Source organism: Triticum urartu, chromosome 6A (assembly GCF_056163025.1).
Source record: "Triticum urartu cultivar PI428250 chromosome 6A, HENAU_Tu73, whole genome shotgun sequence".
Lineage (NCBI taxonomy): Eukaryota > Viridiplantae > Streptophyta > Magnoliopsida > Poales > Poaceae > Triticum > Triticum urartu.
The window spans coordinates 23806824-23951002 of record NC_141878.1 but is presented as its reverse complement, the minus strand read 5'-3'; the positions used below and the strand labels follow the sequence as shown (position 1 = coordinate 23951002).

Below are 144179 nucleotides of genomic sequence, written 5' to 3'. Positions count from 1 at the left end.
CGGCAGAAGATATAGAAGAGATGAGTGTCATCCCCTATGCCTCAGCCATAGGTTCTATTATGTATGCCATGCTGTGTACCAGACCTGATGTAAACCTTGCCGTAAGTTTGGTAGGAAGGTACCAAAGTAATCCCGGCAAGGAACACTGGACAGCGGTCAAGAATATCCTGAAGTACCTGAAAAGGACTAAGGAAATGTTTCTCGTTTATGGAGGTGACGAAGAGCTCATCGTAAAGGGTTACGTCGATGCTAGCTTCGACACAGATCTGGATGACTCTAAGTCACAAACCGGATACGTGTATATTTTGAATGGTGGGGCAGTAAGCTGGTGCAGTTGCAAGCAGAGCGTCGTGGCGGGATCTACATGTGAAGCGGAGTACATGGCAGCCTTGGAGGCAGCGCATGAAGCAATTTGGGTGAAGGAGTTCATCACCGACCTAGGAGTCATACCCAATGCGTCGGGGCCAATCAAACTCTTCTGTGACAACACTGGAGCTATTGCACTTGCCAAGGAGCCCAGGTTTCACAAGAAGACCAGGCACATCAAGCATCGCTTCAACTCCATTTGTGAAAATGTTCAAGATGGAGACATTGATATTTGTAAAGTACATACGGACCTGAATGTAGCAGATCCGTTGACTAAACCTCTCCCTAGAGCAAAACATGATCAACACCAGAATTCCATGGGTGTTCGATTCATCACAATGTAACTAGATTATTGACTCTAGTGCAAGTGGGAGACTGTTGGAAATATGCCCTAGAGGCAATAATAAAAGCATTATTATTATATTTCCTTGTTCATGATAATTGTCTTTATTCATGCTATAATTGTGTTATCCGGAAATCGTAATACATGTGTGAATAATAGACACCAACATGTCCCTAGTAAGCCTCTAGTTGACTAGCTCGTTGATCAACAGGTAATCGTGGTTTCCTGACTATGGGCATTGGATGTCATTGATAATGAGATCACATCATTAGGAGAATGATGTGATGGACAAGACCCAATCCTAAGCATAGCATAAGATCGTATAGTTCGTTTGCTAGAGTTTTTCCAATGTCAAGTATCCTTTCCTTAGACCATGAGATCGTGTAACTCCCGGATACCGTAGGAGTGCTTTGGGTGTACCAAACGTCACAACGTAACTGGGTGACTATAAAGGTATGCTACGGGTATCTCCGAAAGTGTCTTTTGGGTTGACACGGATCAAGACTGGGATTTGTCACTCCATATGACGGAGAGGTATCACTGGGCCCACTCGGTAATGCATCATCATTATGAACTCAAAGTGACCAAGTGTCTGGTCACGGGATCATGCATTACGGTACGAGTAAAGTGACTTACCGGTAACGAGATTGAACAAGGTATTGGGATACCGATGATCGAATCTCAGGCAAGTAACATACCGATTGACAAAGGGAATTGAATACGGGGTTGCTTGAATCCTCGACATCATGGTTCATCCGATGAGATCATCGAGGAGCATGTGGGAGCCAACATGGGTATCCAGATCCCGCTGTTGGTTATTGACCGGAGAGTCGTCTCGGTCATGTCTACATGTCTCCCGGACCCGTAGGGTCTACACACTTAAGGTTCGGTGACGCTAGGGTTGTAAAGATATGTATATGCAGTAACCCGAATGTTGTTCGGAGTCCCGGATGAGATCCCGGACGTCACGAGGAGTTTCGGAATGGTCCGGAGGTAAAGAATTATATATAGGAAGTGTTGTTTCGGCCATCGGGACAAGTTTCGGGGTCAACGATATTGTACCGGGACCACCGGAAGGGTCCCGGGGGTCCACCGGGTGGGACCACCCATCCCGGAGGGCCCCATGGGCCAAAGTGGGGAGGGGAACCAGCCCATAGTGGGCTGGTGTGCCCCCTAGGCCCACCCCATGCGCCTAGGGTTGGAACCCTAGGGGTGGGGGGGCGCCCCACCTTGCCTTGGGGGCTACTCCAGCCCTGGCCGCCGCCCCCCCTAGGAGATCCCATCTCCTAGGGCCACCGCCCCCCCTAGGGGAGCCTATATAAAGGGGGGAGGGAGGGGGCAGCCACACCTTGAGTCTTGGCGCCTCCCTGTCCCCTGCTACACCTCTCTCTCTCTCGCAGTATACGGCGAAGCCCTGCTGCTGTGACGCCCTGCATCCACCACCACGCCGTCGTGCTGCAGGATCTTCATCAACCTCTCCTTCCCCCTTGCTGGATCAAGAAGGAGGAGACGTTATGCTAACCGCACGTGTGTTGAACGCGGAGGTGTCGTCCGTTCGGTGCTAGGATCTCCGGTGATTTGGATCACGTCGAGTACGACTCCCTCATCCCCGTTCTTTGAACGCTTCCGCTCGCGATCTACAAAGGTATGTAGATGCATCCAATCACTCATTGCTAGATGAACTCATAGATGGATCTTGGTGAAACCGTAGGAAATTTTTTTGTTTTCTGCAACGTTCCCCAACACGAAGATGGCACATCATCACACTCGCCTCCTAAGATGGAAGCATCATCCTTGCTCGCCACCGTGTCGCTCGCCTCCAAAGCTTGGTCCTTGAGGGTCTCCGTAGTCGTACTTGTCGCTGTACCGTCTTGAAAAAGAGTCATGGAGGACTCGGCATCGTCAATGCCACAAAGAGGGATGGCGTCGGACTTGGGAGTATCGTCTTGGAGATCGTCGGGCTTGGACATCGTGGTGGTACTATCCTCGTGCTCGTTCTCATGGAGCTTGGTCATCGCAAAGTGAGCTTGGGGTAGAGAAACTTTGGCCTTCTTGAGTTCTTGGTCCGCCTTGAGAGCACCAATGTAGTTGTCGTCGAGGGACTTGTAGTTCTCGAGGAAGATCGTCTTGGAGATGTCGTTGTGCAATCCCATCATGAAGTGGAACTTCATCGAAATGGGGTCGTCCACGCCGGCTCGTCGCAAGGCAATCTTCATCTCCTTGAAGTACTCGTCGATGGACTTGGATCCTTGGATGGTGTTCTCCAATTGGCGTTGAAGTTGTTCCGTGTAGGTTGGAGGCACAAACTCTCGCCGCAAAGCTCTCTTCGTCTTGGGCCAACTCATGTCGTAGCTCTCCGAAGGTGTGTGAAGCCACCATGTGGACGCGTAGTCGTGGAAGTTCCTTGTGGTGCACTTCACTTGATCTTCGGGAGGAACTTGATGTAGCTTGAGGTAGTCGTCCATCAAACGCTCCCACTCGAGATACTCCTCGGGTTCTTGAGTCCCATAGAAAGGAATCGTGTGGTCAATGTCGAGGTCGTAGTAGCTCGTGGAAGTCGCGGACTTGAGCTTGGGGAGCTTCTCTTGAGCGTAGTCTTGAGGTGCTTGTTGGCGAAGATGCCATATATCTGAAGGCGAAGATACCTTGAAGTCGCTTGGCGAAGATGCCAAAGTGGTTGGTGTAGCAGTAGCTCCGTCTTGGTGGTGCTTGTCTCGCGGTCTTCTCTTGTGGTCATGAAGTTTGGACTTGGCGTGAAGTAGGGCTTGTTGCAACTTGTAGGTAGGCTCATCTCGAGCATCTTCATGTTGATGGTGGCGTTGTCGCACTTGAGCTCGTAGTAGATGTCGTTCGTCGTCGTCGTGCACATGTTGCTTGGAGGTGACTTGCCCTTCATGACGAGGTGGATCACGAACGTGATGGTGGTCACCATGGAGATGTAGACGTGGACGACTTACTCTTGCATCATTTTTGCGCTCCGAAGACTTGTGACTTGAACGTCGCCACCTTGAGGATGATGAAGGGGAAGAACGGTTGATCAACAATGTCCGAATCTCCTCCATCCTTGCATCTTGCTCCTCCTTGTGTGCGGAAAGCTTGTTGTTGATGTAGTTGTACATGCCGTCGTTGTTGTGGAAGACCGGAGATGAAATGCCTTGTCTATCCATCACAAGATTCGAGCCAATATGAGTGGAGAAAGAGAAGAACGAATACCAAATGTACCTTGGCCGAAGTTGAAAGTGGATCAATGATCACTCCAATGTGGACAAGGAAATAGCACAATTGGTACCAATTCTTGTCGGTTTCTCGCACCTACACAAGTAAGGCTTATGGTGGAGCTCGGTGAGGATAGTGGCATAAAAATTTGATGTAAAATGTTAGCAAGAGTCAGTAATGTTGAAAGAGATTCACAAATTCGCAAGTGAAACAAGTAGACCAATAGCAATATGTGGCACACGGAAACACACACACGGATAGATAAATGGGGTCGTGCAACCAAGGATGAGCACAAAATGTGGAATCCACGGAAAACGCTCGTGTTGCACAACTCAAGAGAGACGCTAGCACGATTGCTCAATAGGCGGATACGACACTTGTGCACAATCTATAAGATGCAAAATGGATAACTTTCTATCCCAAGTATGCTATGTATGTATGGTTCCCGGTGTTTCTCACAAGGTGATCCAAGATGATCTGATATGCAATGTGGTATGATGCTATGGCACTTGCTTACAAGCTTTTTGTTCACTCTTTTTCTTTGCTTAAAAGCTTATTCTCTTTTTTTTGTATATGGCCACTTTGCGAAATGCACAAACCAAGATAGTGATTGTGTATATGCGGGAACAAACTTGAGGCACACGAGATGGTATGATACCAATATGATATGGTATGTATGCAATGTATGGTGTAGATCACTAATGTGCACAAGTAACGTTGCCGGCAATACTCAAATGGCTAGTCTCGATAGGCAAGTAACGCAAAAATGGGCTAGGGGTTATCAATGCAATGGCAAGGGAATATACAATGGAGGGATACCACGATACCAGATGATATGGAGGTTACCGTTCGCGGTGATGATGAGTGGCAGTGATCTTGATGGAGATACCAAGATGATGGAGACTCGTCCCTAAGTAGCCGAAACACCTTAGGAAACGGAAAAACCGCGAACTCAAAATCTCAAATGTCAAATGGTGGTAGCGGAATGCGGTGGTGTTGCACTAGGCAATGCGGAAGTGGAGGTTATGGTGGTGGACTATACACGGTGTCGGATTTGAAAGCACGGTCCCTAAGTAGCCGAAACACCTTAGGAGACACAACTCACAACACAAACAAAATTGGGTTAAGTTGGGGTGGCGGAAGTGTATAGTGGTCAAGCCTATCCCGAAGTGGTGGTGGTGGTGGTGGTGGTTGATGAAGAAGCAACCGTCCCTAAGTAGCCTAGACACCTTAGGAGACTCAAATCACTCCTCGAGCAACCACTAATGCGATGGGGAATAAAATTGGTTAGGTTGTGGAAGGCTATGGTGGTGTAGCGGATGATATAGTGGAGGGCCTAGGCAAACTTGCCAAATTTCAGAATATTTGATGGAGTCAAAAGATGTTGGTGGTATTTTTGTCGGAAGGAGGATGTCAAGAGCTTCAAAACGAGCTAAAGAACGTCAAAATCGGAGTTCGGATGAATTAGTTATGGCCGAAACAAAAATCAGCCGAAGTCAGTTTTTACAGGTAGCGGACGTCCGCTAATGGACGGATGTCCGGTGGCCGGACGTCCGGTGAGCTCGGAAATCCACTAATTTCCATCCGGGTTAGGGGTTCCGGTCGTCCGGTGGATGACGGACGTCCGGTCGTTCCAGGGGCTCCGGACGTCCGGTAAAGTGACGGTCGTCCGGTGGTCGGGGTCAACGCGAGATTTCAGATCCGGGACGCGATTTTGGGCGGAATTTGGGGATTTTGGGGTCAAAATTGATGAGATTTCGTGGATGGAAAGTGGTGAAAATTGGGGAAATGCTAGATCCACTCGAAACCAAGCAAATCCATGGATCAAAATCAACAAAACTTCATCAAACCAACAAATCACAAAAAAAATTGGGGCTATTTTTGGTGGGGATTTTCGAATTTAGGACGAAATCAAGCAAAAGAAGGCTAGAAAACGGTGGGGGAGGCTCCGAAATCGTGATCAACGTGGCTCATGATACCAAGATGATGTAGGGTGGAAACCCTATAGGCCGATCTTTCACGAAAGGAGCGGATCCCAAGGATGAACACGAAGAACACGAGGGGAAAACGGGGAAAACACGAGAGAAATCACTCAACCAACAAGAAATAGATCACACATGCGCTAGATCGATGAACACAAAGGAAGATACATTGATCCCAAGTCAACAACGGACGATACACGATAACCGGTTCTTCTCCGTGAGGAGGTCTTGATGGGGCCACCCAAGAGGGGGTCTTGAATCCAAGGGGATCTTCTCCGTAGAGGGGCCGCGGTCTCTCTCGTGGAGTAGATCCGTAATGGATGAGCGTAGCTCTATCTCTCAAATGAGCTATCACAACGCTAACCCTAACTAGGAGGAGGTGGAGGAGTATATATAGTCTAGGTCCACGAAGGGGTAAGTGGGAGAGGGATACATGGGCCTCGGGCCCGATCTCTGTACGCAGACAGGTACCGGACGTCCGCTGGGGACCAGTCGTCCGGTGGCTCGTGGGCTTCCGGACGCCCGGTAGTCGCCGGACTTCCACTCACTTTGGCTCGGTTGAGGTGGCACCGGACGTCCGGTAGCTGGCGGTCGTCCGGTCACCGGTCGTCCGGTGTCGTCGGTCTTCCGCTGAATGGGCTCGGATGTAGACGTGTCGGTCGTCCGGTGGGGGCCGGACGTCCGCTCGCTGGGAGGGGCCAGTCGTCCGGTGTCGTCCGGACGTCCGCTCGCTGGAGCTTCTTCGACAGCTCTTCTTCTTGCGTCTTCGTTTCCACGCTTCCCTCGCGGATGGTGTAGTTGTACACTTGCACTCGCACTCCTCCTCGCCATCCGTAGTGTTCCGACAATACCTATGCATGTACGCGAGTGGAGTGTCAAGTAGTATACCATCCTCAAAGGGGTCAAGTGAACATGCGTAAAGGAGATGATTCACCTTTGTGTATGTGAAGTGGAAGTTGAACGTGTCACTTGCCAAACGGACTCTTGACATGGTGATGTCTGTAGGATGCTCCGCACATCACTTCACATAACAAAACGTGCGGCGCCCTTAAAGGTATGCACCACACGGCCCATCCCCAAAGGGTCCTGCCACTGATTGTCAAAACCGATCATCTTCGATCAGCTAGATTACTCTAGAAATATCAAGAATGTAGGCTGGACTGCCTTGATACTTGATCCAATAATTGGCGGACTCCAGTTTTCAAATGTCCTTATGGACGGCGACAGTGGACTAAACCTGATATATCAGGATACAATCCAGCACATGGGGATAAACCCAGCAAGAATCTGCCGCAGCAAAACCTCCTTTCAAGGGGTAATACCTGGTCCGGACACCCATAGTATGGGTTTCCTCCGGCTCGAAGTGATATTCGGCTCTGCCGATAACTTCCGCCGCGAAAAGCTGACCTTCCATACCGTCCCGTTCTCAAGTCGCTATCAAGCACTACTGGGACGTGAAGCTTTCGCTCGCTTTAACGCAATACCGCATTATGCATCTCTTACGCTTAAGATGCCCGGTCCACGAGGCATCATCTCTTTGAAGGGGAAGCACTAAAGTGCGCCTCCCCAAGCGGAGGACTGTGCGGCCGCCTTGACAGCCCCACAGCAAAATGGCCTCACCGGCCAAAAAACTTCGAAATAGGTCATTCAAGATCACGAACGCGGATAGACGAGTTCGGTGCAAAATCATCATTGATGCAGGCCTAGTGGCCATATAATCCCGCACTAGGGGCTCCACGCATATACAATAAGAGACAATAAAGCTCAATTTTATATATTTTACTTTATACTTTGTTTATTTTAAACTTTTTTTTGGCACGACCCGTTTTTAACTCAGTTCCTCTCTTTTACAGATGAACGTCGTGCGGCGCCCGTCCAGGATACGGCACAACGGAGACACATGCGCAGACGTACAGTAGGGACCCGTCCTAAAGGATTCTTTTTAGATTAAGACCCTGTGTAAACCTTTTTTACTGTCTCTTGTTGCTACACATCCCCTGGTTCTTTCTGACATAACCAAGGAGGAGGCTGGCGTCTTGGCATGTGGCCACGTCAGAATTTTTGCACGTACCTGGACACTAGGGGCTTTTTTAATAAATAGTGTTGTTTCGCCCGCACTCATAAAGACCAAACACCTTAGGGAGTGTTCGGCGTCGCGAGTTTTGGCATTATATGCATCAGCTCCGAATCATGTCTTTGGTCAAATGTTGGGTTTCCCGGCTCCTGAGTTCGGCTACCTTACGTTCCGCTCTATCGGCTAAGGTAGCACCAGGAGAACTACTGCGATTGTGCCCCGGTTCGGCCGGGCGAGCACCTCAGTAGAGAAAGCCGAAAACTGACTGTCATGATGTAGCGTGAGACTGGTCAGCCACTCGATGACCTATCGGAATCTATCGGATTCCTCCGCTTTAACGAAGGGCCGCTTCCCGGTCAGGCACATACGCGCCCCGAACTCGGGCGAGCGTAGTCGCCACCAAGGGGCTACCTAAATAGTCCCACTGTCAAGCTCCTATGGCTAAGTGAAAGTGTTAAAGCATTATAGTCCGGTTGCCTGGCCCGCTGCGCTATCACCTCCTTTGTAGGACCAAGACGTTGGGTTAAGTGTGAAAATGCGTCTTCTGCGAGCACCCCCGCACTATGTGCGGGGGGGCTGAAGCCAACGACTGCCATCTTTCAGATTTTGTATATATATATCTTAAAACGGCCGCACAGGAGGTGTTCCCAATACTTGAAGGCACAAGTATAAAAAGGCCACTACTGTTTATCAAAATATTACTTTATAATTACATATGCTATCATAACATAGCATCTTTCGAGCACTGCGTCTCTATTACACGGGCGCCTTCAAGGACTTCCTGAAAATAGTGCTCGGAGGATACTCGGCTTTTGTCCGAATCTCGGGACGCAACAACGGTGGTATCCATCTCTGCCCAGTATGTCTTGACACGGGAAAGAGCCATCCTTGCACCCTCTATGCATGCTGACCTCTTCATTGCATTAATATGCGGCACCGCGTCAAGGAATTGCTGCACCAAGCTGAAATAACTCTTCGGCTCCGATCTCCCCGGCCACAGATGACCCATGACGTACTTCATGGCGAGTCCGGATAACCTATTCAGTTCGGCCCATTGATCCAAACGATCGTCCACTGCCAGTGGACGCTCTGGATTGTGAAACTGCAACCAGAAAAGCTTTTCCACTTCGCGATTTTTCTGATCCCGAAAGTGTTCGGTCGCATCAGCAGCACTCGCTGCCAAATCCAGATAGGTATCCTCCACACTCCACATCCGGTCCAACGGAGCAAACTTCGGATCGCAAAATTTCCTTTGCAGCATAAAGGGCTTTCCAGCCGCAATCTGTTCGGCCTGACGCAGCTCCTCCTTCGCAGCTCTCATCGCAGAGTGCGCGTCCTTGGCATTGGCAACGGCCTTCTCTAAGTCCGTCTGTTTAGCCTGGTCTTCTTTCTCAAGAAGTCTGCAACGGTCTGCAGCACTCTTTAACTTTTCGGCCATCTCGGCCATCTCTTTCTTGCTTCGGCAATGAGCAGCCTGTTCGGCTCTCAGCTCTTCAAGGGCTTTCTTGGCAGCCGCATCACTTTCTCTGGCTTGATCTTTAGCTCGGGCAAGTTCTGCCCTAAGACTCTCCACGGCAGTCGCACCATCTGCGTCAAGCATACACATCGTAAGACACTGGCATAAAACTCTTCTTACCTGATGCCACCCAAGGAATTACATACCTTGAGCCTCATCAAGCCGCTTATTGACAAGCGCGACGTCAGCATCTACCACGTCCGGTTGCCGCTTTAGTTCGGCAAAATCATCAGTTCGGCTCGATTCCGGACACCCTGCCGCCTACATTCAAAGGCGACATCTTAGACCTGGGATTATGATCCTCCGCGTGCCGTCATTTCTTGATGACGCATAGAGTCTCAGGGGCTATGATCTACACAGGGTGCATCTTATTCATGCGCAACTAACAAAAGTATACATTATCTAATGTACCTCGAAACCCGTCAGTAAACTTTTGACGGCCTCATACAATCCGCTCTCTGTGGATGAAATCCCTTCAATCACCGTGCCCATCAATGCGCGGTGCTCCTCTGAGATAGAAGCTCGCCCCAGCAGAATCTTTAGCTCCTCCGACCGAGCACCAGACGGTGCCGGGCTCGTCCCATGACCTCTTTCGAAGGTCGGACGCGGAGAACCTCGGGGGGCCGCATAGCTACCTTCCGCCCCTGCCGGATTCGGAGAAACCCTCCGCGACGACACCTCAGGGTCGCCCGCCTCGCTAGGCGGCACGGCAGGGGGGGCGTCCCGCTCTCCATCATCTCCGGAAGGAGATCCCCCGAAGACGAGCTCTGCTGAGAAGGGCTGAGATCCGAGCTACAAGGTAAAGGTTTGGTTAATCTTCTCAGATATAAATCAAGGATTTCCTTCATCCCTCAAAAGGAAAATCTTTTCTCCACTTACGGCTCGCTGGAGGGCTGATCCCCTTGAGGGCGTAGTCCGGCCGAGGGACTCCCCGGCATCAGACCCTTTGACGAGGATTTTCTCCCCCGCTTCGAGGCCATGGTTTCCGGGTCGTCAGAGGCGGCTCTCTTCTTCCCCTTAGGAGAGGAATTGTCGGTTCCTCCCTTCGGAACAGCCTCCTTCGAGGAGGCCATAGCTTCCTTGTCCTCCCCCTCCAAAGGCATTATCTCCAGCATCCTGACCAGCACGGGATCCGGCCTGGTTTCAGGAAGGGGAGCCGGACACCTGATCAGCTTTGCCTTCGCTATCCACTCCTGTTTAAAAGGACGACTCTTTTAGGGGCAAGTTTATGACAATTATACGGATAGAAGGTCCGGGCACAAGGTTGCTTACTTGAGTATCCGGGCGATTGCAGCTTAGGCCTGCATCCTCGGTTAAATCCGGACACATCTCTTGTGATCCGAAGAACAGTTTATACATCTCCGCGGGCGTGGCGCCCATGAAATTCTGGAGAGCTCGCGGTCCCTCTGGATTAAACTCCCACAGGCGAAGGGAGCGATGTTTGCCGGGTAATATTCGGCGAATCAGCATGACCTGCGTCACCTTGACCAGGCTGAGGTCTCCTTCCAAGAGATCCTTAATGCGGCCCTGTAACAAGGGCACGTCTTTGGGCAAACCCCAATCTAACCCTCTATTAACCCATGACGCTAGCCGTGGTGGGGGGCCCGAGCGAAAGGCAGGAAGCGCCACCCACTTGGTGCTCCGGGGAATGGTGATATAAAACCACTCTCGTTGCCACAAGCCTAGCTCCTCTTGAAAAGAGCCCTCGGGCCATGTAGCATCAACATTTTTGCTTATAACAGCGCCTCCGCACTCTGTGTGCCGTCCCTTGATCATCTTCGGCTCCACTTTGAAAGTCTTGAGCCATAATCCGAAGTGAGGGGTAACACGGAGGAACGCTTCGCATACAACGATAAACGAGGAGATATGGAGGATGGACTCCGGAGCTAAGTCGTGGAATTCCAGCCCATAATAAAACAGCAGTCCCCTCACAAAGGGGTCCATCGGGAAGCCTAACCCCCGAAGGAAGTGAGACACGAACACTACGCTCTCACCGGGCTGGGGACTGGGGATAGCCTGCCTTTGAGCAGGCAACCTGTGCGAAATTTCGGCGGTCAAGAACTTAGCCTCTCTCAACTTTAGCACGTCCTCCTCCGTGACGGAGGAGGGCATCCATCGGCCTTGAAGGTCGGAACCGGACATTGTCGAAGGTCTGAGGCGCCCGGAATCTGGAGCCTAGGGTGTTGGAACTCGAGGCGACGGGCGAACTTGTTTTGGGATTGGAGAAAAGGAGTAAGGCCCTGGTCTCTTTATAAGAGGTTGAATACCAGGAGCCCTCCCCGTAACTGTTTGGGACTCGCCTTTAATCGAGAGAACATGCTAACGGGCACGATGGGGTTACCCACGTCCGTATTGATGAGAATCCCATAAAAGGGGGGCACACGATCTCTGCTTTGACAAGACGTGCCAAGGAAACTGCCTCGCAAAACACGCTGAGGTGGAAAAGTGAAATCGATTCGAGTAAAGGACTTGGCTGTAGTGTGATGACGCACTGCGGAATACGTCAGCAGATTTGATTTGTGTTAATATTATTCTCTCTATGGCAATATGTGGAAAACTTATTTTGCAGAGCCGGACACTACTCTTGGTGTTTACGATCTTCTATGAAGGACTTGGAGGAGGAACCCGCCTTGCAATGTTGAAGACAATTTGCGCGCCGGACTCGTCGTCATTGAAGCCTGGTTCAGGGGCTACTGGGGGAGTCCTGGATTAGGAGGTGTTCGGGTAGCCGGACTATACCTTCAGCCGGACTCCTGGACTATGAAGATACAAGATTGAAGACTTCGTCCCGTGTCCAGATGGGACTTTCCTTGGCGTGGAAGGCAAGCTTGGCGATGCGGATATTCAAGATCTCCTACCATTGTAACCAACTCTATGTAACCCTAACCCTATCCGTTGTCTATATAAACCGGAGGGTTGTAGTCCGTAGGCAATCAACTCCATATACAACAATCATACCATAGGCTAGCTTTTAGGGTTTAGCCTCCTTGATCTCGTGGTAGATCTACTCTTGTACTATCCATATCATCAATAATAATCAAGCAGGACGTAGGGTTTTACCTCCATCAAAAGGGCCCGAACCTGGATAAAACATCGTGTTCCCTGCCTCCTGTTACCATCCGGCCTAAACGCACAGTTCAGGACCCCCTACCCGAGATCTGCCGGTTTTAACACCGACACTCATCCATCCTCTCTAGTCATAGGGTTGACACCGCCACCGCTCAGCTTGACCATGGTCGCCGCCCTTGCGTCTTGTTTTGTTTCCTGCAATGATGTGCTGGTGGCGGTGAGCGGCTGGGTTGCGTGACTGCTATGCATCTTGCCGCTTTGTGCTAGCTTCCTCTGGCTTCCACACCACCTTTCCTTTCACCTCGTCCCTTAAACGTGCTCCGGCCTTGAATTGAGCCACTCCTCTGATCACACCCCTTGGCATACTGATCCATTTTTTGCTTTCCGTTGTTGAATTTTTTGGCTGCTAGTACACAGATAGAATAGCGATTCTACCCCTTACGACTATATCGACAGATAACCATATGTGAGTTTAGAGGTCAAGTGGGTTATTTGCCGGATGGTGATATAATCTAAATAAAAATATGTATTTGTGAATTTAGCTTTAAATTTATCTAAATATCACATGTTTATTTAGTCTTTCCTAATATCTGAACAAACACTACATCATCTTGTTATATTTTTTATAATAATATTTTGATACATGAAATTCATGTTATAGGTGCCACAAAATGATTTGCCATTTACTTGTTCATATAAATGTTATATGTTCAATTTAGTTTTGGCTAACATATGAACAAACAACATATATTCTCCATCGTCTTAGTCTATCGTTTATTCAAACATGCAATAATTAACTTGATATACAGAATTGATGAAATAAAAAAGAGACCATCGGTTCAAAAACCCATGAGATTTCAGTTAAGCAAGTTGGAACAAAAAAAATGTATCTTTACAATTGGATGTAATTTCATCTCAAACTAGTGTTATTTTCCTGATTTTTGTGGGAACATTTTGTTGACCTATAAACTGTAAGAGAGGCTCCTACGGTTCTATATTAGTAGATAATATTTATAGTTTACATAAGATTGGAACCTCCAGATAGCAAACCAACATAGGAAAGAAAAATCAAACCAGTCTTAGTTCTTTCCTTTCGAGCACATAGAGAGTGTGAAATCCCTTTGAAAATTTGGTTATTGCGATCCTTCTTGATATTCCAAGCAATGATTAGTAAATAGTTCAAAGAGGAGACATCTAGGATAATTTGTTCCAACCTACTGAATATTACCAATCCGTGTGTTATTTTGAGGCCATGTGATGTTGAACCTTGTCTGTCATGCCACAATAAAACTACAACGGAAATTAATTAAATGCACAATTTTTCATCAGGCGCAAAGCACAAAACAAATGTTGTTACCAATGTTCATTTGTCTCCTAAGCACATTTCTTGTATTCAGTCGGCGGGAGATAATTAGCCATGCAAACACTTTAAGTTCTATTTGAAGCTTAGATTTTTGTATCCACTTATATGGTGTTGGAGGAGGGATAATTTCTGAAGCTGAACACGTAATACTTTTTGAAACATATTTTTTTACCACTCATAACAACCTGGGTGCTATGTCGATTGGATGACAATGAATATAGCGAGAGATACATACAACTTGAATTTTTTTATGGTTGGTGGTTGTTGATTTTCTTAGTTGTATTTATTTAGTGATATTGTTCTGCAAGAGAAAGCAATGTACTCAAGATTGTTATGGCTAAAAATATATAAATTTAAGTAAGGTTGAGTAATACATTTGAACTATTTTGGAAAATTAAAATGCAATCTATTTGATATAACTAAAAAAATATGTATGTCTCTTTAAAATATATAATGAACGTTAAACTGTAAATTTACAAATCGATCCCACGTAAGTGAAATGCTAGATCCACCACGTTTAGAGATTATCAAATACCAAATGGGGAAAATGAGCTAAGGACTCCAGGAGCCTAATGAGCCGAGGAACTTAAATAACAATATTAATGGAGGGTGTGATCAAGCTGTATAAGAAACTCCAAGATTCTCCGACAGGTAATCACCAATATTACTTATGAATGTGTCCACTATACCGTGTCTGCGCAGTGGTTTGCTTTTTTGCTTAGTTTGCTATGACATCTCAGTTAGTGTAGTAATGAAAAGCTTCTGAGAATATGTCGACTATGAAGCATAGTCAAACAAGACATAAGCATCCTTGTTGACAAGGTATAAACAAGTTAATGCATGATATTTGCATCACATGTCCGGTTTTACTTGCATTACGCTATTATGTTCAACCATTCTCGGAGATAAGAAATCATTGTCGGTGGAACAATAGTAAATAAAAATAGAGCGTGGAAATTCACTTTTTTGGGTTTGAGACCAACGTTTTCCAAAATCTAGTTGCTTCGCTACTCATCTCTCTTTCTCCTTAATCCACTCCCACATCTGCAGACGTCTCCACTTCCACCCTACCACCCCTCAACCACCTCGATCTCCCCAGTCTACCATCGTCCACTGCGTCCCAACTTCTTGCCCATCTAGCTCTGCCCCCTTGGCTCACTCATATCGCTGGCCCTGAAAGCCTCTTCCTCTGAGCAGACACCGGCCTAAAACCCTCATGTCGCCACAGAAGTTGTATCCTCCGAGTGCGCAATGACATGAACCCTTGCACGCCACCATAGAGTCCGATCACGTGCCGACACCAACCTGTTGGGCTCGTGCAAAAGAATTATAGGATTCGCTCTGCCTTTTGGTGTTGCATTAAGAAAATGAGGAGGTTGGGAAAATGTGTCATGGTGACTTGTAATAACATGGTTCATCTTAGTTTCAAATGTATGTTTGTGAAATGGTTATTCTTCTCATAATCTCAACTTCTGCTTTGATCTCAGATTGCATGAATTGACTTCATTGATGCTTCGGTGATCTACGAACACTGTCGTTGCCCAATCATTGCACGACAAAATATATGGTGATTTTCTTTGAACATGGTACACCAACATTTGGAAGTCATATCATGTTTGTTCAGACAATTTGACCCAAGACTGAAGTTGTGTACCAAAAGAATCCCGAGAAATTTAAAGGCGAGTTCTATCAAAAGTACCTTGAGCCTTACTATTTTGTTCTCATCTTTAGAGTGATGCGATACAAATATGCTTGCATTACTACAAAATCTGTTTACAGTAACACCACAAAGTTCCTTTGTAGGTCAAGCTACATGGAACCTCTTATCTTGAGCCCTCCAACATTGCTTGGAGATCCGTACTCTTCAACCAACTTACAACAAGAAGATTTTTCTTTTTTTTTCTCTCAACACACAGTAATTAAGTTACGCAAAGATGATTTCTTCTTCTAAAAATACAATACCTGTCATAGCTCTTTGAGCCGTCAAATACCAAATGCACAATAATTCGAAAGAAGAAGAAGTAAAATCAGCCTTTACAATAGACATATAAGCCGGTCCATTCTTTGTTTGATCTGCAGGATCACTATTATATATTAGTCCAGAAACTTGTGTAATCATGCCAGGACGATTTTGCAAGACTTGGGCCGGGCCTACAACGAATCCACGCCACTCGGTACGCTAATTTGCTCGTCGGAGAGATCACCGCGTCCTCGTCGTCGTCTCCGCCGTCTAGAGCTCCAGCACGACGACTGCAAATTCATCAAAAAGTAGGAAAAAAAAATCAACACCGCTCGCACAGTACAAGGCTGCTCCAACTCACACACAGGTTAGAGTTTTGAAGATGAAACGAGCAATGCAGCTGAGCTGAGCGAGCTTACAGTCGGAATCCGTGGTGATCCAGTGAGCCTCATGCTCCATCGCCATGATTTCTTCGAAGCATATCTTGTTGGCGGCGGCGAACGGCGGCGGAGGGGAGCGCGGGAATGTGGCGTCCCGGCTGCTCAGGCTGTTCCTGCTGGCGCTGGACACCGACGACGCGGAGCTCATGCCGTCGAGGCCGCCGCCGTGGACGACCGAACGCCGGCGATCTCTACTCTTGAAGGTCACCACCCTCTGGAAACCGATCAAGAAAGCACGGACATAAGTATAACAATGGTCAACGAGGAAGATTCATTTCAGGCCGCTCCTTCCCGATTAATTACGTACCTTCCATTTCTTGGCGGTGGCCACGGTGGAGGAGCGCAGCTTGGACTGAGTCGCTGCCGCCGACGACGACTGCACGACGGCGCGCCGGAGCAGCTCCCTCATCCTGGCCACGATCGCCTTCCTGCGCTCGGCTATGGCCCTCGCCGCCGCGGCCTTCCTCGTCGTCGTCTCCGGCGCCACACCCTCCGTTGACGACCCCGTCTCCGACTCCGACTCCGACCCCTCGTCGATGATCGGCAGCACCCTGGACGCACACTGATCCATGTCGGCCGAGGCCGGCCGGATCGGTCGAAGCTAAGCAAGCAGACAGGCAGCGAGACACAAGTCGCCGGACCGATCGATGGACCGACCGACCACGAGGATCTAGGCTCTAATCAAGCAGCAGAGGGGATGAAACAAAACAGTCGGCCGCCGGCCGGGAATAGTTTACACCTGCTCGCCAGTCGCCACATGCATCGGTCGATGCATGCATATATAAGCCGGCCTGGAGAATCGCCAGATGCATGTTCTGGCTGGCCTAGCTAGTGATCAGTAGGAATCTAAAGTGGGTGCACGTATCTAGTATACTTAATCTTCACTTGCATACATTTACTGACATGAAGCGCTAGAGAGCCGGATCGACTGGTCAGCAAACGAACACGTCAGTTCAGTACGGCGAGCTGTCTAATACGTCTACCCTTTTGTAGATCTGCACTTGTCTGCTTGCTCTGGTGTCTGGTGAATGGAAACAATCAATTGCCACGCGTGGATTCGGTCGACCGGTTCATTGGAGTTTATTGATGGTCACGTCATTGGATGAGAAGGTTAAGAGCTACCTAGCTTCTCATTGGTGTGCAAGTTAGAATCTATGCTATGCTAGCTAGGCAGCTAGCCAGCTTCGTTGGCCATGTGATGCATGGATGGATGCTGACTGGTGCCAATGTTTGCAAGCAAGGTGTCTTATTTAGGCTTCAAGCCCATAGTTTGTTGGGAGAATCTAGAGGATAACTTTGCTGGGATATAGCATCTATTTTTATTTTCTTTGGAATGCACTCGCCGATGACCGTGCCTCCGGTAGACTTAGGAGGCGACCACATTGTCCTTGTGTACGCATGAGCATACATGAGTAAATATTTACAAGAAAAAGGAAAGAACCCCAGCGCCCTCATATGAGAAGTGCGCCGTAAATGGCACCTACCTCGCGGAGCCAAATTGACTAATGTGCACCCGTTTTTGACAAGTTTCGTGACCAGCAGATCATATTTCTGAAGTTCTGTGACTTCCAGTGACATTTGATGTGCTCTACATGATTCTCTCGACCAATCGTGGGTCCTCCTTTCCCGTTCCCATTCTTCTCATCCCGCCGTTCGCCCCGCCCCACAGGTGCAGCTCCTTTCACCACTAGTGTCGACGATTAATTCATCACCGATATCATGATCTGGATGTAGTCAAGGAAAATTGTAGAGGGGGGGTGGTGCCCGAAGGCATCTCGTCAGCAATAAAAGTAACACGATGCTTTTATATATCAAGGTTCAGGGTCCTCGGATAGATAATAGTCCTACTCCCTACCTGTCTATCTATTACATGCTACTCCCTTCATTTCAAAATAGATGATCCAACTTTATACTAACTTTGTACACGGAGGGAGTAGATTACTGGTGTTGTTGGGGTTCACCCACGATCGATTACATCAAAACAACGAACACACATATACAATAAAAAACTTTTCCCAAAGGCTCGTCTCGCGCCTTTGTTTTCTTTATTTTCTTCGTCTCATGGTATTACTAAACACACGCCCAAGGCTGTGCTTACATACACATTCTAGCACACACATAGACATACTCGGATTGGACATCTCAACATATTTTTACCCAAACTCTAAACAACACGTATAAATGGCCAAGTGTACTAATCCTAGCCGGACTACTATAACTCATGCCATGCAAACCACACTACCTAATTAGCTTAACACAAATCAAATCTAACTCAATTAGACTCAACCACTTACTCGAGATTATTCATAACAATCTCTCCCTAAGCTTTACATGATATCCCCTTATGCTTCTCGAATCTTGCCTCCTTGAAGAATCGCAATTTTTCGACTTATCCACTTGCTCCACGGCAAGGCAAATTGTTAGTTAGTTTGCAACAATCTCTTCTGAATTTTGACTTGCCGAATTTATGGACCAATTCAAATATGACAGGTATGTGCTCCCGCATGACTGTATACGTCGGTTGGGCTTTGTCTGACCTTTATAGAGATAGACGAAGTCCAATAGTTTGGTAAGTATCTATAGGTATTGATATAATTAGGTGACTCTACAATAATTGGAGGCATAGCTCCCAAAATTCTTGAGTCTCCGAAATAATGCCCACGTTCTTATCTCTTATGAGTGTTTGCTCAGGCGCATTGGGCGCGGGATTTGAAAGTTCCTAGACACTTGAACCATGGATATGGTGAATTCCCATCTCATTCCGACCCCCGCGTCGCCCCAGCTCAAGCGACTCTGGTGGTGCCGCAACCCTAGCCGATGGGGGTGTCACCTCCTTCCTCCCCTCCCTCTGCCGATGGCGATGGCGGGCGTCTCCCTCTCTCTTGCGGCTTAGGGGTGGTGCGGGGCCCCTCGATGTGAGGAGGCGCGGCCGTTCTGGTCTTGGCGACGTGGCGGTCGGCCCTGCTTCAGGCAGTGGCCTGTTATGCGGCGGCGGGCCATCTAACCTCAAATCGGTGGTAGCCGTGTGGAGGGCCTGGTGGATGAGTCGGCTGCATGTGTGGTCTAGCCTCCAGTCAGATTTGATCTGGCCGATGCAGCCTGTTCGCTGCGTGGCAGAGGAGATTGGTGGTCGTCCCGTGCACACAATGCTAGATGGAGGTTCGTCGAGCGGATCCGGGTGAAAACCTTGCTCTTGGCTAGTTGCCAAGGCCGGTGATGGAGGCACTCTTCTGTGTCGTCTCCTTCTTGAAGGCCTCGCCATGGAGAAGCTCCTGGCCTCTATCAACTACCTCCGGAGGAAACCCTAGATCGGTCGATCGGATGATGTCAGCGCTCTTGTGTCCTTCCCTCCTTGGGGGCGTGATTCTTGGAGGTGTGCATTGGCTCGAGGGACTAGTGGACGGTTTCAACGGTGGAACGACGTTTCATGTGACGCATCGAAGACGTGGAGTCTCGGCGACAAATGATGGACGCACATAGGGAGGTGGCGTTGTCTGGCGCCGTGGTGTCGTCGATGGTAGGCTTGGTAAGGTTGATGCGTTGATATCTGCTCGGAAGATGGATCGGTGGAAGACGATGGTGGCGGCCTCTGCAGCGTGCGCATGTGGTGCCTGCTAAGAGTGCGCTAGACCGGTGTGTGCCCTAGCACTAGTGCAAAACCGGGCTATAGCACCGGTTCGTAAGGCCCTTTAGTGCCGGTTCAATAACCGGCACTAAAGTGTGGGGACTAAAGGTCCCCCCCTTTAGTACCGGTTACGCACGAACCGGCGCTAAAGGGCAACCACGTGGCATGAGTCAGCTCCGGGGGCGCGTAGGACATTAGTATCGGTTGGTAACACCAACCGGTACTAAATGTTTGGGTGTGTTTTGGTTTTATTTTTTATTTTTACTTTAATTTTGTGTTTTCAATTTAATTTAGTGATTGTTTTACATTATAATGAGTTGTTAAATCATTAGGTGAAAGTACCACAGATTAGTTTGACTGGATGCATGTGGATCCTAGCTAAGTCATCAAGTATATGCCATATCCATATTATATATACTTGATCACCTAATTAAGTGATCGAGGTAATATGGATATGGCATATACTTGATCACTTAGCTAAAATCCATCCAGTTGAAACTAATCTGCGGTTTCTTTCATAAATGATATAATAACTCATCATCATCATCATATTAATATAAAAACTCTTGCATCATATATATCATCACCAACAACAGTTTTCATAGCTAGCTAAAAATTATCATATAATAGTCGTCTCATTACCTCTACTTAATCATCATATAGTCATTACCGCTATCTAATCACCACCAACACTAGCTTAAAAAAGAAACATTCACTTGTACTAGAAGCAAAGATATCATCGAGTTCAACATGGTAATGATATTATAAGCGTTCATAACACCACAAAAGCAAATCACTCTTTGAGATTAAGTTCAGGACGAAGAACACGGACATGAGAGGACAAGTACTAAGAGCATGAACTAGCTAATCACTCCTGCTGCTCTCTCTCTCAGGTAAAATAGCATAGAACATGTATAGCTTTCCTGATTCATCATATTGGAGCATGCAGATGAACCTGTCTCCTAATCGTGGGTTGCGCTTCTGATTGCTGCCCCCCTAGTACTTCTCTGTGATCGTTCACAATTTTGCTCCGTCTTTTACTATTAAGCATTCCTCGCTATTAGCAGGGGCGGATCCAGAACAAAAGTATCCCGGTGTCCACGTGGATATCATATATATAAGGATGGACACCAAGCAATAATATATATATATATATATAATATCACACCCGATAACACAAATTATATAGCAAAGAGATTTCTTACCAAAATAAATAATCTGCTTCACTTCCACTTGAATATGGTGGAGCTGGAGCTATATCATCTTGTGCCAAAGTCTTCATTTTTTGAAGAAACTTTTCCATAATTTCTCCTGTGATTAATTATTATTGTGTTAGCAAAAATGTCCGAGTTACATTATTTGTGTTAGCGTATGCAAGAATAGAAACAGTAAACAAAACGTATTGATTGAATGATACGATTAGGGAGTTAAACAATAAACAAAACGTATTGATTGAATGATATGAATCACAGGGAATTGTTCCCAACTATGATAGCTTTAAATTTTATGACCATAACCATATAATTAGAAAAACAGAAATTGGAAAATTTTGAAATTTGTACACACAGTTGAGACTTCAGATTTGAGAGAGATCGGCAATTACCAAGTGCTGAGTTGAGAGTTGAGACGACCTCAAATTTCCAACAATCCTTGAGCGGACGAGGGTAGAGCCGTAGAGGCAGCCGGCTAGCGATGCTTGAGCAATGGCGACTGGGCGGATCGGCGGCTGGCCGCGCGAAGGAGAAGGGGAAGGGGCGAGCACGGGCGACACTGTCAGGGTTGAGGCGCAGAAGCCGAGCGGACAAGCAACTCGACAGGCGCACGTACAGGTAAGGTACAGCCGTATTGGGGATCGATTAAGCAAGATCGATAGCTTTTTTTTAAACACGCGCACGTACAGGACCAGGGATCGATTAACCGACCGATCAGGAGTGGACATTTACGTAGATGGGCTGCACCGCCTCGCTTTGTGTGTCTCGCTGGGCTGGCCGGTGTCCAGGTTCAAAAGTTACCGGTGTCCAGCCCAAAAATCTGGACAATGTACAAGATGAACACGTATTTTACCCGGTGCCAGTGACACCAGTTGACATAACGTGGCTCCGCCCCTGGCTATTAGAAAACCTGAATGCACTAAAGTGCATTGTAGGATATCTTGGCCACAAGCTAACAATATTCATGGTACCTTTAGTCTCGATCCAATCAGGCACAATATTCATCGGGAGTCCCTGTTAAAGAACATCGTATAGTAACATACTTAGCAATGAAGTTTAGCTTAAAAAATAATGTATGCAAAAGATGCACTGAGGAGAAATAGTAGAAATCTTACCATCTTTCCTAAATATATGTGATCATAGTTCAGTACAAACACTATTGGTCGCACGTTTTGAGTACTAACATTTATAAGTGCAGGAAAAAAAATTGTCTTGACAGCATCAAGATCCTCAAGCCATGAACATAATGACTTGTCTCCTCGCAGTTTAGTTCAGCCCCGGGACAGTGGACGGTCCTGTCTACCAAGCGCCGGACATGTTTGCTTGATTGGAAATAAGCTGTCAATATAAATTACTTGCCAACTATTTTTGAATAAACAATATCAAAGACATAAACATGGTTGAGAAACTCACATAATGGTGGAACTGGAGGCGTCTGCACATCGACCCAGATGTCTCTATTACCTTCAATATCATCTTCCAAACGAATATCAAAGGTGATAACCATATCAGGCTCAAATGCATAAGCCTTGCATAGTGCTTGCCAAGTTTTGCATTCAAAATAGGTGTATGTGTCTGCATTGTATAATTTGACATTGAAGGTATAACCATGCTCGGTCTTCAAGTAACTTTTTTTACCTCTATAGTTTTGTTAGGACTGAAACCTATCTTATTCAAGACAAAAATTCTTGCATGGCAGGGGATACACTAGTAGAATAGTGAAAAATTAAAATTAAAAGTTGAAGCAAATGAAGCATAAGTCATGCTTAATTATGAAAAAAAGACTTGTCATTCTAACTTACTGTATCCACTTCGAAGTTCTCATCCAGCTTGATGCTGAAGCGTCTATCATCAACTAGAAAATTTCTGCCGCACAGGCCGCGCTGGTCTTCGCAGTATTCGCACATAATGAAACCGTGTTCGTCGTCAGACGACATTCCTATATTCATAGGTGAAACATTAAACACTTATTAGTTATATTAATTCAACTAATTCAATTAAGCACTTTCAAAAAATATACCTAAATAAAGTAGCTCAACTAATTCAATTAACTAGTTCACCTAATTAATTCAACTAATTCAACTAAACTAGTTCTATTAATTTTCTTACTAAAAATAAGGTAGCTAGTTCTATATAGTAAAATGTTAATTAGATGATCAAATCTCTATATAATAAAGTAGGTAGTTCTATATAGTAATATTTTGATTAGATCATCAAATCTCATATATCTAATTTTCTTACTAAAAATAAACTAGTTCTATTAATTCAACTAATTCAACTAAGAATTTACTAAACATATAAGGTAGCTAGTTCTATATAGTAAAATGTTAATTAGATGATCAAATATCTATATAATAAAGTAGGTAGTGCTATATAGTAATATTTTGATTAGATCATCAAATCTCATATATCTAAATTTTCTTACTAAAAATAAACTAGTTCTATTAATTCAACAAATTCAACTAAGAATTTACTAAAAATAAACTAGTTCTATTAATTTTCTTACTAAAATATATAAAGTAGCTTTATCTAGTAATATTTTAATTATATCATCAAATCTCATATACCTAAATTTTCTTGCTTCCTCTGTTTACTTTTATAAGACCTTGAAGACATTTCAGACAATGTACAAAACAAACCATTTTGAGTTGTCTAAAATGACTTACAAAAGTGAACGGAGGGAGTACTAAAAATAAACTAGTTCTATTAATTGAACTAGTTCAGCTAAGCATTTACTATAAATAAACTAGTTATATTAATTCATCTAGTTCAAATAATCTCATATACCTAAATTTTCTTACTAAAAATAAACTAGTTATATTGATTTTCTTACTAAAAATAAACTAGTTATATTAATTCAACTAGTTCAAATCTCATATATATATATATATACCTAATTAATATTTAGTTAATTCATCTAACAATTGACATGACTATTTAACAACTTTTCTATCTGATTCATGTAACATTAATTAACATTCTAACATTCTTATCTACGTAATTCATCTAACATTAATCTAAACAACAGAAAAAAGAAAATAAGTAAACAAAATATGTGTGTGTGTGTGTGTGTGTTTGTGTGTGTGTGTACGAGCGTTGGACGACGGCCTATGGGCGGCGGCGTGAGACGGCGACGTGATGGGGACGGCGATGACGGGCGTGGGGGGCGACGGCGCGATCGAGACGGCGACGTAGTACGGGGCGGCGGCGGGGGCGACGGGGACGACGGCGTGCGGCGGGGACGATTGTGGCTTGGTTGAGGCTTCCATTTTAGATGTTGGACTCTGGTGTGAGGTCTGGGCAGGCGGCCTGGACAATATGCACCCCTTCATCAAGTTGATAGGAGTAGCGACTGATGTTATCAATATGGTGGCTTCAGACTTATTGATGTATTACTTTATAGGTCTTGATGAATAATTAATAAAATGGTTGTATGCATCGTCTTGATGCAGAGGCCGGAGGTCATCCTCCTTTTCTATAAAAAAAATAAGGCACCCCCTCCTAGCACCCTTATTCTCGTGCTTGTCCTTTTGCTCCATATTTGTACCGCCACCAGCCCCATTCTTAGAGGCCGTCCTTATCTATTCCCTCTGTTCCTTTATGTAAGGTGTATTATTTGAGCTACGTATTCAGATCCAAACGATCAAGAAAGGATCCCAGACTGCTCAAGATTTTTTTGGTACGGTGAAAGGCACATAATTATATACGTGTTAGGATGAAATTACCCTTGACAAATTTATTTGTTAGTGGCAAGTAAATCAGTTAGTCCAGGAAAGTAAGAGATACACGCAATCGACAGAGAGATACTTTTCTTCTTTTCCTACAAGGAGAGAGACAGACAATTAGGAGAGAGATAATTTTTTTTGCTATATATGTTTTGAATTCATAATTTTTTGAAATTGCGCATATTTTCTAAAATATAGGGAATTCTCAAATTCACTTAATTTTTATAAAATACATAAAGATTTTTTGTAATTCAGAACATTCTGTGAAATTCAGGATTTTTTTTATATTCGTGTAAATTTTCTGAAATTTGGGATCATTTTTGAATTAGTGAAGAATCATTGAAATCAGAGAGTATTTTTCAAATTCGTGACATTTTTTGAAATCCAAGAACACTTTTGTAATTCTAGGTAATGTTCTCAAATTCAAGAATTTTTTTGAAATATTCAGAATATTTTCTTAAATAATGAATTTTGCAAAAATTGACTCTTGAACGTTTTCAAAGTTCATATAAAATGAAAGAAAAAGTAACGGAAAAATGAAAGGTCCCTTTTGAGAAAATAAGGGCGTCTTGCCCCGTACTTGGGCTGGCCCGAAGCGCGTGCACGGGAAGGGGAGTGCGTGGTTGTTCGCTCCCCGCCGCGCGGCGCAGGGAATAGGAGCTCCCTCGTGCACCCAAAAAGTCTATTTTAGGGTTTGCGAGGTTTACAAGGCATCTGAGAGGAAAAAGTGATGAGAGGGAATAGAAAAAAAGAAGTCCTTCTCTGTGTTGCCTTCAGCGTCAGTTGGCGAACCCACCGCCCATTGCGTCGCTTGCATCAGCCTAGCCCAGCAACGCTCGCTGGCTCCCACTCGCTTATTTTTCTCTCTTACACTATGTACTGTTGTTCTTAGAAAAAAGAGGTCAGCTTTTAAGTTCATTAAATTTTGAAAAGTATACGAATTTTAAAAAGGTCATGAAATTGGCAAAACATGTTCATCATTTTTTGATAAAAAATTCAATGATTTTCAAAAACATTCATGGATTTGAATTTTTTTATAATTTTTCAAAACAATTCATGAATTTCAAAAAAGTTCATTGTTTTTAAATCACCATTTTCATTAATAATGTCCAAGAAACTGAAAAAATCATAAATTTTGAAAAACTACCACGAACTTGAAAACAATTTCATCAATTTTGAAAAAATATACACAGATTTGGAAATGTTCATCAATTTGGAAGAACAAAATTAACGAAGAAAAAATCACATATTCCCGGATTTTGGAAAAAAGAAATCGTAAAATTGAAAAGGAGTTCATGGATTAAAAAAAGGTTCATAGATTTGAAAAAGTCCACGAGTTTTGTAGAAAGGTTCACCAATGAAAAAAATTCTGATTTTAAAAAATGTTTGACGCATTAGCAAAAAAGAAAAACAACGAAAAAGGAAAAAAATGTATAGGTACCATCCAGAAAAAAGGAACAGCGAAGGAGCCTGCAAAAACAGAAGAAAAAGAAAGTAAGTAGCCACAACATGTGAGGTGTCCTGATTGGTTACTGTAGTTTATACCCAGAGAGGAGGTCGCGAGTTTGAATCACCTCGCGCGCACCTTTTTTGCAGGGTAGCAGAAAAAAAGTGGAAAAATGGGGGACGCCCCAGCACAGAGGGGTGGTGTGTGCCTCAGCACAGAGGGGTGGTGTGTGCTAGTTTTCTGATTACACATTAACGGGCGCAGAAGGTGCCAAATAGGAGTTGGAAAAATAAACAAGGATAGGCTCCACGCAGCGGCAGATCCTATTTAGCGCGTTGTTTGATGGATACCTCCCTGAGCGTACACATGCTACATAGGCTATCCCATTATAGGTTATTTTTCCTGTGTCTTTTTCTAGCAGATTTTAGAAGATTCTATAACCTTCCCTGAACCGGGTTTTCTCTTTTTCTATGTTTTGTTTTATTTGCTAAAAATATAGTTTCTTTAATTTCACGAACATTTTCAAATATGATAATATTTATTCAAATTCGAGAATATTTAATTAAATTCAATACAAATTTTAAAATTCATCAACCTTTGCATATTTATGTATATTTTTCATATTTATGATTTTTTTAAATCTAGGATTTTTTGTCAGATTCGTAAACATTTTTTATAATTGTGAAGTTTTTTAAACTGGGAACATTATTTCAATTCGTAATATATTTTTAAAATTTGAAACTTCTAATATCTGAATGTCCTAACTTTTTTTTGAAATCCTGCTCTTTTTAAATAAGTAGAAAAATAAAAATGGAAGAACAAAATGAAAAAGGAGTGCCCCGCATATGGGACGGCCCAAGCTTGCGCGTTAGCTCACTTTTCACCAAATAGGTTGGGGAATAAAAGCTCCCTATTTATAGCGTCTTTGTATCCCACTTAACGAATTGTAAGAAGCATTCGCCTCTGACGCATCGCACTTCCTTAGTGGGCCAGCCAAGTGAGAGGGGAGCGCTGGCTATTTGTTTCTTCTTCTTCTTCTTCTTCTTCTTCTTCTTCTTCTTCTTCTGTTCTTTTCTTCCTGGGACGCACCACATAGCCTCGCCAAGTTCGCTCTTAATTTAGCTGGACCCCCCTAACGCTGAAGGAGATAAGAAAGCTTGGACTAGCTTATGGAAGGTGGACGTTCCCTCGAAAATAAAGATACTTTTGTGGAGATTGCCTCAGCGGTCTTTACCTAGAGCTGACGTGCGACGCCATAGGAACATGGCGTCGATCACTTCTTGTGAACTTTATGGCTCGGAAGATTCATTGAGGCACTCTTTACTTCACTGTAATATGGCGCGCTGCGTATGGGCACTCGAGGACCCGGACCTTGTCGAAATCTTGGAAAGAAATACAGAGCCAAATGCCATGCGTTGGATCTTTGCTCTGATTGATGAACTGCCTCACCACGATTGAGGAAGGCCATTCACGAGCTAAATTCCAAACTCCTCACGGGACACATCAATTTATCAAGAGCTATATCAACAAGCTAGATGAATAGCGACCCAAGAAATCAACCAACAATTCTACAGTGAGCAATATTTCCAAAGCCCGAAGATGGATCCCTCACGAGAGAGGACATTGCAAAATGTGTGTTGATGGTGCTACTCCTCGATCGACTGTACAAGGATCTTATAGTGCGGTCTGCAAAGACGAGTCGGGGAAATAACTCGGAGCTTTGGCAATCAAATGTTCAGGTATCAATGATCCTGCGTCTCTTGAGGCGCTGGCTTGTAGGGAAGCTCTATGCCTTGCCCTAGACCTCTCATTATCCCATGTGATAATAGCTTCGGATTGCAAAGAAGTTGTTAGCAACATTAATAGGGGCACCGGAGGGCTTTATGCAAGCATTATCAAGGACATAAAGGGCAATGGGCGATGCAATTCTCCAAGTGTTCCTTCATCTTTGAAGGACGAGAGAGGAATCATGAGGCACATAGCCTCGCTAAGCACACTGTAGGACTTCTCTATAGGGCGCCATATTAGGCTCCTAACCACCCCCCCCCCCCAAATGACATAAAATGTATTCTAATGTATTTGGACATTGATTCTAAAGTGTATTTAGACTAAAAAAAGATGTCAGTAGACATATATGGCTTTGCCAGCCACCCGATATTCAGTGCATTGTGATGAACTCTCTTATTGATCAATAAAGGTGAGTATTGCTAGCCAAAACTTACATTTCTGAAAAATTTAAGTACGATATTAAAGAAAACTTTGCGCATTCTTAACATTTTCATCTGGTATTAAAATAAATGTTTGCAGAACGTTTTAAAAATGTTGATAGCTTTCAAAAAATGATAGTGACATTTAAAAAAATGTTCACATGTTTCAAAACCATGTTCATAATGTTTTTATACATATTATTCAATGTAAACAATGTTGGCATAATTGATGAAAAGTGTTAGACGATTTGAATAATGTACATGACATTGAAAAAATGTTCACGTGGTCAATAATATGTTGGCATTTTTAAAAACTGTTTGAACAATGTAAAAAAGTACACGTAGTATGGAATTTTTAATTACATATTCTATGTCTATTTGAATTTGTAACACGCACTAAAAATATCCCTCCAAAACAAGTATTTGAAAAAATGTTTAACATGTATTAAAAAAGGTTATAGATGTATAGAAAAATGTCCAACATGTATTGAAATAAAGTAGACATGCATTGAAAAATAAACGTATAAAATAAAAATAAAAATACGAATAAATCCGAATGAAAGCAGAAAAATCAAAAGGCTGAAAAACGCTGAAGAAAGCTGATACAAAAAACACACAAAAAAGAAAAAAAATGACACTGAAACTTCTAAACCATTAGAACCGAACATAGAAGCTTCCAAAAACCGCTCCCTCAAGAGTACCGTCTTTGCAGTAGGCAAGTTATAGCTCTCGTGACATCAATATGTCGCTTGTGTCTAGGCAGGAACAGGCATTCGGCCTCCGCCTAGGAAGCACTCATTGCCTTACCTCGCTAGTATGGCTATACATTTTTGCTCTCACCTCGCTAGTGATGCTATTGTAAGGTTTGCTTACCCCAACTCTTTAATATATGAAAAAAAGCATTTATAATTTCCAAACGGAAAATCTATGGCTTTGTGGTTTCCATTTCCTCTTTTTGTTTCCTTTCCCGTTAACCATTCATATTTTCAAATGATAATTTTTTATAGTGTATTAAAAATGTTCACCAATTATATGAAAACTATTTGTCAAGTATTAGAAAATATTCATCATGCTTTATAAAAGGTGTCCATAGTGTACAAAAAATGTTCTTTCGTAGTTAAACAGTTCTGAGTGTAATACGAAAATGTTTATAATACATCAAAACTGGTTCCACGTGTATTTTATAATATGTTTGATTAAAAAAGAGGTCACACAATAAAAAATGTTCAGCTGGCCATTCAATCTTTTTGCGATATATAATAAAAATAGTTCATGTATTTGAAATAATTAATCATCTAATTTTCGGACGTGTTCAATTTTTTCTATTACACAAAAAATATTTCTTTCAATACACTATGAAAATATTCATTATAAGGTGAACATTTCTAAATCCATGACGGATATTTTTCAATTATATGATGAATATTCACGAAATACACTATCCACATTTTTATGTTGATGCGATATATTTCTTGATAATGCATGATGGGAATTTCTATATACACAATGAACATTTTCAAAAGCAACGATTTTTTTTTAAAAAAATAAGCAACGAGAAAATTTTATTTTATGCGATGCAATTTTTTTGAAGGCATGATGAATATTATTGAAATAAATGACGTCATTTTTAAAATACAATCTGAACTTCTTAGAAATACACAAAGAAAAATATTTTAACCATAAGAAAAGAAATTCAATATAACTAAAATTTGTATGGAAATAAACAAGATCCCAAAATACAATAACAAAATAAGAACAAAGAATAGAGCAGAAAAGGTAAAATAAACACTTTATTGCAACGCATGAAAACTTAGTACAATATGCGTGTTTTTTTGTTGGAACACATGCTTATTTATTTCACACCAAGAACAGTTTCGAAAAATTAAATGAACACTTTTGACATTTGTGAATCATTTTGTTTGATATACCTGAAGCTTCGTTGGGTCTTGGGTGGTTACAACTTTCTTTAGCAAGAGCAAAAATAATATTTTAATCGGTCTAAGAAAACATTGTCCATAATTTTATAAATATTGACATGTTCATTCATGTATAAATTTAATATTTTTCGACAAAAAGAAGGACAAAATGTTAAAATAAAAATAAAAAATTATGAAAACAAAATAAATAAATAAATTTAGATAAGCGGGAAGAAAAAGCAACCACGCAAAAACTGAGCTACAAAAAATAAAGAATCTAAAAGACACAAAACAAAAATGACAGCCTAATAGTTTTGCCCTGGAGCAGCACCGGTCAGTCCAGTACTACTGGGCCGGTGGGGCGCCCATATAGGTGGCCTTCAGCGTGTCTGTCTTTCCGACTCGCTGAAGGGCCCACATGCGTGGGGGTCACATCCTTTTGTCTTATTTTTATTACCTTTTATGATTTCCGTTTTTCTTTATTTCTGTATTTTTTATAATTTAAAATATTTGAAATATATATATTACAAAAAACTTGTGAAAATGTTGATCAAGTACTTGAAAAATGTTGATCATGTATATAAAAATGTAAATCAAGCATTTGAAAAAACAATGTTGAACAGGTATTTGAAAAATGTTAAACAAGTATTTAAAATATGTTGAACAAGTATTTCAAAAAACCTTCCTCATGTATATAAAAATGTTAATCAAGCATTTGAAAAAACATATTGAACAAGTATTTGAAATAGGTTAATCAAGCATTTTAGAAATAATGAATTGTTTATCATGTATATGAAAATGTAAATCAAGCATTTGAAAAAAAGGTGAACAAGAGTTTGGAAAATGTTAATCAAGCGTTTGGAAAATGTTAAATGCATACCAAAACAATGCTGACCATGTATTAAAAAAATGTAAAAAATGAAAACTGTTATTCAAGCATAGGAAAAACGTTGAGCATGTATTAAAGAAATTGTTAAAGGTGCATTAGGAAAATGTAGTTGACATATACAAAAAAGTAGAATGAAAACAAAAGAAACAAAGAAAATCCAAAAATGAAAACGAAACAGAAACAAAATAAATCAAAGAAAATAAAATGAAAAATAAAATAAAATGAGGAAAAAAATAAACAAGAAACAAGAAAATGCACAAGAAAAAAGAAAGAAAACAAAAGAAGACGAAAAAGAGGGAAAACCCCCGAAGAAAAGAGAATAAAACAGAAGAAAACAAAAATACCTAAAAAAGCCTATGGAAATACCAGCTCTTTTCTTATCAAGTACGTCGCGCCTTGGAATCTGCCAGGGGGTGCATGCAATCCCAGTGGCTGGCAATCTAGGCTCTCAACTACGAAATAATGGGATCAACTGCCCATGGCTCCGCTTTTTCTTCTGTATTTTCTCTTTTAGGTGCGCGTAATGGGCTGGCCCGTTTACTACAACACTTCAGCGAGAGACCCCTTTCATATATCGCATTCAGCAGTTATCAGGCCGGCCCAGTCACGCGGTACGGTTAAAATAAATAAAAAAGGAAAAGGCTTGAGTTGCAGGGATCAAACTCTAGTATACTAGGAAATCAACTGTGCTGCTAGCCACTATGACCATGTCCAGTTCGTGTTCACTAGTAGGAGCGAGACGTACGTGATGCGACTTGATGCGGTTTTTCCACCAGTGTTCCTGGTTTCTTTTTCTGTTTTTGTTTTTGTATTTCATGGGCTTTTCTTCGTTTTTCCTCTGGTTTTACTGGTTTTTTCTGTCCCCTTATTTTTCTTTAGTTTTCCTTATTTCTTTCACGGTTTTCACTGAGTCTTTTCTTTTCTTTTTCTTTGTGTTTGTTTGTTTCCCTTCTTTTACTTCTCCAATTGTTGTTTTTTTCATTCCTTTTTCATTTGATTACTCGGTTTTATTTAACATTTTTTATTTGGTTTATTTTCTTTCATTTTTGGTTTTCATTTTTTCGTTTTCATTCTAATTTTTTGTATATGCACGTTTATCATTTTTCTGTGCAAATTTTTAACATTTCTTTATATCCTTGATTAACAATTTTCAAATTAAAAGATTGCTATTTTTTGAATACATGGTCAACATTTTTCTATACACATCTGACATTTTCAAATGCTTGATTAAGATTTTTCAAACACTTCCTCAACATTTCCTAAATGCTTGATGCACATTTTTATATAGATGATGATTTTTTTATCATTTTTAATACATGAACAAACTTTTTCCATAAACATTTAATATTTGCCAAATGCTTGATTAACAATTTTCAAGTACTTGTTCAACATTTTTCAAATTCTTTATTAATATTTCATATCACATTTTCTTAATACATGGTCAACATTTTTCCTATACACATTTAAAATTTCTCAAATGACTGATTAACATTTTTGAATTACTTGTTCAATTTTTTTAATGCTTGATTAACATTTTATATACATGATTAAAAAATCTCATCAGTTTTGAATGCATGATCAACATTTTTTGTACACATTCAACATTTTTCTGAATACTTGATTAACATTTTTTGAAATACTTATTCAACATTTTTCGTATACATGATAAGCATTTTTCTATACATATTTAACATTTTTTGAATGTATGATTAACATTTTCCAAAACAGTATGTAAATTATAAATTTTTAATGTATATGTGTATAATTTTAAGAAGTGTAAACCAGAGTAAAATAAATAAATAAATAATGAAAATAAAACATGAAAGAAAAACAGAAAAAAGATGAGGATGTACCCTCCAGCGCACCTGGGCCGGCCCATCTAGAGCCGCCCTGACGCGAGGGTTTCCCCAGGTCTCGCTGAAAGCGAGACATAGGGGCGCCCAGATATAGACGCCGCGAGGCCGGTAGGGCGAGTCGATGACTATAGTCTATAGGTCAGTCAGTGCAAGATCTTATAGATGGCGAGATATAACTATCACATCTCGTCTGTTTTTTGCGCCTATTGCAAGTTGTAGTAGGACCTCACTCGCGGGAGCTATATCTCGCTTCAAGCGAGACAGGAAAAGCTCTCGCGTGTAGCATCTACAATAACATGCCAGCCCACTAGGGCTCAACTAGAAGCTATCATGAAGAAAAAGGGCGCACTAAGTCAATGACCATGGGTCTCCTGGATGGTTTGTACCAATGTTATCCACTAAGTCAATGACGAGTTCGTGGTTACACAGAAGGGCTCGACCTACTTGAGGTAAAAGAGCCGATTTTTTCCACTGTTTTTTTGTTCACTGGTTTTTTTGTTCTTTCTCTGTTTTCATGGTTTTTGTCCTTTTCTTGTCTTTTTCTTTTTTTCTTCGGTTTCTTTGTTTCCTTCTCTATTTTCATCGGCTTTTTTCTTCTCTGTCATTTTTTGTTTTTATTTATGTTTTCTCGTTTTTTATCGATTTGTTTTTGTTTTCTCCCGGCTTTCACTGTTTGTGTACATTTTTTGGTATATATCTAATACATGTATAATATTTTCAAATACAAGATCAGCAGTTTTTGAATACCTAGTCAATATTTCTGCTATACACTTTAAGATTTTCAAATGCTTGATCAACATTTTTTAAATACAAGATTAACACTTTTTTAATACATGGTCAACATGTTTTATATAGACATTTAACATTTTTAAATCATTGATTAAAAATTTTCAAATACAAGTTTAATATTTTTTGAATACAATGCAAGATTAACATATTTTTGATACATTGTCAACATGTTTCCTATACACATTCAACATATTTAAAATAGTTGTTAACATTTTTTGAATGCATGGTCAGCATTTTTTCTATCCAGATTTAACATGTTTTATAATGCTATTAACATTTTATAAATACTTGTTTAACATTTGTTTAAATGCTTGATTAATAATTTTTAAATACAGGATCAACTTTTTTCATATACATTGTATATTTTTTGTATACGTTTTTTGGATACATGTTCAACTTTTTTTCTATACACATTTAACATTTTTCAAATGCATGATTGACATTTTTCAAACTCTATGTAAAGTATATATTTGTAATATATTTGTTTATCTTTATCTCTACATATACTACCTAAAAGAAACGTAACATTCCCTCTCCCCTCTTATGTTTCGTCCGACACCACCGTATCGCTCGTCGCTCGTCCTCCACTCATCAACACATGGGCCAAAGGCCAAAGCCCACCCCCTCGAGCCAGCCTACACGCTCGAATCGATCCATCTACCTGTACTCGTGTACTCGTCGCTCTCTTCCTCCGGGGACTCGTCGGATCTGCACGGGTGGTGGCTCGGTAGAAATCACATATTTGACCCGAGGGCCAAATCAAATCACAAACTGACCTCGTTCCGAAATAATTTCACTCTGCTGACCCTTTCGTGTGGCGTCCGACAGCTGGGCGCCACACACTACTATGCATCGCCTCTCTCTTGGGCGTCGCACCTCCTGCCAGCGTGGCAGCCTGGTCTAGGTGCGGCCCCACAAACAGCACTGCAGCGCCTCAGGCTTAGGCGCCACACTTGTAATGTGCAGCGCCTAGCTCTTGGGCGTTGCACAGTGAGTTAAAGCGCATCGGCCCAGCCCGGCCAGGCAGTTCTTCCCCCTCTCCGCTCTCTGGACAGAGAGCAGCGGCGGCGCCCCCATCGAATCCCCCCCCCACATCCCTCTCAGATCTGAAGATTTGATCCGTGGATTCGATGTCCAATCCATCCTACTAGGTAAACTCCTCCGTTCCCTTTCTTTTCCTCCGTAAATTTGTTGCCATTTTAGAGATTTGTCCAAGATTTGATGGAACCCTTGATTTGCTTGATTTAGGATGTGTAGTCATAGTGGTAGTACCGTAGTGTTGTTGCTTAGTTCACAATATATAGTTCTTGTTAGTGAAACCCTAGATTGTTTTGTTATATATATATATATATATATATATATATATATATATATATATATATATGAGATGCCTATTTATATAGATAACAATGAGATGTTGAGTTTTGTAGAGATATATGATCTGTTTTTTTAGATATATATATATATTAGATGTTGATTTTATTTGAAATATTAGATGTTGAGTTTATTTGAACACATATGACATATTCATTGTGTGAGAAGGAGATGTTGAGATTCCTGTAATTGAACACATATTAGATGTTTAGTGTATACCGATATTTGAGATGAAGATGAACTCATATATGTTTATTGTTTGAACTTTGTAAGGATGGTTTGGCTTCTCGACGATGTCTATGACACGAAACACCGGGCCTACATGATGCGCGAGAAGGAGATGGTAATAACGAGTAATCTAAATATTTTGCAAATTTGCCTTAAGTTGAAATTTACATGGCCTAAGATTTGTCATGACTTGTTTTTTGAAGAAGCTTGAACCTTTGAAGATTCGGTATCACGGGGTCTCTGGTCCTGCCATGCCTTACGATGAGCGGTACACACCGTACATCAAGCAGGCAGGACTACTCCCGTGGATTCAGTTGGTCAGCCGGTCCACGCCGAATCTAAACGCTCCACTGGTGTCCGCTCTTGCTGATCGGTGGAGGCCGGAGACACATAGTTTCCATCTTCGGACTGGGGAGATGACCGTGACGCTCGAGGATGTCTCATTGATCACCGGTCTTGCTATCGACGGGATGCCTCTCTGTATGAGCACCGATTCTGATGGGTGGCGCGAGCAGATGATTGCTCTTATCGGTATGGCTCCTACCGAGGCTGAGGCTGATGTAGAGGAGGGAGAAGAGAAGAAGAAGAAGGAAAGGAAAGCAGCCGGAGCTGCTTTCACGTGGATTCAAACTCACTTTGCGACGTGCCCTCCGGATGCCACTGATGATGTGATCCAGACACATGCTCGTGTCTACATGTGGTATGTTGTGTCGAGGACTTTGTTTCCTGACTCCACTGGCAAGAACGCTCCATGGATGTGGCTGAAGGCGTTAACCGTCTTCGATAGCAAATGGAGCTGGGGTTCAGCGACTCTTGCCTACTTGTACCGACAGGTAGTTGGTCTGTTTTGTGATCAACTCATTTCTTCATTAGCAATGCAAGCTTGCTGTCAAGTTAACATTGTTTTTCTTTCATATGCAGCTGGATGATGCGTGTTGCAGGATCACAGGTAGTGCAAGCATTGGTGGTAATATGCTTCTACTTTCTGTATGGAGCTGGGAGCGTATGCCTGTTGGACGCCCGAAGAGCGTCAGGTTTAATCCTTGGTATGAAGATGAAGATGACGAATTACGGCGCCCCACTTGGGCTTACAAGTGGGATGTGGTTTCCGAGATGACGAACGATGTCAATCTCATGTACCAGAAGTACGTTGCCGAGTTGGACACGATTACGCCTGAGCAGGTAACGAGGTCATTACTTCAGTCATTTCTCATGTTTGCCTGAAAAAAATTCACCAATTTTGCATTGTTGTCCTATTTCATAGGTGGAATGGCAGCCATATGGCGCCGATGACAGACTTGGGTACACCCCGGAGTTTACCATCAACCCGATGTGCTTGCGGGATAGGGATCTCTGGCGTATGCGGTGCCCACTGATATGCAACTGGGCTGTTGAGTTTTATTTGCCACATCGCGTGTGTCGTCAGTTTGGTCTGTTCCAGCCTCACCCGCCGGAATGGGTGGATACGGACAAAGCACTTCATAGGTAAGAGAGCATGAACCGTATTGACTAAGCATTGTCACTCCTTGATTTTGCTAATGTTTGGTTTTGTACCATGTAGGTTGGATAGGAGAAGGCAGCGGAAGATAAAGGACTGGGACAAGCATCATGCTTCGTATGTTACCCGCTTCCAGCTTTGTGTGGAGGAAGCTCGTAGCAGTGCACGCGCCAAGCTTCATGAGCATAGTCCACTTGCTTTTGATAACTACATACGATGGCTTCTTGAAAATACTCGAGTTGAGATATGCCCGCTGGCATATAATGAGGATATTCTTGAAGAACCCGTAAACTTTGAGGATCTATCAAAGAGGAAGTACAACAGAGATGTCAGGGTAGGGCACGGAGTCCCTGCTATTCCAGTGATTAACTATGTGGTAAAGTGTTTCTTCTTTACTTTCCTGTTGGCTGTATTACACATGTTTGAATGGCTAACGTGTTCATTCTTTCTCATCCGCAGCGCACCGAGATCAAGAAAGCAGCTGATGAGAGCCAGTCTATTCTGGGGGAAACACCGGTTGGAAAAGGCAATGATGATGGTTCACTATGAGCATTCCTCAAGGTACAAATCGCATTCACTATGAGAGGTAGTCTATGTTGCGGAGTTTGATATCTTCCACACTTGTTCATGTTACAGCGTCAGGCCAGGAAGTTAAGGCGGTTATCGAATCTTCTCGGTTGCCGTGATCACGAATTTGATGAACCATCTGCCTCTAGGTCTGGTACACCATTAGACCCCTCATCTCACCATCAGGGGGACGATGTGAGTTCCTCATATGCTTATCTGGATGATGAGGGTGCGGTCACCCAAGAGGTATGACTAATCCTTTAGATGTGATTCTCACTTGATTACAATGTCGGTCTTCACCATATTGTTTAATTGTGTGATAGGGCGATGAGCTTGATGATGACATGACTTTGGCGGACGCTCAACTTCGGTCCCCATATGTGTTCAAGCCTAGGCAGCCTAGATGCCGGTACACGTCCAACGACTTTGACAACAGAGGCAACCCAAAGGTGGTCGTAGGGACCTCACGGATGGCTAGCTTGGATCATGAGGCGGAGGCGGAGGCGGAGGAGGAAGTGCAGGAAGAGGAGGCTCATCCACCCAGGAAGAAGAAGATTGCCTGTAGGCGTGGCACCAGGAACACGCGCGGAAGGCATTAGTGTTTGTTACTATGGAAGTGCTCTCTTGTAGCCGTTTCGTTAGGTTGATGAACTTGTTGGGTTATGTTATATGTTGGTGAACTCTTACTATTGTGGTATTTGTGTTTGCGAAATAGTAGTAACGTTGAATTGTCCTAAATGATGTGATGTTCAAGTTAGTAGTTATCTTTGTTTAGTATTTGTCCTAAATGATGTTGTCTTTGTTCAGTTGAATTGTTCAGTATTTGTATTTGCCAACATGGAATCTGTTTTTGCAGTTTGGCAGTTAACAGCACTGCAGCGCCTGACAGTCAGGCGCTGCACCGTACTATGCAGCGCCCAACGCCTAGGCGCTGCACCTCACAATGCAGCGCCCGTCTCATAGGCGCTGCTTCACTGGCCATGGCTACCCATAGGGCCACAGAAGGCTTTGAGCACTGACGATCCACGAAAATTACCAAGTCATAGTGCAGCGCCCCAGAGCAAGGCGCTACACTTTACAGTGTGACGCCCGTCCGTTAGGCGCTGCATAGAACAGTGCAGCGCCTTTGTTCTGGGCGCTACATGGTTGTTTACTGCAAAAACAGAGTTGACAGCACATTCATTTCACCGGAACATCATAATACTTACAATGACTGCATCATCACAACAATTTGAACAAACAAAAATTTTATGCCGACGAGTTCATAACTTAAGACAATTCAAACATTACTATGACATGGTTCACGACACATTCATTACAAATGACAAATGGCAGCTTGCCCTAGAAGATAGTTCACCAACATCTCACATGCCCTCACAAGTTCACGACGAGTGCACCGAAGCGAAGTCCCTACTGAGTAGAGCGAGGCCATTTCCCCTTCTTGTCACGGGCTGAGTCCTCCTCTTGCGCCTCGCGAGCCTTTGCAAGCTTTCTTGCCCTCTCCTCCTCACGAGCAAGTTTCGCTTGGCGTGCCCTCTCCTCCTCTCGTTTCTTCCGCTCCATCCTCTCCTTCTGACGACGCTCTTCCTCCAAGCCTCTTCGAAACGATTCTTCGAACCACCATTGCCGCCTAAGACAATCTTGGTATTGGTCCTTTTTGACATCTTCTGGCACTTCAAGATCTATCCACGTGAAGTACTTGCATAGAGGAGGCGGTGACTGCATATAAAATTTTTGTTAGTGTTGACACACATTTGATAGTTTCATTTTACTTCTCGAGCTTACCGGTGGTTGGTCATAGGCGTTAGTTGGAAGTGCACGATCATAAGCATAGTTCGGGCATACAAAATATCTCCGCCCTTCCGTCCATGATTTATTTCGGTCGGTGGATACCTTCACCTTGCAAACATCTCCACACCAACATGGCGGGATGTTGGCATCTTTCTCCTTCACCTTGTCCAAAGATGCGTCCTCCCACTTGTTCGGCATGTCTTCTTGGTTAGCACACGGTGGCCTCGTCATGGAACCGGATGAAGCCATGCCTACAAAACCGATAATTCTTGGTTAACCCTAACCCCCACTTAACAATAACCACAATCCTAACCATAGCATAACCCTAACACCAACATCAAACACACATAACCCTAACCCTAGCATACTATGAAAGCCTAACCAACCCAAATTAGCAAAGAAACTTAACATCATTCAACAAATATTTGCAAATCCAAGCCAAAACTAGGGTTTCCCCAAAGTAGCAAGATTTGAGCAAATGTGACAATTCCTATGGATGAAAACGAGGGGAACGGAGGAGATTACCTTAAGGGAGGGTTTGGCTTCGAAATCCACGGTCAAATACTCCGGATCTGAGGAGGATTTGAGAGGGGGAGAGAGGAGGGCAGAGGGGAGGCACTGAGCTTCGGGTTTGTGTGGGGGTGGGGGTGTGTGGGGTGGGGATGGGTGGGAGGGGGTGAGTGCAGCAAATAGATGTCCAGCCGTGCAGCGCCTAAGGCAGAGGCGCCACACACCACAGTGCAGCGCCTACCCTTTAGGTGCTGCACTACTGGACATCCAAGTCCAGAGAGCAACAGAAGCTTCCAGTATGTTTTCTGCCCAAAAAATTGCTAAGTGAGTGTGCAGCGCCCAGAGGTGAGGCGCTGCACATTACAGTGCAACGCCCCTGCCTTAGACGCTGCATACTTACTTAACAAATTTTTGGGTGCAAAAGCTACTGGAACGCTTCTGTTGCTCTCTGGACTGGGATGTCCAGCAGTGCAGCGCCTAAGGGCGAGGCGCTGCACTGTGGTGTGTGGCGCCTCTCCCTTAGGCGCTGCACGGCTGGACATCCCAGTCCAGAGAGCAACATAAGCGTTCCAGTAGCTTTTGCATCCAAAAATTTGCTAAGTCAGTATGCAGCGCCTAAGGGAGGGACGCTGCACTGTAATGTGCAGCGCCTCGGCCTTAGGTGCTGCACTATCTGCTGTTTTCATATACAAAGTGATTTTTATGTTTTGTGATTCACATAGATGGCACATAATCATATCCAAATCACATGTAGTTGTCCAAAAACACAGAAATAAGACATAGCACATATAGTAGCCCAAATCACATACTCATACACACATAGCAATAGAGTTGTCCAATCACATAGTCATACACAAACATTTAGCCAAAAAGACATAGTCATTTACGTCTCATATCACATAGTAGCACACATTTTGGTTCATAGAAAAGGTCATGATCCTTGTCCCTTCTTCTTCTTCTTCTTCTTCTTCTTCTTCTTCTTCTTCTCCCTCCTCCGACCACCAAGGGAGCTCACCTTTCGCCTCCGTGTCCTCCACCCCCTTCATTGTTTCCATACCTATGAAAATGTCAATATAATAGTTAGTCACACAATGCAAAATGACAACACAAGCATTGAGCCAAAAGAATAAGATCATAGTAAGTCACATACGGCAATGGTCCATTGAGCCAAGTGAACATTCCTCCACCACGGCCGCCGCCATGGCCAAGATCACCACCACGGTCTCTACCACCACCACGGCCTAGACCACCACCACGGCCTCTACCGCCACCATGGCCTCTACCGCCACCACGGCCTAGACCACCACCACGGCCTCTACCACCACCACGGCCAAGACCATCACCACGGCCTAGGCCTTCACCACGGCCTCTACCACCACCACGGCCTAGACCATCACCACGGCCTAGGCCTTCACCACGGCCAAGACCATCCCCACGGCCTAGGCCATCCCCACGGCCTAGGCCATCACCACGGCCTCTACCACCACCACGGCCTCTACCACCACCACGGCCTCTTTGTTGCCTAGTGTCTTGTTGGCTTGTTTGACTTGGTTGGCTATCATTTGCTTGGCTTGTGCTTGCATCATTTTTCTTTGATCTTTTTCTTGATTTGGGACAAGTTCTTGTGTTGTGTCCCCCATAACTGCAGTCCCCACAACGGGATTGCTCACGAGGCTCTTGGAATTGGCCGGTGCCGTATTCTCCACCGCCACCACGGCCCCATCCGTCCATGTCACCTCTAAGACGCTTTGTCTTATGTCTTCCCCGTCTAACGACCTTCAATTCCGGGTCCGGCCATAGTTGAACTCCATGATACTCCGGCCATTGTGATTGGTCCAAGTATGGCTGAAACCGGGGAGCCCATGTATTCTTTACCGTCATGATTGAGAACTCGGACTCCCTCACGGTAAGAGGGTGATTGACGTCCACATTCCTAACACGGGCTGCATTTAACAAGTGCAAGCATGGGAGATGAAGCAACGATGGCCTCATGCAGCTGCAATCACACCGTGTTAGGGAGACCTTGAAAGCGCAGCCTCCGTGTTGGTGGCCATCGTTTGTGGTTCCTCTAGGCTCTTTCACCTCATACTTCCACTCGTTGTCGTCATATAGTATAGCTTCTTGGGAGTCTGCCTTTCGTGATTGAAAGTCCAACCATTCTTCAACCTTTGGTGGGAAATAGTACTTGTGCTTATCCTTGTTCTCACCAGCAATCTGCTTATCCATATCCATTGAATACTTCAAAAAGTATCCATTCATCTTGTCAAATGTGTATTGAACTATTGTCGTCACGGGTAATGCACGTACACCCTTGAGCACCTTATTGAAGCATCCTGCCATATTGCTTGTCATTTGACCGTACCTCCGGCCATCTTCATCGAAAGCACGTGCCCACATATTCCTTTCGACAATGTTCTTACTGAGAAATTCATGACCACCGGGGTCAAGTTTCTTGTGTCTGAGCAATGCATTGAACAATGTGGCAAACCGCTTGTTGGTGAAAGCGAGACAACAATCTTGAAGATCATCGGCCAACTCCTTGATACCACATGCCCTATAGAAGTTTGCACAAAAGTGCCTCATGCACCATCGATGGTGCAACTTTCTATGTCCGGGAATGTCAACCACCACCGCATTTAGAATTCCTGGATAGCGATCCGATATGATACAAATTTCCCTTTCAGCCGGTAATACCCTTGTTCTCAATTGACGCAAGAACCACTCCCAGTTATCATTGTTCTCCACCTCAACCAAAGCGAAAGCCAAAGGCAACACCCGGTTATTGGCATCACTTGCTATTGCAACCAATAAAGTGCCCTTGTATTGTCCGGTCAAGAACGTGCCATCAATGGCGATGACGGGCCGACAATGCTCAAAAGCCCTCACGCATTGCTCAAAGGCCCAAAATGCACGGCCAAATACTCGGACGGTCCTCCCGTTGTGAATCAATGTTTGGTGCCCATGAGGCTCAACCACGTGAACCATGCCTGGGTTTGTGGTGGCCATAGCTAACAACAACCTAGGGAGTCGGTTGTATGCTTCCTCCCAATTGCCATACAACATCTTGAATGCGGCTTGCTTTGCCTTCCATGCCTTGCCGTACTTCACCTTGTAATGAAAGATGGCTTTCACAAGGTCAATGACACTCTTGATGCTCATTGTTGGAAGTGTGGATATTTGGTTGGAAAGCCTATAAGCGATGAACTCGGACGTGAGTTGCCTGTGTTGTTGGTACACAAGCTTGCCATCCGCATTCTTGTGCCGGCACATGTGATTTGGTAGACAACTCACTATGCGCCAAGTGGGACCTCCTTTCCATGGCCTTGCACGCACAATCCATGGACAACTTGGCACTTCACATTTGACCGTGTAACGCACATTGACGTCCGAATTGGCCACTTTATGTGGATGATAATGCGTAACCGAGTAGTTGTCGAGCCACATCTTCAATTCCAAGAAGGATTGGAACTCACAATCGGGATATATCCCGTTCTTGCCGTCTTCCAAATCATGGTGAGAACTTGGCCTAGCTCCAAGAGATATGCATTTGCCACCATCCACAACGGCTTCATCCGCGAGACTAAGATCCTTGAACAATGGTGTCTTGTGATCCCGCCCGAATACCTTCTTGAATGCTTGGGCCTCCTTCGGTGTGAACCCCTCCTCATCAACTTCTTCATCGGGACCATCGTCATCCGAGTCCGATGCATATGCACGGGAAAAAGGGATGGATTGGTCCATTGTCTCTTGCACATGATATTGGTCGAGATCACCCACATTGTTGTCATGGAGATCAACTTCGTTGTCATCCTCCTCGTACTCATCATTCTCCTCTTCAAAACCATCATTTTGGTTGTTTGGAGTCGGGCTCAATGTTGGCCAATCTTGTTGCCTGAAATGAGGTTCACTCATTTGATCTTGGTTCATGGGTGGTGGAGTGCTAGCAACCAACGGGGAGGGGTTCCGGTTCAAGTCCAAATTCAAAGTAGACTCAACCTTCTTGGAGGCAAATAACTCAAGAGCCTTGTCTAGAGATTCGGCAACCGTCTCCTTGTATGCAACCCAACGTTACTCGGAGTTCACACGCATTGTCTTCCAATGGATGTGCATTCCAAAACCAACATTATGCCTTCCCTCGAACTCAACAACGTCACTTGGGTCCATCCAATTCAAATCCTTCCTCACTTGGTCCAAGAGCTCCGCATAGCTTGGACTACTCTCAAACACCATGTCAAGCTCATCCGGGTCCGGCTCAACATTGCCTTTCAAAAAGGCCCCTTTATCCACATGATGAACATAAACACATGTTCTCCCCATCCCTACAATAATAAAAAACACACATATATCAAGTAAGTACTTAACAAAAATATTTGCACAAAATACATATGCCATAACATATATATGAATTAATAACCCTAACCCCCACTTAACAATAACCACAACCCTAACCATAGCATAACCCTAACACCAACATCAAACACACATAACCCTAACCCTAACATACTATGAAAGCCTAACCAACCCAAATTAGCAAAGAAACATAACATGATTCAATACAAATTTGCAAATCCAAGCCAAAACTAGGGTTTCCTCAAAGTAGCAAGATTTGAGCAAATGTGACAATTTCTATGGATGAAAACGAGGGGATCGAAGGAGATTACCTTAAGGGAGGGGTTGGCTTCGAAATCCGCGGTCAAATACTTCGGATTTGCAAGATTTGAGAAGGATTTGAGAGGGGGGAGAGGGGAAGAGAGGAGGGGCGCAAGGCTAAGGGTTTGTGTGGGGTGGGGTGTGTGGGGTGGGGTGTGTAGGGTGGGGATGGGATGGGAGAGAGGGTGGGGCCAGCCTAAGTGGAACACAGCCTGTGCAGCGCCCAAGAGCTAGGCGCTGCACATTACAAGTGTGGCGCCTAAGCCTGAGGCGCTACAGTGCTGTCTGTGGGGCCGCAACTGGACCATGGCTGCCACGCTGGCAGGAGGTGCGACGCCCAAGAGAGAGGCGCTACATAGTAGTGTGTGGCGCCCAGCTGTCGGGCGCCACACGAAAGGGTCAGCAGAGTGAAATTTTTTCGGAATAAGGTCAGTTTGTGATTTGATTTGGCCCTCAGGTCAAATATGTGATTTCTGCCTGGTGGCTCACCCCATCGGATGGTACTCTCTCCTATCTTCTCGAGGAAAATGACCGTGCCAGCCCTCCCAATGACGCCATCATGGGTGATCCCTAATAAACTCCTCGTTGTCCTCTAGGTACCCTCTGGTGTTAGACTAGGCACCACATGGAGAAGTCTGCACCGCTGATGGGTGCCCCCTTCTGCTTCTGTGTCATGCGCCTACACGAGGGCGGTGCCAAGACAGGCATCAATAGTATGAGCTTGCTACTTTGTAAGATAGACGGTCTCCTCCTCTCTCTCTTTTTTTGGCATTTTTTCAGTGTACTGCATGGGGTAAATTGACTACTGAGTAGTAAGAGCAACTCCAACGGGCCGACCCAAACGGACGGCGCTTTTGTCTGCTTTTTGTCCGTTTGGGTCGGCCCGGCGGACACAAACGTCCAGCGTTGTGTTTGGGTCGGCGTGAGCGCCCAACGCTGGCCCGACCCATTTCATCGGCGCGCCAAAAAAAGTATTGCAAGCATTTTGAAAATAAATACATGCATTTAATTAAACATAAAGGCCGGCCACGAAGGCCGACGAAAGTCCACATTACATTAATTAAAATACTAAAAACTAGACGACGCGCTGCCTTAGGCATCCTCGTCGGCGGCGGCGTCTGCGTCGGGACCGGTGAGGTCGATCAACATCGGCGCAGGGCCGGCCCAGGGGAATGCCGTGTTCCAGACGACGGTGATGTCGGGCTTTGCCGCCGTTGCCTGCGCTGCCGCTGCCTGGGCCTGGCGCGCCTCCTCTTCGGCCTCGCGCTCGAGCATCTGCAGGCGCTGGCCCTCCCGGCGATCCTCGGCAAGCCGAACGCGGCGCCAGTGGTCGAGGTAGGCCGCCTCCTGCTTCTCCGTCGCCCCGAGCCAGATCGGCGGAGCGCTGACCCACTCGCGGACTACTCCGGTTCAGGAGTAGCGCTCGATGTAGGCCGGCTCCTCCGGCTCGGCTTTGGGCGGGGACGGCGGGGCCACCGGCGGCACGACGCAGTCGCCCGCCGCGGAGAGGGCCATGGCCTCCGCCATGGCAGGCTCGAAAGCCGCCTCGTCCGCCTCCCTCCACCGCTCCTCCTCGCTTTCCTTGATGGCCGCCTGGTAGGCGGCCTCGGCCTCCTGGTCCTCGTCGCGGACGATGAGCGCAGGCGGCGGCAGGCTGTGGACGACGCCGCGGACGCCGCGTCGCCTTGCCTCCTCGTGCTCGATGGCGAACCATCGAGCCCAGTTGAGCGAGTCGACGGCGAAGCGCGGGTCGGTGCACTGCTCCTCGCTCAGCAACGCCCGCCGGCGCCGCACCTCCTCCGCATGGGCCCTGGCCGTCCGCGGCGCCGCCGGCACTGGGATCCTCTCCGGATCCAAATGCCAGTCGTGCGGCAGCGTCACGTCCGGGTACGACAGAGGCACGCGGTGGTGCCAGTGCCACTCGGCCTGGTGCACCGGCACGTTGATGCGCTGCCTCTGCCGGGGAGCGCGCGCCGGCGCGGGGAGGGCGGGGAGGGAGGGGGAATGGCGGGCGGGGGCTTTGCCCTTGCGGCTGCTGCCGACGCTGGAGAAGAAACCCATGCTGGCGGTGGCTAGGGTTGTCGCCGGCGTGGGGGCAGGCGTGGCCAGATGGGGACGGGGGGCGAGTGGTAGTGGATGAGGACGGCCCCGCCGTACGCCCGGCTTAAAAAAGGACGACCGCCGTCGCTGACGCGTGGGCCCAAGGTGAGCGGTCGTCATAAATTATGTTGACCGTAGTAGTTGGACAGCCGCCAGGTGAGGACGCGGCGGACGGCGAGGAGACGCGCGGCGCGTCCGCTTCGTGTCCGCGCCGACGCATTCCAGGCGCAATTTTGGGCCGGAAATGGGTCGGCGCGGACGCCGGGCGGACACGATTTGAGTTTGGGTCGGCGCGTTGGGCCGCCACTTTTGTCCGCGCCGATCCAAACGGACGTGGGCGGACGAAATGGGTCGCCCCATTGGAGTTGCTCTAAGTATTGATACAATATGTACATTGCAGATCTGATGCAGTTGGTGCAACATTGAACCATTCTTCTATATCTTGGCGCAGATCATGGCTGGAGATAATCTGGTAATTTCGGCAGTGAAGTTCCAATTGAAGAAAGAACGGAGGAAACACAACAAGCTTAAACCTGTTATAAAGTCAAAAACAATTGCCATAACAAACTCCCCGCCCAATCTCCCAACCATCCATGCATGATGCATAGTCACCGATCACCTAGAGAAATTATGTTGCTGAAATGGTCACATCTCAGTTTAGATGTATTGCCGTTCTGAAATTTTTCACGACCTTTGTATCTGAATTTAATTGATGGTCATGTGTGCGTACATATTCAGAAAATGGTTACTATTTTATTTCTGTTAGATTCAGTGCATATGAAATAAAATAGTAATTTGTGAGGATACTACAATCAGAGAAAGACCACTAGCAGTTAAGAGGGAGTGATCCAAAGTGGTCATAATATCTCGGCCAAAACGATAAAGTTGTTAGTTGTGACCACAAAGTATGGCATTGTGTCATTGTCCAAAGGTAATTCTAATTTGTTGTGCCCCGGCTCAGTCGAGAACTGCAAATTATGTGAGGCATGCGAGTTATATGCTTGTATACTCTATACTTCAAACTATCATCATGTTCATTGCCAGTATTCTTGGTGAATCCCGTGTTTTCAGATAACAACAAGGTTTCTGAATATTTTGCGCTACACGGGCCTTAGAGGGAGGATGTGGCGACTTCAGAGCTAAGTGTCAGAGAGAAGCGGGTGAAGAGTTAGACAAAGGTTTTTCCCTGATCTACATGCAATGTATTTCTCTTCAGAAACAAAATTGCCAGCTCCTTGGCCATTAGCTTCTGAAATTAGACATCAGCTTTACTAATTCAATTGGCATGGTATGTATCAATTCTAATTGGTTTGCATATTGGGAGGATATAGATAGTAAAGAGCCTTTTTGTGTTAAATCACGGTTATTGTGTAAAGAACTCACTAAATTTTTACATGTCTATGTGCCCTGTTGCAACGCACGAGCAATTACCTAATAATATTTAAAAGTGTAAGCAAAAGTAAAAAAAGAATAAAAAATGTGAAAAAACCAAGGCAGTGGTCTCTTGCACAGAGAGCCCCTTTTACGTTCGGTGTGGGCACGCATTACACAAAGTGCAGCAATAACCACGTAACATACGAGTGTTTTGCCCAGGTTCAAGCCGCAATGTTCGTAAAACCCTATTCCTGCTTTGGTACATTTATGAGTGTTTGACCCCTGCGTTTACAGAGAGCGCAATCTTGCCGGCAAAGTGCTCGGGAGGTGCTACTAAGCTACTGCAAATTGATAGCGTTTCGACCCCTGTAATGGTTGCCTGGCCCTCGTTTCCTATATTAATATAAAAAGACCTAAAGTGGCAGATCCAATTAATCTTGGCCATCAAATCATGTCAATCCAACGATCTAGACTGCTTCAATGTCGAGCGCTCAACACGTTTAGCGTGCTGTTAATTTCATGCCAAAAATAATGATAATCACATAATAACACGCAAATAATATCCTACTTACCGCATGCACATAATATACTTCCAAATTAACATGCATTGCACGTACACATTGACTAGTATAGAGCAAAGGGGTTACCACAGTGGCAAAATGATCATTACTGGATGATAGTGGCTACAATGCTATCATACCAAACACCGATGGTGTAGGACAAACACATTTAATGTGTTGTTAGGTGTCACGCTGTGATGGATGCTAGCAAGGGAGTTCCGCTCCACCTGTACCGTCAGCCCAACTACCTTTTATTACTGCGACACGCCCTTGAATGGGTGTCAATAAAGTTGATCTCGCTTCAGCGAGTCGGAAGCATCTTTAGTGGGACCCAAGATATAGAAGCGCCCATGAACCCACCCCCTCTCCCGTTTTTCAATCAAGAGGATACTCGGTGTTCCTACATGGGCTACCACTTGGTGTGGCCCATTAACATGTACAATTTCTTTTTTATAACTTAGAGAGCAACTAATCAACGAGTACTCCTTTAAGAGCCCTCGTAAGGGTCACTTTTTGTGGGCTGAGAGCATACCAATTGTCGTGCTCTCAGCTGCCGCCACGTGCCGCGCTATGGATGCTCCCTCCAGATTTTTCTTTTTTATTTTTCTGTACGCGTTTTTAACTTTTAGATGATTTTTTCAGTTTTTTTTCTGCTTTCCAGTTTTCCCATGTTTTTATCTTTTTTGGAAAAACAATTATGAAAAAAACTCGTTTTCAGTTTTTTCCTTCCGAGAGTGGCATAAATTTACTTCTCGTGGAGGCACGGATTTGCTTCCGTGAGAGGCACGGTCGTGCCTCTCGAGAAAGGAAAAAACACGTTTTTACCCTTCTGAGAGATGCACGGTCGTGACTCGAGAAAGAGGGAAAGCGTGTTTTTTTTTCATTTTGCGAGAAGCACATATTTACTTTTCGTAGAGGCACAAATTTTCTTTGGCAAGAGCCACGGTCATGCCTCTCGGGAAAAAGAGAAAAAATGTGTTTCCTTTTTTTTCCTTCCGCGAGAGGCACAAATTTCTTTTTCATGGAGGTACGAATTTGCTTCCGTGGAGGCACGGTCGTGCCTGGACTGTGCCTCCCAGGAAAATAAAAAAGCATTTTTTCCTTCCGCGAGAGGCACATATTTACTTCTCATGGACGAACGATTTGCTTCTGCGAGAGGCATGGTCGTGCCTCTCGGGAAAGGGGAGAAATCACGTTTTTTTGCTTCCGCGAGAGGCACAAATTTACTTCTCGAGAAGGCATGAATTTGCTTCCATGAGAGGCATGGTCATGCCTCTCAGGAAAGAGAAAAACCATAGTTTCTTTTTTCTTCTTCTGCGAGTGGAACAAATTTACTTATCGTGGAGCCACGAATTTGCTTATGTGAGAGGCACGGTCGTGCCTCTCGGGAAAGGAAAAAAATGTGTGTGTTTTTTTCTTTCCGCGAGAGGACAGATTTACTTCTCGTGGAGGCATGAATTTGATTCCGCGGGAGACACAGTGCCTCTTCGGAAAGGGAAAAATATGTGCTCCGAGTTCAGTTTTCTTCATGAAAAAAATGTTCGTCGAAACCTATCAACATGAGATCTAGTTTTTCAAGATCTCGACACGAGGAGTCCAACAATGAAAACGGTTCAAGATTTGGACGAACGTTTGAGAGATAATTTTTTTAAAATAAATGAAGCTACGAAAAATGGGAAAACTACCTGGTTGTCGCAACCTTGGGAGGTGGGAGTAACCTTTGCAAAGAATGCTTGTTAATTAGTTATTTCGCTCAAAATGTATATATTTCACTACTTTTGCTTAAAATAATAATCTATTTCACTACTTTTGTATAATCTGTTTAATAATAAATCCATTACAAATAAATTTTAAATATATCATAATAATTGTCTATGTGTTTTAAAAAAATGTTGTATATGAAAAGATAAACATATCGAAATAATGTCCAGGTCCCCTTCGAAAGAAATTTTAATAAATTGTAAGAAAACGTTTGTATATGAAGAGAAATCTTCATATATCTTGAAAGATATTTTTATTTTGAAAAAGTATTCAACTATTCTAGCAGAGATGTTCGTGTATTTCAAAAAACAAATCATGTATTCGCCGAGCAAACACATATAAAAGAAACAAAAATTACAAAAAGAAAGAAACCATGAAAAGATTTGTTTAAAACTGACTTTTTTGTGTGCGGAGAAAGACTTGCTGTTATTGGGTGAATCCATGTGAGCGATTCCTCCACATGAGTCACAGTAAACGCGATATATACCTGTAGGAAATAACAAAGATCAATCAACCACCCTAAAATGAAAGCAAATATAACGATCAAACTTTCTCTAAATAAGATTCAGCTAGTGACATGCTAATAAAATTTATCCTTAGGAATCATATAAGGCGACGTGTCTCGTTTACTCATGGACAATGACCCAATATTGAATCTTTGTGCGCCTCCTGATTGTGCCCGGATTGTCACTATGTTGACCCAGTGCTCCTACATTGGATATCACTTTGCGCGCCCAATTAATGTGTACAGTTTTTCTTTTTTTATAACTCTAGAAAATTTATTTATTTCACTAATTTTATACATCCATGTACAAAAGAAATTTTGCATACTGCAAATAAATATTGAATATATCACAATAATTATCTGTGTATTTCCAAAAAATAGTTTATATTTTTAAATAATTTTTAGTGACAAAATGTTAATGTGTTGCAAGAAAGAACGTCAACATATATCAAAATAGTGTTCATGTACTGCAAAAGAAATGTTAACAAATTATCAGAAAATGTTTCTATATAAAAATCTTCATATATCCTGAAAGATATTTATGTTTGAAAATAAATGTTCAAGTGTAAATGTTCATGTATTTCATAAAATTCCATGTACTCACCCAGAGAACATAGATAACAGAAATATAAATAAAAGTTAAAATAAAAAGAGAAAAATAGAAACCAACAAAATATTGTTTTTAAATAACCTTTTTTTTAGAAAGACTCACCATTATTGGGTCAGCCCATGTGAGGGGACCCACATGAACAACTCCTCCATATGACTCCAAATAAGCAAGATATATACTTAGTAGGAACTAAAGAAGATCAATCAACCACCCTAAATAAGAACAAAAATAACGATCAAACTTTCTATAAATAAGATCCAGCTAGTGACATGCTATAAAATTTAGTCTAAGGAATCATATAAGGTGACGTGTCTTATTTATTTGTGGACAATGACCCGATATTGAATCTTTGTGCCCTCCTGTTGTGCCCAGATTCTCACTATATAGTCCAAAACATCATAATGTCAAGTTCTTTAGATAAACTTGTTTACCTTCACAGGTTATAATCTTGTAGCATTCCCTGTATCCATGAAATATTTCACCCTTTAAAAGCCTTCAAATGTAAATAGATTGTCCAAAGTAGGCTAGGGAGTTCATGTTAAAAAGTCTTAGAGAGTTGAAGTTGGCTTCATAGGCAAGGGAAGTCGAACCAAGCACCATAATTCAGGGTTTAGGATTGTCTTTCTTCCAAAGACACAGTTAGACACCTGTGTGTTGATAAACTTCAAAAGTTCACTAGGTGAGAAAAGGTAAAAAATAACCTAGGATGCTTGTTAAGCATGCATGCCTTGATCAGGACTGTTCTCCCACCATAGGGCAATAGTTTGCCCCCTTCATCCAGTTATGTATTTCACACATTTTATCTACTATAGGTTGGAGGTCTTCTCTTCTAAGCCTATCATGGTGCAAAGGCTCCTAGATATTTGTATGAGAACATCATACTCATCTATTAACTAATCGTTTGAGGTGGTATACTCGTTCAGCTATCTGAATCATTCAGATGCTTATGCCTTATCATAGCAGCAGGGCCGGCAGCCCTGATAAGTCCAAAGAGCCAGAATGCATCTTCTGTGATGAGCATGATTGTCTGTCTCCTTGCAAAATTTCAACTCAGCAAACCAATGAAGATGCAATGTATATGTTAATATAAACCAACTCAATTATAGGCATGTGGTTTACTGGAGTGCTGGAGTAGCTAGCTACGTAGATTAATTATGCTAGAAAGTAGTAGTGAGCAAGTATGATGCTAACATCTTGGGAGGCCGACTTATATATGAGGGTTAACTGGCACCGTTGATGGTGAAGAAGAACCTGTAAATTAAGACGATGGAGACATGATATGGACATTCTTGTGTGAATGCCATATTTGACATGAATGTGTTGTGTAGCTAGCTAGCTCTTGGGTATCCGGTGTCCTCAAGAGGCCATTAAATTAATAAAGTTAACCCCATGAGCTGATCCATGGATGTTGGATCGTTAACTAGATTAGATGCCTGTCCAATTAACTGCCGTCACACGCACACGTAGGTTTGGAAGAAACAGGAAGCCATATATAGCTACCCCCCAAATTAATGAAAATGATGTGGATGTTATGTCGACTAGTGTACATAAGTTCACACTACTTGACACAAGATGCAATGGTTGTGTGCAACAATGGATGGAGTGTTCAGCATGTTTCTTTTTCAGAAACAGTTTGTTGGAAAGATTCGGTTGATCTATGCAAGCGTATCTCAGAGAAAGATAGACCAATGCATCCCCAAGGTCATCATGCCCATTCGGTCGCTGCAAAAGATAGTAGCTCAGGGCCAAGCTCGATCAGAGAGCTTGGCGGACACAGGGAGCCTAAGGCATGGCAGTTGCCCTTTCTTTTTCCCAACCAACCTCCAAGGAGCCCCAAGGGATGTCACGCGTCATCGCCAACATCAATGTTGGGTTTCAACTATTTACTTCATCATCCTCACAAACACTCTTCATCTAGCTTCTTCTCCCTTGCTAGCGTGGCTGCATCTTGCTCACATATGACACCACGACTCACAGGCTAGGACTAACACACAACCGTTTGCGTGCTTGATTTCCTCCAAGATAAAGGGTTCACATGCATGATTGAAGATTAAGAAATGTTTGTACCAAATTGAAATCTCATAAAAAAATTACTCCCACCATTCCAAAATTATTGTCGTGGTGACAAAAAGTCCATTTTTACTGCATATTTTCATAGGTAAAGATTTCAGCCTTTTATCTCTTTTTGATAAAGGGCACTTTTATTAACTCAAAATGTAGCATCAAGCATATACACAACATGATGAGTAAAAACACCCGGCCTCTGCATAACGAAGATGCACAAAGCCAATTCAGCCTTTTATCTAGGCCGACAGAGGTAAATATTTGGCCGTACATGTCCTTGAAGGGGCGAAGTCATTTCGCCATAGTTGAATTGAACACTCAATCATGATTCAAATATATTACCTCCAAATTCAACTACATACACACGGACTTGCAATTTTTACCGCCAGGCGGAACTCACCTGTTTCTACCGAGGCAAATTTCAACGCAGACTCAAATCTAACTCAAATTTTGCTACCAACTGAATTTCCTAAAATTCTGCTTGGGTTTTAAATTTACCCAAACTACTTGAAACCATGTGAACAGCATCCCACATTAATTCCGCCAAATCAAGGAGGCGAACCTGCCGCTTGATTCTCAGCTGCTGACAGCAGCAAGTGCCCAAGTGGGCACACAAAATATCAGGCCGTGCCCCGAACCGGCACCCAAGTCAATGAACGCTGGATCCACGCGTCGAGTCACGCGCTGATCCTTGGCCGATCCCATGGGATAACCACCCGTGCCGGGGCCCCCAAAAGGCACACACGCAGGAGATGCGGCGGCGAGGATCTAGTCTAAAATCCCTTAACAATCGGTTAATTAACTTTTTCCTCCCCCAGATTCAACGCTCTCCAAAGGTGGGGGCCAGATTAAGCCAAAACTGGAGTGATTAATCAACTATCTCACTCGGTTCCCTCCCTTGGTTGCTTTGTTAAACATGAATGATTCCGTAGGATGCAATTGCTTTTCTACGATGCCCAAAGGCCAGGTTGCTGGTTAACCTAGAGCTGTGAAACTGGCTAGAATCTTCAGGAATCGAGTAAGATCGGATCCCAATGTCAACTCTGCTCGCTCTTGCCCCCCCTGCGAGCTGCATGCGAGCGCGCCTCGGTTATAAATACCTCGCCGATCCCAGATCCAAAGCATCAACACCAGCGCCATTGCAAGCTCTCCATCTAGGAGAAGGAGCAGCCACCATTAGAGACGCACTTAGTTGCCAGTGCGACTAGGCTAGCAAGCTCGAGGAGGATGGAGGTGGAGTCGAGCTCGCATGGCGCCGGCGACGAGGCTGCGAGCAAGTTCTCGCTGCCGGTGGACTCGGAGCACAAGGCCAAGTCCTTCAGGCTCTTCTCCTTCGCCAACCCGCACATGCGCACCTTCCACCTCTCCTGGATCTCCTTCTTCACCTGCTTCGTCTCCACCTTCGCTGCGGCTCCGTTGGTGCCAATCATCCGCGACAACCTCAACCTCGCCAAGGCCGACATCGGCAACGCCGGGGTGGCGTCCGTGTCCGGCTCTATCTTCTCGAGGCTCGCCATGGGGGCCATCTGCGATCTCCTTGGCCCGCGCTATGGCTGCGCCTTCCTCGTCATGCTCGCGGCGCCCACCGTCTTCTGCATGTCCCTCATCGATGATGCGGCCGGCTACATCACCGTCCGCTTCCTCATCGGCTTCTCCCTCGCGACGTTTGTGTCGTGCCAGTACTGGATGAGCACCATGTTCAACAGCAAGATCATCGGCACTGTCAACGGCCTCGCGGCTGGCTGGGGCAACATGGGTGGCGGTGCCACTCAGCTCATCATGCCACTCGTCTTCCACGCCATCCAAAAGTGTGGTGCCACGCCCTTCGTAGCATGGCGTATTGCCTACTTTGTGCCTGGAATGATGCACATCGTGATGGGCTTGATGGTGCTCACCATGGGGCAAGATCTTCCTGATGGAAACCTTGCCAGCCTCCAGAAGAAGGGGGACGTGGCCAAGGACAAGTTCTCCAAGGTCCTTTGGGGCGCCGTCACCAACTACCGGACATGGATCTTCGTCCTCCTTTACGGATACTGCATGGGTGTTGAGCTCACCACCGACAACGTCATCGCCGAGTACTACTTCGACCACTTCCACCTTGATCTCCGGACTTCCGGCACCATCGCCGCATGCTTCGGCATGGCAAACCTCGTCGCTAGGCCCATGGGTGGCTACCTCTCCGACCTCGGCGCCCGCTACTTCGGCATGCGTGCCCGCCTTTGGAACATATGGATCCTGCAGACCGCCGGTGGCGCTTTCTGTCTCTGGCTGGGCCGTGCGAAAGCCCTCCCTGAATCAGTCACCGCCATGGTCCTCTTCTCCGTCTGCGCCCAGGCAGCATGCGGCGCAGTCTTCGGTGTCATCCCCTTCGTCTCCCGCCGCTCCCTCGGCATCATTTCAGGCATGAGCGGAGCCGGTGGCAACTTTGGCGCCGGGCTGACACAATTGCTGTTCTTCACGTCGTCGAAGTACGGCACCGGCAGGGGGCTCGAGTACATGGGTATCATGATCATGGCCTGCACGCTCCCTGTGGCGCTCGTGCACTTCCCACAGTGGGGATCCATGCTCTTGCCGCCCAACGCCAACGCCACCGAGGAGGACTTCTACGCGGCCGAGTGGTCGGAGGAGGAGAAGAAGAAGGGTCTCCATATCCCTGGCCAAAAGTTCGCCGAGAATTCCCGCTCAGAGCGTGGCAGGCGCAACGTCATCCTTGCCACGGCCGCCACACCCCCCAACAACACTCCCGAGCACGCATAAGACTTGAGCCTCTCTTTACCTGTGTACACGTACAGTGCGCGCATCATATACACGTCGTGTATATACGCCTGAAATCGGCAAGCAGTATGTTTTTTGAATGTATTCCCTTTCCGTAAGTATATATGGTAGTGAATTTTCTGTGTACGCGCGGGAAATGCGTGGATGCATGTGCGTGTGCACTGCATGCGAGCGAGGGTGTTTATGTACGTGTCCACTTGGGACGTCGGTCCCAAAGTTAAATGAACAGTTTGAATCTGTTTTGCCATTGTACTTGTGTACTTCCGGTTCTTCATCTACCGACATATGTGTAAGCAATTGGTGAGTATAAAGACCTTTGAGTGAAATGGAAATAAAGTGCTATTTTTTTTTGTTCCAAGTGTTCATGTATGCTTGCTATTTTAGCATACAATAAATGGATCTTAAAAAGAAACTAGTCAAGAACATGTCCATGACAGTAGTAAAGACGTCGACGAAATGATTTAGTACATACTAGTAAACTATAAAATGTTTGGTTGCACGTACTGCGGGATATAAATTAATGATGCAATTAACTCAATGCATACTTAAGGTGGATGTCTCACTGTAAGACTATTCATGTACTTGTGCATCTTCAAAATTTCTCGAAAAGTTTGAAGACATGCAAAACTTTGTTCAAATATACCTTGCAGAAAAATCAACTTATCTAGTAAATAGTGTTATTGCAACTAGTTGTCTTGTTTGTACATGACAAATTTAACCATCGTTTTGCAAGATAACTGTATTTTTGTCCCTCGACTTATAGTGTAGTGTATCTTTTGTTCCTCAACCATTTTTCGTCACCGTGGACTACCAATACTGTCTGATCCATGATCCAGGCTTTTCTTCATCGGCGGCGGCTGCTATTTTGGTACGCTGGTCATATGGGGCCTTAACACGGCAACTTCTTGACTGTCTACTACAACAATGTTTGCCCGACTTCGATGAGGGAGGGGCGATGACAGCGGCGTGCCTTCGGCTCGCTTCAGTGCTTGTAGTTGTCGCTAGGTGGTCTATGGACCTGGATGTAGTTCTTACTTCTGGTGTTCTTTGTACTACTTTGACAGTTGATGAATAGGTCGAAAGTTTTCTCACAAAAATAAAACTATCAATACTATTTTTTTTGACAATGGCCAGAGTACTTGGCATGTTTTAGGTGGTATATCGACCACATATGACAACCACCTGACACCTCAAATATAATTGATTCTCGGAGATCCTTAACTCTGAAAATTCTGGAAAAAAAATCCTAGGTGATCCTACGGTCGGTACCAATTGCCAAGTTACCCTCCAAAAGGCACCTTCTGAAAAAATCCAGCAAAGGGGCGCAATGAGAGCTGGGTGCACGCATTGAGGCGCCCTTATGTATGCCATCTGGTTCATTATAAAATTCTGCTTATGTGTCTTTTAAGTTTAAAATACCTGACATTTGTAATTCATGAAAGTGAAATTATACAGATGTCAGAATTTTGTTTATTTTGCTGATTTTTTCAAAAACTTTGAAATTTCTAATTTTCCATTAAAATTGGTGCTAAAAGAAAGTTACCAAAACGTGAAGTTTGACAAAGTTTGACTTACCAAAACAGAAAATGCACCTGGTCCAAAAATTGACCTTCCCTAACGGGTGACCACTATTCCTTGCTATAGGGGTTATGTTTGGTGAAGCTAGCAAATACAATGTCGGCCACATGAACGTGCTGGAAATATCAGCCTTATCTTGCCCGGAGATACAATCGTACATGCAACGTACATCCAAAAATAAAGTTGGCTAATTATAGCTGTGCTTGACTATTGGCTGCATGCATCTATTGATGCAGAGGCTGGGGTGATCCTCCTTTTCCAAAAAAAGCTGTGCTTGACGTACGTGGATTAAATAGAATGTTTCATGCATGATTGGCAAGCTAGTTGGCGTTTGACATTGGCGACAGATATACATTTCTCTGCAGATCAGATCATATTCACGTACAGGCCAGCTCTGTCAGAGCTTATCATCTTATCCTGTCGGTTCATGTGCATATCCGACCAACGTTTACAGATATATTGCTGCGTGGCCAAAGTCCATGAACATTATCCTCCGATGACTAAGGCTCCCTACGGCCAAAGTCCATGGAGCTAACATATAATCTCTGTGTACGTATATGATCATGACGACGTGAATACAACACACCATAGTAAAACTGTATGAATTTTCGAAGATATACGAAACAGTGGAAAGTATCTCACAATACATGATGTAAATGATATCCCATACATGAAGAAAGTCCTATTGATTATACACACATTTAAATCAAACAATCCGCATAGAATTTTTTTAACAAATATTGCAATACTCTAAATTCCTATGAAAATTCTGTGCTCAAACAGGCCCTTAAACTTTCTAATTGATACTTGACTAAACATTTTGCTCTTTCTTGAGAAAGTTGACTCTGGGTTGGATCATATATATGTATGCACTCAAAATTTTCTGTTCTGGACTAGAGTGGAAAAGGGTCAAGTGAATAAATGCCAACAATCAATTTCTTGGGAAATAATAAACTCTAGTTTCATATAGTGACTCAGCATCATGTGAGTCAGCATCATCCATTGCAGTTAGTCAACAACTACAAAATATAGTTAAGTACTACCACTACAACAAAGTGTCAACTACAAGAACCATTCAAAGAAACATTTTCGCTTTCTAGACAGCAAGGATACGCGTGTGGTAGATACCCCAAAGTTCATGGAAGTGTCATCATTAATAAACAAATAAAAGGTACAACTCAGGTACTTTCTGGAGCTGACGAATCCACGGCAAATGGCTTATCACCACCTACAAACGACATTTCCATATTAAAATGAGAAAGGCATATAATCAGATGAAAAGTGGAGTTGGAGTCTTGGACATTGCCTGATCCAGTGTCAACTTAGAGAGTGCAATCGATAGATAAGATATGGAAGCTCCTGTGTGAACTTATTTGGCATTGCAACCTTCTTTTGGATAACTAAACTGTCACCTCTTTTAGTTAATTAGAATATGAAAGAGACGCGAAACCAAAGCTAGGGTGGAAACTAAGCTTAAATTATTTGGCAAAGTCAAAAGAAGTTTGAGGTATGCATGAACTTATAGTTGTGATCAGAGCTGAGCAAGCGAGAGCGACCTTGGTAGATAAATACATGGCAGCGCCGTGTCAAATTTGCCCAATTGCTCAGTCTGACATGATTTTGAGTCCTGAATGGTTAGTATGCCACAGAAACCAAATATGGTAAAAAAGTTACACTTTGTCGCATATACCTGTTACAAATGGAACTTACGTACTCTATATATAAGCATCAATATGCTCTCTTTACATGATTTTTCTACCAGTTTTGCTTGTAACTCCACACCTTACGTTATACATATTGCATTAAAAATCAAGACCGGTGACTACATTTTTTGAATATTGGGTGTCTTCTAGGACCCCAATAATTGAATGGGAAAATGGATGAACAAAGTGTAGTTTGGATATAGGTGCAAAAATTTCGGTTACCAAAAATGCTTGTCCAAACCATTGAAAAGTATATAAGGTCAAATTGAAACTTCCATTGTAATAATGGTAGTTGAAATTCAATTAGAAGTCCACGGAAGGCTGGACCCTAGTTGAAGTTTTGAATCTCATTTATAAAGGTTATTTCAAGCCTCATCAACATGTTCCGTACTTCCGCCATGCCCTCTCAATCAGAATACCTAAACTCTTTCAAAATTTAATTAGCTAGTTGCTAATTTGAAATTTCTAGTCATTAGTATACTACTCCCTCCGTCCCATAATATAGGACGTTTTTTGACACTAGTGTAGTGTCAAAAAACGTCTTACATTATGAGACGAAGGGAGTACTATTTATTTGGAATGTGGGTGAGAGTGGAAGTCTTGTTCCCCAATGAAACAACTACTCCCTCTGTCTCAAAATAAGTGTCTTGACTTTAGTTCAACTATGTACTAAAGTTAATACAAAGTTGAGACACTTATTTTGGGACGGAGGGAGTATTAGCTTGCAGGAGATGTGGAATTATTTGGTGGGCTTGGAACCTCAAAAGAAAAATTGAAATGTGAAACCTCAAATTTGAATGAAGTATTTTGTTTTTCTAAGGTAGGTGCTAACCTAGGTTCACGATTTAGGTATACTATTGGCACCTCAATTAAGAAATTAATAACTCATGTATGGAGAAAATTAACTGAGTGCCACTGCCATTTTTGCAGATTATGTATCTAAACTTGCCAGGAGAGGAATCGGAGGTACACAAGACACATAATCTCAAAGTTGTTGTAAATTCAGACCACAGGTACAGGTACCTCGCATGCGTGCATGCACACACCAAAACATTTCGTGCGTAAGAAACACATTACACAGGCCTACACTAGAAATCTAAATTTGTACGCCTTATTACAGCCGATGTTGAAGGCGTATATATACGATGTGTATATTTGCATGCACTGTAGTTTAGTACTTGTACATAGTATATGAAAAACAATCCAATCTTATACGTGCTGGGGCGTATTGTTGGGTGGCGTGGCGGACGTGGCAAGGATGACGTTGCGCCTGCCACGCTCCGAGCGTGAGTTCTCGGCAAACTTTTGGCCGGCAATATGGAGACCCTTGTTCTTCTCCTCCTCCGACCACTCGGAGGCATAGTACTCCTCCTCTGTGGCGTCGGCGCTGGCCGGGAAGAACATCGAGCCCCACTGTGGGAAGTGCACAAGAGCGACAGGCAGCGTGCATGCCATGATCATGATGCCCATGTACTCCAGACCCCTGCCAGTGGAGTATTGTGATGAAGTAAAGAAGAGAAGTTGCGTGAGTCCGGCACCCACGTTTCCACCAGCACCGGTCAGCCCAGAGATGATGCCAAGGGAACGTCTAGAAACGAAGGGTGCGACGCCAAATACAGCACCACACGCGGCTTGGGCGCAGATGGAGAAGAGCACCATGGCAGTCACTGAGGCAGGGAGGGCTGATGCACGACCGAGCCAGATGCAGAAAGCGCCACCGGCGGTTTGAAGGATCCAGATGTTCCAAAGGCGAGCGCGCATGCCGAAGTAGCGGGCGCCAAGGTCAGAGAGGTAACCCCCCATAGGACGCGCGACAATGTTTGCCATGCCGAAACAAGCGGCGATGGTGCCTGCAGCGCGGAGGTCTAGGTGGAAGTGGTCGTAATAGTACTCGGCGATGACATTGTCAGTGGTGAGCTCGACACCCATGCAGTAGCCGTAGAGGAGGACGAAGATCCATGTCCGGTAGTTGATGACGGCGCCCCAAAGGACCTTGGAGAACTTGTCCTTGGCCATGTCTCCCTTCTTCTGGAGGCTTGCAAGGTTCCCGTCAGGGAGATCTTGCCCCATGGTGAGCACCAGCAAGCCCATCACGATGTGCATCATTCCCGGCACAAAGTAGGCAATACGCCATGCTACAAATGGTGTGGCACCACACTTCTGGATTGCGTGGAAGACAAGCGGCATGATGAGCTGTGTGGCACCGCCACCCATGTTGCCCCAGCCTGCAGCCAGGCCATTGACAGTGCCAATGATCTTGCTATTGAACATGGTGCTCATCCAGTACTGGCACGACACGAAGGTGGCGAGTGAGAAGCCAATGAGGAAGCGGACGGCGATATACCCCGAGGCATCATCGATGACGGACATGCAGAAGACGGTGGGCGCCGAGAGCATGACCAGGAAGGCGCAACCGTACCGCGGTCCAAGGAGATCGCAGATAGCGCCCATGGCCAGCCTGGAGAAGATGGACCCGGACACAGACGCGACACCGGCATTGCCGATGTCTGCCTTGGCGAGGTTGAGGTTGTCGCGGATGATGGGCACCAGCGGCGCCGCGGCGAAGGTGGAGACAAAGCAGGTGAAGAAGGAAATCCACGAGAGGTGGAAGGTGCGCATGTGAGGGTTGGCGAAGGAGAAGAGCCGGAAGGACTTGGCCTTGTGCTCGGAGTCTACCGGCAGCGTGAACTTGCTCGCGGCGGAGTCGGCATGAGAGCCAGCCTGCACCTCCATCTTTGTTGAACTAGCCTAGTTGCACTCACAACTATGAGCAACTAACAGTGGTGTCTGCTGCTGTTGAGCTTGGCCTGGAATGTAATGGCGATGGGGTTTGTGCTTTGGATCATGTATCCGCGAGGTATTTATAGGCAGATGCGCGTGCATACATTTGCATTTGCAGGCAGCAGAGAGTTGACATTGGGATGATTGAACGTCTCTCAACTCTCATCTCTTAACCGGCTGTAAGTGACAATTAGCATTGTCTAACAAGGAAAGAATGTGTATTATTGCACCTGACGGAATCATGGGATTAAACAAGGCACGTACAGCAGGGTCGAGAGAGGTAGGAAGGTGAGCAGGACAGCTAAGTAATCTCGTCGCCGCGCGCATCTCGGCGCCCTCACCCCGTGGGATGGACCAAGGATCAGAATATGCACGGCACGTCACAGGATGCGTGTCCAGAATCGCATTTCTACACGAAGAAAACTATTAGGACTACCGCGCATTTCACTCCGGCCTCTGTGTCGAAGAAAACACATACGATCATGATATGACAAACACGTGTCTAACAAGTATAACAACATAAAATGTGTACAAAGATTACTTAGCGGTACAAGGAACCTTCATGCATATGAGTTGGTGCCTTCTAATAGTACGTCATGAAACGTCCAAATATTTGGCTAACAACATAAAATGTGTAAAAAGTTGACAGTTTGCATTGTGGGAGCCAAATAGGACTAGTGTAGAATCTTCAAAGCCTAGGCCGACAGGTTGTTATTAGTTTGTTACTGAAATGGGAGCATGGCTGCAACGGTTTCAGTTTGTTGCTTGCAACTTTTGCAGCGATCCAACGGCCAGCCAGCCACGACTACCGACGAGGCGACAATGGCGTACGCGCATCACACGCACATACACACAGTCGATGAGCTGACTTTGCAAGCTGGCCATTCCGGCCTGGAAAGCATATGTCAAACCTGACTCGACAGTGACAGCATGCAAAGGGGGTAGGGGACAGGTAATGAGCTCGTGTATCTTTAGTTAATTCTTACCTTGGCAGACTAATTCACGCTGACGTGCGATGCTAATCAGTTTCAGGCAACTCAAAAACAAGTGTTGCGTCGGTAATCCTGCGCATGCTGATTACAAATTAGTCTCGAGATGCGGCAGAAACGAGCCATTTCACTCTTGGTATATCCTGGGGCTATCTACTGGGTGTGTAGGGGCGTCTACTCATGGTTTTGTGGAAAAACCCTTAATCTGGTCTTCGGTTACTAGATCAAACAACATCAATGCACATACATCATGATGTTGTTGAGGGTGTAGTTTTTTTTGAACGAAAGGGGTCCCCCCCCCCCCCCCCCCCCTCTGCCCCATTTTATTGAAGCAGAGCACGAAACAGTTCACAAATTACATGATCAGGAACGACGATCATCCAGAGCATCAAGCTCAAAGTAAAGCGCATACAGCTAGAAAGACTACGAACCAAGTCCAGGACGCAAGCTACGGAAGTTTTAGACCGAGTTAATCAGAAGGGAACCAACACAAAACATGACATCAAAAGAAGATCAGCTGCCTCTCTTTTCCCTTCGATGCCCCTGATCATTCAGTTGGTCGCCCCAAGTCTCATCTCCAGGCAATCCGGAGGAGTTCCCCACGTCGCTTGTCCAGCAGCAAGATGCATCGTTGTAGTAGGTCTGCTTGCCCATCGTCACAGAGAACCTTCCACTGGTGCAAATAACAGCTTAGTTTTGCAAGAATGCAATTCACATTCCTCCACTTGCGCCCCTGAAAACAGAATTCATTTCTTAGTCTCCACAAGCTCCATAAGGCAGCAGATGTTACCAGATTCAGAACAACTTTAACTTTATGCATATGCCAGAAGGCCACAACTTTATCAAAACAAGATATGTTATCAATTTTGAAGATTTCCGCAACAAAGCCCCAAACATGTTGGGCCACCACACAATCAAACATCAGATGTTGAACAGTTTCAGGTTCAGAACAGAACAGGCAGGAAGGATCATCCACTTCCCTTCTTTTTGCAAGATTATCTCTAGTCAGTATTTTGTTGTGAATACAAACCCACAAGAAAATATGAATGTTTTGTGGACAGAGAATCTTCCACATTTTTGTACTAACATTAGAAACCACACCCCCAAAGTTGATCTGTTTGTAAAAAGATTTAACTGAAAAGGCCCCATTAGTTTCTAATTCCGAAATGGGGGTGTCCAGATCATCTAGTAGAGGGTAATGTTTAATCAAACAGACAAGCTGGTTCCACAGAATCATCCCAGATCTGTCAACACATCTTATAAATGTTAATTTCAACTCATTACCATCCCACACTTGAGCTACAGTACAATCCACTTGATTGCAGATATTGAACAAGTCCCAAAATTGCACTTTAGGGGAACAATCCCCCACCCACACATCATGCCAAAAACTAATGAGTTTACCATCACCCAGCTTCCACCTATAGAAAGTTTTTGCAGCAGTCAGAGCCCAAATAATGCTCTTCCAAAAGGTAGAGCCCCCTTCACTTTTAGCCCAGAGGAGACTTGGAGAATTAACTCTATATTTGTAGAGAAGAAGTTTAGCCCAATCAGAGTCAGGGTTGATAAAAAATCTTTTACCCCAAGAAGCTAACAGAGCCATATTATACTCTTTGATATTGGGAACCCCTAAACCTCCAAATTCCTTCTTCCTGGTAATCAAACCCCAGTTAGCCAAGTGGTATTTATGTTGATCACCCACATCCCCCCAAAAGAAGTGTGCCATTTGCGAGTTAATGGCATTAATAGCCCACTTAGGGAATTTGATCACAGACATTAGGTAGGCAGGAATGCTAATAATGCAAGCACAAAGCAGTATAATTTTTCCTTTGTAAGTAAGATATCTCCCCAGCCAGCCAGAAATCCCTTTAATGATCCTGTCAATGACAGGTTGGAGATCTTATTTTTTCAACTTGTCATAGTGCAGAGGCACTCCCAAATACTTAATAGGAAAAGAACCTTTTTTACAGCAGAAGATTTGAGCAAATTCACTAGCAACTGTGTCATCTATATTTATAGTCATAAGATCACTTTTGTGGAAGTTAATTTTCATACCAGATAGGTTTTCAAAGCATGATAGAAGCCACTTAAAATTTCTAGCTTTCTGAGTAGATTTTTCCAGGAAGAGTATGGTGTCATATGCATATTGCAGACTAGCCACACCTCCTGGGATAACATGGGGCAAAAGCCCAGAAATCAAATTTTGAGAAGCAGCTTTCTTGAGCATCTTTGTAAAAACATCAGCAACAAGATTAAACAGCAGAGGGGAGTGTGGATCCCCCTGTTTGAGTCCTTTCCCACCTACAAAGTATGGGCCAGTAGTGTCATTAATCCTCACACTGAATGTGCTATTGATAAGTGTGCTCTTAATCCAAGCAATCCATTTGGGGCCGAACCCTCTCGAATGGAGCATATCAAACAGGAATTCCCAGCTAACCCTATCATACGCCTTCTCGTAATCGAATTTTAGGACCAGACCTTGCGAGCCTGATTTTTTAATCTCATGGATTACTTCATGGGCCATAACCACGCTCTCTAAGATATACCTCCCTTTAATCAAGGCAGTTTGGTTAGAGGAGATCAAGCTACGTCCCACAGGGGAGACCCGATTCATCATAGCTTTAGAGAAGATTTTTATACCACAGTTACTCAGACTAATAGGACGAAACTTCTTCATCTCCCTGGCATCTGGTTCTTTAGGAATAAGAACAATCAGAGCAAAATTTAAATGTTGTAAATCTAATTTCCCTTCCTCAAAATCTCTGACCAGGGCCATAAAATCTTTTTTGATAACATCCCAAAATGACTGGTAGAATAAAAAGGATAGCCCATCAGGGCCAGGAGCCCCATGGGCGTATGAGCCAAATATTGCCTCCTTAATTTCCTCCTCAGAAAAGTTTTTTTGTAAATGGTCATTTTCTTCCTGTGTAACTAATTCATCTGTTGGGGAACGCAGTAATTTCAAAAAATTTCCTACGCACACGCAAGATCATGGTGATGCATAGCAACGAGAGGGGAGGGTATGATCTACGTACCCTTGTAGATCGCAACGGAAGCGTTAACACAACGTAGAGGAAGTAGTCGTACGTCTTCCCAATCCGACCGATCCAAGCACCGTTACTCTGGCACCTCCGAGTTCTTAGCACACGTACAGCTCGATGACGATCCCCGGGCTCCGATCCAGCAAAGCGTCAGGGAAGAGTTCCGTCAGCACGACGGCGTGGTGACGATCTTGATGTTCTACCGCCGCAGAGCTTCGCCTAAGCACCGCTACAATATGACCGAGGTGGAATATGGTGGAGGGGGGGCACCGCACACGGCTAAGGAACGATCACGAAGATCAACTTGTGTGTCTTAGGGTGCCCCCCTGCCCCCGTATATAAAGGAGCAAGGGGGAGGCCGGCCGGCCTATGGGGCGCGCCAAGGGAGGGGGAGTCCTCCTCCTAGTGGGAGTAGGACTCCCCTTTCCTAGTCCAACTAGGAGACTTGGGGGGGGGGAGGAAAGAGAGGGAGAGGGAGAGGGAAAGGGGGGGCCGCGCCCTCCCCTCCTAGTCCAATTCGGACTCCCTTGAGGGGGGGCGCGCCACCTCTTGGGCTGCTGCCCTCTCTCTCCCCTCAGGCCCAATAAGGCCCATTACTTCCCCGGGGGGTTCCGGTAACCCCTCCGGCACTCCGGTTTTCTCCGAAATCACCCGGAACGCTTCCGGTGTCCGAATATAGCCGTCCAATATATCAATCTTTATGTCCCGACCATTTCGAGACTCCTCGTCATGTCCGTGATCACATCCGGGACTCCGAACTAACTTCGGTTCATCAAAATGCATAAACTCATAATAACTGTCATCGTAACGTTAAGCGTGCGGACCCTACGGTTCGAGAACAATGTAGACATGACCGAGACACGTTTCCGGTCAATAACCAATAGCAGGACCTGGATGCCCATATTGGCTCCTACATATTCATCGAAGATCTTTATCGGTCAGACCGCATAACAACATACGTCGTTCCCTTTGTCATCGGTATGTTACTTGCCCGAGATTCGATCGTCGGTATCCAATACCTAGTTCAATCTTGTTACCGGCAAGTCTCTTTACTCGTTTCGCAACACATCATCTCACAACTAACATATTAGTTGTAATGCTTGCAAGGCTTATGTGATGTGCATTACCGAGAGGGCCCAGAGATACCTCTCCGACAATCGGAGTGACAAATCCTAATCTCGAAATACGCCAACCCAACATCTACCTTTGGAGACACCTGTAATGCTCCTTTATAATCACCCATTTACATTGTGACATTTGGTAGCACCCAAAGTGTTCCTCCGGCAAACGGGAGTTGCATAATCTCATAGTCATAGGAACATGTATAAGTCATGAAGAAAGCAATAGCAACATACTAAACGATCGGGTGCTAAGCTAATGGAATGGGTCATGTCAATCAGATCATTCAACTAATGATGTGATCCCGTTAATCAAATAACAACTCTTTGTTCATGGTTAGGAAACATAACCATCTTTGATTAACGAGCTAGTCAAGTAGAGGCATACTAGTGACACTCTGTTTGTCTATGTATTCACACATGTATTATGTTTCCGGTTAATACAATTCTAGCATGAATAATAAACATTTATCATGAAATAAGGAAATAAATAATAACTTTATTATTGCCTCTAGGGCATATTTCCTTCATCACCCTCCTCCCAAAAGGAAGGACCAAGATAGATATTATGTTTGTTCTCATAGCAGAACATGTTTTTGTAATAGGAGGTAGCAACCTCCAACATTTCCTGGGTGGTATACACAGGGCCATTTTCGCCAATTAGTTCAGACAAATGTTTTTTCCTATGTCTATGGTTAGCCATAGCATGAAAATATGCATTATTTTTGTCCCCGTCCATAATCCTACGATCTCTGGAACGCTGCCATAAGGCACTTTCCTCCTTGGTCTAGATCAGGGCCAGTTCCTTCTTAATCTCTTCCATTCTAGTTTTATCTCCGTCATCAATCTGGTTCCTCTCAGCGAAAACGTCCATGATGTCGAATTCGAGCAAAAGCTCTCTTTTCCTCTTCTTAATATCTGCTTCAATGTTAATACTCCAACCCTTGGTTTTCTTCCTAAAAAGCTTACTCTTATTCATCCAAATATCTATGGCTGTTTTACCAGGGACAGAGGTATTCCACGTATCAATCACCATTTTCTTAAAATCAGGATGGTCAAGCCACCATTTTTCAAATCGAAAAATCTTCGGGGAGGTAGCCCTCCGAGCCCCAGTGTCCAGGATCAACGGTGTGCGATCACTACCCACACGGGGAAGTGCAGTAACTACTGGCAAAGGAAAATGGACATCCCAGTTCAAAGAAACAAAAACTCTATCTATGGTTGCAAAAATGGGATTATCTTGATTATTACTCCAGGTAAATTTTCTATTGGCTACATTGATTTCCAAAAGACCCCATTTGTTAATCCAGTCATTGAAGAGGTAAGTAAACTGGTTGTTAACAACACCATTATTCTTGTCAGCAGTGGATCTGACAAGATTAAAGTCCCCTCCCAGTAAAACTGGGTACTCGAGCCCATCCATGACATCATGCAATTCAGCAAAGAGTTCAAGTTTAAGCTCATTGTAAGAAGTACCATAAACAACAACAAGTTGCCAAATAAAACCGCCCGATTTATTTTTCAGAGTGGTAATAATGCAAAACTTCTTATTAATAAAACCAATTACTTCGAATAGATCACTTTTGAGACCCACAAGGATCCCACCAGCTGTGTTTACAGCAGGTAAATAATGCCAATCAAATGCATTCCTACCAGAAATATTATTGAGGACATGATCATTAATGACCTCTCTTTTAGTCTCTGAAAAACAGAGAAAGTCTACTTGGTTGTTGCAGATAAAATCTGCTAGGCACTGAATTTTACCAGGTTGACCAAGACCACGAATATTCCAAAAGGCTCCTATCATTTAAATTTAAAAGGGTGGGATAAGCCACAAGGCTTTTTCTTGGTGTTCAAAGTAGGACAAACCTCAGCTGAGTCATCAGTGCCAACTGAATCAGCATTTGGTGAGTCCTTTTGTCCAGATCCAGAAGTATAATCATTCGTTTCTATCAGGTCTAAACTGTCAGGGAGAACAATCTCCGGATTATCATCAGCAAATTGTAAACATCTAAGTTTCTCATTGTTAATAATGTCAAGAATGATTTCTTTTCGTTCCTCCTCATTGTTACCAATGCACAAGTCCACCTTAGATGAATAGGAAGCAAGTTCATTAGGGTCAATGTTAGCAAATGATTTACCTTTGAAAGTGGCTGGAATCTCCAAATTCTTCTTCTTCTTCATATAAGCAGCTGCCTTATCCATGATCTTTATATCCCCATGAGTTCTGGTCTTTGGTTTGACAACAAGCACTGGTCCCCATGTAGGTGAGTTCTTGTTGTTGATTTTTTCTTGACCACCGTATCTGCCTTTTCCAGGGAATCAAGTAGGGATCTCTTAACAGAGTTCATTGCCAGCGTTAGATCTTCTGGTAAACATTCCATATCCATGTTGATATTATCCTCTTCCCCATAAGATTCTTCCATCTCAAATTTACTAAGTTGTTCAGAACAATAGTCCAGATGGACTGACAGCACATTAGTTTTTCCAGATCCCAAACTTGGATCACTCTCATCTTCACATATCTTCACTGGTGTTAAGTTTTCATAGTCATCTGACATCAAAGTTTGCATGTCATTGACTCTGTTAACTGGATGTTTTTCCACTCCAGAAGCAGTCCCCTGAGATATGTTTTTGTTTAAACTGGTTTGGTTGTTGGTTTTGGAAGGGAAATTGGCCTTATCCAATTCATCAATTGCCTCCTCCTCATCCTATTCCATGCCCTCTTTCTCTTCAGGATCTTTATTGTTATTTTCCTCATTTCCTTCTAGATTGTCCAGCTCTGGGTCATCATCATCTCCATCATTGTTCTCATCAATCTGCTCAAAACCTTCTACTGTAAAAAACAGTAAGTAAAGTTTCTTTTTCATCTCCACCAGTCTCTCAAAGGGAATTTTCCTGGGATCTCTACAGGCAATTTTAACTCGAATTTTTTCATAGAAACTTTTGAAAATGCCATTCCAATCTACATCCACAAGGATGCCAAAGCAGGCAGCAATCTGGGCAAACACCTTCCATGCACACCACTTGGGTGGAATACCATCTATCTGTACCCAGGCTTCAGTCAGTGCCCCAAATTCATCCAACATACCTTCCCATTCACAGATCTTAACTGACAGTCCAGCAACAGGCAATTCAAAAGGAGGGAACTCAATCAGGTCATCCACATTTTTCCAAGGTGGAAACCTCAACAAAAATTTCTTACTTTCCAACTCTCTGATTTGCCATGGCCATTCCTTATTCTTGCAGAAGATTCCATTTAACTGGGTCAGTAGTTCAGAGGCAGAGACCTCTCCTTTAACCACCTTAAGAACAGCACAGTTTTTGTAATTAAGCCAACTAGATTCAGCAGCTACAGGAACTTCAATGTGATAGAACCCTAATCCAGAAGCAGCACTACCAAAATAAGTGGCAGCAGGTTGAGGTTTTGCCCAAGCAGCACAGTTGTTCACATTATGACTCCCAGCACAGATAAAGCACTTCTTCGACTCTACACAGTTCCCCACATAGTGGCCAGGCCAACTACAATTGAAGCATATCATTTCCTTGTACTTAGGATCTAGAGGTTGAATCACTGGTGGCGGAGGAACAGGGGGTGGGGCATTGACAACCGGAGGAACGACCTGGGCTTGGGTCACCTGATTGGATTTGGTCGCCCCCTGTTGACCCAGTTTCCCCGCAGCACTCGAAGCCGCGGAAGCAGATTTCCCCTCCTGGGGATTGAGCTTCTTCCCCGGAGGCGGCCGATGATTTCTCTGTGGCATCTGGCCACGGTTTTCCATCCCCTTCTTAACAACTTCAGCGAACGATCTAGGAAACCTAGGGTTTTCAGTGGAGATCTTGAAGATGGTAGGGATAGGGTCAAATGGACCAACAAACGAAATCGGGAAGCAATCCTAGACCGAGAAGTTTCTTGATTGAAATAGATCCTTTCTCACCCAAAACAACTTGGGGATAGCATATCCAGGGTTTGGAGGGAGAGGCCTAGGTTTATGTAGGCACGGCTATGGGTCGGGGAGGGGATAACCCAGAGCTGGCCAAAAAAGTTCGCCACCTCCTCTCCAGAATCGTCTGCCTGACCCAAAAGCATCTCACGGAAACCCGCTTTCCTCTCAACCACACATCCCGCGATCAACGGCGATGGGGTGGGTTTTGGTACGGTAGCAGCAGTCAACCGATTTGAACTCCATCCCGCTCTCCTCGCACAAGCGAGTTCGTCAGAGTTAGAACTAACCACCGGAATCAGTGTCTCAACCACGGAACGCGACGGACATGTTGAAGATGAGATTTCACATTGGGTACTCAACGGGGCAACCCCTCTAATCGTATCAGAATCACGACTTCTACGAATCCCCTTTTCCAGAAAAATCTAGGAACCCCCAATTGACTGACAAGCAGATTGAATATTAACAGCATCAGAGTAAGGATTGGATCGATTTCTATGTACCTTAGGTTGGGGTTTCTCCCCGCGGTCACCCAACCACGACGGAGGTTCCAGGGTAGATCCCCTGATCCTCCTGCGCCCTTGTAGAGCGGGGACACCCTGCAGAGCCCATGCGCCGGGCTGTTGAAGCTTCAAGGAATCCTGGGGAGCACGGTCCCTGGCGGCAGTGCCTCCGGCGGCAAGCACGAAAGCTGCAGCACCGGCGGGGGGCGGATGTTGAGCCTTGAGGGGGAGCTCGATTTGAAGCGTGCCCATCTCGCCGCCTGCCTTGGATCCTCCGACTCCGCCTCCTGAATCGCCCAGAAGATGAACTCGTAGTCCATCCCGCCGTCGTCGCCCGCAAAGCGAGCTCGCTCTTCGAATGTCGCACGACGCAGGATCTCCATGAAAATCTCGGGCCACTTGGAGCGGATTGGGAATCTCGCTTCCACCACCCGACGCATCTCCGCAATCGCTTCCGGCACCGACGCATCAATCTCCGGGAGCGTCGCCACCAGCGGCGGGAGCTGAGGCGGTGCTGCCACCTACGCGGGTCGCAGACGCCGCGCCCGCGCCCCGCGTCACGCTCCACCGACCATCGAGTTCGTTGGATCTGGCCGTGGGGTGTGGGATGCAATACTTCTCTCGGGGATGTGGGGGTGGGGGTTGGGGATCGGGGGGAGATAAGGATGAGGTGACAATAATGGCGGCCGCGGCGCCATTACTGCTGGTAGGTGGGGGATCGCCTCTCTCGCCCCGCGCCATTCCGCCGTCCAGACTGAGCAATCATCTTTGATGATGCTGGAGATCAAGCCTTTCGTTCGTTTATGTGCTTTCCTTTTCGTTTTGAATGTGATTTCTTGAGAGATAGCGATATCCTCTCCAAGGAGAATCCCTTGGTTTATCGTTCATTGAATAGGTTTAGTTTATCCTTGTCTGCTTTGTATTGTTTTGGGTTTTGGGCTATTTGCACATCACTATCAAAGTTATATGTATGGATCGATGCACATATATATGGGTGTGTGTGGGGGGGGGCGGCTCATTCCTCCTTGAATTAACATTTTGCTTTTTCCCATACAATATTTCTTAGGTTTTCTGTTATCTACTAATTAACATTATGTATATCATTATTGGTTAGATGATTTCTTTTGTTTGGGTAACTTCATTTTCATAAATAATACTGGAGTATTCAAGAGTGTTAACACATGTATATGTAGAGAATGAGAGACATACACTGGTAGAAAAAGGGCCTATAGTCCCGGTTCGTAAGGGCCTTTAGTCCCGGTTCCTGAACCGGGACTAAAGTGTCGGTACTAATGCCCCGACCCTTTAGTCCCGGTTCAATCCAGAACCGGGACTGATGGGCCTCCACGTGGGCAGTGCGCAGAGCCCAGGCAGGAGACCCTTTGGTCCCGGTTGGTGGCACCAACCGGGACCAATAGGCATTTCTGTGGCTGGGGTTTTAGTTTTTTTTGAAGGGGGGGGGGGGTTGGGGGTTTTGGGGGGTTAATTTAGGTGTTTCATATATTGTGTTAGCTAGCTATAATTAATAGAGAGAAGTGTCCTCTCTTATGTCCGTGCTTGGTCGACGCTACGTACTATACATACGTATAGAGAGGACTAGACACGCTGGCTAGCTAGTAAGCAAATGAAGGAAACAGAAGATTGTCATGAACATATATGCATACAGAGAGAAGTGATATCGACCACCTCTCCTTCTCCGAGAGATTGGTCGAACAACAAGTTCTCGTATATCTATCTGACACTACCGGCTACATATATACAATAATTATCTCTTACAAATATAATCATACGGACTCAGGGTCCACATAGAATTCTCCATTTTCAGGGATCACGTGGTCAAGAAAGAATGCCGCCAATTCCTCTTGAATTGCTCGCATGCGAGCTGGTGCTAGGAGTTCATCCCGCTTCCGAAACATCTAATTTAAAGAAGGGGGTACATATATATATGAATGAATGAAACTCAACACAAATGATGGTAATAAAATAAAATTGTGAATGTTGTTATTTACGTACTTCATATTGTTCTTTAGTGTAGCCCCGCTCACAGGTCGTGTGGCTGATGGACTCGCAAACATAGTATCCAAAGAAATCATTCCCTTGTTCCTGCCACAACCACTTTACAAGAAATAGAGGTTAATCAAACTGATAAGCAAGAATGCCAAATGGTATTGATGAAACTAGCGCTTGAATGACTAGTAGATGCACTTAAAATGCTACTATAGTACTTACTTTCGGGTGTCTAAATTGCAGCTCCTTCGGCAGTCCCGGAGCTTTTCTGGTGAATTTTCTCCAAACCCTGCTGGACAAAGAAAACAATTACTTGATATATCAGGAAATGAACAAAGTTGCTGATATGGTGGATAATGATCGATTTAACTTACTTCTCGAGTATTTGAGTCATGTCTGCATAGTCCTGGGGATCTTTTTGCCTTGAGTCTAAGACGGTTACTAGTCCCTGCTCAAGCTTAATATGTAGGAGAATATAGTGGAAACTGCACACGCATGCATAACTCATCAATTACATTACTATAACCTTGACTAATATATAAGGGAAACCGAATACGCACAAGACAGTAACACTCACTTGAAGTTGTAAGGAAATAGTATTATATCTTTGTTTTGATTTATTACCAACGATCGTAGAAAGTTGGCCTCGGTATCTGTGGCATGAAATTTAACCTGAGTTGCATCTATGAGATATGTGTTAATGAACCCAATATCACCGACTTGTCTTTTCTTCAATTCGGCGATCTTCAATCTGCATAATATAGTGAGGATGATTATAAATACATGCAATGAAAGAGCTAAGCTATATAGAGAAACTTAATGACAGAAGTAGTACTACTTATAGACAGTAGCAGGCGACCGTTGTTTTATCGAGGGCCAATTGATTGAAAAACTGATAGAACTCCTCAAATGGAACAGGCAACAGATCAATTCCAACGAGGTCATGCTCCTTTTTAACTTTCACATACAAAGTACTCCTCCCCCCAGAGTCTATGCAGATTTTCAAGTACCAATCATGCAATCTTCGCATCATCGTTGATAGAGATCTTTCATCTTTGACGAGAGGCTTCCCGTACTCGTATCTTTGTATCTGCATGTCCATGGGTTCATAATGTACTTCGTCGGGCAGGTAATCTGCAAGATTGCTATAACCGGGCACCATCCTCGGATCATTAGCGACGTTGTGGCTAGGCACCTTGAGCGGGGGGCACGATTGCTTCGCTTGTTTGCCGAGCTGGGCAATTTGTTTCCCAGCTCGTCGTTCTTTCAGCCTTTGATCACGGACAGTACTTCCCGACCGCTCCGCTTCGGTAAATTCCTTTCCAATAATGCGCTCATAGTTTCCTTTCGGCGGAGACTTCGGTGGTTTTGTCAGGGCAGCCAGAGTGCGCTTTGCTTTCACCGCATCTACCTTCTCCTCCGGAGGTGGATGTCTCTTTGCTTTCAACCCTTCAAAGAAGTCCTTCACTTCGGTCCGCACGATCTCGGCGTTCTCCTCTGGGGTCCTCTCATATGGTAACTTCTCTGGAGTCTTCAGAGAAGGACCGAATCTGTATGTCCTCCCGCCTCTGGTTGTACTGCTAGACGCCGACCGAGCAGACGGAGCGGTTGTCTTCTTTACTTGCTTAAGAGGCGGAGGAGAAGGACTATGACGCGCCGGAGCAGCTGGAGCGGCGGCAGGTCTCTTCCTCCCTTGCTGACGAGGCGGAGAAGGAGGAGGCTGGCTGCTCGGGCGCGTCGGCGCAGGCGGAGAAGGAGGCGGAGTGCCGCCACGCGCCGGAGAAGGAGTCGGCCGAGGGCCTTGATCGTCACTCGCCGGAGGAGGAGGCGGTGGAGGAGGCGGAGTGCCCTGACTTGCCGGAGGAGGAGGAGGAGGCGGAGGCGTCCAGTTCGGAAGGTTGATGAGCTCCTTCCGCCATAGGCATGGAGTCTTCAGAGCAGACCCCAGCCGAGTCTCCCCTTCACCGGTAGGGTGGTCAAGCTGGAGGTCCTCAAATCCCTCCGTTATCTCATCCACCATCACCCTAGCATATCTTTTCTGGAATCGGCCGGCAGTGAAAAGTTGCGCCGGGTTCAGTAGGATAAACAGAGCCAACAGCCGCCTTGACCTTTAAATTCATCCGTTGCATCATAAGGTGGCAATTTTGAGACTCTGTGATAGCATCCACGGGATAGCTGGCAGGAGCCGTCAAGGCATGCTCCGGCTGAAGCAGCTCGGTGGAAGCCACGCTGCTTCTGCGCTGAGATGGCGGGGTAGCTTCGGGGGAGGCTTCGGCAGTACGTTTGCTGTGATTTGCTTCTCGTTCCTCTATCGCGTCTACCCTTGCTTGCAGCGCCTGCATTTGGGTCTGCTGCACTTTTTTCCTCCTCTCATGGGATTTGTAACCGCCTGCGTCCGGAAACCCAACCTTCCACGGAATGGAGCCTGGCGTGCCTCGTGTCCGTCCAGGGTGCTCAGGATTCCCGAGGGCCATTGTGAGCTCGTCGTTCTCTCTGTCTGGAAAGAACGTCCCTTCTTGCGCTGCTTCGATATACTGCTTAAGCTTACTAACTGGTATGTCCATTTGATCGTTCGTCCAAATGCACTTCCCTGTTACAGGGTCCAAGGTTCCGCCAGCCCCGAAGAACCAAGTCCGGCAACGGTCTGGCCAGTTAATTGTCTCTGGTTCGATCCCTTTATGAACCAGATCATTCTCAGTCTTGGACCACTTAGGCCGGGCTACGAGGTAGCCACCTGACCCCGTGCGATGGTGAAGCTTCTTCTTCGCAGCATTTTGCTTGTTTGTCACCGACATCTTCTTACTCTTTTCCGATGTCTTGTGGGCCACAAATGCGGGCCAGTGATCTCTGATCTTCTCATATCTGCCCTTGAATTCTGGTGTCTCATTATTTTCGACAAACTTATTCAGCTCTTTCTTCCACCTCCTGAATAGTTCTGCCATCCTCTTCAGAGCAAAAGACTTGATTAATTTCTCTTTAACTGGGTTCTCTAGATTATCCTCTGGCGGTAGGGTGAAATTTGACTTCAGCTCAGTCCAAAGATCATTTTTCTGCATATCATTGACATAAGACACCTCAGGGTCTTCTGTAGCCGGCTTAAACCATTGCTGGATGCTTACCGGGATCTTGTCCCTAACTAGAACCCCGCACTGAGCAACAAATGCGCTCTTTGTCCGGAGGGGTTCAATAGGTTGGCCGTCGGGCGCGATTGCTATGATCTCAAACTTTTCATCCGAGCTCAACTTTTTCTTCGGGCCTCGTCTCTTTACTGAAGTTGTGCTCGATCCGAAGGGCTAGAAAAAAGAACAAAGACTTAATTAATATGTGTACATACCAAAACAATGAATGCATCAATCAGCTAGTCAGCATAGGCTTAACTAATATATATACCTGGCCGGACTCGGTTCGGTCACCGGAGCCGTCATCACGGTCTCCTTCTTGCACCGGCATTGGGTCACCGGAGCCGTCCTCATGTTCTTCTTCTTGCACCGGCATTAGGTCACCGTAGCCAGCTTGTTCACCCTCTCCTTCCAGACCATCGGTTTCGTTGAGAAACAACGAGATGGCATCACTTCCTTCTGCGATTATGTCCCTCAACAACGCTTCTTTTGTTGCTTCGTCTAGGGCGGTGTCCATAGTTTCTACAAATATTTACAACATGGCAATTATTATTCAAACATGACAGATGGATATATTAGTGCCAAACGTAGAACTAGCTACCTAATCATAGTAAGCTATCGGGAGGGGGTATATATCGACAACGACGACACTACATCTATGTCCCTCGACGACCCTCGTTCCCGATAAAAAAAGAGGAAGAAGAAGAAAAAAAAGAGGAGAAGAAAGAATAGAGGAGAAGAACTCTCCTCTATTCTTTCTTCTCCTCTTTTTTTTCTTCTTCCTCTTCTTTTTTTATCCTCTTCTTCCTCTCATGTTCGAGAGGATCGCCGAGGGGTCGGGAGGTTGCCTAGTGTCAAAGGATTCAACAAAACCATGTCTTCATCATTAGGCGAAAGTAACATGTGCATGATGGTACGAAGCTCTTCAAAGTTGTTCTGGAACGGAGTCCCAGATAGGATAATTCGCTTTTTGGTACAAAGTTCAGAAAGAGCCTTCCGAATATCGCTATTTGGAAGGCCTTTGTTGAATTCGTAACAAAAGGCGGATTATTCTATCTGGGACTCCATTCCAGAACAACTTTGCAGAACTTCGTACCAACATGCCCTGGTTACTTCCGGCTAATGATGAAGGCATGGATTTCTTCAATACTTTGACACTAGGAAACCTCTCTCGACCCCTCGAACCCTCGATGACCCTGGAACCCTCGACCCCTAGACGACCCTCTTCTTCCTCTCATGTTCGAGAGGATCGCCGAGGGGTCGGGAGGTTGCCTAGTGTCAAAGGATTCAACAAAACCATGTCTTCATCATTAGGCGAAAGTAACATGTGCATGATGGTACGAAGCTCTTCAAAGTTGTTCTGGAACGGAGTCCCAGATAGGATAATTCGCTTTTTGGTACAAAGTTCAGCAAGAGCCTTCCGAATATCGCTATTTGGAAGGCCTTTGTTGAATTCGTAACAAAAGGCGGATTATTCTATCCGGGACTCCATTCCAGAACAACTTTGTAGAACTTCATACCAACATGCCCTGGTTACTTCCGGCTAATGATGAAGGCATGGATTTCTTCAATACTTTGACACTAGGAAACCTCTCTCGACCCCTCGAACCCTCGACGACCCTGAAACCCTCGACCCTTGACCCCTTAACGACCCTCGACCCTCTACCCTAGTTCCCAACCCTCGACCAATAGAGGAGAAGAAGAAAGGAATAGCTAGAGGAGAAGATCGAAGAAAAAAAAGAAGAAAAAAAAAAGAGGAGAAGAAGAAAGGAATAGTGGAGAAGAAGAGAAAATAGAATATTCTATTTTCTCTTCTTCTCCACTATTCCTTTCTTCTTCTCCTCTTCTTTTTCTTCTTTTTTCTTCTTCTTATTTATTTCTCCTCTTCTTTTCCTCCTCTTCTTCTTTCTTTCCTCTTCTTATTTTCTTCTTTCCTATCCTTCTTTTTCTAAAATTGTAACTTTTGCATATATAAAACTTTTCTAAAATTGTAACTTTCTATATAAAACTTCCCTATCGGGAGGGGGAGAAGATCGAAGAAAAAAAGAACAAAAAAGAGAGGAGAAGAAGAAAGGAATAGAGGAGAAGAAGAAAAATAGAAAAAAAATTCTATTTTTTCTTCTTCTCCTCTATTCCTTTGTTCTTCTCCTCTTCCTTTTCTTCCTCTCCTCTTCTTCTCCTTTTTCCTCTTCTTTTTTTCTCCTCTTCTTCCCGATCCTCGCCCCCTCGAACACTTGGCGACCCTCGACCCTCTACCCTAGCTAGTTCCCGACCCTCGCCCCCTCGATCCCTCGAACACTCGGCAACCCTCGACCCTCTACCCTAGTTAGTTCCCAACCCTCGCCCCCACGAACCCTCGAACACTCGGTGACCCTCGAACCCTCGGCGACCCCCTCCCCCCATCATGTCGAAGTTATCGGGGAGGGGGTATATCGACCCCCCTCATGTCGAAGTTATCTGGTACACACATATACATACATACACATATACACTACACACATGCATACATACACATACATATACATATCTGCATGCACACACATATACACTGCACACACATACACATACATACACATATACACTACACACATGCATACATATCTCAAAAAAATTAACAGAGGCGGGCGGCGGCGTCGAGGCAGAACACGACGGGCGGCGGCGGCGAACCAGCGGCGGTGCGGCAAGCGGAGCACGTACGGTCAGGCGCCGTCGTCGGGGCAGAGCACGGCGGGCAGCGGCGTCGGGGCGCGGCAAGAGAGCACGGCTGGCGGCGGTGGCAGGGCGCGACGGGGGGGGGGGAGAGGAGGAGAGGAGGGGAACAGCACGGCGGCTCACAGTGGGAGCGGGCCGGGAAGGCGTCGGGGTAGGGCTCGGCGGCGGCAGCGAGGACGGCGAAGTGGAGCAGCCTAACGGTGTCGGGGCAGGGCTCGGCGGTGGCGGAGGCGACGATGAGGGGCAGGGCTCGGCGGCGGCGACGACGCGAGAGGGGCAGCCTGCCGGCGTCGACGATGAGGAATGGGAGCAGTTGGCGGAAATTTCCCAAGTGTTGTATATATAGCCAGAGCAATGGTCTCGGTTCGTGGCACGAACCGTGACCAATGCCCCCCTTTGGTCCCGGTTGGTGCCACGAACCGGGACCAAAGGCCAATTTTCAGCAGCCCAAAGGGCGGGAAGCGGCGGCCTTTGGTCCCGGTTGGTGGCACCAACCGGGACTAAAGGGGTGCATTGGTCACGGTTGGTGCCACGAACCGTGACCAATGCCCCCTTTAGTCCCGGTTGGTGCCACCAACCGGGACCAATGGCCTTGTGCTGCCCCGCGCCCAAAAGTTTAGTCCCACATCGCTAGCTGAAGGGCGCCGGCACTTGTTTATAAGCGCTGGTGTGCCTCCCCATTCGAGCTCCTCTCTAATGCAGGCTTTCGGGCCTAAACTTGCTACTGCCTGTGGGCCTATTGGGCCTTCTACGGGCCTGAATCCTGGCCCATGTAGGGTTTCTAGTCGTATTCAGGCCGTGGAGGCCCAGTAGGAGGCATTTTTTTTGGTTTTTTCTTTTTTATTTCTACATTTTTTTGGTTTTTTATTTTTTTCATTTCTACTTAAAACTAAATACTTACAGTTTTTTAGTGATTTCTTTTTGCTTTTAGGTCACAAAAATTATAAACTTTCTGTTAGTGCCATTAGTTTTAAATTTTGAATAGTTTAAATTTGAATTTTTAAAAATTTGTGTGAATCACTAGTTTATGAATAACTTTACTATAAAAATAGAATTTTTTTCTATTTATTTTTTATTTATACTTACAACTAAATACTTATAGTTCTTTAGTGATTTCTTTTTGATTTTAGGTCACAAAAATTATAAACTTTCTGTTAGTGCCATTAGTTTTAAAATTTTGAATAGTTTAAATTTGAATTTTTTAAAATTTGTGTGAATCACTAGTTTATGAATAACTTTACTATAAAAATAGAATTTTTTTTCTTCTTTGCTATTTATTTTTTATTTATACTTAAAATTAAATACTTATAGTTTGATTTTAGGTCACAAAAATTATACTCTTTTTGCTATTGAAGAATATTATAGTTTTATTTTAGTTGATCATAACATAATATTTTAATTGATTGTTTTTATTTTCATAAAAGTTTTGTAGTTCATTCTGTTTGCTATTAATTCATTCTTTGAGCTAAATGACTCTGAAATTGGAAAGCATTTCAAAATGAACTCTGAAAAGGTTGAAAGTTGGCATGGTATCATCATTTCACCCACATAGCATGTTCCAAAAAGTAGAGAGGGTTAAGACAAAAACTTGATGCACTTCGTGTACAAAATGGACAATCACTTTCGAAGTATCAAAGTTTCGAACCATAAGACATGAAAGCATTTCAAATGAACTCTGAAAAAGTTGAAAGTTGGGATGGTATCATAATTTCACCCACATAGCATGTGCATGTACAAAACGGACAATGGTAGCATGTTCGTCTGTTACAAATTTGGCATGGTATCATCATAATAGTAGCGGGAGAAAGTCTTCACTTTTTCTTCGCTTGTGTCATTTGCTTATTGCGTCGTAACCATGGATAATCTTCGTTGTTTATCAGGATGCTTGGGTCAGCCTTGACATTGAAGGGAGGAATTTCATGAAACTTTTCATAATCTTCAGACATGTCTGTCTTGTCGTCCACTCCCAGGATGTCCCTTTTTCCTGAAAGAACTATGTGGCGCTTTGGCTCATCGTATGATGTATTCGCTTCCTTATCTTTTATTTTTCTCGGTTTGGTAGACATGTCCTTCACATAGATAACCTGTGCCACATCATTGGCTAGGACGAACGGTTCGTCAGTGTACCCAAGATTTTTCAGATCCACTGTTGTCATTCCGTACTGTGGGTCTACCTGTACCCCGCCGCCTAACAGATTGACCCATTTGCACTTAAACAAAGGGACCTTAAAATCAGGTCCGTAGTCAAGTTCCCATATGTCCACTATGTAACCATAATATGTGTCCTTTCCGCTCTCGGTTGCTGCATCAAAGCGGACACCGCTGTTTTGGTTGGTGCTCTTTTGGTCTTGGGCGATCATGTAAAATGTATTCCCATTTATCTCGTATCCTTTGTAAGTCAATACAGTCAAAGATGGTCCCCTGGACAACAAGTACAACTCATCACAAACAGTGTTGTCACCTCTGAGACGTGTTTCCAACCAACTGCTGGAAGTCCTGATGTGTTCACATGTAATCCAGTCATCGCATTGCTCCGGGTGTTTGGAGCGCAGACTGTTCTTGTGTTCATCGACATACGGGGTCACCAAGGTAGAGTTCTGTAGAACTGTGTAGTGTGCTTGAGACCAAGAATATCCGTCCCTGCATATTATTGAGTCTCTTCTAAGAGTGCCTTTTGCAGTCAGTCTCCCCTCATACCGCGATTTAGGGAGACCTATCTTGTTAAGGCCAGGAATGAAGTCAACACAAAACCCGATAACATCCTCTGTTTGATGGCCCATGGAGATGCTTCCTTCTGGCCTAGCGCGGTTACGGACATATTTCTTTAGGACTCCTATGAACCTCTCAAAGGGGAACATATTGTGTAGAAATACGGGCCCCAGGATGACAATCTCGTCGACTAGATGAACTAGGACGTGCGTCATGATATTGAAGAAGGATGGTGGGAACACCAGCTCGAAACTGACAAGACATTGCGCCACATCACTCCTTAGCCTTGGTACGATTTCTGGATCGATCACCTCTGAGAGATTGCATTGAGGAATGCACATAGCTTCACAATGGCTAATCGGACGTTTTCCGGTAGAAGCCCCCTCAATGCAACCGGAAGCAGTTGCGTCATAATCACGTGGCAGTCATGAGACTTTAGGTTCTGAAACTTTTTCTCTGGCATATTTATTATTCCCTTTATATTCGACGAGAAGCCAGTCATGACCTTCATACTGAGCAGGCATTCAAGGAAGATTTCTTTCTCTTCTTTCGTAAGAGCGTAGCTGGCAGGACCTTTATACTGCTTCGGAGGCATGCCATCTTTTTCGTGCAAACATTGCAGGTCCTCCCGTGCCTCAGGTGTATCTTTTGTCTTCCCATACACGCCCAAGAAGCCTAGCAGGTTCACGCAAAGGTTCTTCGTCACGTGCATCACGTCGATTGAGGAGCGGACCTCTAGGTCTTTCCAGTAGGGTAGGTCCCAAAATATAGATTTCTTCTTCCACATGGGTGCGTGTCCCTCGGCGTCATTCGGAACAGCTAGTCCACCGGGACCCTTTCCAAAGATTACGTAGTGTAAATCATTGACCATAGCAAGCACGTGATCACCGGTGCGCATGGCGGGCTTCTTCCGGTGATCTGCCTCGCCTTTGAAATGCTTGCCTTTCTTCCGACATTGATGGTTGGTCGGAAGAAATCGACGATGGCCCAGGTACACATTCTTCCTGCATTTGTCCAGGTATATACTTTCAGTGTCATCTAAACAGTGCGTGCATGCGTGGTATCCTTTGTTTGTCTGTCTTGAAAGGTTACTGAGAGCGGGCCAATCATTGATGGTCATGAACAGCAACGCCTTAAGGTTAAATTCCTCCTGTCTGTGCTCATCCCACGTACGTACACCGTTTCCATTCCACAGCTGTAAAAGTTCTTCAACTAATGGCCTTAGGTACACATCAATTTCGTTGCCGGGTTGCTTAGGGCCTTGGATGAGAACTGGCGTCATAATGAACTTCCGCTTCATGCATATCCAAGGAGGAAGGTTATACATACATAGAGTCACGGGCCAGGTGCTGTGATTGCTGCTCTGCTCCCCGAAAGGATTAATGCCATCCACGCTTAAAGCAAACCATACATTCCTTGGGTCCTTTGCAAACTCATCCCAGTACTTTCTCTTGATTTTTCTCCACTGCGACCCGTCAGCGGGTGCTCTCAACTTCCCATCTTTCTTTCGGTTCTCACTGTGCCATCGCATCAACTTGGCATGCTCTTCGTTTCTGAACAGACGTTTCAACCGTGGTATTATAGGAGCATACCACATCACCTTCGCAGGAACCCTCTTCCTGAGGGGCTCGCCATCAACATCACCAGGGTCATCTCGTCTGATCTTATACCGCAATGCACCGCATACCGGGCATGCGTTCAGATCCATGTATGCACCGCGGTAGAGGATGCAGTCATTAGGGCATGCATGTATCTTCTCCACCTCCAATCCTAGAGGGCATACGATCTTCTTTGCTGCGTATGTACTATCGGGCAATTCGTTATCCTTTGGAAGCTTCTTCTTCAATATTTTCAGTAGCTTCTCAAATCCTTTGTCAGCCACAGCATTCTCTGCCTTCCACTGCAGCAATTCTAGTACGGTATCGAGCTTTGTGTTGCCATCTTCGCAATTGGGGTATAACCCTTTTTTGTGATCCTCTAACATGCGATCGAACTTCAGCTTCTCCTTTTGACTAATGCATTGTGTCCTTGCATCGACAATGACCTGGCGGAGATCATCATCATCGGGCACATCGTCTGGTTCCTCTTGATCTTTAGCAGCTTCACCCGTGGCAGCATCATTGGGCACATCGTCTGGTTCCTCTTGATCTTCACCAGCTCCCCCCGTTGCAGCATCACCGTATTCAGGGGGCACATAGTTGTCATCGTACTCTTCTTCTTCGCCGTCTTCCACCATAACCCCTATTTCTCCGTGCCTCGTCCAAACATTATAGTGTGGCATGAAACCCTTGTAAAGCAGGTGGGCGTGAAGGATTTTTCGGTTAGAGTAAGACCTCGTATTCCCACATTCAGTGCATGGACAACACATAAAACCATTCTGCTTGTTTGCCTCCGCCGCATCGAGAAACTCATGCACGCCCTTAATGTACTTGCGGGTGTGTCTGTCATCGTACATCCATTGCCGGTTCATCTGCGTGCATTATATATAATTAACTGTCCAAATTAATAGAAGTTCATCATCACATTAAAACCAAAGTGCATACATAGTTCTCATCTAACAACATATAGCTCTCCAAGCATCTAATTAATTAAACCATACATTGAAACTATGTAAAACATTTCAATGCGAAAACAAATGCGATCATAATCGCAACCAAGGTAACAATTGATCCAACGGCATAATGATACCAAGCCTCGGTATGAATGGCATATTTTCTAATCTTCAAGCGCATTGCATCCATCTTGATCTTGTGATCATCGACGACATCCGCAACATGCAACTCCAATATCATCTTCTCCTCCTCAATTTTTTTTTATTTTTTCCTTCAACAAATTGTTTTCTTCTTCAACTAAATTTAACCTCTCGACAATAGGGTCGGTTGGCATTTCCGATTCACATACATCCTAGATAAATAAAATCTATGTCACGTTGGTCGGCATAATTTTCATAAACAATAAATGAACCAATAGTTATAAAGATAATATACATACCACATCCGAATCATAGACAGGACGAGGGCCGACGGGGGCGGATACCAAAACCATCGCACTATATAAGATGCAATAATAAATGTAAGAAAATGATACAAGTATCTATCTAAACATACAAGTAAGAATATTTTTCCTTTGAGAAAGAAGATAAGAACAAGAGGCTCACCACGGTGGTGTCGGTGATGAGATCGGCGCGGGTGATCGACGGCGGTGAAGACGGGGACGGGGCGTGACGGACCGCTAAATCTAGACAAATCTCGAGGAAAATGGAGCTTGGAGGTCGAGCTTCGAGAGGAGAAAGCTTAAGTAGTGTGGCTCGGGCATTCCATCGAACACCTCATGTGCATAGGAGGTGAGCTAGAGCACCACAAAGCCCTCTCCCCCTCGGCCAGAAAAAACAGAGCACTGTGCTCTGCTCTTGTGCGAGGGGGTATATATAGGCACCTCATTGGTCCCGGTTGGTGGCATGAACCGGGACTAAAGGGCAGCCTTTGGTCCCGGTTCAAGCCACCAACCGGGACCAGTGGTGGTGGGCCAGGAGCGAGGCCCATTGGTCCCGGTTCGTCCCACCAACCGGGACCAAAAGGTCCAGACGAACCGAGACCAATGGCTCACGTGGCCCGGCCGGCCCCCTGGGCTCACGAACCGGGACCAATGCCCACATTGGTCCCGGTTCTAGACTGAACCGGGACTAATGGGCTGACCCGGCCTCGACCAAAGCCCTGTTTTCTACTAGTGATAGTATGTCTGTCCGTTTGAACTTATCAGGGCCGTCGAAGTTTATTCATGTGTATGTTATATATATAACTGAGACAATGGCAATATATACATATTGCATCACTTTTCCACAAGAACAAGTCGATATGTCAGAACTGATTGCTACTATCCGAGTACAAAAATTAATGCAAAGAGTTGACTGAATAGTTAGCTAGGTAGCTGCATTTATTCTCCAAATACATATGTTACTACACAACACATGCAATACTATATATCGTGGTTGGTGTTCTTCCTCCATCATCATAATCTAATGAGCTACTAATTTGTAATCAGGTTGGTGAAATTAAATGATGTCCATTAGGTGGGTATAATTGAATGCAGTGTGCATGCTGATTATGTGATAGCAGGAGGGTAGACTAGCATTAGAGCTTGTTGAAAGAGTGGTTTGGCTTTTCGAGGGAAACGGGGATGTATTCTCTAATACAATATATAGTTTTAGTTACTCTTTTGTAAAATGTGAATAGTGTTAAGTGCCAGGAAGCATGACAATACAATTTTCATGCCGATTTTGTTTTTTAAGGAAAAAATATGTCCTTGCTACCAAGCACAACCAGCTGATCTTTGTTCCCAAGATATTTGAAAAGCTGAGTCAAAAGTTAAAGGGCCTACACAACCAGGTACTCCCTTCATTCTTGTTTATAAGGTTGCACACGCAATTTGAGATTTAACTTTTATCATAAATTACACCAATAACATATGGGTCATGCAAAACCAAAATCCTACCAAAACTTTCTTGAGAATACAAGTCTAGTGATGTAATTTTTGTGGCACATAACCTACATTCATTGTACATATATGGTCAAACATGATTCTTGAAATGTGTGTGCGCTTTTGGAACGGTAGGAGTATTTAGCTACTAGCCATGTGGCCAGCCCCTCTTGTCGTAATCCTTGATAAATTATTAGTCATAAAACTTCAATATTAATTATATAACAACACTTAAATTAAGACACGTAATTTGGTAAATATTAAACTCAAACAACCAACCTAGTAGTTATTTTCTTTTATCAACAAATAAGGCACCTCACATATGCACGGGATAGTTATGGAAAACATTTGGCAATATATATTACATTGAACAAATATCTAGGTGACTGAACATGATTACGAGTTTAAGACTCATATATATTCATTACATACTGCTATTCATGTAAGTTCATTCTCCCGATGTAGCAAAAAGCAAGACATAGGAACATATATACATTGTAAAATCCATTATAGAGCTGCCCATGTCCAAGCCGAGCTGTTTTTCTTTGTTGCCCGCATAATGACCTAATTAATTATCTACCTAAGTTTTACAATAAAATAGCATTGTCGATGGTGATAAACAATTTGACATGGGTTGATCAGCTTCAATAAGTACCTGAGCTGTAATTTTATTTGTTTAATCAATGACGCTTTCATGAACTTTGGGCTACCACGAAGGCTTGCTAGCAGAAACTTACACATGTTTCTTTTGAATGGTTCTTGTGTGGTCGGCACTTGTAGTAGTATTTTACTCTATGTTGTGGTTGTCGACTAATTTCCAAGGATCAAGCTGTCTAGCTGTGACAAGAAATTCCTTGTTGATTGATATATAGTTGCTACTTTATCGTGACACTTCTTCTATTGACCCTATTTAAAAAATAAATTGACTCTAATTATAAATCATTATTGAATCAAGCCACTCTTCCACTCTAATTCCGAATATAAAATTTTAATGTTGTACATATGGGTCAATCAGTGGACTTATACATAAAGAAAACTCAAAATGTTACCTCTGCTGAATCGAGCAAACGGCAAACTATGCAGCTAATGATGTTGCCCTTCCGGCATGGCCTCCAGCCTCCGTCTCAGCTTAAACATTTTTTCCACAAATTCAACATAGTATCCTCACATTCCAAGATTCAGTTTAGTTTGACCAATAGACGTTCAATATCTGACATGGTTGAATTTGCTCTCAGATATGAACCCATTTATGCAAATACTAGTTATGCTCTTTACTCAACATGGATGTCGGCCTAGTCTTCACACTAGGGCAGCAAGCTAAGATATGTTCTTGTTTATGGAGATGTTTTCTTCTTTTGGTAGCAATACATTTTTCACCAGGTGCTTTCTCGAGATATTTAATGTACTTGTGAGGTTGTGTGCATCTCGATGCAGAGGTCAGAAACTTAATTTTTCTTCTTTTGTATTCAGAACTAAATACTTTTGTGAAGAACTAATAAAATATGTGCTACTTACAGGTTTAATTTGACTTCCATTCGAGCATATATACACGCTACTAGCAGGCTATCCGTTTGGAGCTGACAAGATAAGTTCGGTGGACCAAAGGATATGCACATGATCAGCGGACACGGCAACTGATAAGGACTCCAACAACATGAGGCAATACGTATGTACGGAACATGGCGACGTCAACCAGTTGCTACTAATAAAAAAGAAAAAAATGCTACATTCTACGGATGGGCTACAAAAATTGAGCTAATCTTCCCCATCTCCACTACTCAAATTAAGTCAATCGTTATAAAATCACAATCATACGGAAAAGTGCAGTTGAATAAAAATCTAGTAGTGTCTATATGTATGTAAAATAAACAGCGTATCTTTGAAGTAATTATTGCTTAAAGTGTATATTTGGACAATCAAACTACACTTTATATTTTTGGGGGTTTCGATCTCATATTTTAGAGGTCCCATCTCTTCACACACAACTGCTCCTACTCCCTTTCCACAATTCACATCCCTCGGCCTCTCCTGGCGTAGCAACTACAACCCGCCTCATATGCCCCGATTTTGGCTCCTTTTACCCCATGCACTCCAATCCCTATAACCCTATACCTCATTTACGCCCTCGTATTTACCGGGATTGTCGCATGTCGCCATTTACCTATGCATCATCACTGGCTCTTGCTTGCCCCTAGCGAATGCCGAATAGGAAGAAGGTAGTTTTTTTAAGAAAACCGAGTATGAAAATTTTACTAAAAAAATTGATTGACTTGGTCATTAGAATCAATTAGCTGGAGTGGCTACCACATTTCAATCACATCATTTCAAACTTTTTAAAATAGTCTCATGAGTTTAGGGGTAGTTGGGACAGTAAAATTGACTTCGTACATATTCGTATATTTGCAGTTGGATCACTTGGTTTAGTTTAGACTTTCTCCGTGACTATAGACCTGCTCGAACATCCCCGGCCATGTAACTCCGAGTATTTAAATTTCCTTGGTGGAAGAACCGAAAGTACACAAAATTTCAAATGTTCATGCAATTTCGGACTGAATTTTATAGCACATATACCCTCGTTCGCATGCATGCTTGCATGGAAGCTAGTGTTTAGCAGAAAGGTAAATCCCCATACAACTTATTAATTGGGTGGGGTTGCAGGAATACATATGTACGGCCTGTATATACTTAAATGTATGCTTCGAACGTAGAAAACAAAGCTTGGGTCCTACACATGTTGGGGCGTGTTGTTGGGTGGCGTTGCGGATGTAGCAAGGATGACATTACGCCTGCCACGCTCCGAGCGGGAGTTCTCGGCAAACTTTTGGCCGGCAATATGGAGACCCTTGTTCTTCTCCTCCTCCGACCACTCGGAGGCATAGTACTCTTCCTCCGTGGCGTCCGCGCTGGCTGGGAAGAACATGGAGCCCCACTGTGGGAAGTGCACAAGAGCGACGGGCAGCGTACAAGCCATGATCATTATGCCCATGTACTCGAGACCCCTCCCGGTGGAGTATTGCGACGAAGTGAAGAATAGAAGTTGTGTGAGCCCCGCGCCCACATTGCCACCAGCACCAGTGAGCCCAGAGATGATCCCAAGGGAACGTCTGGAAACAAATGGCGCGACACCGAATACAGCACCACATGCAGCCTGCGCGCAGATGGAGAAGAGGACCATGGCAGTCACTGAGGCAGGAAGGGCTGATGCACGACCGAGCCAGATGCAGAAAGCGCCACCGGCGGTTTGAAGGATCCAGATGTTCCAAAGGCGAGCACGCATGCCGAAGTACCGAGCGCCAAGGTCGGAGAGGTAGCCGCCCATAGGACGTGCGACTATGTTGGCCATGCCGAAGCAAGCAGCGATGGTGCCGGCGGCGCGGAGGTCTAGGTGGAAATGATCGTAGTAGTACTCGGCGATGACGTTGTCGGTGGTGAGCTCGACACCCATGCAGTAGCCGTAGAGCAGGACGAAGATCCATGTCCGGTAGTTGGTGACGGCGCCCCAGAGGACCTTGGAGAACTTGTCCTTGGCCATGTCTCCCTTCTTCTGGAGGCTTGCAAGGTTCCCGTCAGGGAGATCTTGCCCCATGGTGAGCACCAGCAAGCCCATTACGATGTGCATCATTCCCGGCACAAAGTAGGCAATACGCCATGCTACAAATGGCGTGGCACCACACTTCTGGATTGCGTGGAAGACAAGCGGCATGATGAGCTGTGTGGCACCGCCACCCATGTTGCCCCAGCCTGCAGCCAGGCCATTGACAGTGCCAATGATCTTGCTATTGAACATGGTGCTCATCCAGTACTGGCATGACACGAAGGTGGCGAGTGAGAAGCCAATGAGGAAGCGGACGGCGATATACCCTGACGCATCATCGATGACAGACATGCAGAAGACGGTGGGCGCCGAGAGCATGACCAGGAAGGCGCAGCCGTACCGCGGTCCAAGGAGATCGCAGATGGCGCCCATGGCCAGCCTAGAGAAGATGGACCCAGACACAGACGCGACACCGGCATTGCCGATGTCTGCCTTGGCGAGGTTGAGGTTGTCGCGGATGATCGGCACCAACGGCGCTGCGGCAAAGGTGGAGACGAAGCAGGTGAAGAATGATATCCACGAGAGGTGGAAGGTGCGCATGTGAGGGTTGGCGAAGGAGAAGAGCCTGAAGGACTTGGCCTTGTGCTCGGAGTCCACCGGCAGCGTGAACTTGCTCGCAGCGGAGTCGGCATGAGAGCCGGCCTGCACCTCCATCTTTCTTCAGCTAGCCTAGTTGCACTCACAACTAAGAGCGACTAATGGTGGTGGTTGCTGCTATTGAGCTTGGCCTGCAATGTAATGGCGATGGGGTTTGTGCTTTGGATCCTGCATCCGTGAGGTATTTATAGGCATATGCGCGTGCATACATTTGCATTTGCAGGCAGCAGAGAGTTGACATTGGGATGATTGAACGTCTCTCAACTCTCATCTCTTAACCGGCTGTAAGTGCAATTAGCATTGTCTAACAAGGAAAGAATGCGTATTATTGCACCTGACGGAATCATGGGATTAAACAAGGGACGTACAGCAGGGTCGAGAGAGGTAGGAAAATGAGCAGGACAGCTAAGTAATCTCGTCGCCGCGCGCATCTCGTCGCCCTCACCCCGTGGGATGGACCAAAGATCAGAATATGCACGGCACGTCACAGGATGCGTGTCCAGAATCGCATTTCTACACGAAGAAAACTATTAGGACTACCGCGCATTTCACTCCGGCCTCTGTGTCGAAGAAAACACATACGATCATGATGTGACAAACATGTGTCTAACAAGTATAACAACATAAAATGTGTACAAAGATTACTTAGCGGTACAAGGAACCTTATGCATATGAATTGCTGCCTTCTAATAGTACGTCATGAAACGTCCAAATATTTGGCTAACAACATAAAATGTGTAAAAAGACGACAGTTTGCGTTGAGGGAGCCAAATAGGACTAGTGTAGAATCTTCAAAGCCTAGGCCGACAGGTTGTTATTAGTTTGTTACTGAAATGGGAGCATGGCTGCAACGGTTTCAGTTTGTTGCTTGCAACTTTTGCAGCGATCCAACGGCCAGCCAGCCACGACTACCGGCGAGGCGACAATGGCGTACGCGCATCACACGCACATACACACAGTCGATGAGCTGACTTTGCAAGCTGGCCATTCCGGCCTGGAAAGCATATGTCAAACCTGACTCGACAGTGACAGCATGCAAGGGGAGTAGGGGACAGGTAATGACCTCGTGTATCTTTAGTTAATTCTTACCTTGGCAGACTAATTCACGGTGACGTGCGATGCTAATCAGTTTCAGGCAACTCAAAAACAAGTGTTGCGTCGGCAATCCTGTGCACGCTGATTACAAATTAGTCTCGAGATGTGGCAGAAACGAGCCATTTCACTCTTGGTATATCCTGGGGCTATCTACTGGGTGTGTAGGGGCGTCTACTCATGGTTTTGCGGAAAAACCCTTAATCTGGTCTTTGGTTACTAGATCAAACAACATCAACGCACATACATCATGATGTTGTTGAGGGTGTAATTTCTTTGATGATGCTGGAGATCAAGCCTTTCAGTCGTTTATGTGCTTTCCTTTTCGTTTTGAATGTGATTTCTTGAGAGATAGCGATATCCTCTCCAAGGAGAATCCCTTGGTTTATCGTTCATTGATAAGGTTTAGTTTATCCTTGTCTGCTTTGTATTGCTTTGGGTTTTGGGTTATTTGCACATCACTATCAAAGTTATATGTATGGACCGATGCACATATGGGTGTGTGTGTGGGGGGGGGGGGCTCATTATTCCTCCTTGAATAACATTTTGCTTTCTCCCATACAATATTTCTTACATTTTCTGTTATATACTAATTAACATTATGTATATCATTATTGGTTAGATGCTTTCTTTTGTTTGTGTAACTTCATTTTCATAAATAATACTGTAGTATTCAAGAGTGTTAACACATGTATATGTAGAGAATGAGAGACATAGTATGTCTGTCCGTTTGAACTTATCAGGGCCGTCGAAGTTTATTCATGTGTATGTTATATATATAACTGAGACAATGGCAATATATACATATTGCATCACTTTTCCACAAGAACAAGTCGATATGTCAGAACTGGTTGCTACTATCCGAGTACAAAAATTCGTGCAAAGAGTTGACTCTGAATAGTTACCTAGGTAGCTGCATTTCTTCTCCAAATACATATGTTACGACACAACACATGCAATACTATATATCGTGGTTGGTGTTCTTCCTCCATCATCATAATCTAATAAGCTACTAATTCGTAATCAGGTTGGTGAAATTAAATGATGTCCATTAGGTGGGTATAATTGAATGCAGTGTGCATGCTGATTATGTGATAGCAGGAGGGTAGACTAGCATTAGAGCTTGTTGAAAGAGTGGTTTGGCTTTTCGAGGGAAACAGGGATGTATTCTCTAATACAATATATAGTTTTAGTTACTCTTTTGTAAAATGTGAATAGTGTTAAGTGCCAGGGAGCATGACAATATAATTTTCATGCCGATTTTGTTTTTTAAGGAAAAAATATGTCCTTGCTACCAAGCACAACCAGCTGATCTTTGTTCCCAAGATATTTGAAAAGCCGAGTCAAAAGTTAAAGGGCCTACACAACCAGGTACTCCCTTCATTCTTGTTTATAAGGTTGCACACACAATTTGAGATTTAACTTTTATCATAAATTATACCAACAACATATGGGTCATGTGAAACCAAAATCCTACCAAAACTTTCTTGAGAATACAAGTCCAGTGATGTAATTTTTGTGGCACATAACCTACATTCATTGTACATATATGGTCAAACATGATTCTTGAAATGTGTGTGCGCTTTTGGAACGGTAGGAGTATTCAGCTACTAGCCATGTGGCCAGCCCCTCTTGTCGTAATCCTATATAAATTATTAGTCATAAAACTTCAATATTAATTATACAACAACACTTAAATTAAGACACGTAATTTGGTAAATATTAAACTCAAACAACAAACCTAGTATTTATTTTCTTTTATCAACAAATAAAGCACCTCACATATGCACGGGATAGTTACGGAAAACATTTGGCAATATATATTACATTGAACAAATATCTAGGTGACTGAACATGATTACGAGTTTAAGACTCATATATATTCATTACATACTGCTATTCATGTAAGTTCATTCTCCCGATGTAGCAAAAAGCAAGACATAGGAACATATATACATTGTAAAATCCATTATAGAGCTGCCCATGTCCAAGCCGAGCTGTTTTTCTTTGTTGCCCGCATAATGACCTAATTAATTATCTACCTAAGTTTTACAATAAAATAGCATTGTCGATGGTGATAAACAATTTGACATGGGTTGATCAGCTTCAATAAGTACCTGAGCTGTACTTTTATTTGTTTAATCAATGACGCTTTCATGAACTTTGGGCTACCACGAAGGCTTGCTAGCAGAAACTTACACATGTTTCTTTTGAATGGTTCTTGTGTGGTCGGCACTTGTAGTAGTATTTTACTCTATGTTGTGGTTGTCGACTAATTTTCCAAGGATCAAGCTGTCTAGCTGTGACAAGAAATTCCTTGTTGATTATTTATCATGACACTTCTTCTATTGACCCTATTTAAAAAATAAATTGACTCTAATTATAAATCATTATTGAATCAAGCCACTCTTCCACTCTAATTCCGAATATAAAATTTTAATGTTGTACATATGGGTCAATCAGTGGACTTATACATAAAGAAAACTCAAAATGTTACCTCTGCTGAATCGAGCAAACGACAAACTATGCAGCTAATGCTGTTGCCCTTCCGGCATGGCCTCCAGCCTCCGTCTCAGCTTAAACATTTTGTTCACAAATTCAACATAGTATCCTCACATTCCAAGATTCAGTTTAGTTTGACCAATAAACGCTCAATATCTGACATGGTTGAATTTGCTCTCAGATATGAACCCATTTATGCAAACACTAGTTATGCTCTTTACTCAACATGGATGTCAGCCTAGTCTTCACACTAGGGCAGCAAGCTAAGATATGTTCTTGTTTATGGAGATGTTTTCTTCTTTTGGTAGCAATACATTTTTCACCAGGTGCTTTCTCGAGATATTTAATGTACTTGTGAGGTTGTGTGCATCTCAACGCAGAGGTCAGAAACTTGATTTTTCTTCTTTTGTATTCAGAACTAAATACTTTTGTGAAGAACTAATAAAATATGTGCTACTTACAGGTTTAATTTGACTTCCATTCGAGCATATATACACGCTACTAGCAGGCTATCCGTTTGGAGCTGACAAGATAAGTTCGGTGGACCAAAGGATATGCACATGATCAGCGGACACGGCAACTGATAAGGACTCCAACAACATGAGGCAATACGTATGTACGGAACATGGCGACGTCAACCAGTTGCTACTAATAAAAAAGAAAAAAATGCTACATTCTACGGATGGGCTACAAAAATTGAGCTAATCTTCCCCATCTCCACTACTCAAATTAAGTCAATCGTTATAAAATCACAATCATACGGAAAAGTGCAGTTGAATAAAAATCTAGTAGTGTCTATATGTATGTAAAATAAACAGCGTATCTTTGAAGTAATTATTGCTTAAAGTGTATATTTGGACAATCAAACTACACTTTATATTTTTGGGGGTTTCGATCTCATATTTTAGAGGTCCCATCTCTTCACACACAACTGCTCCTACTCCCTTTCCACAATTCACATCCCTCGGCCTCTCCTGGCATAGCAACTACAACCCGCCTCATATGCCCCGATTTTGGCTCCTTTTACCCCATGCACTCCAATCCCTATAACCCTATACCTCATTTACGCCCTCGTCTTTACCGGGATTGTTGCATGTCGCCATTTACCTATGCATCATCACTGGCTCTTGCTTGCCCCTAGCGAATGCCGAATAAGAAGAAGGTAGTTTTTTTTAAAGAAAATCGAGTATGCAAATTTTACTAAAAAAATTGATTGACTTGGTCATTAGAATCAATTAGCTGGAGTGGCTACCACATTTCGATCACATCATTTCAAACTTTTTAAAATAGTCGTATGAGTTTAGGGGTAGTTGGGACGGTAAAATTGACTTCGTACATATTCGTATATTTGCAGTTGGATCACTTGGTTTAGTTTAGACTTTCTCCGTGACTATAGACCTGCTCGAACATTCCGGCCATGTAACTCCAAGTATTTAAATTTCCTTGGTCGAAGAACCGAAAGTACACAAAATTTCAAATGTTCATGCAATTTCGGACTGAATTTTATAGCACATATACCCTCGTTCGCATGCATGCTTGCATGGAAGCTAGTGTTTAGCAGAAAGGTAAATCCCCATACAACTTATTAATTAGGTGGGGTTGCAGGCATACATATGTACGGCCTGTATATACTTAAATGTATGCTTCCAACGTAGAAAACAAAGCTTGGGTCCTACACATGTTGGGGCGTGTTGTTGGGTGGCGTTGCGGACGTGGCAAGGATGACATTGCGCCTGCCACGCTCCGAGCGGGAGTTCTCGGCAAACTTTTGGCCGGCAATATGGAGACCCTTGTTCTTCTCCTCCTCCGACCACTCGGAGGCATAGTACTCCTCCTCCGTGGCATCTGCGCTGGCTGGAAAGAACATGGAACCCCACTGTGGGAAGTGCACGAGGGTGACAGGCAGCGTGCATGCCATGATCATAATGCCCATGTATTCAAGACCCCTACCGGTGGAGTATTGTGATGAAGTGAAGAAGAGAAGTTGTGTGAGCCCCGCACCCACGTTGCCACCCGCGCCGGTCAGTCCGGAGATGATACCAAGGGAACGCCTGGAAACGAAGGGCGCGACTCCAAAGACAGCACCACAGGCAGCTTGCGCGCAAATGGAGAAGAGGACCATAGCTGTGACTGAGGCTGGGAGGGCCGATGCACGACCGAGCCAGATGCAGAAAGCGCCACCAGCGGTCTGGAGGATCCAGATGTTCCAAAGGCGAGCACGCATGCCGAAGTAGCGAGCACCAAGGTCAGAGAGGTAGCCACCCATAGGACGCGCCACAATGTTGGCCATGCCGAAGCAGGCGGCGATGGTGCCGGCGGCGCGAAGGTCTAGGTGGAAGTGGTCGTAGTAGTACTCGGCGATGACGTTGTCGGTGGTGAGCTCAACGCCCATACAGTAGCCGTAAAGGAGGACGAAGATCCATGTCCGGTAGTTGGTGACAGCACCCCAAAGGACCTTGGAGAACTTGTCCTTGGCCACGTCCCCCTTCTTCTGGAGGCTCGCAAGGTTTCCGTCAGGAAGATCTTGCCCCATGGTGAGCACGAGCAAGCCCATCACGATGTGCATCATTCCTGGCACGAAGTAGGCAATTCTCCATGCTACAAAGGGCGTGGCACCACACTTTTGGATGGCATGGAAAACGAGTGGCATGATGAGCTGTGTGGCGCCACCACCCATGTTGCCCCACCCAGCCGCTAGGCCGTTGACCGTGCCGATGATCTTGCTGTTGAACATTGTGCTCATCCAATACTGGCATGATACAAAGGTGGCGAGCGAGAAGCCGATGAGGAAACGAACGGCGATATACCCCGATGCGTCATCGATGACTGCCATGCAAAATACAGTCGGCGCGGAGAGCATGACGAGGAAGGCACATCCATAACGCGGGCCGAGTAGATCGCACACGGCCCCCATGGCAAGCCTGGAGAAGATGGACCCGGACACGGACGCCACACCGGCATTGCCGATGTCAGCCTTGGCGAGGTTGAGGTTGTCGCGGATGATGGGCACCAACGGTGCTGCGGCAAAGGTGGAGACGAAGCAGGTGAAGAAGGAGATCCAGGAGAGGTGGAATGTGCGCATGTGTGGGTTGGCGAAGGAGAACAGCCTGAAGGACTTGGCCTTGTGCTCGGAGTCCACGGGCAACGTGAACTTGCTCGCGGCGGTGTCACCATGCGCACCCGCCTCGACCTCCATATTTCCTGGCAACTAAAAACAGCTAATGGTGGCTGTTGCTGCTGCTCTTGAGCTTTGCTTGAATGTAGTAATGGTGATGTGGTAGTATGGCTGATGCTTTGTATCTCGCATCGGTTTGGTATTTATAGCGAGACACGCTCACATGCATATGCTATTAGCAGAGTTGACACTGGGATAGGCATAAACGCACCACAACTCTTGGCTGTAGGTTAAGTGCAATTAGCATTGTCGACCCAGGAAAGAATGTATTATTGCATCTGACGGAATCATGGCAAGAGCAGCTGCGATTAAATAACGCACTAATCTCGTCGCCGCGCGCATCTCTGCGCCCTCACCCCGTGGGATCGACCAAGGATCAGAATATGCAAGGTCACACGATGCATGTCCAGAATCGAATTTCTTGTGCACACTACAGAAAGGAAAAGTTTACCTTGTCCCAATGTGATAGAGAAAGATTATGTACGATGTTTATTTGCTCACTTGTTGGCTGTACAGTATCGTCAAATATCCTAATTAAGGACAGTAGATCTTCAAAGCCAGCCAGCCTGGTCCACAGCTTGTTCTTACTGAAATGTGTGAGCATGCAACGGTTTCAGTTTGCTACTTTCAACTTTTCCAACGATCCAACGGACAGCTAGCCACGACGTATGGCGATGGCATACACACATTACACACACAGTCCATTCGCTGACTTTGCAAACTGGCCGCTGTTGCATGCAAGGGGACAAGTAATGACCTCGTGTATCTTTAGTTAATTCTTGCTTATGCAGACTAGCTAGATAATTTGCACTGATGATAGTGAGGCTATCTGCGTCAGCAATTTTGCATATACTGATAATGCATAGACTCATATGGTGGAAAACCATTGTGCACTTGGGAAACTGCGGCGCTCTGTAGGGTGTAGGGGCGTCTATTCATGGTTTCGGGGGTGAAAACCCTTAATCTAGCCTTCAATTGCTCAATCAGACAACATCAACATACATGCATTATCATCTTCTTGAGGATGTAGTTTCTTTACTAGTTGGTCCAACTAGTGTATGTTGGTGTCAGGCCACTCAACTGAAAGTTTTTTATTTGATCCACACGTTGCCGAATGTACGTTCTTTCCTTGAATGCATTGTCTTGGGAGGTAGTGATGTGCTCTCCAAGGTGAATCCCTTGGTTGGGTTCATTGTTTAGCTCTAATTCATCCTTGGTTGCTTTGTATGTTTTTTGGCTTTGAACTTCCACAATGTTGCTCTTCCCAAAGCAGGCCACATGCATTTTGATAGTCATTATATTTTTATATATATTGTATGCTGGTTTTGTTCAGCTTAATGCATTTGGTATTCTTTTTAATATTATATGCTTGAATCGCTGCATGGCCGGGGGGCATCCATTCATACTTGGAGGGAAAATGTACTAGGATGGTACTGAGGCTAATTCACTTTGATGAGAGAGTAGATGTACAGTCCTACCAACTAAGCTTATTTTCATATGGACTCGAATATAATTTCCTATTTATTATAGTATCGGGCCTCCCCGACGAAATTTATTTTACTTGTTATGTTGCAAATGTTTTTATGGTTTCAAACTAAGCATCTTCAAAAGTCATTTTGGGTACCGGAAATTCACAATTTAATTTTCCCTTCCAATATTTCACTCATTTTCCGTCATATGTATAACATTACTACTCCAACAGGGAGAGAATTTGTCCTTCCTGGTGTCCCTAGCACGAACAATCGTTCGCTCTGGAAGATCCATTCGAACGCACGACGCCTCTAGAGAGTGTTCCCTCAAGACCCGACTCTCAAGAACGTTTTAGGATTTTCCATGCTATAACAGAGATTTGTCATTCTATAATGGGTAGATTTGCCATGCTATAGCAGAAAGAATTGTCATACATTTCAGGGATTGGACTACTGCAATAGAGAACATTGCACTGCGTTTTAGCGATTCGGCATGCTACAGCAAAGAGACAATTGCCAGGCTCTGAAAAGGGGAAGTTGCCCACATGTTCCGGATTGCCATACTACAGCTGCGTGAATTGCCATACTATGTAGAGAAGTTACCATACATGAAGAAATTGTCATACGTGCTTCCATTTATCGTCATGCTACATCACAGGGGAGTGTCATGTTACACATGGGGTCATACGGTCGGGAGGTTGAATGGGAGCGAATGTTTGCATCGTGCACTCTGGAGGCTACATGGGAGCGAAGGTTTGTGTAGTTCCCTCAGGATGATGCATGGGAGCGAACTGGAATTCCCACACTCTCAACGTTTGAGATTCACGGGCAGGATTGGATGCACCAGATACCCTTCCCTAAAAAACACTGCCAGGAAACAATCGTTCAGTAAGATTTCTGTAACATTCTTGGTTGGATTCCTTTTTTTATTTGTGTTTCATTAATAATACTGACACCGGGGTAGCTAAAATTATAAACATGGATATAAATGAGAGACGGGCCTGTTTGTCCCTTAGAATCTATCAGGGTCGTCTAAGTATATTTATGTGTGTTATATCTATAATTGAGAGGTAATATATATTTCATTGTTTTTTCACAATTAACAATTCGACATGTTGAACTGATTGCTACTGGCCAAGTACAAAACCATGCAAGGAGTTGACTCCGAAGGGTTAGCTAGGTAGGTGCATTTCTTCGCCAAATAGACATATTATTATTACATATGAAATATTATATGTGGTGATTGATGTTCTCACTGCATCGTCGGTAATCTCATCAGCTAGTCGTATTTTGGTAACCAGGTTGGTGCAATTAAACAACATATGTCCGTTAGGTGTGTATAATTGAACACAATATGAATGATGATTATGTAATAGCAAGAGAGTAGACTAGCATTAGGCTTGTTGAAAGGGTGTTTTGGCTTTTCCAGGGAGACAGGGATGTATTCTAGAAGCAAATTAAGAGTGTTTCATGCCAGGAAGCAGGACACTGCAATTTCCCTGCCTATGTTTTAAAAGGGGGTAGGATATCCATGCTACCAACCACACAACCACCTGATCGTTGTTCACAGGATTTTTCTAAAGTCGAGCCAAAAATATCTGGGTCCTACACATACCGTACTGAGCTCCAACATGGCCAGGCAGGCCATTTGCACACCCACCCACCCACCGCAGACCTAAATAATTTTTAAATCATACAACTTCGATATTAGTATCTTCCCCTCTGTTTCATAATATAAGAGCGTTTTTTTACACTAGAGCGCTCTTATATTATGGGACGGAGGGAGTAAAAATTATGGTTCAGAATTTGGTAAACTATAAACTCAAGTGCCCAACCTAGTACTATGTATTTGTTTTACATAAGATTTAAGCACATCATGTATTCACAGGATAGTTAGTTATGGAAACAAACTAGCAATATCTCTGACAGTCAAGAAATATATCCATGTCCCTGGAAAAAAAATGTTTCCATGTGACTGAATGTGATTACTGCTCAATTCATTCTGATTTTTTGTTCGACACTAATGATATCCACATCCTTTTTTTTTCCCGAAATGATGGACCCTGGCCTCTGGATCCATTTATGCACAGATCAATATTTGTGGTGAAGCTTTAAACATTACTACAAATATACAAGATGACCTGCTCAAGGCCTAGACAAAACACGAAATAGATCACATGTCACACTAATGCAGAACTAATACTACTACATATGTATCAAATCGGATGTCTCCGAATGGACACTACATTAATATATAGGGATTCCTAAGAACATTTGTAGTGGGTTATTTATGTATGTTTTTCTGATTAAAAAAATAGATGTGAGAAAAGAAAAGAAAAAAATATGAGACATGTAAAATTTATTAAACACCTGCCCACGTCCAGGCTAGCCAACCTTGCATCTAGCTATTATTTTTTACCCCTTTAGCTTGACTTGATTAATTGTAGCTGCATGCATCGCCCTGATGCAGAGGCCGGGGTCATCCTCCTTTTCAAGAAAAGATTAATTGTAGCTGAATTATGTATTGCAATGTCGCCGTCGTCGGTGGTGATAAGTCATTCGACGTGGGTTGATCAGCTTCAAGAAGTATCTGAGCTGCACTTTTATTTGTTTAATCAAGGACGCTTCCATGAACTTTGGGCTGCCACGAATGGTTTATAGCAGAAACGTACATATGTTTGTTTTGAAGTTCTTGTGGCCGGCACTTGTGGTAGTATTTAACTCTATGTTGTGGTTGTCCACTAATTTCCAAGGATCATGCATGTTGTGTCACTATGACAAGAAATTACTTATTGATAGATTCTTGCTACTTCATGGTGACACTTGTTCAATTGACCTTTTAATTTTTTTTAAATGAGGAAAAAATTGAAGCTAATTTATAAACATTTATTGAAGCGTTCTTCCACTATAATTCTGGGTGTAAAATTTAATGTCGTATATATACATACATTGTGTGTGTGTGTGTGTGTGTGTGTGTGTGTGTGTGTGTGTGTGTGTGTGTGAATCAGTAGACTTTTACATAAAGAAAACTCAAAAAGTTACCTGTGCTGAATTGAGCAAACTATGCAACTATTGCCTTTCATCGTCACCAATCACATGCAAGTGACCGGACATATGAGGTAGAAAATGACGAGTATGGCTGCATAGACAGACAAATAGGGGCTCAAAATGGAAACGCCTGGACACTAATCGGGCGCGTCCGCAGAAGTTTAAGGGCCAAGATTTGTTCGTTGTGACTGTAGATGCTCTAAGGGGGTGTTTGGTTCAGGGACTTTTTAGTCCCAGAGACTAGAAAAAGTCCCTAAAAAGTCCCTAGGAACCAAACGGGAGGGACTTTTTCTATAGGGACTAGAAAAAGACTCTATTGGAGAGTCTTTTTTGACTAGTCACTGGGACTAGAAAAAGTCCTAGGACTTTTGAAACAAACACCCCCTAATTTGCAGACGAATTCAACATGGTGTCCGTTCATTTCATCATTTGAAGTTGTGTTTGACCAACATAACATAAATATGTGACATCCTTGAATATGCTCTTGGATAAGAACTCATTTACACGCTATTAGCTGGCTATCCGTTTGGAGCTGACAAGATAAGTTCGGTGGACAAATCAGCTGACACGACAACTGATAAGGCCTCCAACGACGTGCGTACGGAACATGGCTACGTACGTCCACCAGTAGCTAATCATGCACGCAGTACGGCTTGTACGGATGAGGCACGTACAGACCTGGGCCCGGCACCATAGCAAGAAAAAAGGGCCTTTTTGATTTTTAGAATTCCAAAAGCCGCAGGAACAGAACAAAAACGTGGAAATGCAACGTCATTCCATTTGAATGCAATAAGAATTTGGTTCGTTTCTTTACATCAGAGGAAAACCAAATGACTCCTTTTATTAAAAAATGAGTGGATGTTAAACGAAAATGCCAATGAAATGTAGTACAGAAAATTCTTAGGAAAAATCTCATAGGATTAAATCCATACGATTCAAAAGACCAACCTTGCTAGAAAAATTCGTAATGATTCCAATCCCTTAAAATTCATACGAAAATGCTTTGATAAGAAAGGCCCTTATAGAATTCCATTCCTATAAAATTTCTATGAAAAATCGTATCCCGAACAGTGTCTTAATTATTTCGCATTGGGATGAATTATCGTAAAAAGACAAAAAAACAACTAAGATTATCCTGCAGGCTCTGCCATGTGGATCCCACTTATGCTAATGGTTATTAGTACTATAGCTAGGATCAGCTATCTATATCTGGCGTGGCAGTGGCTACAATATTTAGGACGCATCGACCAATTCAAGCCGTTTAAATTGAATAGTCTCATGGGTTTGCTTATTCGATTTTGCAGCTCATGAGTCTTTGCCAGTTTTGGGGTCAGAACAAATAATATGTGGGACGGCAAAATGGACTTTGTATCCGTCTATATATTTTGAAATGCACATTGGCTGTAATTTCGGATGCAATTTGATAATACATTGAAAGTGCAAGCATTCGAAATTTACTTGAAGGAAGGTGTACGAAGCACACAAACATCAAAACTGTGCATGTAGTAATTTCGGACTCAATTTGATAATACATTTCATGTGAACAGAGCAGGAACGCAAAACCAGCGTTTCCTTAAGTTTACTAGTAGAAAGATAAATCCCCATACAACTTATTACGCTGGGGCTGCCGACGTAGATATACGGTTTGTATATATACGTGATGAACCGTACAATTCACAGGTGACAGAAAACAAGGGCCTTATACATGCTGGGGTGTATTGTTGGGCGGCGTGGCGGATGTGGCGAGGATAACATTGCGTCTACCGCGCTCCGAGCGGGAGTTCTCTGCAAACTTCTGGCCTGCGATATGGAGACCCTTGCCCTTCTCCTCCTCTGACCACTCGGAAGCGTAGTACTCCTCCTCCGTGGCATCAGCGCTGGCCGGGAAGAACATGGAGCCCCATTGTGGGAAATGCACCAGAGTGACGGGTAATGTGCATGCCATGATCATGATGCCCATGTACTCGAGACCCCTCCCGGTGGAGTATTGCGACGAAGTGAAGAAGAGAAGCTGTGTGAGCCCCGCGCCCACATTGCCACCAGCGCCGGTTAACCCAGAGATGATGCCAAGGGAACGCCTGGAAACGAATGGTGCAACGCCAAAGACAGCGCCACATGCAGCTTGGGCGCAGATGGAGAAGAGAACCATGGCAGTCACTGAGGCAGGGAGGGCCGATGCACGACCAAGCCAGATGCAGAAAGCGCCGCCGGCGGTCTGGAGGATCCAGATGTTCCATAGGCGAGCACGCATACCAAAGTAGCGAGCGCCAAGGTCAGAGAGGTAACCTCCCATAGGACGCGCCACGATATTGGCCATGCCAAAGCAGGCGGCGATGGTGCCTGCAGCGCGAAGGTCTAGGTGGAAATGGTCGTAGTAGTACTCGGCGATGACGTTGTCAGTGGTGAGCTCGACACCCATGCAGTAGCCGTAGAGGAGGACGAAGATCCATGTCCGGTAGTTGGTGACGGCGCCCCAAAGGACCTTGGAGAACTTGTCCTTGGCCATGTCTCCCTTCTTCTGGAGGCTCGCAAGGTTGCCATCGGGGAGATCTTGGCCCATTGTGAGGACAAGCAACCCCATGACGATGTGCATCATTCCCGGCACGAAGTAGGCAATACGCCATGCCACGAAGGGTGTGGCACCGCACTTTTGGATGGCATGGAAAACAAGTGGCATAATGAGCTGTGTGGCACCGCCCCCCATGTTGCCCCAGCCGGCCGCGAGGCCATTCACCGTGCCAATGATCTTACTGTTGAACATGGTGCTCATCCAGTATTGGCAGGACACAAAGGTGGCGAGGGAGAAGCCAATGAGGAAGCGTACAGCGATGTACCCCGAGGCGTCATCGACGACGGCCATGCAGAAGACCGTTGGCGCTGAGAGCATGACGAGGAAGGCACAGCCATACCGCGGCCCCAAAAGGTCGCAGACGGCGCCCATGGCAAGCCTGGAGAAGATGGACCCTGACACAGATGCTACACCGGCATTCCCTATGTCGGCCTTGGCGAGGTTGAGGTTGTCACGGATGATGGGCACCAACGGCGCAGCGGCGAAGGTGGAGACAAAGCAGGTGAAGAAGGATATCCAGGAGAGGTGGAAGGTGCGCATGTGGGGGTTGGCGAAGGAGAAGAGCCTGAAGGACTTGGCCTTGTGCTCGGAGTCCACGGGCAGCGTGAACTTGCTTGCCGCGGCGTCGCCATGGGCGCTAGACTCCACCTTCATTTCGACCTTGCTTGATCGAGCTAGGCTCCTCGGCTTGCAGCTAGCTTGCTTGATTAGCTGCAGTGGTAACTAGGAGGTGCTAATGGCTGTGATTTGGTGCTTTGAATCCCCGTCTATCGGGTATTTATACGACGCAGGAGTTGACATTGGGATCAACATGCACCTCTCTTGATCAGCCGAAGGGTAAGACAGATAGACGGACAGACAGAAGAATGTATTATTGCATCTGACGGAATCATGGCTGCAACTTGCGGTTAGTAAAGGTTTAAACAGCGGTTGTACAACGGAGTCGTGAGAGAAAGATGATGACGAATAACCTCGTCGCTGCGTGCATCTCCTCGCCCTCGGCCCGTGGGATGGGCCAAGGATCAGACCAGAATATGCACAGCTCAGCACGTGGAGCCCACAGGATGCGTGTCCAGAATCGAGTGTCTGAACTGGACAGACAGTGACAGGGTTTCTGAACTTTGCAAGTTACCTGCGGTGCCAGATTCCACGAACAGTTTGAGCATCAGGTTTCTTACCTGCGATGCAACAATCCGTGTGAACTGATGCAACTTGGACAGCGGAAGCTTCAGGTTCCCTCCCAGAGAACCCATGTCGGCCAGTGCAAATCAAAGTGAGAAAACGGGGCACCGCCTACGTACGTACGTACATACTGGATGAAGCAAGTGTATGGTTTACATGCAGCAGGTGCAACTTTTGCCGCGATCCAACGGCTGGCCAGCAGCCGCGATGGCATACGTGTACACACACACACACACACACACACATTATTCCGGTCTTCCTCAAAATAAAAGGACGTGTACATTGCACGCAGTCGATGCTCTGACTTTGCAACACAAACACTTGACAAACTATATCAAGCCTAACACTGACAGCATGTATTCAAATTCAAGGGCACAGGTAAATGACCTCACGCAAGTACGCCTTTTCTTCCATTGAATGTTTCCTGCCTCTTGGCACAGTAATTACTTAATTTACAGTAGATGCATCTGCAATCAGTTAGACTAAGAAGTTGCATATCTTGTGTCATTTCAGATCACTGGTAATAGCTTCCATAAGCTATACATGTGAGACATGGTTTCTTCAAACTCTTTGTTTTCTTTTTCGGTTTTCAACGTTTCTTTTTCCACGGCCTACTCATCAAGATAATGTATAGCATTATTTGCCTGACCATCGATTTTTGTTTATGCAGCTTCTGTTTATTAATTCATACCATGGCTCCAACTAATTACTAAGATATTTGGATCAATGAGATATATATGTTGAGAGACGGAGGATGTCTGTCCCTTTGAACTTAGCAGGGTTGCCGGACTCTTCACATACTCTATGTGATAACCTATTAGTATGCATGATTGAGATTGTTTGTTGTTAAGTGCACTACATGATTGATTATATGAAGCAAATTGACTCTGCTACTATATTTGGCCCATCACAAGGTAGTGGTTGGTGTTGCTAAGTACAAAACCGCCCAAGCAGTTGACTCTGCAAATGTTGCTGCAAAACAGGCACAAGTTAGCTAGCCACCTACACATGCAAGTGTACGGTGGCTGTCCTTTGCAGGTTGCATCATCATAAACTAAGTGTACCCGTTTAAAAATAACTAAGTGCGATACTAATCTTAACATGGATCCATATATACGAACTTGCTTCTTCTTCTTTTGTTTTTGCCCCCGCAGCGACTAAAAACCTAACATATCTACTAGCCGAGTTGAGGCACCAGGGTTCCCCTCCTTGCTGCCGGCCGCCGGAGCTGTAGGTAGAGGGGAGGCCAATCCACGAGCTATTATCCTCCTAAAGTTCCTCTGCCAGTATGGATTAAATGGAGCTCCAGGTAGATTCCTGCAAGGTCCTCGAGGCAGTCAGGTTAGGGTTTCTCGTCGTCCACATGCGACAGTGAGATTTGGTATTAGGTTCTTCGGATCGATTCAAGGGTTTAACGGAGCTAACTACTGCTTTGCACGAAGACTTCCTGACTATCCGACAATGTTAGGCCAACTCTGGCATGGCAACGGCGATAGCGACTCGTGAGCGGCTCGTTCCGGAGGCGGCAATGGTCATAAGGTGGTTCTGAGACCTCAATGTAATTTTTATTATGTTTGGAGGGCTTTGATGAACTCTAATAATAGATCTGGGTCCTATGTCACAAAGAAGGAATTGCTTCTCTTTATGGGAATGATAAAAAATCTGATGTTAGATTTTTAAGCATAACAAATCTGATGCCCAGGATGGAAAATTATGTTGTCGCGATCATGGCAACTCTCTTCAACAAACATGACAAATCCTGCCAAAAAACTAAGCATGGCAGCGATTTTCCATGCTTGCTGAAGGAAATTGTCATCCTTTGTAATATAATTTTCCATCCCGGACGTTAGATTTCACATGCTTAGAAATCTGACGGTAGATTTGTGTTGAAATCCTATTTTTAACCAAGAAAAATTGTGTATTTCAAGTTTTTATAAATAAGATAATAATAATAATCTTACATCCATGTAGATAGTATGATCATTTGGGAGGTATATAAAATGAGAAGGTGAACTAATATGCAACATGTTTTCTCACAATTTTACACACACTATGTATTGCTCTGAAGAGTATGACCTTTTTTTAAAATAAGGGGATTTCCCTCGATTTCATTAACGAAATCATAAATCTTTGATTACAACCAGAACGCACCCGTCACCCACCCGATCCAAACCTGCCAGCGTTTGAAACACCCCAATCCTCCCTCTCACAGGAAGGATAAGCAAATAAAGGAGAAAAGAACAATTCGGGACCCTACTGTTATGACAGCCACACTATCTTACCATCTAACAACCTCAACGCCTCATCCATCCGCAAAGTTCATCAGACAACATCACTACCGCTTTCATCCCCACATTCATCTTCTTGCTTCATCCTCCTTTTCAATCTTCAATTCACCCATCAATCCTTGGAATCCAAGACGCCCAGCTTTGTCGCGCCTGAAAGATAACACTGGCGACTCGTTCCAGCAGTCTTTGCGCCCTGTTGTAGTTCAATTTTTGCGTCCTCCCTCACCTGCAAGTTACTCCAGTCATTAATCCAATGTGTCATCCTAAAAATCACGACACTAGGATCAGCAGGCCAGACATGTTGAAAACAAGCTAGGTTACTGGTTTTCCATATGCTCCAAATTAAAGCAGCTACCCCTATAAAGATCAATGTCTTCTTTTTAGCCCCAAAGCTCCCCAGCCATTCATCCAAAAATGTTTCTATGTCATAAAAGTCACATTGAACTCCTGTAATGTAACTAACTACACTCCACAAGTATCTAGCCAGGGGGCATTGGAAGAAGAGATGATTTATAGACTCATTACTCCCACAGAAAAGGCGCCATTTCTCACGTTTCCCCCCTCTATGAAGTAAAACATCTCTGGTTAGAATACTTTTCTTAGTAACTAACCATATAAACATTTTAATTCTAGGTGGTATTTTGACTTTCCATAGAAATCTTTTTGGGCATTTTTCCCCAACCTGCAGCACAGAATAAAAGGATTTGACACTATATTCTCCTGATCCTTCCGGAATCCAGGAGTGTTTTATCTTCTTCTTTAGTTAAAGTAATCTTTTCACACATCTTTAACAGCTCCTGCCACTGAATTGCCCTATCTCCCACCAAGGCTCTTCTGAATTTTAGTAGGGTAAGATTAGAAGGCAGAACATCATAAACAGTAACATGTTGATCTAGAGAGACATTATAAAGACCAGGGAAGGTATGTGAAAGGCATTTGGTTCCAATCCAGTTATCTTCCCAAAACCTCGTTTTCTCTCCATTGCCTATCTTGAATTTACAGCAAGTTAAAAATAAGCTTTTGCATTTCATCACACCCTACCAAAAGTGTGAATCCCCTTGCTTTTTTTTGAATCTGTCCAAAGGTGCATTTCCCTATGTATTTATTCCATAGAATTCTTTGCTATAAGCCTTTTTCATTAAAAAGTTTCCATAACCATTTTGATAATAAGGCAATGTTCATAATTTCCAGGTCTAAAATCCCTAGGCCTCCCAGGTTTTTAGGTCTATACACTTTTTCCCACACAACTAGGTGATATTTATGTTTATCCTCTTCCTTGCTACACAAAAAACTTGCCATGGGTCTATCCATTTTCTTTTTCACTCCCTTTGGCATCTCATAAAAGGAGAGCATGAATAGAATTAAGCTGGTCAGGGAAGAGTTAATCAATGTGGTTTTGCCCGCAATATTTAAAAACCTGCCCAACCAGCTCCCCATTCTCGTCTCCATTTTTGAAACAGATGGAGTCCAATCACGTCCTTTCAACCTTTTCTCATCTAGAGGTATTCCTAAATATTTAAAGGGGATATTACCTTTTTTACAAGTCAATATCTCTTCAAACTGTTTAGCCCTATCATCATCCATCCCAACACAAATCACTTCACTTTTATGGAAATTAATTTTCAGCCCCGACATAATCTCAAACAGATTCAGAATTCTTTTCACATTTTTTGCTTGATCCAAATCATCTTGAAATAGTATGATAGGGTCATCCGCGTATTGCAGAATAGACACGCAATCTTCCTTGTGATTTTTAGCAAGTCCACTAATCAGTTCCTTCTCCACAGCTCGGTCAAATAGGATTGCTAAGATATCTACTACAATGTCAAAGAGTAAAGGAGACATCGAATCCCCTTGCCTCAGCCCTTGATGAGTTTTGAAAAAGGGGTCGATTTCACCATTAACTTTAACAACAACTTTCCCCTCAGTAACTGTTTTCATTACCCAATTTATCATTTTGTATGGAAATTTCTTCATCTTAAGGACCTAAAGAAGAAGAAAAGGCCATTTGACTTTGTCAAATGCCTTTTCAAAATCGAGCTTAAAAAGAACCCCCGTTTTTTTATTTTTGTGCATAGAATTCAAAGTTTTATGTAACACCAGCACACCTTCTAGTATATATCTTCCTTTGATAAAAGTGGTTTGAGATGCTCTAATCACCCCTGATATAACAACTATAAGTCTGTTTACCAGGATTTTAGTGAAGATCTTAAAAATCACATTTAACAAACATATAGGTCTATATTTCTGTATTCTATCTGCATCACTCCCTTTCGGGATAAGGGGAATAACCCCATAATTTAGTTTGTCTAAGTATAAATTATGATCATAAAATTCCTCAAGCAATGCAAACAGATAATCTTTCATCAAATCCCAATATGTTGGTAAAATTCAATATTAAAACCATCCGGGCCAGCAACCTTGTTCTTTTCCATTTCAAAAATTGCCTTTTTCAGTTCCTCCATTGTAAATCTTTTACTGAGAAATTCCTGCTCCCCCTCAGTGAGTGTTTCCATCCCACTAGGGTCTATTTCAAGAGTATTATTCTTAGGTTCACAAAAGAGTTACTTATAGAAATTAGTAATATAGTCTTTCAAATTGTTCTGTCCCTCAATCACTCCTTCATCTTGGTCTAGCTTAATAATCCTATTTTTCCTTAATCTCCCATTCGCTTTAACATGATAATATCCGGTGTTTAAATCTCTCTCAAGCAATCCAGTATCATGGGATCTTTGTAACCATTTGATTTCCTCTTCCTTCAAAACTACTTTCAAATTATCTTGGCAGATTTTTTTGATGCCCCTGTCCATGCCACTCAGAATCTCATTTTCTTCTAGTTTACCTAGTCTATCAATTTCCTCAAGCGGCATCTTTTTCTGCCTTCTCATTTTTTTGCTTCGAAGTTAATATTCCAACCTTCAGCACTTTCCTCATTTCCCTCAACTTATTATGTACTTTATCTAGGACAGAATTACCAGGGTAATTCTTCCTCCGTACTATTTCAACCACCTTATCTAGATCTGCTCTCTAAAACCAACATTTTTCAAATCTGAAGACGTGAGGTTTCGCAGGTATTTCTCCAGTTTTGATTATCAATGGGGTATGATCTGATAGCTCTCTAGCTAGGGTCTCAATGTGAACTAGAGGAAATTTGTCTTCCCAGGCAGGTGAAATTAGGACTCTATCTAACAACGCATAAGTGGGGTCCTCATGGTTGTTAGACCAAGTATATTTCCTGCCTACCAAAGGCAACTCCATCATCTCACCAAAAGTAATAATGGAATTAAAAAGAAGACTCCACTTATTATATCCTCCAGTTTTATTTTTGTCACTACTTTTCCTAGTAAGGTTAAAATCTCCTGCAACCAGTAAGGGTTTGTTGGATTTCTTAAAAATATGAACCAATTCAACAAGGAATTTCGGTTTGCCCAAAGGCTGAGCATCCCCATACACCACCTCCAAGTTCCAAGTAAAACCATCACTTACATTATGCACTTTAATTCTGACAGAGTATTCACCAAATTACACCTCTTCTTTAACTAGAGTGGTCTTATTAATCCCTACCAGAATCCCACCTGACCTACCCCTAGAAGATAAATATTCCCAATCAAAATCTTCTTGAGCACACATGGTTGACAATTCCAATGAGCTAAATTCATTTTTCATTGTTTCCTGAATGCCCACAAAATCAAGATTGTGTTTGTCAATTTGATCTTTAATATGATCTTTCTTTTTTTATCTCCAATGCCTCTACAATTCCAAATCAGGCCTCTCATCTCTAATCAAATTCAAAACAGAAACTAGAGCGCAAGAAAGAAAATGCAAGGGAAAAAATCACTGATTTTTCCTTTTTTTGCTTCCTCCTCAACACAGTTTTAACAGGGGTCTTCACTGCAACAGCCTCAAAAGAAGCATTGTTTGTTCTCAGACCCCCTCTAATCCCCCCGGGTACTTCTCGCATTAACATGTCTACTTGTTCATCATCATCATCTTTATTAAGTGATAACAAGTCCTGAAGTATGTTGTTAACATCATCAGGTTCTAGTACAAGTTCTTCTTCCTGTGTATCTGTTTTTTCTTTGGAACTTGCTATATAAATCCCTCTTCTAGCTTGCTCTAATGAATGAATAAGTTTCAGGTTATAGTCCACCATGTCTAAAGTAACCCCCAAATCTATTCCAATTAGGTTAGCCACATCAATTAACTCAACATTCTCAAGAAAATAAACATTAGTTTTTTCAGACATACCTTAAGATAGTGCTAAATTTTTGGCCCTGGCCAAAGTCATAGATCTATCTAGTATAGGAATACCACCTATGTTCTTCGAAGCAATCCTCCCACTGTATCCTGGAAACCCTTGAGTTTGTTCGGCACCATTTGCATTTTCAATCACCATATCTTCCGGAACCTCTATCCCAAGTTTTGTGCCAATGCTAACTGAGTGAGATGGTTCCTCATCATGGTTATCTCCAGCCACTTTTTCTGGAATCTCCTTCTCATCTCCTTTCCCCTCCTCTCCGTTGACTGATGTAGATCCAATTTCCTCGGTATCCACTTTATTTTTGTCATTATCTTGCTTTTTGTTATATGCCAGCTTGTCAGCAGCTTCTTATTCTTTGATGACAGCATCTCTATCCTCCAAGGCCATTATCGTTCTGGTGCTGGCACAAACAGTCAGAGTCTCTTTTCCCCAGTCTTTGCTTTCTTTGCATCCCTGCTTTCACCCTCTTCATGTTGGAGATCCATCCATTCTTCATATCCCTGGGAAAGCTCATCTTCATCTCTGGCCCACCCCTCATCTACCACCTCCTCGACTTCAAAGAAAATTATGTAAACCATGAGGTTAGGAGTTGTCAGTTTAGTGTTGGAAATATGCCCTAGAGGCAATAATAAATTAGTTATTATTATATTTCCTTGTTCATGATAATCGTTTATTATCCATGCTATAATTGTATTGATAGGAAACTCAGATACATGTGTGGATACATAGACAACACCATGTCCCTAGTAAGCCTCTAGTTGACTAGCTCGTTGATCAATAGATGGTCACGGTTTCCTGACCATGGACATTGGATGTCGTTGATAACGGGATCACATCATTAGGAGAATGATGTGATGGACAAGACCCAATCCTAAGCCTAGCACAAGATCATATAGTTCGTATGCTAAAGCTTTTCTAATGTCAAGTATCATTTCCTTAGACCATGAGATTGTGCAACTCCCGGATACCGTAGGAATGCTTTGGGTGTATCAAACGTCACAACGTAACTGGGTGACTATAAAGGTGCACTACAGGTATCTCCGAAAGTGTCTGTTGGGTTGGCACGAATGGAGACTGGGATTTGTCACTCCGTGTAAGCGGAGAGGTATCTCTGGGCCCACTCGGTAGGACATCATCATAATGTGCACAATGTGATCAAGGAGTTGATCACGGGATGATGTGTTACGGAACGAGTAAAGAGACTTGCCGGTAACGAGATTGAACAAGGTATCGGTATACCGACGATCGAATCTCGGGCAAGTACAATACCGCTAGACAAAGGGAATTGTATACGGGATTGATTAAGTCCTTGACATCGTGGTTCATCCGATGAGATCATCGTGGAACATGTGGGAGCCAACATGGGTATCCAGATCCAGCTGTTGGTTATTGACCGGAGATCGTCTTGGTCATGTCTGCATGTCTCCCGAACCCGTAGGGTCTACACACTTAAGGTTCGATGACGCTAGGGTTATAAAGGAAGTTTGTATGTGGTTACCGAATGTTGTTCGGAGTCCCGGATGAGATCCCGGACGTCACGAGGAGTTCCGGAATGGTCCGGAGGTAAAGATTTATATATGGGAAGTCCTGTTTTGGTTACCGGAAGAGTTTCGGGGTTTATCGGTAATGTACCGGGACCACCGGGAGGGTCCCGGGGGTCCACCAAGTGGGGCCACCAACCCCGGAGGCTTGCATGGGCCAAGAGTGGTGAGGGACCAGCCCCTTAGTGGGCTGGTGCGCCTCCCACAAGGTCCCATGGCGCCTAAGAGGTGGGAAAGGGGCAAACCGTAAAGGGGATGGGCCTTAGGGCCCATCTAGCTGCGCCTCCCTCCCCTCTCCCGTCTTGGCCGCCACCCCCTTTGCCATCTAGGGCTGCCGCCCCCCCTAGGGGTGGGAACCCTAGAGGGGGCGCAGCCCCTCCCCTTCCCCTATATATATGAGGCCTAGGGGGCTGCCCAACACACACGTGATTCGATCTCTCGTTGGTGCAGCCCTGCATCTCTTCTTCCTCCTCTTCTGTGGTGCTTGGCGAAGCCCTGCAGGATAGCCACGCTCCTCCATCACCACCGCGCCGTTGTGCTGCTGCTGGATGGAGTCTTCCTCAACCTCTCCCTCTCTCCTTGCTGGATCAAGGCTTGGGAGACGTCACCGGGCTGTACGTGTGTTGAACGTGGAGGTGCCGTCCGTTCGGCACTTGGTCATCGGTGATTTGAATCACGACGAGTACGACTCCATCAACCCCGTTCACTTGAACGCTTCCGCTTAGCGATCTACAAGGGTATGTAGATGCACTCTCCTTCCCCTCGTTGCTGGTCTCTCCATAGATAGATCTTGGTGACACGTAGGAAAATTTTGAATTTATGCTACGTTCCCCAACAGTGGCATCATGAGCTAGGTCTATGCGTAGTTTCTATGCACGAGTAGAACACAAAGTAGTTGTGGGCGTTGATTTTGTTCAATATGCTTGCCGTTACTAGTCTTATCTTGATTCGGCGGCATCGTGGGATGAAGCGGCCCGGACCAACCTTACACGTACTCTTACGTGAGACCGGTTCCACCGATAAACATGCACTAGTTGCATAAGGTGGCTAGCGGGTGTCTGTCTCTCCTACTTTAGTCGGATCGGATTCGATGAACAGGGTCCTTATGAAGGGTAAATAGCAATTGGCATATCACGTTGTGGTCTTTGCGTAGGTAAGAAACGTTCTTGCTAGAAACCCATAGCAGCCACGTAAAACATGCAAACAACAATTAGAGGATGTCTAACTTGTTTTTGCAGGGTATGCTATGTGATGTGATATGGCCCAAAAGGATGTGATGAATGATATATGTGATGTATGAGATTGATCATGTTCTTGTAATAGGAATCACGACTTGCATGTCGATGAGTATGACAACCGGCAGGAGCCATAGGAGTTGTCTTAATTTATTCATGACCTGCGTGTCAACATAAACGTCATGTAATTACTTTACTTTATTGCTAACCGTTAGCTGTAGTAGTAGAAGTAATAGATGACGTGACAACTTCATGGAGACACGATGATGGAGATCATGATGATGGAGATCATGGTGTCATGCCGGTGACGATGATGATCATGGAGCCCCGAAGATGGAGATCAAAAGGAGCAATATGATATTGGCCATATCATGTCACTATTTGATTGCATGTGATGTTTATCATGTTTATACATCTTATTTGCTTAGAACGACGGTAGTAATTAAGATGATCCCTTACAACAATTTCAAGAAGTGTTCTCCCCTAACTGTGCACTGTTGCGACAGTTCGTGTTTCGAAGCATCACGTGATGATCGGGTGTCTATCTGAGTGGGAGTTCATAAGATGAACTTAATTATCCTGAACATAGTCAAAAGGATTTTGCAAATTATGTCGTAGCTCGCGTTTCAGTTCTACTGTTTAGATATGTTCCTAGAGAAAATTTAGTTGAAAGTTGATAGTAGCAATTATGCGGACTAGGTCCGTAAACCAAGGATTGTCCTCATTGCTTCATAGAAGGCTTATGTCCTTAATGCACCGCTCGGTGTGCTGAACCTCGAACGTTGTCTGTGGATGTTGCGAACATCTGACATACACGTTTTGATAACTACGTGATAGTTCAGTTAAATGGTTTAGAGTTGAGGCACCAAAGACGTTTTTGAAACATCACGAAACATATGAGATGTTTTGAGGGCTGAAATTGGGATTTCAGGCTCGTGCCCACGTCAAGAGGTATAAGACCTCCGACGATTTTCTTAACCTTCAAACTAAGGAGAAAAGCTCAATTGTTGAGCTTGTGCTCGGATTGTCTGAGTACAACAATCATTTGAATCAAGTGGGAGTTGATCTTCCAGATAAGATAGTGATGTTTCTCCGAAGTCATTACCACCAAGCTGCTAGAGCTTCGTGATGAACTATAATATATCGGGGACATGTATGATAATCCTTGAGATATTCGCGATGTTTGACACCGCGAAAGTAGAAATCAAGAAGAAGCATCAATTGTTGATGGTTAGTGAAACCACTAGTTTCAAGAAGGGCAAGGGCAAGAAGGGATACTTCATGACACGGCAATTCAGCTGCTGCTCTAGTGAAGAAACCCAAGGTTAAACCCAAACCCGAGACTAAGTGCTTCTGTAATAAGGGGAACAGCCACTGGAGCAGAATTACCCTAGATACTTGGTAGATTAGAAGGCTGGCAAGGTCGATAGAAGTATATTGGATATACATTGTGTTGATGTGTACTTTACTAGTACTCCTAGTAGCACCAGGGTATTAGATACCGGTTCGGTTGCTAAGTGTTAGTAACTCGAAATAAAAGCTACGGAGACTAGCTAAAGGTGAGCTGATGATATGTGTTGGAAGTGTTTCCAATGTTGATATAATCAAATATCGTACGCTCCTTCTACCATCGAGATTGGTGTTTGTGTTGAGCATAGACATGATTGGATTATGTCTATCACAATACGGTTATTCATTTAAGGAGAATAATGGTTACTCTGTTTATTTGAATAATACCTTCAATGGTCTTACACCTAAAATGAATGGTTCATTGAATCTCGATCGTAGTGATACACATGTACATGCCAAAAGATAGTAATGATAGTACCACCTACTTGTGGCACCGCCACGTAAGTCATATCGGTATAAAACGCATGAAGAAGCTCCATGTTGATGGATCTTTGGGCTCACTCGTTTTTGAAAAGTTTGAGACATGCGAACCATGTCTATTGGTGTGTATGCATGAAACTCCATGCAAATGGACCGTTTGGACTCACTTGATTTTGAATCACTTGAGACATGCAAATCATACCACATGGGCAAGATGACTGAAAGCCTCGGTTTCAGTAAAATGGAACTAGAAAGCAAATTGTTGGAAGTAATACATTTTGATGTGTGCAGTCCAATGAGTGCTGAGGCGTGTAGTGGATATCGTTATGTTCTTACTTCACAGATGATTAGAGTAGATGTTGAGTATATTTACTTGATGAATCACGAGTCTGAATTATTGAAAGGTTCAAGTAATTTCAGTGAAGTTGAAAGATCGTCGTGACAAGAGGATAAAATGTCTATGATATGATCATAGAGATGAATATCTGAATTACGAGTTTGGCACAGAATTAAGACATTGTGGAAATTGTTTCACTGCTGATACAGCCTGGAACACCATAGTGTGATGGTGTGTCCGAACATCATAACTGCACCCTATTGGATATGATGCATACCATGATGTCTCTTATCAAATTACCACAATAGTTTATGGGTTAGGCATTAGAGACAACCACATTCACTTTAAATAGGGCACCACGTAATTCCGATGAGATGACACCGTATGAACTATGGTTTAGGGAAACCTAAGCTGTCATTTCTTAAAAGTTTGGGGCTGCGACGCTTATGTGAAAAAGTTTCAGGCTGATAAGCTCAAACCCAAAGCGGATAAATGCATCTTCATAGGACACCCAAAACAGTTGGGTATACCTCCTGTCTCAGATCTGAAAGCAATAGGGATTGTTTCTAGAATCGGGTCCTTTCTCGAGGAAAAGTTTCTCTCGAAAGAATTGAGTGGGAGGATGGTGGAGACTTGATGAGGTTATTGAACCGTCACTACAACTAGTGTATAGCAGGGCACAAAGAGTTGTTCCTGTGGCACCTACACCAATTGAAGTGGAAGCTTATGATATTGATCATGAAACTTCAGATCAAGTCACTACCAAACCTCGTGGGATGACAAAGATGCATACTACTTCAGAGTGGTACGTAATCCTGTCTTGGAAGTCATGTTGCTAGACAACAATGAACCTACGAGCTATGGAGAAGCGATGGTGGGCCTGGATTCCGATAAATGGGTTGAGGCCATATAATCCGAGAGAGGATCCATGTATGAAAACAAAGTGTAGACTTTGGAAGAACTACTTGATGGTCGTAAGGCTGTTGAGTGCAGATGGATTTTAAAAGGAAGACGGACAATGATGGTAAATGTCACCATTAAGAAAGCTCGACTTGTCGTTAAGATGGTTTCCGACAAGTTCAAGGAGTTGACTATGATGAGACTTTCTCACTCGTAGCGATGCTAAGAGTCTGTTGGAATTATATTAGCGATTACTGCATTATTTATGAAATCTTGCAGATAGGATGTTAAAACATTGTTTCCTCGACGATTTTCTTGAGGAAAGGTTGTATGTGATACAACCGAAAGGTTTTGTCAATCCTGAAAAGATGCTAATAAGGATGCAAAGCTCCAGCAATCCTTCTGAGGACTGGAGTGAGCATCTCGGAGTTGGAATGTACACTTTGATGAGATGATCAAAGATTTTGGGTTTATACAAAGTTTATGAGAAACTTGTATTTCCAAAGAAGTGAGTGGGAGCACTATAGAATTTCTGATGAGTATATGTTATGGATCAGAAATGATGTAGAATTTCTGGAAAGCATATAGGGTTATTTGGAAAGTGTTTTTCAATGGAAAGCCTGGATTAAGCTACTTGAGCATTGAGCATCAAGATCTATAAGGATAGATCAAAACGCTTAATGGTACTTTCAAATGAGCACATACCTTGACATGATCTTGAAGTTGTTCAAGATGGATCAGTCAAAGAAGGAGTTCTTGTCTGAGTTGTAAGGTATGAAGTTAAGACTTAAAGCTCGACCACGGCAGAATAGAGAGAAAGGACGAAGGTCGTCCCCTATGCTTAAGACATAGGCTCTACAGTATGCTATGCTGTGTACCGCACCTGAAGTGTGCCTTGCCATGAGTCAGTCAAGGGGTACAAGAGTGATCCAAGAATGGATCACAAGACAGCGGTCAAAGTTATCCTTAGTAACTAGTGGACTAAGGAATTTTCTCGATTGTGGAGGTGGTAAAAGAGTTCGTCGTAAAGGGTTACGCCGATGCAAACTTTGACACTAATCCAGATTATTCTGAGTAGTAAACTGGATTCGTATAGTAGAACAGTTATTTGGAATAGCTCCAAATAGAACGTGGTAGCTGCATCTAGGAGATGACATAGAGATTTGCGAAGTACATACGGATCTGAATGTTACAGACCCGTTGACTAAAACCTCTCTCACAAGCAACATGATCAAACCCAGAACTATTTGGGTGTTAGTCACATGACGATGTGACCTGTGAGTGTTAATCACCTGGCGATGTGAACTAGATTATTGACTCTAGTGCAAGTGGGAGACTGTTGGAAATATGCCCTAGAGGCAATAATAAATTAGTTATTATTATATTTCCTTGTTCATGATAATCGTTTATTATCCATGCTATAATTGTATTGATAGGAAACTCAGATACATGTGTGGATACATAGACAACACCATGTCCCTAGTAAGCCTCTAGTTGACTAGCTCGTTGATCAATAGATGGTCACAGTTTCCTGACCATGGACATTGGATGTCGTTGATAACGGGATCACATCATTAGGAGAATGATGTGATGGACAAGACCCAATCCTAAGCCTAGCACAAGATCATATAGTTCGTATGCTAAAGCTTTTCTAATGTCAAGTATCATTTCCTTAGACCATGAGATTGTGCAACTCCCGGATACCGTAGGAATGCTTTGGGTGTATCAAACGTCACAACGTAACTGGGTGACTATAAAGGTGCACTACAGGTATCTCCGAAAGTGTCTGTTGGGTTGGCACGAATCGAGACTGGGATTTGTCACTCCGTGTAAGCGGAGAGGTATCTCTGGGCCCACTCGGTAGGACATCATCATAATGTGCACAATGTGATCAAGGAGTTGATCACGGGATGATGTGTTACGGAACGAGTAAAGAGACTTGCCGGTAACGAGATTGAACAAGGTATCGGTATACCGACGATCGAATCTCGGGCAAGTACAATACCGCTAGACAAAGGGAATTGTATACGGGATTGATTAAGTCCTTGACATCGTGGTTCATCCGATGAGATCATCGTGGAACATGTGGGAGCCAACATGGGTATCCAGATCCCGCTGTTGGTTATTGACCGGAGATCGTCTTGGTCATGTCTGCATGTCTCCCGAACCCGTAGGGTCTACACACTTAAGGTTCGATGACGCTAGGGTTATAAAGGAAGTTTGTATGTGGTTACCGAATGTTCTTCGGAGTCCCGGATGAGATCCCGGACGTCACGAGGAGTTCCGGAATGGTCCGGAGGTAAAGATTTATATATGGGAAGTCCTGTTTTGGTTACCGGAAGAGTCTCGGGGTTTATCGGTAATGTACCGGGACCACCGGGAGGGTCCCGGGGGTCCACCAAGTGGGGCCACCAACCCCGGAGGCTTGCATGGGCCAAGAGTGGTGAGGGACCAGCCCCTTAGTGGGCTGGTGCGCCTCCCACAAGGTCCCATGGCGCCTAAGAGGTGGGAAAGGGGCAAACCCTAAAGGGGATGGGCCTTAGGGCCCATCTAGCTGCGCCTCCCTCCCCTCTCCCCTCTTGGCCGCCACCCCCTTTGCCATCTAGGGCTGCCGCCCCCCCTAGGGGTGGGAACCGTAGAGGGGGCGCAGCCCCTCCCCTTCCCCTATATATATGAGGCCTAGGGGGCTGCCCAACACACACGTGATTCGATCTCTCGTTGGTGCAGCCCTGCATCTCTTCTTCCTCCTCTTCTGTAGTGCTTGGCGAAGCCCTGCAGGATAGCCACGCTCCTCCATCACCACCACGCCGTTGTGCTGCTGCTGGATGGAGTCTTCCTCAACCTCTCCCTCTCTCCTTGCTGGATCAAGGCTTGGGAGACGTCACCGGGCTGTACGTGTGTTGAACGCGGAGGTGTCGTCCGTTCGGCACTTGGTCATCGGTGATTTGAATCACGACGAGTACGACTCCATCAACCCCGTTCACTTGAACGCTTCCGCTTAGCGATCTACAAGGGTATGTAGATGCACTCTCCTTCCCCTCGTTGCTGGTCTCTCCATAGATAGATCTTGGTGACACGTAGGAAAATTTTGAATTTATGCTACGTTCCCCAACATTTAGTCCATCTGGGAATTTTTGTGTGATCAACCACAACAATCTTCAGCCTGACTAGACCACTCTTATTCAGGAAATCCATGTCAACAGCTTGTGTATACCCAATCATGGAACCAACCTCACACAATCCATGATAATTTTTCATGGTTTTAGGCACTCCTTTAGCTCTGACCCACACCACTGACAGTTTGCCAACAGCCATAGCATCATCATTCCAGATTTTCACATTAATCAAAATGTTACCACCCTTCAAAGGAACCCAGTCATATATGGCAGCTTCATTAATCCTTGCAGCAGATGGGAAATTCACCAAAAACACTCCATCAGATACTTTTTTGCTTTCCAATCCCATCTCCAAGGATAAGTTTTTGCCAGACTTCTAATAAGATCATCTGAGTCAATATCTATATCATATCCTTCCCTGAGCCTAACCAAAGCCATAGCATCATTTTTGCTACCGCCAGCCAAGTCTTTTGCATTCTCAGCCACAAAAATGCCCAGCCCTTCTCCTCCAAAACCTACCAGCGCTGCCGCCGGCTTTTTCTGATGTAGCCAAGCGCAGAATTCAGCAACATGAGTGTCTTTTGTATAGATGGAACAGTTGACTGTTGCCTCACAACCTTTGAAACTGTGACCTTTCTCTCCACATTTATGGCAGATAATTTTTTCAGTTGCCAGTAGCTTGCTTTCAGGAATTCCAACTGATCCCCAAGTTCCAGTTAGAATTGCCCCAACAGAATTGGCTTTGGAAGTCTGGGCTTCATTACCTACCCCTCCCCCACTGCTCGTCGCAACACTGGTTTTCTGTTGGTATTTGCTAACAGCGGGGGGCAAGTTGATCTGAGCTAGCGGTCTATGCTAGAATTGACGTGTGTCACTACTACCCCCTTCGTGGTTCCAGTTCCCATATCCATCTCTACCAAAGTGATTCTGGAATTGGTTACCTGAGAAGTTCCTGAAGGGGGGTCGAGGTCGAGCTTGATATCCCTGATCGTGCTTGTCGAATTGAGGCTCTCTCCCATAGCCAGCAGTCGGCTTCCAGTTACTTCCTCTCTCTACATCTCTTCCACCTCCACCCTTTCCTTGAGCAAAGCGATCAACCATCCTCGACGTTTGGGGGCAACAGGTTCCTACGGTGGCGATGGGGGGTGTACACCACGGGTGGGAAACCCTAGAATGTAGGAAGAGATCGGTTTCAACCCCCAGGGCCAACCCCCGTGCTATATAACCTGCCTCTTCTGTGGGCCTTAATATTTTCCAACTTTTTGGCCTACTTTTCTCCCACTCATCCCAAATACTTTTTCCTGACTTATCTTGCCTCCTTTTGGCCCGGTCCGGTTTAACGTGCGGATGGAGATAAACATATCTCCCCTGAATTCAAAATCCTCTCCTGTTTCCCCCACTTGGCGTGCTGGAGATCGTGTTGAGAGAGGAGCTTCAATCAGCGATCGTGCTGAGAACCACCCCTATTTCCACCCATGTCACATATGCATCCAATTGGGTTCAACACCAATCCCCATATCTACCTTCCTACCATAAACAATTTTATACCATCTCCCATCTTGTATCAGGCCACATCTAGCAGATGGCATTCTAAAAGGCATGTGACTAGGAATATCACTTACTTGTTTAGTTGCCGATTTTCCTCCCCCTTCATCTTTGCTACTGATTTTCTTATTCAGATTCTTATCTCTTCTCTTCCCATTCTTCTTCACATGCTTAGCACAAGCAAATGTGTCTGTAATTGTCGCCAGATAAGGGTTGTGTTGCTCTGTGTCCTCATTTAGAATGTCATCATCATCACCCAATTGATCCAGGGCCCAAAATCTTCCTCCAGGCCTCGATTCCTCCATATCATTTCCATGTACAGTCACACAATCTGACGTTGAACCACCAGGATCAAACATAACCTGCCTGCTCTTTAGCGTACCTCCAAGTTCAGAAACTTCAGGTGTCCCCAACCCAGATCCCTTCAGAACTCCGGCAACAGGTATGGATCGATCGACTCCAAAGAAGGAGATGGTGGCATCTGCCAGCGAAGATGGGCTCAAACACGGTTGGTCTCCGGCGGCGAGGACGAGAGCTGCAGTGGTGCACCCGACGGCATCACTCCCAGCAAGCATTCCCACCGCAGCGCCCTCTGGGGTTCCTCTGATTTCGCCTCCGCCCTCGCCCACAGAACAAACGTAGCCGGCGGGGAGTGCGGGAAGGCGGGCATCCTTGCTCTTTCTTCCGATGTGGCCTCGTCGTAGATCACCCTCGCCAAAATCCTCTGCTCCAGATCTGCTCTTCTCTGACAACTCTCTGCATATCTCATCGCCACAGGTCTCACGCTCGGATCTATCGCCGCCGACACCGCCTGATCTGCCGCCTTCCACTCCTGTACGTGCCGGATCCACACCGCGGTGGCGTCGCGGATCCTGGTCGCCCGCTCCACCCATCCCCGAGCCCCGGTCGCCATGAGTATCCCTTGCGGAACCGGTGAGATCAGCCTCACCATCTCCGGGAAGGATTCGAGGATGTGGAGGGGCAGTCGAGGAGGGGAAGGGGGTGCGGCCCCGGTCGCCGCTCGCGGATCTCGCCGGCGCGGATGGGATGCGACCGCGGTCGCCGCTCGTGGATCTCGCCGGCGCGGAGGCATGCCGCGCGGTTGAGGTGGCTAGATCTATGGAGGTGTCGGTAATGGAGAGCGAGAGGCGTGGAGTCACCGTGGTCACGAGCGAGAGGCGAGCGAGAGTCCCTTCACAAGGGATAGTCAATATCTTCTATATACGAAAAAAAAAAGGAAAATTAGCACTGAAGAGTATGACCTAAAGTCCGAGTTCCATTAATTGGCATCAAGGATGAGCTAGTGTTCTTATTTTAGAAAAAGTTTAATACAAGGAAACTGACCTTCAGCGCATATAGTTCACCACAAATTTTGAGTTTGTTTCCAAAAAACCACAGCTTCTGGCTTAATTATCAACGTTGAGCCCTAGTCTTCCTCTCGGGCCCTACTAAGAACAATTATGATAGAACAGGCCCACGTGCCAGGCCCTACATGGCAAAAACTTGCCATAGTGCAGCTCCTAGCTGGTTCGGACAGACAAGAACCTTTTCTCTGGTTGGTATGATGCCCATAAGCATTGGTGTACCCACTTCCCTCCTCCCATTCCTTTCTCTTTCGCACCGCATGTATCATTGAATATGTTAGAGTTGGCCAGAAAATTATTCCTCTTATTTGATTGTGTGTGAAGGGGGTGGACTTGTCTGGAGAGACTAAAACGTTTTTTTTTTGCAAATTAGGAGTAGACTGGCGGGGTTCTTTATGGAAAAACACCATGGCTTACATCACATGCGTTAGATTTAGATAGGATGGTCAGAAATGTCAGATGGCAGATACACCATCATCACCAGCTCGATCTTTTATAGGAGTAGATATTTATATCTTGGTAATGTGTGGCAATATCATGTTCAAATGGTGTGCACCTTGGAGTTGAGTAGGGCTTGACATGTGGCTTTGATAGGTCAGAATTCCTATATATTAGAGAGGCCAATGGCAACATTTGGGCTCAATGTTGTTAATTAGGCTAGAAGTTTTGATTCTATGAAAACAAACGCAAAAGATGTGGCAAACTGTTATAAGTTGCACTCTATATGTAAGTGCAGACCTCCTGGCCGGCCACACATAACTGCACGTATTTAAAGTTGCTTGGAGGAAGAACAGAGAGTACACAAAATTCAAAGTTGTTCATGTAATTTCAGGACCACTTTGATAGTACATACCCTCGCATGCATACACGTTTCTTTCATATAGATGAACTTTGAACGTTTCCTAACATATACAAGTAGAACTACATGGTGTTGTAGGCGTAGATATACATGATATGTATGTTTATGCGGTGACTTTATGTTTGGTAGGTAAAAGAAAATTTTGATCTTATACATGTTGTGGCGTGTTGTTGGGTGGCGTGGCAGATGTGGCAAGGACGACGTTCCGCCTACCACGTTCCGAGCGGGAGTTCTCGGCAAACTTTTGACCTGCGATATGGAGACCCTTGCTTTTCTCCTCCTCCGACCACTCGGAGGCGTAGTACTCTTCCTCCATGGCGTCCGCGCTGGCTGGGAAGAACATGGAGCCCCACTGTGGGAAGTGCACAAGAGCGACGGGCAGCGTACAAGCCATGATCATTATGCCCATGTACTCGAGACCCCTCCCGGTGGAGTATTGCGACGAAGTGAAGAATAGAAGTTGTGTGAGCCCCGCGCCCACATTGCCACCAGCACCAGTGAGCCCAGAGATGATCCCAAGGGAACGTCTGGAAACGAATGGCGCGACACCGAATACAGCGCCACATGCAGCCTGCGCGCAGATAGAGAAGAGGACCATGGCAGTCACTGAGGCAGGAAGGGCTGATGCACGACCGAGCCAGATGTTCCAAAGGCGAGCACGCATGCCGAAGTACCGAGCGCCAAGGTCGGAGAGGTAGCCGCCCATAGGACGTGCGACTATGTTGTCCATGCCGAAGCAACCAGCGATGGTGCCGGCGGCGCGGAGGTCTAGGTGGAAATGATCGTAGTAGTACTCGGCGATGACGTTGTCGGTGGTGAGCTCGACACCCATACAGTAGCCGTAGAGCAGGACGAAGATCCATGTCCGGTAGTTGGTGACGGAACTTGTCCTTGGCCATGTCTCCCTTCTTCTGGAGGCTCGCAAGGTTGCCGTCGGGGAGGTCTTGCCCCATGGTGAGGACGAGCAGGCCCATCACGATGTGCATCATTCCCGGCACAAAGTAGGCGATACGCCATGCCACAAAGGGTGTTGAACCACACTTTTGGATGGCATGGAAGACGAGGGGCATGATGAGCTGTGTGACGCCGCCACCCATGTTTCCCCACCCGGCCGCGAGGCCATTCACCGTGCCGATGATTTTACTGTTAAACATGGTGCTCATCCAGTACTGGCACGACACGAATGTGGCGAGGGAGAAGCCGATGAAGAAGCGGACTGCGATGTAGCCCGACGCGTCATCGATGACGGCCATGCAGAAGACCGTGGGAGCCGAGAGCATGACCAAGAAGGCGCAGCCATACCGCGGCCCAAGAAGGTCGCAGATGGCGCCCATGGCCAGCCTGGAGAAGATAGACCCTGACACGGACGCCACTCCGGCATTGCCGATGTCGGCCTTGGCGAGGTTGAGGTTGTCACGGATGATTGGCACCAACGGAGCCGCAGCGAAGGTGGAGACGAAGCAGGTGAAGAAGGAAATCCACGAGAGGTGGAAGGTGCGCATGTGTGGGTTGGCGAAGGAGAAGAGCCTGAAGGACTTGGCCTTGTGCTCCGAGTGACCGAGTCCACGGGCAGCGTGAACTTGCTCGCCGCCGTGTCACCATGAGCGCTGGCCTCCACCTCCATTTCTGCCTCTCCTCTCCTTACCGAGCTGGGCTTCTTCTCTGCTAGCTCCTTGGAGCTAAGCTTAACTACTTGCAGTGGCCGGCAACTATTAGGAGTTGCTAATGGTTGTGTTGTTTGGTGCTTTGGATCCCGGATCGATTGGGTATTTATAGTAGGATACAAAGCAGGAGTTGACATTGGGAATTTGTGATCAAGATGCATCTTCTTTTTCTAGGGGTGATCAAGATGCATCTCTCTTGGTTAGCGTTGAAGGGTAAGACAGACAGGCAGAAGAATGTATTATTGCATCTGACGGAATCATGGCAGCAGCAATTGGGATTAAACAACGGGCGTGCAACGCAGTCGAGAGAGGGATTAATTAGCACGATTAACCTCGTCGCCGCGTGCATCTCAGCGCCCTCGCCCCCTGGAATGGACCAAGGATCAGATCAGAATATGCACTGTCCAGGTCTCGATCTGCCTGCCTGCTGGCGACTACCCGACCTGCAGCTGGGCAAACTTGTTGCAAATTTTCGGTTTTCTTCCACTCTCTGCAACAGCAACTCTGCAAGATTCCTTGCATGTGCTCTCTCTCTGTTTCTGGCAATCGCATGTACTCTGTGTTGCTAGCTTAGCTGCAGCTTAATCAATTTAACTGCTGTGGATTAATACTACTACCCGCCAATGCAGACGAAATGATTATTTCGGTTGTAGTACAACTTCGAGGGCACAGGTCGGCCACAGCACGGAGTACAAGCACCTCAAGGAAGCACCCATCGCGTACGTACATGCACACGGTTTCAGTTTGTTTCGTGCAACTTTTGCTGCGATCCAACGGCCACGGCGACGAGCCTACGACCATGGTGGCAGTGGCATACGTACACACACATTGCATGCGGTCTTCCTCAAAACCAAAGGGTGTGTACATTGCACGCAGTCGATGCGCGCTCTGACTTTTGCAACACACGCACACACTTGGCTCGCAACTATGTCAACCTTGACACTGACAGCATATACATACTTAGAAGGGGACAGGGAGTGACCTCACGTACATCTTTCAATTTCCCTTGTTGCACGCCTCTTGGCACAGTAATTAATTTAAATTTTACGTTATTAATAGTATTATTTATTGTGTTGGAAATAACTCAGTTGCATCCAGAGATGTGTGTGTGCGCTACCCCTTTTCCGATAAAGGACGTTTTTCTATTGATTCATAAATGGTTCACCAGCACCTGGGCGGCGAGGAGGTTCCCCAGCGGTGATGCCTTCCGCAAGGAAATGGTTCATGAACGTCATCGTGGTGGAATCGAACAGCTTAAGTCAGATCGTGAGTTTTCACCCAAAAGAGAAAATTCAAGCAAACTCTAGACGGTGTGTTCAACAAGGGAGCATAAACCATCATTGTCATTTACACTGAGTGAACGTCAGACCTAGTGTTTTCGCCCTAAAACTTGAGATCTGGTACTCAAATAGCACCACGAGAGAAAAAGTCCCATGTGTTGACATCACCAACTTACCAGAGAAAGTGCTGCTGCAATGCCCCAGTTCGCATCAGAATCGTGGATCAAGATTTACTTCACGGATTGGGCATTTGCTCATACACTAGATTTGCCCTTGTAGACAAAGGTTAAGTGTGCTAACAGCTGCACCGATACCGAGACACTCCGACCATCGCCAGGACACAATGGATACTCACCGGAGACGATCCGTCATACGAGTGGGATGCGTAGGGGTAGCCTGCCGCGTGAAGCTAGAGGGCCAAGTCGCGGGCACACCACCATTGAGCAGCCACCAACCCAAACATGCCAAAAAAAGTGCACTCCTCCGTCCATAGACTGGGGACAATGCAAGGGACCCGGCCATCATCGGATCATGCCAGCCAGATCCATCTGCACAAGTGCCCAAATAAGACTCCGTGAGTTTTGCCGTCAAAATTGTGTACCTATCTTGTACGTTGCAACTTCTTATCAATTCATATCAGTAGCTAGAAGAGCTTCCATAAGCTTTTCCAGACATAGCTTCTTCATTTCAAGTTTTAAACTTCTATTTCTATTTCATTTCCTTTTCCACAATTGATCTACTCATCAGGATTAATGTCTAGCATTATTTGTTTGACGCTTGGTTTTATTTATGCAGTGCAACTTCTGTTTAATGGTTGGTTAACACCAGCGGCCTAAGTCTAACTAAGATATTCATATTAATGAGATATATATGGTCTGAGAGGGCATGTCTGTCCCTTTGAACTTATCGGGGTTGCCATACCGTTCATATACTCTAGATGATACCCTATATGTATGTATGATTGAGATCGTTCGTTGTTAAGTGCACTAAATGACTGATTATACGAAGCAAATTGACTCTCCACACAGCTGGTTGCTACTATGTTTGGCCCATCAAAAGGTAGTGGTTGGTGAAGCCAAGTACAAAACCGTCCAAACAGTTGACTCTCTGCAAATGTTGCTGCAAAATAGACATCAGATAGCTTTTTTTTTTAGCATCAGTACAGACACAAGCGCTCATATACACGCGCATACACTCATCCCTATGAACGCACACACGCACACCCTACCCCTATGAGCACCTCCGAGAGACTGAGCCGACATATCATCTTAGCACCAGGATTTGAACCCTGGTGGGTTGGGGATACCACTGTCCACCTAACCAACTCAACCACAGGTTGATTCACAATAGACATTGGATAGCTAGCCACCTACACATGTATGCAAAGAGTACGGTGGTTGTCCTTGTGCAGGTTGCATCACCGTGATCCAAGTATAATACTAAACTCCACTCTACACGTAGCTAGAAAGTACAAGCCACACACCACACAAACCAACATAAAACAGATGAGCTAGTGTAGAGGACTAAATAATTGGCCAAGATGTATTAATTAAACAAGTTTAGTAACCAGGTTGGTGACGCTAACTTAACGCTGTCTATGTAATGTGGGTTTGCATAATTGCAATCAGTGTGACCATAGATAAATAGGAGAGTAGACTGGCATTAGGGCTTGTTGAAAGGGTGGTTTGGCCTTTCCAGGGAGACAGGGATGCATTTCTTTCTTGACACATTATCCAATCTCTTGTTGTATTGCTCCTAGATGTACAAATAAACTTCCTTTGTTCTTATTTACTCTGCATATTAGCTTTTGACATAATAAGTTTATAAAAAGCAATATGAACATTTGCAATGGAAAATATATATCATGTGAAAATATATTCAATTATGAATCTAGTGGTATTTATTTGGCATTGTAGATGTCAATATTTTTTTCTATAAATTTTGGTCAACTTTGCAGAGCAAATAAAACGGAGGGAGTACAAGGAAATTAAGTGAGGTATTACACATCAAGAAGCATGAAAAACTAATCCTATATGTACATACATACAGCAAAGTTAAGTGAGTGTAGTATAGATGGTCTTGCCAATGTCCTTGTTGAAGGCATTGTTTTTGGATGAACTTGGACTTTCTCCAGGGTGAAAACCCAAGATCTTCGATCGGGCAACGACAACGCTTGTGCATTGTTTCCTTCTAGGAGGCGTTGTTTTGGAGAACCTTTTTTGTAATCCGGGTGTTGTCTTCAGTGGTGGTTAGATTGCTGCTGATGCTAGTGATTGATCATCCTGACGGGTCTTTTTTTTGTTCTTTTTCTTTTTTGTATGTGTGTATCCTGGATGCCTTTGGACATCTTGTTGGTGCAGAGACTGGGTGTAGTTGATATCTTCACAATATTAATATATTCCCTTTGTCGAAAAAAAAGATGGTCTTGCCACCAATCATGACCATCTGAGTAATTTAGTTTTCCATTCACATAATAAGATTTAAAATGTGCTTTAACAACATGGTTCCAGATGTTCTGAGATAGAAGCACTCATGAGGTTGCGTCACATAACATATGGTAAATCTTGTGCAGATTGATAGAGTGAAAAATATGGTTGGTCACGCGCTTGCAAACTTTTCAAGGTTGGAGGAGAGAACGGTTTCCTGGCTGTGATCAAGTACAGATCAGTAATGCACGTGATATACTCCTTTCTCTCATAAGATTCTCGCGGAGAAAACAGTGTATTCCGAAAAGCTGACCACACACTTTGGTTGACTGCCATATGCCGAAGTGTGTGTGGTCACTTTTAGATGAAAGGTTGTTGTGGCTGATTGACCTCCTGGGGTCTGTCGGACAAGCTGGTTGTGTAAGACCTAGTCACATTGTGGGTGATATGGTGGGTCGGGAGGAAGGTGGTCCGTGAACAGGAAGACCAACCGCCTGTTTCAATCTTAATGTTTATCACAAGGTATCTTGCTGACTTGGATTTGATCCCGGGGAAAGCTCAAAAGATTGCACCGGCTGTATCTTATGTAAGGAATCAATGGTTAGCGCTAAAGGCTCTTGTTGTTTCAAGACACCGAGATAAAGGCTCTTCGGCTGCTGTGTGCGGTGCAGTGGTGCAAATGGTTTAAATTGGGGGCTCCTGATATGAATGATCACGAGACTCTTGAGGCAATAACACTATCTCTTTTGCGGCCGATCTCAACATTTGTGTGTGTCATCTGGCAACAGACTGTTCGGATACAGTGAAGCATCTGAATTCAGTTTATTTGGGACCTAGTAGCATGATCATCAGGGAGGTCCATGCAACAATGGATGAAATAGGTGGTGTTTTTGTGAAGCACGAGAAAAGGGAGTCCACTTTTGAAGTGCATAATTTAGCTAAGGCTGCGGTTTCTCTTGATCCTGGCCAGTATTTGTGGTTATTGAGTACCTGGCCAAGATAGTTTTGAAGAATATAGTGATTTACCGCCCCCCCCCCCCCCCCCTCAAATTTGGCTCTGCATGTGTAAGCGCAAACCTCCAGACTGTTCATGTAATTTCGGCCACTTTGATAGAGCTGTTCATGCTTTAAGTCAGAACCAAAAATGCACAAAATTTCAGAATTGTTCATGTAATTTCAGGCCACTTTGATAGTGCAAACCATCATCCGCATGCATGCACAATTCTTGCGTACAGATGAAGAAACGTTTCCTAACATATACTGGCAGAACTACATGGGATTGCAGGCGTAGATATATACGGTGTGTATATATACTCCGCGAGCTGTACATTTATTACATAAAAGAAAATTTGGATCTTATACGTGTTGGGGCGTGTTGTTGGGTGGCGTCGCGGATGTGGCAAGGATGACGTTGCGCCTGCCACGTTCCGAGCGGGAGTTCTCAGCGAACTTTTGTCCTGCGATATGGAGACCCTTGCTCTTCTCCTCCTCTGACCACTCGGAGGCGTAGTACTCCTCTTCGGTAGCGTCGGCGCTGGCTGGGAAGAACATAGAGCCCCACTGAGGGAAGTGAACGAGAGCGACGGGCAGAGTGCATGCCATGATCATGATGCCCATGTACTCGAGACCCCTGCCGGTGGAGTATTGCGACGAAGTGAAGAATAGAAGTTGTGTGAGCCCCGCGCCCACATTGCCACCAGCGCCAGTGAGCCCAGAGATGATCCCAAGGGAACGTCTGGAAACAAATGGCGCAACACCGAATACAGCGCCACATGCAGCCTGCGCGCAGATGGAGAAGAGGACCATGGCAGTCACTGAGGCAGGAAGGGCTGATGCACGACCGAGCCAGATGCAGAAAGCTCCGCCAGCGGTCTGGAGGATCCAGATGTTCCAAAGGCGAGCACGCATGCCGAAGTACCGAGCGCCAAGGTCGGAGAGGTAGCCGCCCATAGGACGCGCAACAATGTTGGCCATGCCGAAGCAAGCAGCGATGGTGCCGGCGGCACGAAGGTCTAGGTGGAAGTGGTCGTAGTAGTACTCGGCGATGACATTGTCAGTGGTGAGCTCGACACCCATGCAGTAGCCATAGAGGAGGACAAAGATCCATGTCCGGTAGTTGGTGACGGCTCCCCAAAGGACCTTGGAGAACTTGTCCTTGGCCATGTCTCCCTTCTTCTGGAGGCTTGCAAGGTTGCCATCAGGGAGATCTTGACCCATTGTGAGTACCAATAAGCCCATCACAATGTGCATCATTCCCGGCACGAAGTAGGCAATACGCCATGCTACAAAGGGTGTGGCCCCACACTTTTGGATGGCATGGAAGACGAGGGGCATGATGAGCTGTGTGGCGCCGCCACCCATGTTTCCCCACCCGGCCGCGAGGCCATTCACCGTGCCGATGATTTTACTGTTGAACATGGTGCTCATCCAGTACTGGCACGACACGAAGGTGGCGAGGGAGAAGCCGATGAGGAAGCGGACGGCGATGTACCCCGACGCATCGTCGATGACAGCCATGCAAAAGACGGTTGGCGCTGATAGCATGACGAGGAAGGCGCAGCCGTAGCGCGGACCAAGGAGGTCGCATATGGCCCCCATGGCGAGCCTCGAGAAGATAGACCCTGACACAGACGCCACCCCGGCGTTGCCGATGTCGGCCTTTGCGAGGTTGAGGTTGTCGCGGATGATGGGGACGAGCGGCGCGGCGGCGAAGGTGGAGACGAAGCAGGTGAAGAAGGAGATCCAGGAGAGGTGGAAGGTGCGCATGTGGGGGTTGGCGAAGGAGAAGAGCCTGAAGGACTTGGCCTTGTGCTCCGAGTCCACGGGCAGCGTGAACTTGCTCGCCGCCGCGTCGCCGTGCGAGCTCGACTCCACCTCCATTATCTACTGATCTAGCTTGATGGAGCTAGCTAGGCTTCTTCTTTGCTTTGCTCCTTGGAGCTAAGCTTAATTACTTGCAGTGGTGTCTGTGGTTTGGTGCTTTGGATCCGGGATCCATCGGTATTTATAGTAGAGTGCAGGAGTTGACATTGGGATCAAGCTGCGTCTCTCTTGGTTAGCTGAAGGGTAAGACAGATAGACAGAAGAATTAGACTATTATTGCATCTGACGGAATCATGGCAGCAGCAGCAAGTGGGACTAAACAACGGGTGCGCAACGCAGTCGAGAGAGGGATTAATTAGCGCGATTAACCTCGCCGCCGCGCGCATCTCCGCGCCCTCGGCCCGTGGGATGGACCAAGGATCAGATCAGAATATGCACTGTCCAGGTCTCGACCTGCCTCCCTCCCTGCTGGCGATCACCCGACCTGCAGCTGGACAAACTTGCTGCGACTTTGCAAGCTTCTGTTCTCTTGCGGTCTCACTTCAGATCTCCTCTCGAGTTACCTGGAACAGCAACTCTGCACGATTCCGTGCATGTGCTCTGTCTGCATCTGGCAATCGCATGTGCAGCTCTGTTGATAGCTTAGCTGCAGCCTAGTACTTATTACTCCCTCCGTCCCACAATATAAGAACGTTTTTGCGCTCTTATATTATATTATGGGACAGAGGGAGTATTTATTTATTTTGAGAAGGCTGCAGCTTAATTTGCCTGCAGTGAATTGATACTTGCCTGCTAATGCAAACAAATTGATTGTTGTTTCGGACCACAGGTCGGCCAGCGGAAGCATGGCTCAAACCATGCATGCATCACAGTTTCAGTTTTTTGCGTGCAGCTTTTGCCGCGATCCAACGGCCGCGATGGCATACGTACACGCACACATTGCGTTTCCGGTCTTCCTCAAAACCAAAGGGCGTGTACATTGCACGCAGTCGATGCTCTGACTTTGCGGCACACACAATTGGGCTGCAACCATGTCAACCTTGACACTGACAGCGTACATACTTAGACGGGGACAGGTGGTGACCTTACCTACATACAGGTAACAAAAGGAAGAGTCCCGGCTGTGGAGCAATGCGAGGGGTATGGTTCTCAGGGCTAGTCATCGTCTAGACTTATGTCGTATGGTGCAACTTCTTATCATTTCAGATCTCACTAGTTAGTAGAGCTTCCATAAGCTATTTCAGGCATAGCTTCTTCATTACAAGTGTTAAACTTTGGTTTAGCTTTTATGTCCTGAACGTTTCCATTTCCACGATGGATCTACTCATCAAGATTAATGTATAGCATTATTTGTTTTCCGGTTGGTTATGTTTATGCAGTGCCGCTTCTGCTCAATCCTTAGTTAAAACCATGGGTCTAAGTCTAACTTAGATATATTCAGACTAATGAGATATATATGGTCCGAGAGACCCGTGGCATGTCTGTCCCTTTGAACTTATCAGGGTTGTCATACCGTTCCTGTGACTCTACTATATGATAACCTATATGGCTATATTATGTATGTGATGTATGATTGTGATCGTTCGTTGTTAAGTGCACTACATGATTTCATTATATGACGCACATTGACTATCTACACAGCTGGTTTGCTACTATATTTGGCCCATCACAAGGCAGTGGTTGGTGTTGCTAAGTACAAAACCGTCCAAACAGTTGACTCTGAGAAGATGTTGCTGCACACAAGACATTGGATGGCTAGCCACCTACACATGTATGCAAAGAGTACGGTGGTTGTCCTTGTGCAGGTTGCGCCACCGTGATCCAAGTATGATAGTACTAATCTCTAATCTACGCAAAGCTTAAAAGTACAAGCCACACACACCAAAAAAGTCCGATGAGCTAGTGTAGAGGGCTAAATAATTGACCGATTTTCATTAAACAAGATTGGTAACCAGGTTGGTGGCACTGGCTTAACGCTGTCTTTGTAAAGTGGGTTTTCATAATTGCACGCGGTGTGGCCAACTGGCCATAGATAAATAGGAGAGTAGACTGGCATTAGGGCTTGTTGAAAGGGTGGTTTGGCCTCTCCAGGGACAGAGGGATGTATTTATACCCCAACACATTATCCAATATGTTGTATTACTCCCGGATGTACCAGTATGCTGCCTCTGTTTTTATTTACTATGCATATTAGCTTTGACGTAAGTCAAATTTTATAAAGTTTGACCAAGTTTATAAAAAACAATATGAACATTTGTAATTAAAACTACATATAATTTGGAAATATTCGATGAAGAATCTAAAAGTATTGATTTTGCATTATAGATGTTCTATAAATTTGTCCAAGTTTGCAAAGTTTGACTGAATACGAAGTTCATATGCACAGTAAATGAAACAGAGGGAGTACAAGAAAATTAAACAAATATGCAAAGCACCACCAGAGACAAAGTCCAGACGTGTGTTAGCGCTACCAATTTGCCAGAGAAGCAGTTCTGCCGCAATGTCCCAGTCACCATCAGAATCATGGATTATGATGAAATCCGTAGATCGGGCATTTATTGATATGTCAGATCTGCCATCATAGACAAAACCTCGAGTCATAACGATGTAGCTCCAGTGGCGAGCCAGAAAAAATCGACCGAGGGGGCCGAGTGATGGTGAATCAGGTTGGGGAGGGCTAAACCATTGAAAGAGAGGCATTTAACAGCAAGTAATGACTAATTTTACACTGTTCACAAGCAAATTATCAATAGATCTTGGATGTTAGGGGGGTCGGGGCCCCTGCTGGCACCCTCCTATCTCCACCACTGTGGGGCGCACACCTACCATCATCGGAGCACGATAGATACCCACCTGGGACGATTTGTCGTAAGGGCTGGAGGCATTGGGGTCGCCTGCCGGGTGGAGCCGGACGACCAATTCTAGTGAACCCCTCCATGTAGCTAGGTCACACCGGTCAACGACCGGGATATGGACATCATCATATGAGGTTGGCCAGATCCACCTTTCAGATGCTTGAACAAGACACAACGTGAGTCACCTCCAGAACGACCACCACCCGCATGGTGTGACCCGAAGGCCATTGAGTGGATAGAGTTGCACATCAGCCAGCCGCTACCTCATCAAGTGTTGCCAGCTGAAGTAGAAAACTATGCCAACGGAACAAGAGGAGTACCAAGATCCACCCCACCAAGGGTAGAACTGCACTTGATGGTAACATCTGTCACAAGTTACAACCCTAAACGTGAGTGATGCATCCTCCACTCGCTGACTCGCGCCTATGATGCCTCTGTGATGGGGCACCGACACCACCCATTGGATCATGGTTAATCCATGGCGCCACTGGATGCGTTGGTAGTGGGCCCGCACGAGCGATCGGGCCCACCTGTGGCTGTCGCGAACCAAGTTGCCACCCCATGCGTTGAGATCTTCCTCGACAGGATAAGAACACCGCACGCCACCACGACTTCCTCACCTCCGGCCACCGTAGCCACACGCAATACGACCAACACCAGGAAGAGATCACCCACCACTATTTGGTCATGATGTCCAACGCCGCCACGGTGCAGGTCGAAGGTATGTGGAAGGACGAATCTCGGCGGGGTTGGTTGGTGGCGGCACTAGGGTTCACCCCTGGCGTCGCATAGGGAGCAACACGGGGATGCGGAGCTAGTTATCGCCTAGACTTGTCTCATACCGTGCAACATCTTATCATTTCAGATCACTAGCTAGTAGAGCTTCCACAAGCTATTTCAGACATTGCTTCTTCATTTGAAGTTTTAAACTTCAGTTCTCTCTTTCGATTAGGAAAGTTTCCTTTTCCACGATGGATCTACTCATCAGGATTAATGTATATCATTATTTGTTTGGTGCTTGGTTTTGTTTATGCAGTGCAGCTTTTGTTTAATGCTTAGTTAAAACCAGCGGCCTAAGTCTAACCAAGATATTCATATTAATGAGATATATATGGTTCGAGAGACTCATAGCATGTCTGTCCCTTTGAACTTATCGGGGTTGTCATACTATTCCTATAGTCTATATGATAATAACCTATATATGTATGTAATGTATGATTGTGATCGTTCGTTGTTAAGTGCATTACATGATTGATTATATGAAGCAAATTGACTCTCTACACAACTGGTTGCTACTATATTTGGCCAATCACAAGGCGGTGGTTGGTGTTGCTAAGTACGAAACCGTCCAAACAGTTGAAGATGTTGCTGCACAAGACATTGGATGGCTAGCCACCTACACATGTATGCAAAGAGTACGGTGAATGTCCTTGTGCAGGTTGCGTGACCGTTATCCAAGTATGATACTAATCTATAATCTACACAAAGCTTAAAAAGTACAAGCCACACACACAAAATAAGACCCAACATAAAACAGATTAGCTAGTGTAGAGGGCTAAATAATTGACCGGTTTTCATTAAACAAGTTTGGTAACCAGGTTGGTGACACTAGCTTAACGCTGTCTTTGTAAGGTGGGTTTTCATAATTGCACGCAGTGTCACCATAGATAAATAGGAGAGTAGACTGGCATTAGGGCTTGTTGAAAGGGTGGTTTGGCTTCTCCAGGGACAGAGGGATGTATTAATTCCCCAACGCATTATCCAAATATATGTTGTATTACTCCCAGATGTACAAATATACCGCCTCCGGTTTTATTTACTATGCATATTAGCTTTGACGTAACTCATACTTTATAAAGTTTGGCTAAGTTTATAAAATAATAGTATGAACATTTGTAATTAAAAATACATATGATGTGGAAATATAGTCGATCATGAATCTAATAGTATTGATTTGGCATTAAAGATGTTCTACAAATTGGTCAAAGTTTACAAAGTTGGACTTAACACGAAGTCAATATACAGAGTAAATAAAACAGAGGGGGTACAAGAAAATTAAGCTGGGTGTTAGGGCATCTCCAGCCGCGCCCCAGGAAGGCCTCCCCAGGCGATTTTTTTCGCGCCGGCGCCAAAAAAACGGCCCAGCCGCGTCCCCAGGAGCCCGATTTTCGCCGGCCTGGGCCGAAAACAGCGCCGGCGGACCCAGGCCGAACCCGGCGCGCTGGGGGGCGCCCGGGGGCGCCGGGGCGAGCTGTTTTGGCGCGAAAAGCCGCGGGCCAGCCGCGTCAGCGACACAGCGCCTCGTCTTCCCCCAACGGCCTCGGTTCCCGCGGGGAATCAATGGCAAGGCTGCCGCCGGTCAGCCTTGCCATTGATTCCTCACGGGCGGCGCGTCTCGGGACGGCGCGCCGACGCCTCCCATCCCCCGCGCGCGTACACACGGCGCGGAGCGGCTATAAAAGCTGGCGGTTCTCGCCGGTGCCCACACCAGACTCGCCCCTCGCCGCCGCCCAGCCCCTCTCTCCCCGTCTCCGTCTTCCTCCCCCGAGCGTCACCGGCAGCCCCTCTCTCTCCCTCTCTACCACCGCCGAGCCCGTCGCCATGGCAGAGCGCTTCCCCGAAGACGAGGCGGCGGCGAACGGCTTCGGCCGGCGTTCGCTCCGCGAACAGGAGTCCTGGCTCCTGTTCCAGGCGAACATCCCGGCGCCGCCGGACATGCGCGCCGGGCCGACGGGGTGGCGGCTCAGCGACGGGGGAGTGCCTGTTCCCCCGTTACCCGACGCCGTGGCGAAGCCCACGTACTTCGCCGAGGAGGTCGAGGTCGCGCGCGCGTCCCTGACCGACGACGAGCGCTCCCTTCCCCAGTACGCCGGCGGCAATCACGCGGCTTGGGCGGCGTACTTCCAGCAGCAGCAGCGCCTGGCCTCCACCAACGACGCGCCGGTCGGCGCGTGAAGAACAGCGTGGGGCGCCACCTGTGGTGAGGCGTCCCAGGCCGCACGCTGGAGGGCGTGCTGACGCACCTCGACGGCGGCAACAACCCGCCGTTGACCTATCCTGCGACGGGGGCCGCCCCGTCGCAACACCGACGCGCATGGGCGCCAAGGAGGTTTGCCTCCTCCTCGTCTTCCTCCTCTCGCTCATCTTCCCATTCCTCCGGTTCTCCGGCGCTTCTCGGCGTCAAGGCCGAGCCCGCGGAGGAGACGCCAACCGGCCGGCGCAGTCGCAGCGTCGGCATCGTCATCAACGAGGGCGGCTGGCGCGCCCCCTCCTCGTCGGCTCCTCCGCGCTTCGTCAAGCCGAAGATGGAGCCGGGGCTGGCGCCGGTGAAGACGGAGCTGGGGCTGGCGCCGGTGGAGGCGGAGTTCGACGACGACGACGCGACCCTAGAATGGGCGCGGCAGGACTCCATTGCGATGGAGAAGGCGCACCGGGAGAAGGAGAAGGAGCGCCAGCGCGCCGCCCTGCGCCGCTTCGAGGAGCGCCGACGCGGCCGCGTTGAAGACGGGGTCGTCGTCTTATGCGACAGCGACGACGACGACGACGCACCGCCGCCAGTCCGCCATGGTGACGCCGGGCAGGGGTCCAGCAGGGGCACCCGCGTCAAGGAGGAGAAGGCCGACGACGACGATGGCGGCGACGGCGGCGACGACTTCAGCCCTTTTCTTTTTTAGATTAGGTTAATGTAATGAAATTGTGCGAATTTCACCGAAATTTGCCATGTTTGGCCGAAATTTAACTAGTTTTTATCATAACTTCGCCGAACGGTCTTTTTTTTTAAACGCGCCTGGGGGCGGCCCTGGGGGCCGACGGCTGGGGACCGACTCGCTCCGGGGCCATTTTTTGCGCCGGCTCACCCCCAGGCGGCGCTTTTAGACGCCCTCTGGGGGGCCAACGGCTGGAGATGCCCTTACACTGCAGGAGGCAGGAAAATCTACTCCTAGATGTACATATAGACAAGAGAGTTAAGCGAGTGTAATAAAGATGGTCTTGCCGCCGCACAACATGGTTCCAGATTTACTGAGATAAAAGCACTCATGTGGCAGCGTCACATAAACGTATGGTAAATCTTGTGAAGGTTGATATAGAGTGAAAAATAGGGTTCGTCAGGTGCTTGCAAACTTTGCAAGGTGTGAGGAGAGAACAGTTGCCTGGCTGCGATCAAGTTGAGATCAATGATGGGCATGATCCTCCAGGATTGTAATACCCTGTTATCTACATAATATATTCCTAGTGTAAATTTTAGGCAAATTGTGAGCTAATTGATGAGTTTCGTGGGATGAAGCGGGCTACCCGTAGGAACCGATGCGGAAGGAAGCAGTAGCTAGGTTTTTAACCGACTCAGCTAGTTTTTTTTTTGCGGGGTGACTCAGCTAGACATTCGCACAGTAAATTTCTTCTCTTTCTTTTTTGAGAAGATCGCATAGTAAATTGCTGTTGATGCCGCTTCGCCGAGCGTCAGGGAGGAGTCACCGCACGGTGGCCGTCCGGATACACGCGCGTTGCCCAGGAGCTGCTGAATGAGTTCGCCGGCTGCCTGCTGCAAGCCGTGGCCGAAATGACCGATGATTCAGTCAGCGGCATTGGCAGCGAGGCGAGCCTCCTGCTCTCGTCGAGCTGCTCAGCGAGGACGCTGTCGTTGGTGAGCTCCAACCGCCTGATGCTGCCCTCCGAAGAGCACTCAGCCGACGGCGGGAGGTGGATGGAGGCTCGGACCTCGGAGGGTGAGGAACGATCTACTGAAACTGCTGCTACAGGTGGTGAGCTCCTGAATTTCATCTCAACTTGAGACTGTTACCAGAGTGAAAAGAATCTTCTGATAGCAGAGCCTGTTGGATGGATGCAGATTGTGCTCCCCTGTTTTGTACTACTGCATCATAACTGAAGAAAGACTACACCAGCTCACTGTATAAGACTGTGCAAAGTGTGAGGAACATTAGCTGCAGTAGATCATCTGTTGTCTTCATCTTTGTTGCAAACACCTCGACAACTCTGCACCGGCGTCACCACGTACAAACACCAGCATCGGCAGCAACCAGTGCGCTGTCCAATGCCCTGGCGCGCGCACCACTCCGTGCCGGACAGGTACGTCTTCCCGCCCGACAAGCGCCCCGCCCCGCTCTCCGACGACCACAGCCCAGACGTCGCCTTCCCCGTCACGGACCTACACGGCGGCGACCACTCCGTCTCTGACAGTCGCCATCACCAGGTCGCCGCCGAGATCGTCAGGGCCGGCAAGGAGTATGGCTTTTTCCAGGTGGTGAACCACGGCGTGGTGCGGGGGTTCCGGGAGGCGGCGGCGGGGTTCTTCGCGATGCCGGCAGAGGAGAAGCTCCCCTACTGCTCGTACCACATGAGCAAGCGCTTCCAGCTCGCCAGCAGCACCTCCTATGACCGCGGCGAGACCCGGTACTGGCGCGACTACATCAAGTTCCGCTGCTACCCGGCCTCCGACGAGAATGCGCGCCACTGGCCGTCCAAGCCGGCCAACTTCACGCCCAGCCTCGTCGATTCTGTTTATTTGCGTTCGGATCAGTTTATGGATCTTAGAACCTCCTGAGTTTGGAACTTTGTACCCCTAAATGTTCTGTCTCTTTAATAAATTCAAAAGAGACTACATCCTGTAAAACAATGAATGTTGATACTAATTTAATTTACCATCCCACAGTACAAAGTAATCAACTGATATTACCAAAATAAACCATATTTTAGATTTTTATAATCAACCCAAAATACATCAACTACTGCATTGTTGTGCCTAACAAAAACAGGTATGCGTGCATAGTATATAAATTTGATTTTGTGTTTCGAAGAAGAGTGTCCATTGCAATGCAATGTTAACCTGGGAACACAACTCACCTCAAGTGCAGCATATATCTGGGCACCTACTTCTTCAGTCAAGTGCAGTAAAAGACCGTTTGTAGAACCTGTTTAATCAGAGTTTAACATTAGAGACAACATTATGCTCTAGTATGGTTGTACAGGATCACCAATTAAAATTCAGATAAAAAGTAAGGTCCTAGAACTCAACAAATATGCATATATAAGTGGAGGAGCACTTTTGGTTGGAGTCTGTAGCACTTGCATTCTAAGTAGCCATCCATTCCATCAATCCGCCCGCCTCTTGTATGTAACTTAATTATTTTCTTTTCTCGAGCACTGTAAGCCTGGTGATCTACATACATCATTCAAACATATGGAATTTCTGGTTTCAAGTTCTGAAATCTACATACTGTAGCTTCTACAAAATGGGAAACCATGGAACAAACAGTATCAAAATACCAGTCAAGTTCAGGATTCCTACCAAATTTCCAGCCAAAAGCTTCATCGCCACGATTCCTACTACTGCTCGCCTATATATCAGAACAGAACAACATTGATGATACACAAAACTTAATTTGCCGGTGAGGCCTGCCTGATGGTCACCGCAACGGTGAAACACAGGGATTTGGAAATTAAAAAAAAGCACCGGAGATGATCACACAAGTGGAATGCATTGTTAATCAAACGTAACTGGTACGTACATAGCTCCCAATTTAAATAATCCAAAGTTCAAAATAATTCATCTTTGCTTCTCGGGCAGAGGAAGAGATGGGGCAGGCTGCTTATGAGCAGGAAACAACCTCGATTTCGATTTGAAAATAGCCACTAAAAAAATATAGACGACAGTAGATAATATCATTAAAAAAACTCGCAGCAGTGTGTGTATGATTTGATTTTGCAGTAGGCATTAGAAATATCTACAGCAGCCATTGTCCTAAAAGGATTCAGGCAGTATGCATCTTAGGCATTACTACATCTCAAAGAAAAGAAAAATCAATAGCAGTGACTAAATAGCTGTTACGCTCTACTAAGCAAGGAGGCTCGAATCTAAATAAAAGCAATCAGGTCACAGAGGCAAAATATAACCATGACAATATAAATTTTCCACGTGATATTGTCTCCTGTAGTTTGCAAACTCTTGGATGGAACTCTCTCCAATTCTGCAGCTATGGAGAGCTAACTGCAACGTGCGCAATTAACTAATGACAAGACGCAATGAGAATAAGAAAAGCAAGTGCAGAATTTCACTAACGAAATCAACCAATGACCAGTATCTGAAGATGGCCCATCACTGAACACTGATACTTCCCAAATCACTCTTAAAATCTGAACATGGGAAAAATGGAACTGACAACAAATAATTCGTTCAACCATGATTTGGAAAAATATAATTGGATGAGACCATTCAGCCATGTCAATGTCATCCAGGCCGGCATGGAGTTCGGCTTCTTACAGGTACAGGTACACACTTTGTTTTTGTTAGACTTCGCGCCGGCTCACCCACCGCTGAGGTGACCCAGATAAACGCGAACTACTACCCTCCATGCTTAGAACCCAACCGCCACGCTTGGATTCTTCCCACACTGCGACCACCACCTACTAACCATTCTCTCCCAATCCCAGGGTGATGTCGTGTGACGGAAGGTGGTAACTGGTCCCGCAATACCCGATACGTCTGTCATCAACTTTGGCACAGTTCTGCGCCGAAAGAAATGTGTAGCCAAAACACAAAACTGAATTTATATAAAACTGAATCATGCGG

At 45.0% G+C, this 144179-nt stretch overlaps 10 protein-coding genes and 3 pseudogenes across 10 annotated transcripts; 3 read left to right on the top strand and 10 right to left on the bottom strand.

Moving 5' to 3' along the window:
* Positions 1-15808: 15808 nt before the first annotated feature.
* LOC147963437 (uncharacterized) lies at positions 15809-17089 on the bottom strand. The gene is made up of 3 exons (XM_087527994.1): positions 16637-17089; positions 16309-16543; positions 15809-16179 (listed from the first exon to the last, which is right to left on the bottom strand). The coding sequence occupies exons 1-3, from the start codon at positions 16898-16900 to the stop codon at positions 16160-16162; spliced, it is 519 nt and encodes a 172-aa protein (XP_087384120.1). The 5' UTR covers positions 16901-17089; the 3' UTR covers positions 15809-16159.
* An 18562-nt stretch (positions 17090-35651) lies between these two features.
* On the top strand, positions 35652-38624 carry LOC125531589 (serine/threonine-protein phosphatase 7 long form homolog). The gene is made up of 9 exons (XM_087529573.1): positions 35652-35711; positions 35800-36429; positions 36518-36778; positions 36861-37081; positions 37158-37470; positions 37554-37610; positions 37731-37907; positions 37985-38222; positions 38518-38624. Exons 1-9 carry the CDS (start codon positions 35691-35693, stop codon positions 38622-38624), a joined length of 2025 nt encoding a protein of 674 aa, XP_087385699.1. The 5' UTR covers positions 35652-35690.
* Positions 38625-45704: 7080 nt separating this feature from the next.
* Positions 45705-46673, bottom strand: LOC147963436 (uncharacterized; annotated as a pseudogene).
* An 8000-nt stretch (positions 46674-54673) lies between these two features.
* Positions 54674-56679, top strand: LOC125528168 (high-affinity nitrate transporter 2.1). Its single transcript, XM_048692675.2, has one exon. The coding sequence runs from the start codon at positions 54814-54816 to the stop codon at positions 56341-56343; it is 1530 nt and encodes a 509-aa protein (XP_048548632.1). The 5' UTR covers positions 54674-54813; the 3' UTR covers positions 56344-56679.
* Positions 56680-60641: 3962 nt separating this feature from the next.
* On the bottom strand, positions 60642-62464 carry LOC125528169 (high-affinity nitrate transporter 2.1-like). The gene has a single exon (XM_087526924.1). It carries the CDS (start codon positions 62373-62375, stop codon positions 60852-60854), a length of 1524 nt encoding a protein of 507 aa, XP_087383050.1. The 5' UTR covers positions 62376-62464; the 3' UTR covers positions 60642-60851.
* Positions 62465-69781: 7317 nt separating this feature from the next.
* Positions 69782-71353, bottom strand: LOC147963435 (uncharacterized; annotated as a pseudogene).
* Positions 71354-89513: 18160 nt separating this feature from the next.
* LOC125528170 (high-affinity nitrate transporter 2.1-like) lies at positions 89514-91412 on the bottom strand. Its single transcript, XM_087526922.1, has one exon. It carries the CDS (start codon positions 91288-91290, stop codon positions 89767-89769), a length of 1524 nt encoding a protein of 507 aa, XP_087383048.1. The 5' UTR covers positions 91291-91412; the 3' UTR covers positions 89514-89766.
* Positions 91413-96326: 4914 nt separating this feature from the next.
* Positions 96327-98101, bottom strand: LOC125528172 (high-affinity nitrate transporter 2.1-like). Its single transcript, XM_048692678.2, has one exon. The coding sequence runs from the start codon at positions 98021-98023 to the stop codon at positions 96500-96502; it is 1524 nt and encodes a 507-aa protein (XP_048548635.1). The 5' UTR covers positions 98024-98101; the 3' UTR covers positions 96327-96499.
* A 5921-nt stretch (positions 98102-104022) lies between these two features.
* On the bottom strand, positions 104023-105825 carry LOC125528171 (high-affinity nitrate transporter 2.1-like). Its single transcript, XM_048692677.2, has one exon. It carries the CDS (start codon positions 105740-105742, stop codon positions 104219-104221), a length of 1524 nt encoding a protein of 507 aa, XP_048548634.1. The 5' UTR covers positions 105743-105825; the 3' UTR covers positions 104023-104218.
* A 2551-nt stretch (positions 105826-108376) lies between these two features.
* LOC147963434 (uncharacterized) lies at positions 108377-124511 on the bottom strand. Its single transcript, XM_087529397.1, has 2 exons — positions 123401-124511; positions 108377-108784 (listed from the first exon to the last, which is right to left on the bottom strand). Exons 1-2 carry the CDS (start codon positions 124214-124216, stop codon positions 108671-108673), a joined length of 930 nt encoding a protein of 309 aa, XP_087385523.1. The 5' UTR covers positions 124217-124511; the 3' UTR covers positions 108377-108670.
* Positions 124512-125485: 974 nt separating this feature from the next.
* Positions 125486-127277, bottom strand: LOC125517568 (high-affinity nitrate transporter 2.1-like; annotated as a pseudogene).
* Positions 127278-132061: 4784 nt separating this feature from the next.
* LOC125517567 (high-affinity nitrate transporter 2.1-like) lies at positions 132062-133910 on the bottom strand. The gene has a single exon (XM_048682771.2). The coding sequence runs from the start codon at positions 133794-133796 to the stop codon at positions 132273-132275; it is 1524 nt and encodes a 507-aa protein (XP_048538728.2). The 5' UTR covers positions 133797-133910; the 3' UTR covers positions 132062-132272.
* A 6967-nt stretch (positions 133911-140877) lies between these two features.
* LOC147963433 (2'-deoxymugineic-acid 2'-dioxygenase-like) lies at positions 140878-142211 on the top strand. The gene has a single exon (XM_087528382.1). The coding sequence runs from the start codon at positions 141645-141647 to the stop codon at positions 142152-142154; it is 510 nt and encodes a 169-aa protein (XP_087384508.1). The 5' UTR covers positions 140878-141644; the 3' UTR covers positions 142155-142211.
* Positions 142212-144179: the final 1968 nt, after the last annotated feature.

What these genes read in the sequence shown, in the direction of transcription:
- LOC125528171 (XM_048692677.2), bottom strand. Translation starts at nt 105,742, where the DNA reads ATGAAGGTGGAGTCTAGCGCCCATGGCGACGCCGCGGCAAGCAAGTTC.
- LOC125528169 (XM_087526924.1), bottom strand. Translation starts at nt 62,375, where the DNA reads ATGGAGGTGCAGGCTGGCTCTCATGCCGACTCCGCCGCGAGCAAGTTC.
- LOC147963433 (XM_087528382.1), top strand. Translation starts at nt 141,645, where the DNA reads ATGCCCTGGCGCGCGCACCACTCCGTGCCGGACAGGTACGTCTTCCCG.
- LOC125528168 (XM_048692675.2), top strand. Translation starts at nt 54,814, where the DNA reads ATGGAGGTGGAGTCGAGCTCGCATGGCGCCGGCGACGAGGCTGCGAGC.
- LOC125528172 (XM_048692678.2), bottom strand. Translation starts at nt 98,023, where the DNA reads ATGGAGGTCGAGGCGGGTGCGCATGGTGACACCGCCGCGAGCAAGTTC.
- LOC125531589 (XM_087529573.1), top strand. Translation starts at nt 35,691, where the DNA reads ATGATGCGCGAGAAGGAGATG. An exon ending in ACGGACAAAGCACTTCATAG is followed by an intron (nt 37,082 to 37,157) that starts GTAAGAGAGCAT and finishes TGTACCATGTAG; the next exon opens with GTTGGATAGGAGAAGGCAGC. An exon ending in CTATTCTGGGGGAAACACCG is followed by an intron (nt 37,611 to 37,730) that starts GTTGGAAAAGGC and finishes TTCATGTTACAG; the next exon opens with CGTCAGGCCAGGAAGTTAAG.
- LOC147963437 (XM_087527994.1), bottom strand. Translation starts at nt 16,900, where the DNA reads ATGGATCAGTGTGCGTCCAGGGTGCTGCCGATCATCGACGAGGGGTCG. An exon ending in CCACCGCCAAGAAATGGAAG is followed by an intron (nt 16,544 to 16,636) that starts GTACGTAATTAA and finishes ATCGGTTTCCAG; the next exon opens with AGGGTGGTGACCTTCAAGAG. An exon ending in GATCACCACGGATTCCGACT is followed by an intron (nt 16,180 to 16,308) that starts GTAAGCTCGCTC and finishes ATGAATTTGCAG; the next exon opens with TCGTCGTGCTGGAGCTCTAG.
- LOC147963434 (XM_087529397.1), bottom strand. Translation starts at nt 124,216, where the DNA reads ATGGGTGGAGCGGGCGACCAGGATCCGCGACGCCACCGCGGTGTGGAT. An exon ending in GAAAATCGGCAACTAAACAA is followed by an intron (nt 108,785 to 123,400) that starts GTAAGTGATATT and finishes AGTAACTTGCAG; the next exon opens with GTGAGGGAGGACGCAAAAAT.
- LOC125517567 (XM_048682771.2), bottom strand. Translation starts at nt 133,796, where the DNA reads ATGGAGGTGGAGTCGAGCTCGCACGGCGACGCGGCGGCGAGCAAGTTC.
- LOC125528170 (XM_087526922.1), bottom strand. Translation starts at nt 91,290, where the DNA reads ATGGAGGTGCAGGCCGGCTCTCATGCCGACTCCGCTGCGAGCAAGTTC.